Source organism: Nomascus leucogenys, chromosome 13 (genome assembly GCF_006542625.1).
Source record: "Nomascus leucogenys isolate Asia chromosome 13, Asia_NLE_v1, whole genome shotgun sequence".
In the NCBI taxonomy this organism is placed as follows: domain Eukaryota; kingdom Metazoa; phylum Chordata; class Mammalia; order Primates; family Hylobatidae; genus Nomascus; species Nomascus leucogenys.
The window spans coordinates 51,151,619-51,295,797 of NC_044393.1; the positions used below are offsets into that span (position 1 = coordinate 51,151,619).

At 41.0% G+C, this 144,179-nt stretch overlaps 1 protein-coding gene, 1 long non-coding RNA gene and 1 pseudogene across 2 annotated transcripts; 1 reads left to right on the plus strand and 2 right to left on the minus strand.

Annotated features, from left to right (window-relative positions):
• Nucleotides 1-283: 283 nt before the first annotated feature.
• RSBN1L (round spermatid basic protein 1 like) lies at nt 284-98,906 on the minus strand. Its single transcript, XM_003268192.4, has 8 exons — nt 98,264-98,906; nt 48,100-48,216; nt 34,661-35,301; nt 18,373-18,510; nt 14,796-14,938; nt 9,975-10,142; nt 4,849-4,957; nt 284-4,765 (listed from the first exon to the last, which is right to left on the minus strand). Exons 1-8 carry the CDS (start codon nt 98,847-98,849, stop codon nt 4,127-4,129), a joined length of 2,541 nt encoding a protein of 846 aa, XP_003268240.1. The 5' UTR covers nt 98,850-98,906; the 3' UTR covers nt 284-4,126.
• LOC105740721 lies at nt 62,590-64,647 on the minus strand (annotated as a pseudogene).
• Nucleotides 97,838-113,328, plus strand: LOC105740795. The gene is made up of 3 exons (XR_004032987.1): nt 97,838-99,421; nt 111,859-111,987; nt 112,927-113,328. It is a non-coding gene; the product is annotated as an uncharacterized LOC105740795 (long non-coding RNA).
• Nucleotides 113,329-144,179: the final 30,851 nt, after the last annotated feature.

Sequence of the window (144,179 nt, forward strand, 5' to 3'; positions counted from 1 at the left end):
TTCCCTTCCTGGGACAGAAATTGTTATGTCTAGTGGGACAAGAGAGGTATTTATCATACCATTCACAGCGCCCATACCTAGTTTAGTGACCTTAAGATAATCCTCAATATCTGTCTCTGTTGGCGTAAGTCAACTTTTGATAATTAGCTTTAAGAGTAAAAAAAATTTTCAAATTGGAATCAATTCAAGATTTTATGGTTTCTAACTGAAGACAGAAAAGAACTTTTAAAGTTGACAAGATTAAAAGTCAATTTTAAGAAAATAATTACAAAGGTAAAAAGACTGTGGTTATCAATTTTAGTATTTATTGAAAGATGGAAGACAAGGAAAGTATCTCTCAAACTCCAAAAACAAATGTTGCACCTTTGCTAAATGTAAAATGAATTTTGAGATATTTTTTACATGACAATGAACCTGTCCAAAAAATAATGCAAATTTACCCAAACGGTGCTAATTTATTATTTACAAAAATGCTCTTATCTGCCATAAGTATTTGGGAAAAAACTGTTTTACACTCAGGAACACCAATGAAATACCTTAACAACAACTTAAAAAATAAAATCTTCCCAACCCTCAATGACCACCACTCAAGAAAAGTTACAGAATGCATTAAAAATGAATACATGTGGAAACAAACATAATTATTTCCCACAAACATACACACACAGAAACAGGCACATGCACACACACATATACAGTGTTGTGCAAAATCAACTTAATGTTTATTTAAGGTCAACAGCCTTGGTGACAAGGAAGATAATGAATATGGCTTCAGTAAAGTTTGCAAGTAAATATCACAAATGTTAATTCTTTTGCTAGCTAACCAGCTAACCTGAGTATGGAATATGTATTATTTAGATAGCTAAAAGGTTATAAACAAAATGGAGGGGTAGGGAGGGTGAAGCACTATAGCAGATTCCACTGAGGTACCTTAGTTTTTATGTAAAGGTCTATATACCCATTTAATAACTTACATAACAATTCTTTATTCCATATAGTATATGACCATATAGAAACTATGTCTTCCGTACTTTATTGTTCTGGTCCAAGAAACCGGAAATAAAAGCAAAAAGCTTGTATTTAGATAAAGAACTGGAATGTACTAACTACAAAACCATTAATATAATGCAATATTAAAATAGAAAAGTTTTGCATGTAACGAAGGTAGTCAACAAGTTCTCAGGTTGTATCTGAAGAGGATTTGAAAATTATAACCCATAAGACAAGGAACGTAAGCATTATTGAAGGCAATAACAAGGCTGTACCTGCAAATCTTGAGCCCACTGATTTATACTTTACCTTCAGAGATGTATGCATTTTTTTTTTTTTTTTTTGAGACGGAGTCTCACTCTGTCGCCCAGGCTGGAGGGCAGTGGCACGATCTCGGCTCACTGCAACCTTCACCTCCCCAGTTCAAGCAATTCCTCTGCCTCAGCCTCCCGAGTAGCTGGGATTACAGGCGCACGCCACCACACCCAGCTAATTTTTTTTGTATTTTTAGTAGAGACGGGGTTTCACCATGTTGGCCAGACTGGTCTCAAACTCTTGACCTCGTGATCCACCCGCCTCGGCCTCCCTAAGTGCTGGGATTACAGGCGTGAGCCACTGTACCCGGCCAATGTATGCATTTTTAACACAATTAAATTTTCATATTATAGATAAGTCTGACTATAGGTTATACAGGAAACTATACCTAAAAGCAACCACTATGGTTGTTTTTAGATATGCCTTCCTTTAAGTTAAAAAGTTTAAGGCTCATATTTTGGAGGGATACCCTAAAGACATTTTCTCACAGTATGACCTCAATGCATCCATGTAGATATGCTACTGGAAAACTGGAAATAAAACACATCTCTTGTTAAATACATCATTCTTCAACTTTAAAGAGAAACAGAAAACCATTTTAACCACATCCCTTCTTATTTCTCAATACTGGTTTGTTAAGAACTTTTGTCACTCGAAAAGGTAGGTGCAAATCCATAAATTTAGCTTAAAACATTAAATAGGTGGGGAGCATGGTAAGACAATGACATATAAAACAAAACCCTTACTATCTTGATTTATACTTTCCCTATCCCATGAAACTTCCTCTGTTGCAAACACTGATTTCCTACAAACCATGAAGATTTCCTATATTTGCCTATCCTTTTATTAAACTAGAGGCCAAAACTGACATCATTGCTGCAATTAACTTTTACTTGTCCTGGTGAAATGCTTCTTCCTAAATGGCTTCGCCCTAACCAGAAATATAAGCAGTTTTGATGGTTACCATAAATTAAGCCAGAAATGGAAATATCAACAGTAACCCAAAAGGCAGCATAAAGAACCCCAATTGAAAGTCATCAACCAAAGTATGTGCCCAGAATAATACCAAAAACAAACAAAATAGATTTGCAATGAGCAGAGTTTCTTACAGCAACACATACATCAAAGACTTCTGTCTGACTTTTAATTACAATAGTGGAAGCAGTGTCAAATAGTGGGTCTATCATTAAAGAGATCTGTTTTACTCATCTTTAGTTAGGCACTGTCAATCTGTCTCCTACCTCAATTTAATTTCTAGAACTTCTTTTGAAAAGGAAGTACTCCAAGTTGTTTGCCTTGCTAGGGTTGGGAGGGGATCCTGAGAGAGATGAGGTACCACAAAGTATTTTGTTAGTTATATCTCTATATGGCAGTTGAGTCATTGTCATTGCCCTTATTTTAGTTCTATATTTGCCATATTTTTCTCCCATTCTGCAAGAAAAATGTAAAAGGATTTTAAATGCTCACAATTAAGCTTTCTGTAACTAAAGATTTTATACTTAGCTATTACTTAGTAAAGGTACTTACTAGTAAGAAAATTCTCTAAACTTCTTATCATCCCATACACAACAAAAAAAATCTATGGTAGGCTATGTAATCTGGCCACGTAACTTTATTAGTTAGAAGCCTTTGTTATCATTAACATACCTTGTTTCTCCCAACTTTCTAAAACTGTTTCTATTACCTAAACTGCTTTCTTAATAGTTTAATATAAAACTTTTTTCAATGTATTCCGGGGAGAAGGGCTAAGGAATTTCACATATTCATCTTATTCGGCAATTTAAGAAAATTATGCAATATATGATATATATATACACATTCACACACACACAGATGCACACTTTCTTAACTGAGTCTTGGTTGCTAAAAATGCCTGCACAGGCTGGGCACTGTGGCTCACGCCTGCAATCCCAGCACTTTGGGAGGCCAAGGTGGGTGGATCATGAGGTCAAGAGATCAAGGCCATCTTGGCCAACATGATGAAACCCCATCTCTACTAAAAATACAAAAATTAGCTGGGTGTCGTGGTGCGCGCCTGTAGTCCCAGCTACTCAGGAGGCTGAGGCAGGAGAATCACTTGAACCCAAGAGGCAAATGTTGCAGTGAGCCGAGATCGCGCCACTGAACTCCAGCCTGGTGACAGAATGAAACTCCGTATCAAAAAAAAAAAAAAAAAAAAAAGCCTGCATAGTGTGGGGAACTTAAATATTTACTAGATTTGAATTACGTACATTTGCACTACAATACCACACTAAATGGATATACCAGCAGAGAATCATATCAAACAAATGACTTAAATGAATTGTCAGTGTGTCTTTACAGACTCAACAGAAAACATATTTCTTAATATGAACCTTTATTAAGTGGCTCACATTTCAGTATAAATCACACTAAAAAGATATTTAAAAGCTATTTACACTACAGTGCTGACACATTTAAAATGAAAAAAAGGATATAAATAAGCTCTATGGAAAAGCTTTAAATTGTTGAAAAAGAATTCTGGCTCATATTACAAAATATATATATATTTATATATATATATGTTAATGTCAGCTCTATTCTAAAACCTAAAATTCCAACGTAAATGATTTTTTTTTTAAAGACTTCTTTATGTTTAAACCTGCAATGTTTACAGTGCATCTGGCCCTAAGTGCTTAATACTTCACAGTTATGGACAGGCACTGAGGAATGTTACAAAGCTACATAAACTATGTTTTGTAACAGACATAGGAGCAAGTCCTTGGCTTGCTTTCAGAATTCATGAATCTTTATTACATTATTAAATTTTTTAAAAAAAGGATTTTAGATGGTATATGCAAATTTAGCACAAAATGTCATCGTCTTTTTTATCTTGATTTGAATGTGCTGAACTGTGTTGCCTTGTATCAGCTAGACTTAGATTTCCAGGGCACAATTCTTCCTTTAAATCTTTGTTGCTATTTTCAAATTTAGAATCCATGTCAATCTTAAATTCTGTAAATTGAACATGATCCAATTTTGCTTTAACATTCTTGCCATCCATATTATTCAGTGCTCTAGTCTTTTCAGGAATATTAACATTCACAGGTTCTTCCTTGATTCTTACAGATGCAATAGGTTCATGTTTAACCTGCTGTAATTCATATTTAGAATGAAGTTTATCTGAAAAAACAGAATCCAAGGAGGCTTTGCTTACAGCACAAATCATGTTGTCAGTGTGAGGTCCAAGAACAGATGATGTGGAATCTGATGATGTGCCTGTTTCATGAGTAGCTGTATTCTGAGAAGTGTCCTCCTCTGAGTGATATAATTTGAGCCGAATATGCCATGCTAAACTGCATACAGCTGAAACTGTCTTGAACTGATGAACAACATTCCTTGGAATAAAATAAATGTCATTATCATATAGCTGAATCCTGGCATAGCGAATGCCTTCCCTCCTCAGTTGATTCAGTTTTGCATCATCAACCCATTGGACACACTAAAAAATAATAAAACAAGAAATACAAATAAGTCTCTTCACAATAAAAACTAAACCAAAGACAGTAAGTGTATTAAAAATACCTGGGACAGTGGAGGTTCATGTAAATCTAACTGCATTCGTTGAACTACTTCTAAGAAATCTTCAGCATGAAAACAAATTACATCTTTGGTTATACGGGGTTGATCGGGCCTAAAAAAGAAAATGAGATAACAAGAATCTGCCATAAATGCTTCACTCTTTTGAGTCCTTATTAAACTCAAAGCAAAAATAATTTATGGTCAATACCATAGTACTGTCCCCTTAATAAAGTTAAACTGTTAATTGGACATTTCACATATTTAAAGAAAGGGCCAACATCGTGACTTCCAACCTAGACACAGATTAAAACCTGACTTCATTTTTATATAAATATTTGTCACAAGAGTTTGGAAAACTGAAATGATCTGAATTGGTAAATTATACAAACCAAGAAAATTAAGTGTTCTATCTGAAGAATAAGATCAATGCTTCATAAATTTAAGTGCTAAAGTTGAAAACACTACATAAAAATTAGAAGTAAATATGAGGAAAAGGGAGTATTTTCTTTCCATAGAAGATACATATAACTATACTGATGCATAAAACTCTTAAATAACTTTATAAATTAAGAGACTTCATTAGAAAGGTACTAATAAACTTGGTGTTTGCTGAGGTTACTCATGCCTTTAAATATAATTCTAAAAAATTCTCAAATTCTTCAATTAATTAGGAATATATAAATACATTTTTACAGAGATGCTAAAAAAGGGATTTTGGAATAAAATTCCAAACAACATAAAGAAAATCATATGAAGGCAAATCATAACTAAATTTCTAAAAACCAGTGATAAAAGAGAAAATCTGAGAATCATGTAATACATTATATACAGAGAAAGAAGGATAAGAATGATCATAGACTTATGAAAGACAATGCAAGCCTGAAGAGAATGGACTACTTTTAAAGTATTAGAAGAAAAAGTCAATCTAGAATTCTGTATCCACCAAAAATATCCTCCAAAAATGGGAATTAAAAACATGTTCAAATAAAAGCTGAGAGAATCTGTCACCGGGAAAACAGCATAACAAAGACTGCTAAAGGAATTTCTTCAGGCTGAAGGAAAATGATACTTAAATGAAAATGTGGATCTATGAAAAGGAATGTACAGCACACCTAATGATAAATATGAAAGAGGTTTTATTCTCATTTAAAGAGATCTCTTTAGAAATGATTCTTTAAGGCAAAATAACATACATCATGTGGTTTATAGCATATGTACAAGTAAAATACATGACAATTAGCACAAAGGCCAGAAATGTGAGGGGGGAGGGAATAAATGGAAGTATACTATTGAAAGGTTCTTACGCATTACACAAAGAAGTCTCATATTATTTGAAGGTAGATTGTGGTAAGTTGACAACAATGAAATAAAAAAAAAACCCCACAGAGCTACAAGCTACTAACCAAATCATGGAGGTAAAATGGAATGCTTAAAAACGACAAGAAAAAGGGAAACAAAAGAATAAAGAATAAACAAGCAAATTGGAAAAAGCAAGATCATAAATTTAAAACCAAATTTACTAATATTTCTATTAAATATAAATAATCTAAATACTCCAATTAAAAGACAGAGATTGTCACTGGGTTAAAAAAAAGTAAGACCCAACTATATGATATCTATCTACATGTAACAATAATATATACAGATAAGTTAAAAGAAAAATGAATGGGAAAAGATACAGCATGTAAATACAAATCATAAGAAGGCTGAATTGGCTATATTAACAAAGTTTCAGGACAAGGAATATTACCAAGGATAAAAAGGGCACTTTATAATGAAAAAAGCGGTCAATTCATCAAGAATAACAATCCTAAATGTGTACCTGTCTAAGAACATAGCTTCAAACTATATGGAACGACCTTCAAAACACTATGCTAAGTGAAAGAAGCTAATCACAAAAGACCAAGTTATGTGATTCCATTTATATTAGATGTTAAGGATACACATATACCTATAGACAGAAAGTAAATTAGTGCTTGCCTAGGGCTGGGAGGATGGAGAATGGAGGATTGGGGAGGTGATGGCTAAAAGGTGTAGTTCCTTTTTGAGGTGATGAAAATGTTCTATCATTTTGGTGGTGGTTGCACAACTCTGTGAATATACTAAAAACTATTCAACTGTACACTTTAAAGGGGTGAATTGTATGATATGTGATCATGGCTTGATAAAGCTGTCACAAAAGAAAAAATAGAGCAAAAACTAGAAAAACTGACAGGAAAAATAGGCAAATCCAATATTAAAGTTGCAAATTAACAAGTAGACAAAAATAAGTGAGAATATAAAAGAAGTGAACCACATTCACTATCAACAAAGTTGACTTAATTGTTCTTAATTTATAGAGCACTACATCCCAAACAGAAAAATACACTTTTTTTTTTTTTGAGACAGAGTCTCACGTCAATCGCCCAGGCTGGAGTGCAGTGGTGCAATCTTAGCTCACTGCAACCTTCACCTCCTAGGTTGAAGCGATTCTTGTGCCTCAGCCTCCCGAGGAGATGGGATTACATGCGTGCGCCACCACACCCAGCTAATTTTTGTATTTTTCATACAGATGGGGTTTCACCATGTTGCCCAGGCTGGTCTGGAACTCCTGACCTCAGGTGATCCGCCCACCTTGGCCTCCCAAAATGCTGAGATTACAGTTGTTAGCCACCGCACCTAGCCAAAATACACATTTTTTAAAGTGGACATATAAAAATTCATCAAGATGGTCCATAAAACAAACCCCAAGAAATTTAGAAGCACTAAAATCATACAGAATATGTTCCCTGACCACAAGAAATTAAATTAGAAATGAAAAACACCAAAACAAAAATCTGGAAAAAAAATCCTCAAATAATGGAAACTAAACAACACTTCTCCATAACCCGTGGGTCAAAAAATAAATCAAACAGGAATTAGAGATATCCTGAACTGAAATGAAAATGCAATAGCAAAATTTGTGAAATACAGCATGATCTCGGCTCACTGCAACCTCCACCTCCCAGGTTCAAGCAATTCTTGTGCCTCAGCCTCCCAAATAGCTGGCGTTATAAGCATGCATGCCCAGCTAATTTTTGTATTTTTAGGAGAGGCAAGGTTTCACCATGTTGGCCAGGCTGGTCCTGAACTCCTAACTTCAAGTGATCTACCTGCCTCGGCCTCCAAAAGTGCTGGGATTACTGGCATGAGCCACTGCACCTGGCCTGTTTCTACTTTTTTAAAAAAATTAAACTGCTCTAATAAGGCCAGGTGCAGTGTTTCGCACCTGTAATCCTAGCACTTCGAGATCCCAGCCTGGGCAACAGAGCAAGACCTTGTCTCTACAAAAAATTTTAAAATAGGCCAACTCTGGACACACTGCCTATGAGTTAGTCCTGCTCTGCAAGGAACAGTAATAAAAATAAACAGAATGTAAAAATAAATAAATATTCACTGGATGTGGTGGTGTGTGGCTGTAGTCCTAGCTACTCAGGAGGCTGAGGCAGGAGGCTTGCTTGAGCCTGGGTGGTCAAGGCTGCTGTGAGCCATGACAGCACCACTGAACTATAGCCTGGGCAACAGAGTGAGGCCCTATCTCTTAAAGAAAAAAAAATTTTTTTTAAATGGCTCTAATAAGCAAAATAGCATATTCCAACTCACATTTCATACCCAAACAATACTCGATTTTGGAAAACAAAAATCTAAGCAAGCAAAATTATTACTTTTTTTTTTTTGGTGGCGGGACGGAGTTTTGCTCTTGTCGCCCCAGGCTGAAGTGCAGTGGCACGATCTCGGCTCACTGCAACCTCTGCCTCCTGGGTTCAAGCAATTCTCCTGCCTCAGCCTCCTGAGTAGCTAGGATTACAGGCACGTGCCACCACGCCCGGCTAATTTTTGTGTATGTGTGTATTTTTAGTAGAGATGGGGTTTTACCATGTTGGTCAGGCTTGTGTTGAATTCCTGACCTCCTGATCTGCCCACCTCAGCCTCCGAAAGTGCTGGGATTACAGTTGTGAGCCACCGCACCTGGCCCCAGCTAATTTTTGTATTTTTAATAGAGACGAGGTTTCACCATGTTGTCCAGGCTGGTCTCGAACTCCTGACCTCAGGTGATCCCACCCACTTCAGCCTCCCAAAGTGCTGGAATTACAGGCGTGAGTCATCACACCCAGCCGCAAAATTACAATAACTTTGCTTTATATGTTTTATCAATGTAATACATGAAAGTTATTTAATGGATGAGATGACACCTCAAGTATATTAAAAAGAATAATCTATTTTTTAATCTGTCAAAATATTCAAAGTGAAACTGGTAAGCAAAGCTGGAAAAAAAAAGAATACAGAAAAGCAAATACATAATAAAGAGAAACCAAACCTCAGAAAGGGTACAGCAAAGCAGGAGAAAGAAAAAACAAAAGAGTATGGAATCAGATTGAAATCAGTCTCAGCTCTACCATTTATTAATTATATGACTGTAAGAAAATTATTTGACAGCCCTGAGCCTCAGTTTCCTTATGTGATAAATATGCAGCAAAAAGCAGTTGAGAAAAATTAAACGACATTTGTAAACAGGCATACAGTATCCACCAGGTAAGCCTTAGCTTTTCTTTTACCTTAATTTTTTTCACATCTAGTCACTTAGAACATGAAATTAATTATTTCAGTTAATCCAAATGGTGAAACCTAGATTCTAGCAATTTATTAGTTTTTGTTTTTGTTTTAGATGGAGTCTTGCTCTGTCACCCAGGCTGGAGTGCAGTGGCGCGATCTCGGCTCACTGCACCCTCGGCCTCCCGGGTTCAAGCAATTCTCCTGCCTCAGCCTCCCAAGTAGCTGGGACTACAGGCATGCGCCACCATGCCTGGCTAACTTTTGTATTTTTAGTAGAGATGGGGTTTCACCATATTGGCCAGGCTGGTCTTGATCTCCTGACCTTGTGATCCACCCACCTCGACCTCCCAAAGTGCTGGGATTGCAGGTGTGAGCCACCCCGCCCGGCCAGATTCTAGCAATTTAAGATCTTTAGTACAATTATACAATGAAGATATCCAAATACAGGTAAAAAATGAAACTTTTTTCCCACAGTAAGGAGGAATTACTAAGATTTTCCAAGAAAAATTGTAGAAGCCAAGAAATTCTTTCATTAAAATAGCAGTAGTTATATATACCACTCTCCACAGTGCACAGCCTTCAGCACTCCAACAGCAGCTGTAGTCTGTCGTTCAAAACCTTGTCCTATATGATCTGCATGAGCTCTTGTCCTGTCTTCAAAGAGCATCTCACGGGGCTCACTTGTTCGAGGTAGGTACTGAAGATTTTTTATTTCATTGGTAGTTCTATTTTTTTAAAAAAAGAAAATTACATTTATATAGTGATAATTGCCATCAAACATTCAATAATCACATAATTCAGACAAAAATATATGAAATCTGCTCTCAAATCAAATTCTATCTTTAAAATGAACACAAACAAAAACACAAATACGATACCCTCATTTTTCTAATATACCTTCACAAAATGAACAGTTGTAAGGAAATACATGGATAAAAAATTAAATTACAAATGGTGTTGTTTACCCAAGTTTCCCTATACACAGAATCTTTACCTGGGGTTTGGGTACCATGCCCCCACTCAGATCTCTTGGGTAGATCTATCACAAGATAGATAGATATATATCTGAAACAAATGGGTAACTTTTAAAAATGCATTAATTCAATATTGATAGGACACATACTATGTGCTAGGTACTATCTAGGAACTGGGGCCAGTGAATGAGACAATAGCAAATAAGACAGAAGAGGACCCCACTCTTGTGGGAGTTTATAGTCTGTCTAGTGAGGGAAGGATCAAAAAATAGATTTAGCAATAAAACACCTAGCAATAAGTGCTTCCACAAAACATGCTTGGTTTATTGGAGGTAGAAAGGAAAACCTTAGCTCTGTCTTGGAAGACAGCCATTTCCCACTGGCCCTCTCCTCCACCACTTTCCTTCTAGAATGCATATACACGCAGAAGTTGCTGCCTACTTAGCCTCACTCATTGCAGAAACCTCTCCAGTTTTGCTGCAGGCAAGGAAAAGGGTGAGAAGAATTATTTCTTTGGCAGAGAGTCATCATTTTATTTATCTTCCTCTACAGTTTTTGTTTCTTCCAGATGCAACTCTGTATTACCCCCATAATTGTCTCCTCTCATCCTTGTCTATCTTCCAAGGGATCACCCTTCCTTACTGGTTCTCTACTTTCCCACCCTTAATCTCTATTATTTAACTACTCTGTGTGCACCCCTGCATTACAGTCTTATTACACATATACATAATAATGGTTTTTTTTTTTTTTTTGGTTCTTTGTGATTAATGTTCTACATGTGTCAGAATGCCAGATGGTATTGCTTCCTCTGGAAACCTAACAGGTTCTCAAACCCACAAATTTAGCTGCATAAATACCACATTCTGATGAATTAAGACTATACTGCACTTGACACAATGCCTGACACTTGTTTTTGTTAGACTATTATTATCGTATATACCGTGGGTTGTATACCCTGAAGTGAATGGAAGTTGCTCAAGGTAGTGGTGAACCCCCTTAAAGTACATCTAAAAGTTTGTATTTATCTGCATTGTTCTGAGAAGAGAATTTCAGATTCTCAAAATGACCCATACATTCTAAAAAAAGAAAAAAAAATTAAGAATCACTGAGGAGGCCGGACACAGTGGCTCACGCTTGTAATCCTAGCACTTTGGGAGGCCGAGGCAGGTGGATCACCTGAGGTCAGGAGTTTGAGACCAGCCTGGCCAAAACGGCGAAATCCCGTCTCTATTAAAAATACAAAAATGAGCTGGGAATGGTGGTGCACGCCTTTAATCCCAGCTACTGAGGAGGCTGAGGCAGGAGAATCACTTGAACCCAGGAGGCAGAGGTTGCAGTGAGCCGAGATTGTGCCACTGCACTCCAGCCTGGGTGACAGAGCTAGACTCTATCTCAAAAAAAAAAAAAAAAAAAAGAATCACTGAAGAACACATCAATTTTATCATTTATTACTAACTTACAAATTAACCTGTAAAATTTTATTCATCCAATATTAAGCACCAGACACTGTGTTTAGGTGCTAGAGACACCTTAGTAACAAACCAAACAAAGTCCCTGCCATCATGCAACCCAGAGTTTACTCAATGACTTTTTCCCCATTTTCTTTTTAACTTAATAATCACTGTAACCGGTAAAACCATCTTTAGGTATCTAAAAAGTTATAATCAGGATGGGCATGGTGGCTCACGCCTATGCACTTTGGGTGGCCAAGGCAGGAGGATCACGAGATCAAGAGATCAAGACCATCCTGGCCAACATGGTGAAACCCCATCTCTACTGCAAATACAAAAATTAGCCAGGTGTGGTGGTGTGCCCCTGTAGTCCCAGCTACTCGGGAGGCTGAGGCAGGAGAATCGCTTGAACCTGGGAGGTGGAAGTTGCAGTGAGCCGAGATTGCACCACTGCACTCCAGCCTGGCGACAGAGCAAGACTCAGTCTCAAAAACAAACAAACAAAACAAAACAAAACAAAAGGCTATAATCTCTCCTAGCATCATCTCCACCCATTCCAATCGACGTTAACCTAATGTACATTTTCTCCACGCTTTTCTCTGTGCTCACATAAATACACAATCACACACAGGAGGGTTTTGTTATTTCTTTGGATAAGAACAAAATCATATTAGATACATTACTCTACATTTGGCTGTTTTCAAGTGTCATGAATATCCATCCAGATCAAGACATTTTTTAAAACTTTATTTTAGCTATTTCACCATTTTTTTTTTTTTTTTTTAAGAGATAGGGTCTGGTTCTGTCACCCAGGCTGGAGTGCAGTGATTTACTCATAGCTTACTGCAGCCTCAAACTCCTGGGCTCAAGCACTCCTTGACTCAGCCTTCCGAGTAGCTAGGGCTACAGGCATGTAACACCACATTGGCTAAATTTTTTAATTTGTTTTGTAGAGGCGGCATCTCACTATGTTGCTCAGGCTGGTCCCAAACTCTTGAGATTCAAGTTATCCTCCCACCTCGGCCACCCAAAGTGCTAGGATTACATGAAAGAGCCACTGCATCTGGCGTATTTCACTATACTCTTTTTTTTTTTTTTTTTTTTTGAAACAGAGTCTCGCTCTATCGGCCAGGCTGGAGTGCAGTGAAGCGATCTGGGCTCACTGCAACCTCTATCTCCCAGGCTCAAGCAATTCTCCTGCCTCAGCCTCCTGAACAGCTGGGATTACAGGCATGTCCCACCACGCTGAGCTAATTGTTCTATTTTTAGCAGAGACGGGGTTTCCTCATGTTGGCCAGGCTGATCTTCAAACTCCTGACTTCAGGTAGTCTGCCCGCCTCAGCCTCCCAAAGTGCTGGGATTACAGGCGTGAGCCACTGCACCTGGCCTAACTATACTCTTGAATAAGAATGTATGAAATCTATTCAACCATTCCCCTACTGACAGGCATTCAGACCATTTGAAAATGTTTTTCTTACCACAAATTTATTTACCTTTCGTGTTTTTATTTCTTGGGATTCCCAAAAGTAGGAGTGCTAGATCAAAGAGTTTTATGTTAAATTTTATGATCTATTGCCTGATTACTTTCACAAAATTACAGCAGCTCATCCTCCAGGCAACAATAGATAAAAAATTGTTTCTTCACATACCTACCAGCCTATAATATTAATGCTATATTCATAATTTCTGCCAATATAATGAATAAAAATATCTCATAGTTCTTTTAAAATAAACTTAACTGCCTGAGGTTATTTTTCTACTGGGTTGTTTACACTTGAGAATGCTCTTTGTACATTAACTTTGGTCTGTCATGAGTTCCAAATGTTTTAGTCCAGTCTATCATAATTTTGAACTTCATTGTTGATGTCGCTTCCCCCCCAAATACTATTGCCACTGCATTGTTTGGTCTTGCTTAGGAAGGTCTCCTCCAGGCTTAAACAATTTTATTCTAATATTTTAACTGTTTTATCTGTGATGCTTAATTCTCTAATTTACTTCTTGTATAAGGTAAGGCCTCTGCCTCTGTTTTTATGAGAGCCAAATATGCCAGCATTATTCATTAAATACATCTTCCTCTTCCCACTTATCTCATATATTAAGTTCCCAATATACTTAGATCTATTTCTGGACTCCTATTCCAATGATCTATTTGAACTTCATAATAATTTTTAATATCCTGTATCATAAGCTCCCTCTAATCTTCTCTTTCACTGAAAAGTTTACTTCCTTATGAATTTTAAAATAATTTTATCTAGGACTGGAAGTGTTAGTCCAATTGAAATGCAGAAAATTTTAAAGAACTATCATTTTTATCCAATCCAGAACACAGTAGGGCTTTCCATTTGTTCTGATTTTATTTTATATCCTCCACAAAACATTTTAGTCTTCTTAGTACAGGTTCTGAATATTATTCTAAAATAGTTTATATCTTATGACATTTTTTCCATTCATCATTACAATTGCTTGTCATTTGCCTACATTTCTCATGCCTTATTTACATTTTAGGTTTTACAACAAATTATATTAGCACGTATCGCTATTTTTAAATTTATATTCCAATTATGCTCTAAACTTTGCCTTCCTCCAATTTTTTTTTTTTTTTTTTTTTTTGAGACAGAGTCTCGCTCTGTCGCCCAGGCTGGAGTGCAGTGGTGCAATCTCGGTTCACTCCGCCTCCCGGGTTTGCACCATTCTCCTGTCTCAGCCTCTCCAAGTAGCTGGGACTACAGGCACCCGCCACCATGCCCGGCTAATTTTTTTGTATTTTTAGTAGAGACAGGGTTTCACCGTGGTCTCGATCTCCTGACCTCGTGATCCACCCGCCTCGGCCTCCCAAAGTGCTGGGATTACAAGCGTGAGCCACCACGCCCAGCCTCCTCCCATTTTCAACTACCATCCACACCCCAACATACAAACACTCATCTCCTCCAATAAAAATGTGTATACAACATACCTTTTCCTTTTGAAAGGTGACTTTGGCATATCAGCCACAGGGATCATTTGTTCTCCTGGACGAACCCACATGATGGGACCATCATCACTATCTTTTCGATTCTGTAATTTTAGACTAGATAGCGTCCCCCATGGCAGTGTACACTGGAGACAAATAATTATGTAGATTGTAATTATTTTCAAAATGTATCTTCAAGTGTATGTTAATAATAATATTGTTCCCCTGACAAACACACTTTCACACACAGCTTTATACTTAAGCACTTGAAATACATAATATTGAATATATCCCTATATATTGATATACTTTGCTTCAAAAAATTGTTTCAAACACACCAAGAAAATAATTATGCTTGGATGGTTCTGTCCCCCCTACCCTGCTAGAGATATGATCACTATATTCATCGTTTGTTATTCTTCCTTCTACCATATAAATCATATGATGTTAACAGACTAAATAAGCAAGTGCTCTCATAAGAATCTATAAAAATGAACAATTAAATTTGAGTTTAAAAACTGGATACCTCTTTGATTAATGATAATTAAAAACAAAACAAAAAAACAAAATCAAAACATATTTCTGTTTAGTAGTTTCTTGAAGAGGTTGTTGGCTTAAACCAGAGATTAAAGTATTTTAAAATGAAAGAACAAGGCTGGGCACACTGGCTCACGCCTGTAATCCCAGCACTTTGGGAGGCCGAAGCGGGCGGATCACGAGGTCAAGATATTGAGACCATCCTGGCCAACATGGTGAAACCCCGTCTCTACAAAATACAAAAATTAGCTGGGCGTGGTGGCGCCCACCTGTAGTCCCAGCTACTCAGGAGGCTGAGGCAGGAGAATCGCTTGAACCTGGGAGGTGGAGGTTGCAGTAAGGCGAGATCATGCCACTGCACTCCAGCCTGGTGATAGAACAAGACTCCAAAGAATGAAAGGAGAGGAAGGGGGGAGGGAGAAGGGGGGAGGGAGAGGGGTGAGGGGGGAGAGGAGGGGAGGGGAGAGGGAGAAGGGGGAGGGGGGAGAGGAGAAGAGGGGAGGGGAGGGGAGAGGAGAGGACAGGAGAGGGGAGGACAGGAGGGGAGAGGAGAGGAGGCGAGGCGAGGCCAGGCCAGGCCAGGCGAGACGAGACGAGACGAGACGAGACGAGACGAGACGAGACGAGACGAGACGAGACGAGACGAGACGAGACAGACGAGATGAGAGACAGAGGGGAACGGGAAGAGAAAAGAGAAGACAGTGGCCAGGCACGGTGGCTCACGCCTGTAATCCCAACACTTTGGGAGGCTGAGGCAGGCAGATCACCTGAGCTCAGGAGTTTGACACCAGACTGGGCAACATGGTGAAACCTCGTCTCTATTAAAAATACAAAAAATCAGCCTAGCATGGTAGTGTGTGTCTGTAATCCCAGCTACTCGAAAGGCTGAGGCATGAGAATCGCTTGAACCTGGGAGGCAGAGGTTGCAGTGAGCCGAGATCGCACCACTGCCCTCTAGCCTGGATGACACAGCGAGACTCCATCTGAAACCAAAAAAAAAAAAAAAGAGGGAAGAAGGAAACTGAGGGCCACTGTCCATGGAATGTTGAGAACAAAATAAAAAAAAAAAAAATTTCACCACACACCCCCTTTTCAAAAAGGCTTGTCAAATTTCTTTAGAAACAATGCATTTAGATTGGGTGCGGATAGCTCACGTCTGTAATCACAGCACTCTGGGAGGCTTAAGCAGGAGGACTGCTTGAGCCCAGGACTTCAAAACTAGCCTGGGCAACATAGCAGGACCCCGTTGAAAGAAAGGAAGGGAAAGGGAAAGGGAAACGGAAAGGGAAAGGGAAAGGGAAAAAGGGAAAGGACAAGGGAAGGGGAAGGGGAAGAGGAAGGGGAAAGAAAAGAAAGGAAAGGAGAAATAATGCATTTAGTTCATGTGCTTTGAGAATTAAATTTGAAGCAACCATTTAAATAATATTTGGTAATTTTTAAATATAATTCAATAATAAATGCAACCTAATTCCATGATGTAACTACTAGAGAGAAGTAGAAAAGGAACAAAAAGTTTAAAAGGAAAAGAGAAAAAGGAATGGAACAAGGTTAAAGAGAAAGGGAAGAAAAAGATGTATGTACATATAGGGTAAAAACACCAAGCAAATAGAAGTAATAAAAGAAGAGATGTCCTATAGATTATGTGGTATTAGAAATCTGGTCACATTCCACAGCTTACCTGGACCCTGAATTTCAGTGTAGATTTGCACTGACCTTTGAGTTACTGATTAAATAATTAACCTAACTACACAGCTCAGAGATTCCTCTCTCAGTGGGATAGCCCCAGCACCTCACAATAAGAAATACTTTCTGAAAATGAAGAGGCTTTAAAAAAAAAAAAAAAAAGGAATCTGGCTACAAATTATTTAAAGGGGCCTGTGGGGGTGGGCACAGTGGCTCACACCTGTAATCTCAGCACTTTGGGAGGCCAAGACAGGAGGATCACTTGAGTCTAAGAGTTCAAGACCAGCCTGAGCGACATGGTGAAACCCCATTTCCACAAAAAATACAAAAGTTAGGGCCGGGCGCGGTGGCTCACGCCTGTAATCCCAGCACTTTGGGAGGCTGAGGCGGGCGGATCACGAGGTCAGGAGATCAAGACCATCCTGGCTAACACAGTGAAACCCCGTCTCTACTAAAAATACAAAAAAAAATTAGCCGGGCGAGGTGGCGGGCACCTGTAGTCCCAGCTACTCGGGAGGCTGAGGCAGGAGAATGGTGTGAACCCCAGAGGGCGGAGCCTGCAGTGAGCCGAGATCACGCCACCGCACTCCAGCCTGGGTGACAGCGAGACTCTGTCTCAAAAAAAAAAAAAAACAAAAGGTAGCTAGGCATGGTGGCATGTGCCTGTAGTCCGAGGTACTTGGGAGGCTGAGGTAGGAGGATCATCCAAGCCCACGGAGGTCAGGGCTCCACATTACACCACTACACTCCAGCCTGGGCACAGAGTGAGACTGTCTCAAAAAAATAAATTAAATAAAGGGGCCTTTGGCTACATTGTCTAAACATGTTATTTTATGGATGATGAAACTGAAGCCCAGAAAGTTTAAAGGGCTTGCCCAACCCAGATTAAGTACAGCCATGGCTAAAATATGGATGTGTAATTTTCCAGACGAGTTTTCCACAATGCTAAACTGTCATTCCTTTGTCTTAAACATCTGTAGTAGAATCCTTCCTGTACTTCTTAAATTCTTTAGTACTTAGTTTACAAAGAGCTGATAAACACATGGAACCTAATTTCCTAAAGTGTAAGAGGTGTTATTTCATGGCCCACCGCTTAGCTTTGCCATTACAATTAGAACCTGAGATGTCGCATGCACACACTACACAAGAATTACACAGTTTCCCATCTCTTGCTCTCCTTCCCTCCAGTTCAAATAAAACCAAAACGTTTCTATTTCTGAAACAGCCATTCATTTATATTGCATGTAGCATGAAAGAAACAATCACAATTTAGATTACTCATATTGGTTTTTTTTGCCTTTAAAAAAAAAAAAAAAAAAAAAAAAAAAAAACTCTAATCCCATGACAGATTATCTCTTACTTTTAAAAATGGTGACTCTTCCAACATGTCCAGGAACTCAGGGAAATAATCTCCTACTTCTTCATCAACCGCTCCCACCAAGCTTATTTGTCGCATTGGGCCAGCTCTGTAAGTACCATGAGAATATGTTCTTTTTACCTGAAGAATATGGATTTAATTAAAAGTTAAATACGTTCTTTTTACCTCAAGAATATGGATTTAATTAAAAGTTACACATAAGATAATGCTTGCTATCATTTTGTAACAATAAATTATTATCAGAATATTATATCATAATGAGGCAAGCAAAACAAAACTTTACTAACAGTAACAGATAAGGCATTTTAAAAAGAAAACTTGCACTAAATCAAGCTATTTTACTTTCTCTAACTATTCCTACACACTGCTTATGAAAACAGAGTTAAGACAAATAAGCATTAATTCTAGACAACTAACGTCTCCTTAGAACAGAGGAACTCATTATCTGCATATTCAAAAGTTGGTGTACCTGCATTTTTCTAAAGTGAAATGAAGTTCATATCTTTTCATCAAAATTTTCAAAATTAGACCCTCTGAAAACATTTAACCATCACCAGTGGCTTATATGTCTAAAAGGCCACCAGGGATGCTCTCCTTTTTTGATCTTACCATATTAACTAGAAACCAGTTTATATATCTATTATTAACTCTCATGAGAAACTACTAGAAATTAAGAATCACGGCCGGGCTCAGTGGCTCACACCTGTAATCCCAGCACTTTGGGAGGCCAAGGCGGGCGGATCATGAGGTCAGGAGATCGAGACCATCCTGGCTAACATAGTGAAACCCCGTCTCTACTAAAAATACAAAAAAAATAGCTGAGTGTGGTGGCGGGAGTGTGCCTGTAGTCCCAGCTAGGCTGAGGCAGGAGAATGGCGTGAACCTGGGAGGCGGAGCTTGTAGTGAGCCGAGATCATGCCACTGCACTCCAGCCTGGGCTGACAGAGCGAGACTATGTCTCAAAAAAAAAAAATTAGGAATCAGGAATCCTAAAATCCAAATCTGCCTTTGCTATCTACCAGCTACGTGACCTTCAGAAATCATTTGCGTTCCTTGAGCTGCAGTTTCCTTAACTGGAATGTTTTACAGCAGATTGCTGAAGAAAACTTGATAATGATATAAACTCACCTGCCATAATGCCAGCAAATGGGTGGCATTCAAAGAGCTAAAACAAAGCCATGTGCACCTCAAGATTCACTGGTAACTACATTTTTTGCCAGCATATTTAAATCCTGACAAAGAAACCTATGTGTTTTCATATACTAACACCAGTAAACAAGTTGAGTCTGTCTTCAAGCAAAACAACTCCTTTTGATAACCAAATTATAAGCAAAATTGTAATTGTCTCTTTCTCTGGATTAGCCTTTGTGGACACCAAATTTAGGAGACCAATTTGTCCCAGTGTGCCCAGGACTATCAGTCTTAAAACTGAAAGTATTGTATTTCAGGCAAACATGGATGGTCAACTTTTATCACATCACAGACACAGATTATAAAAGATAGTCACATCAAAAGTTGAATCCTTACAATCACAGCTGGCAAGAGTATCACGATGTAACAAAGTAAACCCCAACCCACATGTTTTCATAACAAAATCATTTAAGACAGAGAATCTCATTTGTTATTATAATCAGCAAAGCAGTTTAATAACGACATTAATTCTTTAATAAATTCACCTGATATCTAAGCTTAAGTTTTCCTAAACTGTTACAAATTGACTTCTCAGAATCACAAACCATTCCTACAAGTTAGAAAATTAAGGGCCTGTAAGCCCAGCACTTTGAGAAGTGGGAGGATATCTTCAGCCTGGCAGGTCCAGGCTGCAGTGAGCTGTGATTATGCCACTGTACTCCAGCCTGGGCAACAAAGCGAGATCCTGTCTCAAAAAAAAAAAAACAAAAAAACAAAAAAAAAGAACAGCAGGGGCTTATGCCCCATTGTATACTCATTGTCTCATCTTTTTCCTGTCTCCTAAAAATTCCTATCATCAGCACCTCTGCCCGGCCACCCATCATCTGGGAAGTGAGGAGCGCCTCTGCCCGGCCGCCCCGTCGGGGAAGTGAGGAGAGCCTCTGCCCGGCCACCCATCGTCTGGGAAGTGAGGAGCGCCTCTGCCCGGCCACCCGTCGTCTGGGAAGTGAGGAGCGCCTCTGCCCAGCCACCCATCGTCTGGGAAGTGAGGAGCGCCTCTGCCCGGCAGCCCCGTCTGGGATGCGGGGAGCGCCTCTGCCCGACCGCCCCGTCTGGGAGGTCTACCACGGAGGCCAGAAGCAATGTGGGGGCTGGACATGGTGGCTCATGCCTGTGGTCCCGGCACTCTGGAGGGCCGAGGCGGGTTGATCACTTCAGGCTAGGAGTTCGAGACCAGCCTGGCCAACATGGCGAAACATATGAAAAATACAACAGACAAACCAACCAACCAACCCAGCGACAACAGAACAGGTCTATCCTGGAGTCATACTCTAATTTTTTCTACTTTCCTCCCTTTCTGATCCTTTATCCCACTTTCTTTTTCTTCCTCTTCCTTCTCCTTCTTCTTTGTCAAATAGAGGATTGAGTTATTATCACTGATCCATATAAAGTCCCTCTCTCATTTATTTTAATTCCCACCCCCCATTTCTATTCCCCGACTTCCCATGTGCAACCTTCCTAATATGTTTGATACGCATCTTTTTGTTTGTATGTATTTTTAGAAAATGTTTATTGTTTTTGTGTGCAAAAAAAAAAATTAATAAAAAAAAAGAAAAAAAAATTCCTATCATCTCCAATATCAAGAGAGCTAAAAGTTAAAGCCTAACTCTACAACAGTCTTCAGGCTCTAGATGCATTAATAGCAGCACAGTAAGAAATTCAGTCTATGCACCTGTGTAATGCAGTCTATCAAAGAAGCTAAGGGTATCAATCTGAACTCTAGCACATTTACCAGAATATAACACATCAAGTCTGTTACGTGATTCTGAGATTCTGAGTTTTGTATCTCCAAATGACCATAAGGAGTTTTGAGAGACGACAGCCATTTAGAAAGTGAAATCAAACAACTGATATTGTAAAACACAAATTTCCCAAGTGCTTTGAAATATATCTAACAAGTCAAATTAGAGTTGGGGCAGTGGCACGAAACCGTAATCCCAGCTACCCAGAAAGCAGAGGCAAGAGGATCACTTGAGCCCAGGAGTTCAAGATCTGCCTGAGCAACGCAGCGAGACCAAAAAAAAAAACAGGTCAAATTATATATATTTCCACTTCATACAAGTAAGTATATTTTCTGTGCATAAATTTCCTTATCTTGTTTAAATTAGATACCTAAAACATCTAGTTCTAACAAAGCCATAATCAAGTCCTTACCACTGAGTTGTTTCATTCTACGACATCACAGTACCAACAATGATCACCTAAATAATTTGGGCAGTTTATCTTGTGGGGAGGGGATGACTGTTAGGAAAGAATTCTTATTAAGAGAATTCTTCTAAAATACGAAGCACAACTAAACTTTCAATTTATCTAGTAGTTTTAAAAAGTCATACTATACATGAAATAAAACCAAAAAACTATAACATTATTAAACTATAGAGAGTAGGAGATAATATAATAATCAGAAAACCAGAACCAATTGTTAACACAGTCCTTGTAGAGTAAAATTTATGTATTTAAATGTGAGTAAAAACATGTGTCATTGAGTAACAGGAAAAAAATGGGTAAAACTTGGGTGGTAATATTACAGACACATCATATGTCGTGCCATGACTCAAAAACTTTATTTACTAATTTTGCTTTGACCAGATATTTCTATTTCAGGTTAGAATAATTATTTCATTGATTGAAGAAGTATTACTGACCTAGCCATCTCATTTCTTTCAAATTATACATTTACATTAATTTCCAAGTTTACAAATACTGCTTTTTATTTCAAAATAAAACAAAACACGTCTGAATTACTATAGACCTAAACATTAAAATGTTTAACATAATAGACTGAATAAATCAAAAACCGATTTTTCCCCCTATTCTCTGTCTAGTTTGGGCACTACCTAAGAAGAGGCTTTATCTTTCGTTGATTATTTTTAAGTATGGTCCTATGAAAATTCATAACTATTTCAAAGGATTTTTTAGAGACCCTGAGTTTTTAAAGTAAAGTAACACAGACTCTACTCCGATTATATTGCTAAATATCTTAATTGAATTTTTAGTTAGTTCTTCCCACCTCATGCCAAAATACATATAAAACATACAGATGATATGTAAAATTCACTTTCACACATAACTTATTATAACAAAAGTATAAGTCTCTCTCTTTTAACCACAATGTACAAGTAGATGCCATTTGCCCACTAATAAAACCAAAAATAAATTCTATTATGAAACTGGCCTTTATAAAAACTGCTTAGCTCTCACATGTTTAAAACAAAACAGCAATGATCTTCCAAAACCTTTATTCTCCAATAGTAAAGATAAAACTATGATCACCCACCTGAATAAGCATATTTAAACTTAAACCAAATTTTAAAAATTAAATTGAAGTCATCAAAATCTTAATCTGTAAAAGTATTAAATTTTAAAATATATTGTAATATAAACTTTAATTATATATCATGTCATACAAATTTCTAGTTTAATAACACAATATTTCAAATCCATCAGTTGTAACCATTAACTTAAATGTTATAAATATGGCAAGTTACACACAACATTTCTGATTTAAAAAGTATATACTGGTTGATAAAATACATGATGGTACTTAAGTTGTTAAAATAAAATGTAAGAATAAAATCCACACGCTTTTCACAAAAATGTAAATACTTCTTGATATTGGTGACACCTCTTTTGTTGCAAAACTATATACCAAATATCCAGAATTCACCTATTACAAAAGAATAAAGCCTCAATTCTCTAAAAATCACCTATCCAGACTATGCCAGACTGCGAAGAACTCAAGGGCAGTGAGGCGGGAGAGGTAACAGATAAGGATTAGAAGAATCTCTAAATAATCAAAGTAAATGTCACAAAGACCATGGCTCATAAAAGTTCTTCTTACATATCAGTTCCTGTATTACGCACAACTGTAACTACTCTCTAAAATCATAAAGGATAAGAAACCACAAATTTAGAAGAGGAAGGAGGGGAAAAGGGTAAGCACAGCTGCAGCTGCCCTAAGGCATCATTATTGTATCATACTGACAAACCAATACTGAAAATAAAGTTACATTATGTTGCATGTGTTCAGCAATGAAGATATTTTTATAAAATCTTGATACTTAAAACTACATTTCCATTAACTAAAAAAATAGCTTATCTGGAAAACCGCACATCCTGATGACGCTCAATGTGACCTTACTATATTTGCTTTTATTCACTGCAGTAAACATTAATCAAACCAGTTTTCTGATGCAGTTAAAAAATTAACCTGAAAAAAAGTCAAAACATGTCACTGCTTTAAAATATACGCCAGGCGCGGTAGCTCACGCCTGTAATCCCAGCATTTTGGGAGGTCAAGGCGGGAGGATCATTTGAGAGCAGGAGTTTGAGATCAGCCTGGCCAACGTGACAAAACCCCGTCTCTACTAAAAATACAAAAATTAGCCAGGCATGGTGGCAGATGCCTGTAATCCCAGCTACTCAGGAGGCTGAGTGAGGCACAAGAATGCTTGAACCCAGGAGGCAGAGGCTGCAGTGAGCCAAGATCGCACCATTGCACTCCAGCCTGGGTGATAAAAATGAGACTCAGTCTCAAAAAATAAATTAACTAAATAAAAAATAATAATAGAATATATTTGCTTTCTAAAAAAAGAAATGCACTGAATTACAAAGATTATATATATAGTTCCTCTTGATTTAGGTATATAGATATGTCAAAAAGAACACAATAAAAGACAGGCATGATAATTATATATTTGTGGAAAAGCTTATATTTAAATAGTGGCCTTCAGAAGAAATATAACATATTTAATCTAAATCTCCTCCCCCTCCCCACAAAACCCCACGACCATCATGGCCACATTTTCACTTTTCCCCTTGTGTATTCTCTATAAATATTATGAAGGGAAAGAAGAAAGCAGAAGTAGGAGACCTATTGTACCCATTGCCAGTAAATGTCAATACCAAAATCTGAGAAGCCTTGGTTAACATAAAATGAAATAATTGTTTAATATTCGACTTATATAATGTAATATTTAAAAAAAAACACCTTAGGATTCTGAGGTTGGCTTGCTACAAAGGGAAAAAAGTAGCCTATTCTTAACAGGAAATATGTTGCCAAAAACAAATCTGTAAGATTTTTTACTTATTGCTGTTTTCTCTTATGTAATTATGAAAACTGCTGCAACGGGGAAAAGGCAAATATAGTAATAGTAAGTAATTTTTTAAAAAACCCCGAATAACGACTCACTTGAAACAACCTGCTGTTTCCCAAAACATGTTCCCTGAAAAGAGAGCTCCACAGTCCACTAAGTTTGGAAAATTCTTCTTGTTTAGGAGGCTCACCACGCACACTGGCTATTAAAGTTTCTGAGGAGTCTCACTGCAAACAAATATTACTTATTTGGTCCAGCATTACACTATTTTGGACTTCAAAACCTGTTTTTTTGTAGTTGTTTTAGTATACCTATCAACATTCCAAGATATTAAAAGTTCCTCAGAATACTTTCATAGTGATCCACAATAAATATAGAGATACAGATATTTTTAGCTTGTATCAGCACCAATGTGAAGAAAATACAAAAACGGGATCATTATCAGAGCCAAAGAATTGAGGGGGTGGGAGCAGAAGCTGTTGATTCAATTCTGCTGAGGTTTTTTTTTAGCGGGTGGGAAGGAGAGTCCCTTATTTTTAAAAACAAGGCCTGCTCAGGACATTCCGAGGCAATCTAAACATGACATAAATGTCTGGCCACAAGGGGGAGCCATTATCCATCACATCTGGCAGACAGTTTCTAATCAAAATAGGGAATATTTAATCAACATTTTATTTCAAAAATACCCATATAACTGCAACTAAAATAACGAAAGTATTATCCATTTTAAAATCAGTAAAATAAAGGGGGAAAGATTTTTTATTATTATTAGAGTATCTGGTCCCTGACACGATATTTTGTATAGATTAGTTCATAAGTATTTGGGGAGGATGGGGCAGGCACAATTGGTCAAAATGAAAATTTAGTACAAAAGCAAACAATATTTCAAAGATGAAACATCAAACTGCTTTTAGTAGCCTAACGCAGTGAATGACGCCAGCATGAATTCAACAAATGCTAGTGTTCTGCCCCAATTCTATAGTGAAGCAGGTCTAACAGTCAGATCAGATTTAATAAGTTTCATTATTAAAATAACAGATTTTTAATCATCAGTTAACACTTTGACGTAAGTTACCTGAGAAACAACTTAGAACCAGAATAAAATAAGATTTAGAGTTTGGAAGTGGAGGAAGGGTGGTTAGAAAACAACTGCTCCAGTTTTCACATTCTCACAGTTCTTAGTACAGGGTTCCAGAGTATGTATACTGATTAAACATAGTGACAAGCTAGAAATCTAATTTATTTCTTGACAGAGAAAACTCCTATTTTATTTGCCTTTTTCTATCCCTACGGTAGAACACAGGAACACAATAAATGTCTGAGTGAATATTTGAATGAAATACAGATGCTAGAAAACCTAAAACGAACGTGGTCAATTGCAAATGGCCCCAAATTCTTCCCAGGCCTGTATGCTCACTCCTGTGCAATGTGACTTTTGCCACTCCTGTCATCAAGAAGTGGAGTCTATTAATGGGCATGCACAAAAAAAGAAAGAATAAGGCCTACAATTTCATTGCACAACAGGGTGACTATAGTCAGTAATAATTGCACATTTTAACTAAAAGTGTGTTGTTAACTGGATTGTTTGTAACTCAAAGGATAAATGCTTGTGGAGATGGACACCCCATTCTCCATGATGCAATTATTTCATATTGCATGCTTGTATCAAGACATCTTATGTACCCCATAAATATATACATCTACTATGTACCCACAAATATTAAAAATTTAAAGAATTTCTTAAATAGACCGAGCACTTTGGGAGGCCAAGGTGGCACATGCCTAATCCCATCTATCTGGGTGACTGAGGCACAAGAATCACTTGAACCTGGGAAGCTGCAGTGAGCCAAGATCGTGCCACTGCACTCCATCCTGGACAATGACCTGTTAAAATATATATAATGCACAGCTTCTACCATCATATAAGAAAATACAAAACACATATAACATTACTATATATATACTCTTTTATCGACTAAAAATGGTGCTACTTAATTACCTAGAGCATAGCATTATGAATTTCTTTCTTTTTTTTGAGACGGAGTCTCACTCTGTCGTCCAGGCTGGAGTACAGTGAGACTCTGTCACACACACAAAAAACATTAAAGTAAAATGAATAAATAACCTAAAAGAAGTGGAGTTTATTTTTCCACACGAATCTAGGTTTCACCATGTGACTTCCCTTTGTCAATGGGACATTAGCAAACACAACACAAGCAGAAGCTTGTACACTGGGGCTTACCCTCTTTCTACTCAATGGAACCCTGTAACCACCACCATGCAAATGAGCTCAGGCTAACCTGTTGGATGATGAGAAAAATGTGGCCATCAACCCAGCTGACATACATCAACCACCAACTATGTAAGTGAGGTGTCCCAAGACCCAGCTGGTCTGCCAATCATCAGACATAAGAATGATGCCATATAGCCCCCAGCTAAGTTAGCAGAGACCAAAAGAATTGTCCGGCAAGCCCAAAGAACTGCGATAAATGAAACCTTTTTTCAAGTCACTAAGTTTTGAGGCTTTTGTTTATACATTTAATACAGCAAAAGCTAACAGATATGGACAGGTTACAAACTTTGGGAAAAGTTCATGCATATGTTTCTATCCTCAAATAGACTTTCATGATACAGTTTCATAATATATCACCAGCCTCAGGGCCACAGCATTAGAAAAATGACATGACCTGTTAAAATATATATATAATGCCACATGGTCTTCAAACCTTTCAGGCAACCTGCAAGGATACAGATGAAGATGGAAAACAGAATTATACAAGTAAAAAGAATTCCAAAACCGAAGACAAAAGAACAGGGATGTTTTAATCCTTTGTCAGTGTGGGGTATATGTGTTTAATAAAGTTGAACAGATGTAAAAATGAGTATTTGTGAAAGCTACGAAATACTATTACAGAGATAAACACTATCACTACAAAAATCACAGAAACAGCTACATAATTTGTCATCTTTTAGTTTCTACAGAATTTAAAGCAAATTATTTTGGTTGCCCTGATTGTAATTTAAGAAAAGTAACAAAAACAGAAAACTAGGCTCATCAGGATACAAACTCATCATGAACTTGGTTTGGGTTCCACAGCTATTGGTGGTCAGTACCATCAGGTTGCACAACCTAGGGACTGCCATTCACATCACTGAATGGCTGCAGTGCACAGCTTCTACCACCATATAAGAAAATACAAAACACATATAACATTACTATATATACTCTTTTATCGATTAAAAATGGTGCTACTTAATTACCTAGAGGATAGCATTATCATGAATTTCTTTTTTTGAGACGGAGTCTCACTCTGTCATCCAGGCTGGAGTACAGTGGCACAATCTCGGCTCACTGCACCCTCCGCCTCCTGGATTCAAGCAATTCTCCTGCCTCAGCTTCCCGAGTAGCTGGGACTACAGGCGCCTGCCACCATGCCCAGCTAATTTTTGTAATTTTTTTATTAGAAACGGAGTTTCACCATATTGGCCAGGCTGGTCTGGAACTCCTGACCTTGTGATCTGCCTGCCTCGGCCTCCCAAAGTGCTGGGATTACAGGCACGAGCCACCACGCCCAGCCATTAATTTCTTTAATGCTGCTAAATGTGTTTTCCAAACTATATTACATTCTAAAAAATAAAGGTCAGGCTGGGGTGGCTCATGCCTGTAAACCCAACACTTTGGGAGGCCGAGGCAGGTAGATCACCTGAAGTCAGGAGTTCAAGACTAGCCTGGCCAACATGGTGAAACCCCATCTCTACTGAAAATACAAAAAATTAGCCAGGTGTGGTGGTACGCATCTGCAGTCCCAGCTACTCGGAGCTGAGGCAGGAGAACTGCTTGAACCCGGGAGACAGAGGTTTCAGTGAACCGAGATTGTGCCACTACACTCCAGCCTGGATGACAGAGCTAGACTCCGTCTCAAAAAAAATTTTAAAAAGTCAAATTTGCACCATTTCTCTCTATCAACTTCACTCTACTCTGTCTTCCCACATTTTTCTAGATCTTTTGAATACTGCTTTTGGACTAGTTTTAACTAGATCAAAGATTTTTCAGATTATAAAAGGTACAAAAGGGAATTGAAGGATAGTTACTGAATTACAAAGATGTCAAGTACAAAACTTTTCTCTACAGTTCTGCTTTCCTCTGCTCTGTATAAAGCATTATCATCTCATAACAAGAGCAGGTGCTACTGAACTGAACCTACTGAACTTAGTCAAGATGGTCCCTAACTCAGATGGTTCAACTCATAATTTTTTGACTTTATTATGGGTTTATCAGGTTGAAACCTCATAGTTAGGTCAAGCGGCATCAGGACTTAAGATGGTTCAGCTTACTTACAATTTTTTTTTCCAGTGGGCTTATCAGAGGTTGTTTTTTGTTTTTGTTTTGTTTTGAGACAAGTCTCACTCTGTCACCCAAGCTAGAGTGCAATGGCGCGATCTCGGTTCACTGCAACCTCCGCCTCCAGGGCTCAAGCGATTCTTCCTGCCTCAGCCTCCCGAGAAGCTGGGATTACAGGTACCCACCACCACGCCCAGCTAATTTTTGTATTTTTAGTAGAGACGGAGTTTCACCATGTTAGACAGGCTGGTCTCTAACTCCTGACCTCAGGTGACCCACCTGCCACAGTGCTGGGATTATAGGCATGAGCCACCACGCCCAGCTGTTTATCAGAGTTTTAAATGCATTTTCAAGTTAAAAATATTTTTCACTTACAGGTTTATTAGGATGCAGCCCTAGCGTAAGTTGAGGAGCAGCTGAAGTTAGTGAGGAATCATCATGACCAAATCAACAAGTTTGATTCCTGAGCAAACACTTTAACATTAATTTGGCTTTATTATCCACAATTTGTTTTTGCTGTGGTTTATATTAGGTAAAACTACATTCCAATATTGGTACCTCTGTTCTCCCTTCCCCTAGAATATTGACTCACATTAGCTCAATTAATGTCGTCTCAACCAATTCTTTTGGTGAAAGCAATTTCACACGGCAGTATGTAGGCTAATCCACTTGATACCACCAAAATATACAGTTTCACTATATGATTCTAATAACAAGCATTCATTAATGGAAAACTAGTTTTTTCTAAATTTCATATAACCTAATTACTAAACTTTTGTTTTTGTTTTTTGGGGTTTTTTTCTTTGAGACAGGATCTCACTCTGCCACCCAGGCTGGAGTGCAGTGGTGTGTTTTTCTTCATTTTCAAAGAGACATGGGCCTTGCTATGTTGCTCAGGCTGGGCTCAGACTCCTGGGTTCTAGTGATCCTCTTGCCTCAGCTTCCTGAATAGTGCCATGGCAAATTACTAAACTTTTGACATTCCAAATAACTAGCATGTACATAATAGTACCACAGATAAGGGAAAGGGGAATGTTGGAAGATAAATGGGGTACAAAATACATTTTGTTTCTCAGGATGAGTGTTAATGCCATATTCTAAGAAGTGCTGAAAACTTCCATGTTCTCAAAAACAGTGATTAACAAAATGAGGTCTTGAATATACAGGAATAAATCTTTTAAAAATCTGCGAGACCTCTATGCTGAAAACCAGAAAATATTACTGACAGAAAATAAAAAGACAAATGAAAAGGAATACCATGATCATAGACTGGAAGACTCAATGTTGTAAAGGCATCTACCCTAACTTATCTACAGCCTCAATGTAATACCAAGCAATATTCTAGCAGATAACTCTTTGAAACTTGACAAGCTGATTCGAAAGTTTATATGGAAATGTAAAGAGCCAAGGAAATCTTGAAGAACAAAGCTGGCAAACCGATTCTAGATTACTGAGATTAATTATAAGCTAGGCACAGTGGCTCACATCTGTAGTCCCAGCTACCCAGGAAGCTGAGGTGGGAGGATCACTTGAGCCCAGGAATCTCAGGCTACAAAACACTATGATCGTACCACTGCACTCTAGCCTGGCTGATAGAACAAGACCCTGTATCTATCAATCAATCAATCGAATTATTATAAAGCTGTAACAATTTGACAAAGAAAACAATGGAATCACAGGGAGCCCAGAAACAGACGCACACACACATGATTAGCTGGTTTAAGGTGACACTACAATACAATGAGGAAGGGGTATCTTTTCCATAAATGATGCTGGGTCTTTTGGATATTTATATGGAAAAACATGAACCTTGATCTTTTACCTCATGCCATATACAAAGATCAATTCCAGATGAACTACAGATTATTTTTCCAATACTTTTAGCTGCTGTTTTATTAACTATAGATTTAACCATGAAAGGTAAAACAATAAAAGTTTCCAGAAGAAAACTTCACAGAATATATTAACGACTTTGTGGTAGGCAAAGATTTCTAAAACAGAATGTAAGAAACAGTTATCATAAATGGATTATAAATTATAAATTAGATTACATTAAACTTAGGAACTTCTAGTTATCAAAAACACCTAAGAGTGAAAAGGTAAGACACCAAGTAAGAGGAAATATTTGCAATACAGTTAGCTGACAAAAGATTCTTATCTATACATATAATAGTCCAACAAATCAACTAGAAAAAAAAGCAAATAAGAAATTGACAGAGTGGACAGGTACTTTACAAAAGAGGATATTCAACTGGATAATAATCATATAAAAAGGTACCTGACATCCTTAGTCATCAGGGAAATACAAATTAAACCACAGGGAGCTACCACTACATAGTCACCAGAATGACTTAAATGAAAAAGATAGACACTACTAAGCGTGGCAAAGGATGTGGAACACTGCTACTGGGAATGTAAATCGGCACAGTAACTTTGGAACACTGGCAGTATCTAGCAAAACTGAACAGGTACATATGTTTTGATCCTGAAATCCTAATCTTAGGTATATACTCAAAACAAACACATACATATGCTCATCAAGACATGTGAAAAATATTCATTGCATCCATGTTCTACCAGTCTCAAACTGGAAACAACTCAAATGTCCATCCATATGGTAACAAGATAAACAAACTGTGGTATATTAACACTGGTATACTAACACAGTGGAATACCATGCAGCAGTACCACTACATACAAGATGGATGAATCTCACAAACCTTATACCACAGAAAAGAGACCAGACACAACAATGTACGTACTATCTGATTCCACTGAAGTTCAAAAAGAAGCAAAATATATCAGTGATGTTCAAAGTCAGGACAGTGATCATCTGGGTATCTGTTCATGTGGTGGGATTGGGGGGTTGGCACAGTACTGATAAAGAAGGGTTTGGGGAAGGTTTCTGGCTACTAACAATATTTGGCTTTTTCAAATCATGGGTGTGTTCTCTGTGAAGATTCATCAAGTTATACATTTATAATATGTATACTATGTATTGTATATACATTACACTTCAATAAAAAGTTTACTAAATAAAATCAACTCCTGGAGGGACACTTCAATGTAGGCTAAGAGAGCTTTAACTGGGAGGACTCAAGGGATGAGAAATAGAACTGTGCAAGAAGAAGCATGCTCATTTTTCTCCTACTGCTCTCTCTTCTGGATCCCATTCAGTTTCATAAAGCCAGTGCCTCAGGACAAATCGAAGGCTACCTCCCCAATCTGCGCACAACTTCCCCACTCAGAGGAATGATAAGATCTGAAGAATCTTGTGATAAAAGGAATATGGTCCTTGCACATGTACTTTCCTGCCTTTAAGTCTATAGCTAAAGAAGCAAAAGTAGTCCCTGCAGCTGACATGCTTAGGTCACCAGGGTAGCAGATCACACAGATATGGGGCCAGAACCACAACTGGTAACAAACAGGATCCATCTGCCTGGAGTTTCCTCTTTGCAATATATATTACCCAAGAAGCCCGAAGAGATGGTGACAATCAGAGTAGGTGGCTCATCAAGGACTTGAGATCCACAACCCAGGCACACACTGCCATGATTAACAAGTCCAGCATCTCATTTTATTTAGTAACAAAAGCGGTTTTCATGGTGTACATATTACACAATTTAGATGAAAATTCTTATCATTATAGTTTAAAATAATTCCTAACCTTATTTGAAAAACCATCTGAAAAGCACGTAATGTGATGCACATCAATGTATTGTCACATTTAAAAGGTTACTGAAGCAAACTTGCACAGTATCAAAGCAAGAAAGTTTGTGATATTGTGGAAATAACCGGGAATGGGAGCCAAAAGGCCCAATAGAAAACCGGACATTTAGGAGACATGCAATAAATGACAAATGAATGATAAGGTGATAAGGCACTTTGAGCATGTTGTCTCTTCTCTCACTGGATCTGTTTCTTCACTGCTAAAATAAGATTATAATGAGGATTAAATGAGTTACTACATATAAAATACTCAGAACAACTAGTCCTTGGCACAGTCAGTACTCAATAAATAGTAAACACTATTATTAGATGCCAGTCCTGATTCTGCCATTATATTCAGGTGTAACCTCAGACAAGTAACTCACCATTTTGGGTTTCTATAAAATGACAGGGCTAGTAATGGATGCTCCATAGCTCCCTATCCACTTTAGAAAATATTTAAACTTCAATTCTCAAACATGTTGTGTTAGAGAATAATTCCCACACATGTTATGTTAGAGAATAATTCCCACACACGCACATTAGAAATTATTTTCCAGGCCAGGAGAGGTGGCTCACGCCTGTGATCCCCACACTTCGGGAGGCCAAGGCAGGCAGGTCACCTGAGGTCAGGAGTTCGAGACCACCCTGGCCAACGCTGCAAAACCCTGTCTCTACTAAAAATACAAAAATTAGCCAGGCATGCTGGTGCATGTCTGTAATTCCAGCTACTTGGGAGGCTGAATCAGGAGAATCGCTTGAACCCGGAAGGCAGAGGTTGCAGTGAGCCAAAGTCGCACCACTGCACTCCAGTCTGACTCCATCTCAAAAAAAAAAACAAAAACAAAAACAAAAAAAGACCACATTATTTTCCAGACTACCATCTACTACAGAATATACACCAAAGACACTCGTACTATTTAGGGTGGGGTACATGTGGATGTGACTGAACATCCAGACTACCATTTAAAGTGAAAACTGTAACTTGAGCACCCATCAAAAAAGGAATATATTCAGAATAAGGAAAGGAGCCCTGGATGAAGATTAAGATTTTGTTCTATTCCTGACACTGCTGACAATGTTAAACAATACCTTACTCCTCTATCTCTATGTCTGTTTACTTATTTGTAAATTGAGAGGTGTTGGGATAAATAATCACTAAGATCCATTTGAGACTTCCTTTACTTTTCCCCTCCTTCCAAACTAGAATGTTGTCCTAGAAACCAAAAACTGTTTCTAGAAAACCAAAAACTACAGCATGAATAAATGTGAGAACTGGCCAATCTCTAGACTAAACAGTCCCAATTTGAGGATGGGTGATAATGGCACCAGCCTTTCAGATGGGCCCACACTGATGTTCAAGACCCAGCAGACCCTATTCTGTCTGCTTTCCAGAATAATATATATTCTCCACCACAGAGAAGGGTAGGAAATGAAAATTAGCTCAATATACTGATTGCCACTTTTTACGCATCATTACACAGTAACTGATGATTCCTTCATACCCCAATATTTTTAATGGCCAACATTTATTCAGTACCTACCATGTGATGAGCCTGGTGCTAAGTACCTTAAAGCATCCTAAAGCTAGAAGACAATTTTAGGTGATTTCCAGGTAAGAAAACTATTTAAGGACTGGAAAATACATGGCTAAATTCATTTCCTTAGGTTCAAGATCACTCCTTCCTTGCAAAAAAAAAAAACACAGAATCTTAATTATTTCATTAACTGTCTTTAAGAAAAAAACACAGGTAAGTGAAAATTGAATTTTAAATTCTGATGCTCACATCAAGAAAGTAATTTACTCTTAATACTCCCAAATGGCTTCATTATATTCTTACCTTTTTATTTCAACCTAATTAGGAACAAAAAACAGAAACTCATCTAAAAATATATAATTAAAAGTTATTTTATAAAACTGAAAACCTCTTACCTGAGCATGAAAATTGGACATAGTCGTTGTCTCTATATCTTTCTTTCCCAATATCTCCATTTTCACTGGTGAATTGGGAAAATTAAATGAAAAATAGTCTAAAAAGTCAGGTAAATAAGTAGCTGCCCCATGAACAATACCCATCACGTAGAAAGCTGCAGAGTTTTCGTTTTCACTGAACACTAGACCCACAAACTCTTCTGCAAACCTCTCCATCTCCATAGGAGACAGGTGGGAGAGTTCGTTACTGTAGGCATGGATAACTGATGCACCTCCATTAGGCTGGTGCTCTATATGAATGAGTTGTTTAAATTCCAAAGTATCCAACCTTTTGAGGTTATTCTGAACTCGTGGCTCCTTTAATGAGACAAATGGAAACTCACTGTTCTCTGGAATTTTGGAATCGTAGTTCTTGGTATCCAAATTCTTCCCAACGTAATCTTTTATGTTATCATTTAGGATGCCTTTGGCTGCTTGATCTTCAACATCAGTTAGCAATCCTGAGCAGATGGTCTGAATAGATTTGCTATACATTTTCGGACGCTTCCGTTTTTCATTCTCTTTGTGTTTCTTTTTCTTTTTCTTCTTTACCTTTTTAATTTGTAAGTCTTCTATACTTGTTTTTGGTTTCTCCTTCCCACCTGTTGGAAAAAATGTTTTTTGAAACTCCGTATTTTAATTACTTTAAAAACCATGCTTTAGGAACAGTTTTGTGTAAGAAAGAAGTTTACTTCTGAAAATTTACTCAGAATTATATATTTAGGACTCATTTTTTACAGAATTGATAATCAATATTTAGTCAGTCTTTTTTGAGAAGGAATCTTGCTCTGTCACCCAGGCTGCGGTCCAGTGGTGTAATCCTGGCTTACTGTAACCTCTGCCTTCTGGGTTCAAGCAATTCTCCTGCCTCAGTCTCCCAAATAGCTGGGATTACAGGAGCGCGTCAACATGCCCAGCTAATTCTTGTATTTTTAGAAGAGACAAGGTTTCACCATGTTGGCCAGACTGGTCTCGAACTCCTGACCTTGTGATCTGCCCACTTCAGCCTCCCAAAGTGCCGGGATTACAGGCGTGAGCTACCACACCCAGCCAGTCAGTCTCTTCATCTACACAGCGAGAGAGAGAGAGAGAGAGACAGACAGACAGACAGACAGACAGACAGGCGTAGAGCAAAGTTACATCTACAGTGTGTGCTACCATTCTGACATATAGCAAATGCTCACAGTTTACAGAAATAACAAGATGAATGAATATTTTAGAAAACAATCTTCAGGGTGGGCGCCGTAGCTCATGCCTGTAATCCCAGCACTTTGTGAGGCCGAGGTGAGTGGACTGCTTGAGGTCAGGAGTTCGAGATCACCCTGGCCAAGACAGCAAAACCCCATCTCTACTAAAAACACAAAAATTAGCTGGGCATGGTGGTGAGCATCTGTAATCCCAGCTACCCGGGAGGCTGAGGCAGGAGAATTGCTTGAACTGAGAGGCAGAGATTGCAGTGAGCCAAGATCGCGCCACTGCACTCCAGCCTGGGCGACACAGTGAAACTCCACCTCAAAAAGAAAAAAAATAAAGAAAAAAAGAATCGTCTATGCCCAGTGTCTTTCCTTTACCACCTTATCATTCTTACTGCTTAAATTCTGGTTCTGTTTTCAATCTGTTTAAATTTGCTCTCCCAGAACGTTGAAATATCAAATCCAGTCATATTTACTCAAATCATTTTTTCTGGTGTCTCTGTGATTTGACAGAACTATCCAGCACATCCTTGATTACTTCTGATAATGCCACTGTCTTAATTTTTGGTCTAACAGCTGCATAACTGTCTCTCATCCTGAATGCTACAGCCATATTAACCTTTCTATAATTTTTATGTATTCTTTTGATCATATTCATTCCTTAGCTAAACTGCTTTCAAGAGCTCTCAATGTCTACCTATAATCTCTTCACTCTGGAATCCAAAGACAGTGCCCTCAAGTACCTCATGCTCTGGTCAGACTGAACTATTTATTTACAATTTCTTACAAAACATAACTACTGGCAAAGGCATTTCCTCTCCTTAAAATACCCTTGCCTTGCTCGTTATTTACCAATGAACTCTTTTCTATCCATTTGATGTGACTGAAAGTTTTCTGAGGCACCCCCAGAAGCTGAGCAGATGCCAGCATCATGGTTCCTGTACAGCCTGCAGAACCATGAGCCAATTAAACCTCTTTTCTTTATAAATTACCCAGTCTGAAGTATTTCTTTATAGCAGTGTAAGAATGGACTAATACAGAAAACTGGTACTGAGGAATGTGGCATTGCTATAAAGACATCTGACAATGTGGAAGTGACTGCCCTGGTAGAGAAGTTCTCCATGAGAGCTCCATTCCTTTAGCAGGCTTCTGCCTGAACATCCAGGTGTTTCCATACAGCCTCTGAAAACTAGGTGGAAGCTCCCAAGCCTCAAATCTTGCATTCTGTGTACTGGCAGGCTTAATACCACATAAAGCCACCAAGACTTATGGGTGGCACCCTTGAATAGTGGCTCAAGCTATACCTGGACACCTTTGAGCCACAACTGGAACTGCGGTGGCTGGGGAGCAGTATTGTGAGGCTGTGCAGAGCAGCAGGGCCCTGGGCCTAGCCCAGGAAACCATTCAGTCCCACTAGGCCTCCAGGCCTGTAATGGGAGGAGCTGCCACAAGGTTCTCTGAAATGCCTTCTAGGACTTTCCCCCATTGTCTAGCCTGTTAGCAGTTGGCTCTTCCGTTTTATTTACACAAATTTCTGCAGCCTGCTTGAACTCTTCCCTGACAATAGGCTTTTCTTTTCTACCACATGGCCAGACTGCACATTTTCCAAACCTTTATGGTTTGGAAAAGTTAATGTGGGGAAATGTGGGGTTGGAGCCCCCACACTGAGTCTCCACCAGGGGACTGCAGAGTGGGGCTATGAGAAGAGGGCCACTGTCCTCCAGACCCCAGAATGGTAGATCCACCAAAAGCTTACACCATGCACTTGAAAAAGCCTCAAGCACTCAATACCAGCCCTTGAGAGCAGCCACAGGGGCTGAGCCCTGCAAAGCCACAGGGGTGAGGCTACCCAAGGCAATGGGAGCCCACCTCTTGCATGAGAGTGTCCTGGATGTGGGTCATGGAGTCAAAGGGGATTATTTTGGAGCTTTAAGATTTAATGACTGCCCTGCTGGGTTTCAGACTTGCATGAGGTCTGTAGCTCCTTTTTTTGGCCAATTTCTCCCTTTTGGAACAGGAGTATTTACTCAATGCCTATACCCACCCCCCTCTATGTTAGAAGTAACTAACTTGTTTTATATTTTATAGGCTCATAGGTGGAAGAGACTTGGCCTTGTCTCAAATGAGACTTTGGACTTTGAACTTTTGGGTTAATGCTGGAATGAGTTAAGATTTGGGGGAACTGTTGGGAAGGCATGACTGAATTTTCCAATGTGAGAAGGACATGAGATTTGGGAGGGGCCAGGGGTGAAATGATATGGTTTGGATCTGTGTCCCCTCCCAAATCTCATGTCGAACTGTAATCCCCAATTACAATTGAAGGTGGGGCCTGGTAGGAGGTAACTGAAATCTTGGGGGTGAATTTCCCCCTGGGTTCTGCATCACCATTCTGATTGACATCTGGTTGTTTACAAGTGTGCAGCACCTCCCCCATCACCACCTCTCTCCTGCTCTGGCCATGTACGGCATGCCTGCTTTCCCTTCACCTTCCACCGTAATTGAAAGTTTCCTGAGGCCTCCCGAAAGCTGAGCAGATGCCAGCACCATGCTTCCTGTACAGCCTGCAGAACCATGAGCCAATTAAACCTCTTTCCTTTATAAATTACCCAGTCTCAGGTATTTCTTTATAGAAGTGCGAAAACGGACTAATACACTATCCTTTAATGCAGCGGTCCCCAATCCCAGGGCAACAGACCGGTACTGGTCCATAGCCTGTCACAATTAGGCCGCACAGCAGGAGGTGAGCAGTGGGCGAGCCAGCGAAGCTTCATCCGTATTTACAGCCATTCCCCATCACTCACATTACTGCCTGAGCTCCACTTCCTGTCAATATTAGATTCTCATAGGAGGGTGAACCCTATTATGAACCATGCATGTGAGGAATCTAGGTTGCCTGCTCCTTATGAGACTCTAATGCCTGATGATCTGAGATGATACTAGTGCTGGGAGCTGCTGCAAATATAGATTAACAAGCTCAGGGCTCCCACTGATTCTACATTATGGTGAGTTATATAATTCATTACATATTATAATGTAATAATAATAGAAATAAAGTGCACAATAAATGTAGTGTCCTTGAATTATCCCGAAACCATCCCATCTGTCCATGGAATAATTGTCTTCCATGAAATCAGTCCCTGGTACCAATAAGGCTGGGAACCACTGCATTAAAGACAACTCTTATATCCTTTCCTTCATGTTGCTTTCCCTCATTTCTCAAATTAGAACTGAAATCACTTCACTCCTAACTCATATATTATAAAAGTTACATGTTTCTCTCATAGGACACCTGTATACCATGTCAATCAACACCGTATGAGTGAAACAAATAGCCTTTATATTAATTTAGAGTGAAATGATACCTCTTTTTCCATCATTATATCCCTCATACTATCTAGCATATTGCTACATAAGAACATTTAATGAAAGTATGAATGAAAAAGTCTGTCTCACTAACAGACTACCTGAGGCTTATAGTTTTTTCCCTTATCAACTTTTTTTTTTTTTTTTTTGAGACGGAGTTTTGCTTTTTGTTTCCCAGGATGGAGTGCAATGGCATGATCTCGGCTCACTGCAACCTCCGCCTCCAGGGTTCAAGTGATTCTCCTGCCTCAGCATCCCAAGTAGCTGGGATTACAGGCATGCGCCACCATGACCAACTAATTTTGCATTTTTAGTAGAGACAGAGTTTCACCATGTTGTTCAGGCTGGTCTCGAACTCTTGACCTCAGGTGATCCACCCGCCTTGGCCTCCCAAAGTGCTGTCATTACAGGCGTGAGCCACTGTGCCCAGCCTCAGTCAAGCTTTTGCACATATGAATACCACTAAATTCTAGCCCTGAAAACAGCAAAAACTACTTTAAGTTGATAGCAATCCATAAAAGTGATGTTTAATGTTAAGAAATTCTCTGTAAAAATTCACAGAAGTGATAATTCATAAGTATCCAATGAAGAACTAGTATGAGAAGCAAAAACAGAAATCTGTCAACATTATTCATTACACAGGTGTATAAAGTCATAAAAGGCAAAGTGTTAATTCTCTAAAGAGTCTATCTGTGGCCAGGCGCAGTGGCTCACACCTGTAATCCCAGCACTTTGGGAGGCCAAGGCGGGTGGATCACCTGAGGTCAGGAGTTCGAGACCAGCCTGGCCAACATGGTGAAACCCCGTCTCTACTAAAACTATGAAAAATTAGCTGGACATGGTGGCACGCACCTGTAATCCCAGCTGAAATTGCACCATTGCACTCCAGCCTGGGTGACAAGAGCAAGACGTCTCCCCAAAAAAAAAAAAAGTCTTTCTGTAAGCAGCTAAGACACACACTTGAATAATGTTATCAAATTCAGACTTGCTGCCTAGGTATGAACTATCAAAATATCATATTTAGGTTAATTAGTATCTTAAGAACAAAATTAATTTTTTTAAAAAAGTCAAACAGTAGGCCAGGCATGATGGCTCACACCTGTAATCCCAGCACGTTGGGAGGGCAAGGCAGGAGGATCACTTGCACGCCGCAGTTCCAGACCAGTGTGGGCAACATGGTGAGACCCTGTCTCTACAAAATCTTTTTTTTTTAATTAGCTGGGCATGTTGGTACATGCCTGTAGTCCCAGCTACTCAGAAGGCTGAGGCAGGAGGATGGCTTGAGCACAGTAGGTTGAGGATGCTGTGAGCCATGATTATACCACTGCACTCCAGCCAAGGCAACAGAAAAAAAATAAAATAAAAATAAATGTAAAAAGTAAAACAGTCCAGACATGGCTGATGCCTGTAATCCCAACACTTTGGGAGGCCAAGGCAGGAGGATCAATTGAGGCCAGGAGTTCAAGATCAGCTTAGGGAACACAGAAAGACCTCATCTCTACAAAAAAAAATGAAATAAAAATAAGTGAAAGAGGGGACTAACCAAAATGAAAGATGAAACAATAAAAAAAAAAATCAGGGAAAGAAGGTAGAAATGCAATAAAAAATAGAATTTAAGAAAGCTTAAAGGGCATAGGTGTGATTAATGACATTCCTAAATACAACTGAAAATATATGTAGAACTGCATAAATTATGCAATTGTTGCCAAAATGAATAAAACTTCATTTGAGTGAAAGTATATGTAATATCCTACACCTATGCCTAACACCAAAAAAGGTTAAATCAGAAAATATTATCAGTAGAACATATTACTTTGAAATAAAACAGAGACAACACTTAGTCTATTTCATAGGCATGAGGATAAACCAAAAGGTACTATAACAGGAACTGAAAAATGCAAACCAATAAGAAATCAGTTAAGAGATTCCTTTAGGAAAAAAAAAAAAAACCTTGTGTTGTTTTTTTTTATAGAGACAGGGTCTCACTATGTTGCCCGGGCTTCGGCTTCCCAAAGCGCTGGGATTACAGGCATGAGCCAGTGCACCCGGCCAAGAGATTCTTAGACTGAGCATCAAGGAGTTAAATTCTCACAGCAGAGCAGCCTGGGAAACATAGCAAGACACTGTCTCTACAAAAAATACAAAAATTAGCTGAGTGTGGTGGCAAATACCTGTATTCCCAGCTACTCAGGAGGCTGAGGCAGAAGGATCACCTGAGCCTGGGGAGGTAAAGGCTGCAGTGGCCTATGATCACACCACTGTACTCCAGACTGGCAACAGAGAACGACCTTGTCTCAAAAAAAAATTCCCATGGAAAACTATTCTGTAATTAAATACTGAAATGAGCACTGTATGCAGAAGAGATAATATATCTGAGACTGTTATTCTCAGAGAGTCCTGTTTGCAAGGTTGACTCTCGGCTAGCATCTAGGAACTCATATTTTTGGAGGGTTCCCCCCATTCCGTAAGTAAGAGTCTTCACTGTGCCAAAACTGTGCAAACAATATAGTTTTGTTGTTGTTATTGTGGTGGTGGTTGTTGTTTGAGACAGGGTCTCACTCTGTCACCCAGGCTGCAGTGCAGTGGTACAATCTCGGCTCACTGCAACTTCCGCCGTCTCCCAGGTTCAAGCGATTCTCCTGCCTCAGCCAATCAAGTAGCTGGAATTACAGGCATGCACTACCATGTCTGGCTAATTTTGTATTTTTAGTGGAATCGGGGTTTCACCACGTTGACCAGGCTGGTGTCGAACTCCTGACCTCATGTGATCTGCCTCGGCCTCCCAAAGTGCTGGGATTACAGGTGTGAGCCACCACACCAGGCCTAAACAACATACTTTTGCTGAACCCTTGTTTTCCTTCTGGGAGTCTGGAATTTTAGTTTGTGGTAGGCAGATGGTGCCTATATGATCAATGTCCAAGAAAAACCCTGGGCACTGAGTTTTTAATGAGCTTCTCTGGCAGACAAGATTTCACACGTGTTGTCACAACTCATCACTGCAAGAATTAAGTACATCATGTGTGACAACATGGGGAAAGGACTCTTAGAAACTTGTGCCTAGTTTCTTCCAGACATTGCAGCAAGTGCTATTTTTCTTGTTGATTTTACTTTGTATCCTTTCACTGTGTCTGTGTGTGTGTATATTTTTTTAAAGATGGGTTCTTGCCATGTATGTGAGTGTGTGTGTGTGTATATACATATTTTTTTTTTTTTTTAAAGATGGGTTCTTGCCACGTTGCCCAGGCTGGTCTCGTACTCCTAGGCTCAAGCAATCCTCCTGCCCCAGCTCCCCAAAACGCCGGGATAAGAGGTGTGAGCCACCATGCCTGTCCTCCTTCACTATAATAAATCATAGCCATAAGTACAACTATATGCTGACTCCTGTGAGTCCTTTCAGCAAATCACAGGCCCTGGGAGTAGCCTTAGGAACCCCCAGTGGACACAGGCAAAATGCATTCTTTACATGAAACCAAACTGGGGTGCCAGCATTCACTAGATAGATTTAAGAGCTTTATATAATCTCTCACTCATTTCCTATCTCTACATATGAAATGCAGTAGATATGTATGCAGAAAATTTTAAAATAAGGAAAAAGGCCATTTTATATACCAATTTGCTTCTCCTACACTAAATAGTATTTAAAGTCCACGTTAAATCTATAATTCTTTTTTTTTCTTTTTTTTTTTGAGACCGAACCTCGCTCTGTCACTCAGGTTGGAATGCAGTGGCACGATCTTGGCTCACTGCAAGCTCCACCTCCCAGGTTCACACCATTCTCCTGCCTCAGCCTGCCTCAGCCCACCTCAGCCTCCTGAGTAGCTGGTACTACAGATGCCCGCCACCACACCCAGCTAATTTTTTTGTATTTTTAGTAGAGACAGGGTTTCACCACATTAGCCAGGATGGTCCCGATCTCCTGACCTCATGATCCGCCCGCCTCGGCCTCCCCAAATGCTGGGATTACAGGCGTGAGCCACCACGCCTGGCCTAAATCTATAATTCTGTAACAGAACCCAATAAAGGATCCTGACAGGTACCTGTAACAGAAAGAACAGAACTGCTATCCAACTAATCTGGCCCTTCAAAAAGTGTAAGATTAGAAGTAAAATGGTGGCCAGGTACAGTGACTCATGCCTGTAATCCCAGCACTTTGGGAGGCTAAGGTGGGTGGATTGCTTGAGGTCAGGAGTTTGAGACCAGCCTGGCCAACATGGTGAAACCCCATCTCTACTACAAATACAAAAATTAGCCAGGTGTGGTGGCGCGCGCCTGTAGTCCCAGCTACTCGGTAGGCTGAGGCAGGAGAATCGCTTGAACCCGGGAAACAGAGGTTGCCGTGAGCCCAGACTGCGCCACCGCACTCCAGACTGGGTATCACAGTGAAACTCCATCTCAAAAAAAAAAGAAAGAAGAAAAATGTTGATGGGAGCACCTCCCCAAAGCCACATACAAACGCACAAAGCAGACCACACACACAAAGTACCACAGATACACACATGTATAGAGTCAGAGCCAGAGAGAAAGTGCCAGACTGGGAGTGAGGGTATCAGAAACAGAGATGCAGATATACTTACAGCCAGAGAGAGACACTCACAGAAGTAGAAAGAAGCGTACACAGAAACAAAGACAGCATGTGTTGTTAACGGCTAATTATGAAAAGAAAAATAAAAAAAAACTTTTAAGATCACAAATTCATTGGGTTAATTCTACCACTGACTTTCGTATACTTTTTGTATTAATAAAGTGAAAAACAAAATTCAGAAAAATTTATAAAATTTATATCTATCTTTCTCTCTCCCCGATCCCATTATTATATATAGGAAAAAAGTACTAATTAGCTTAGTTATTCTCAACTTTTGGCCTCTGGGGAATGAATCTGCTTTTTTTTGCACTGCAGTTTTGTCGCTCTTCCAGCCATGATTTACCTACCTGTGACCTTTAGTACACTACCAATCACCTTGGACACTGGCTTCTTTTAACCCCATTCTAACTGCTCACCAGCAAACTTATTTAAAACGCTATAATGACAAACATTTACTCTAAAAAATACTATAATCATAACACATGTTCTCACACTTTACCATTAATAAGCAACATAAAAATGTCTGGAACATAATGCATACAATCAGAAAAAGCAGTTGGTGAACTTTAGTATAAAATGAGACCCACTAAATAAACTTTGTTTCAAACTTATTTGTTCCTTTAAACTATTTTGAAAAGAGCAAATAATCCAACTTTCTTAGCAAATAAACCTTTATAAGGTTTTTGCATTAATAAAAACTTTTTATCATATATATAATTTTGTGTATATTTCTAGTCAAAAAAAAACTTGACAGGCCGAGCGCAGTGGCTCACGCCTATAATCCCAGCACTTTGGGAGGCCAAGGCAGGCAGGTTGCCTGACCTCAGGAGTTCACGATCAGCCTGGGCAACATGGTGAAACCCTGTCTCTACTAAAATACAGAAAATTAGCCCCAGGCATGGCAGCGTGCGGCTGTAATCCCAGCTACTCGGGAGGCTGAGGCAGGAAAACTGCTTGAACCCAGGAGGCAGAGTTTGCTGTGAGCCGACATCGCGCCATTGCACTCCAGCCTGGATGACAGAGCAAGGCTCCTCTCAAAAAAAAAAAAAAAAAAAAAAACACAATTTTTTTTTTTTTTTTTTTTTTTTTTGAGACCAAGTCTTGCTCTGTCACCCAGGCTGGAGTGCAGTGGCACAATCTCGGCTGCAGCCTCTACCTCCTGGGTTCAAGCAATTCTCCTGTCTCAGTCTCACGAGTAGCTGGGATTACAGACGAGCGCCACCACGCCCGGCTAATTTTTTTATTTTTAGTACAGATGGGGTTTCACCAGGTTGGCCAAGCTGGTCTCAAACTCCTAGCCTCAAGTGGCCCACCCGCCTTGGCCTCCCAAAGTGCTGGGATTACAGGCGTGAGACACTGCACCCAGCCTACCTGACACAATTTTTAAGAAAAACCTGGAGGAAATGAATTGGTGTGGCACACTTAGCATCTATTTTAGATTTTCAAATGCCATCATCCATCCATACCTGTGTATACCACAGCTTGCAACATTATCATTAACAGAAGAAAAAAATTACAAGGATAGAATAAAAGTTGGAGGTCACAAGGAAAAAAATGGCACACAGTAGTAGATGAAAGTATATTTTCCCTCAGCAAAGTAAATGATTTGTTATTCCAAGTCACCAACAACAAAAGATGCCTTTCCCTACCACCACCACAGGCTCACTTGGAAATGGCCCCACATACTAAGCAAATTCATTCTCGTAGATAGTAACAACAGAAAACACTCAGTGCTTTCAATGCGACAAGCACTGTTTTCCTAATGAATCGTGTTTATTCACTTAATTATCTATGTACTACACACTGAGGAGAGGAGATAGTTTGGTATTGTTGTTGTTGTTGTTTTTTTTCGAGATGGAGTCTCTCTGTTGCCCAGGCTGGAGCGCAGTGGCACCATCTCGGCTCACTGCAACCTCCACCTCCTGGGTTCAAGCGATTCTCATGCCTCAGCCTCCCGAGTTGCTGGGATTACAGGTGCCCACCGTAATTTTTTGTACTTTTCAGTAGAGATGGGGTTTCACCAAGTTGGCCAGGCTGGTCTTGAACTCTTGACCTCAGGTGATCCACCCACCTCGGCCTCCCAAAATGCTGGGATTACATTCAGCCACTGTGCCCGGCCAGTTTTGTTGCTTTTTAATCACAAAGTTAACCTCTCATACATACTTACAAGAAAGATTCCATAACTATTTACTACTCAGTAGTAAGTACCTGTGAGCCAGATTCTATACTTGGCACTTTCCTCATACTTTCCCTCATTTAATCTTGGTAACACTGTAAGGCAGTAATTAAATTATTACTTACCTCCACTGTGAATACATTTTCCCTAAAATTTCCATGGACATCCCAGAAGTCACAAATTAATTTCCACATCTATCTCATTCTTTTACCTTAATCATCACTAGTTTCAGTTTAATTCGGTTCAAAATATCACCTAAATTTTTGTCTACTTCAAAGTTAATATAGTATATTTCATTTTTTAAAAAATCTCAATTTTTAGGCTGTTTTAAATGTTATTTTCATGTGTAATCTCTGGATTCACATAATTCACATTATGTTAGGAATCCAGTATTCAATCAAGAACATATGAGGCTTTCATAAAATGTTTCTAAAACAGATTCCTTCTCAAGTAACAGAATTTACAGCATGATATTTTCAAATGAACAAGAAAACAACTATTTGATTAAATCAGAAAAAAATGGCTATTGGGCTAAACCAAGGGTAAAGTTAAGTAGACTTGACTTTTTCTTTTCTTTTTTTTTTTTTTGAGACTGAATCTCACTCTACTGCCCAGGCTGGAGTACAGTGGGGTGATCTCAGCTCACTGCAACCTCTGTCTCCCGGGTTCAGGCAATTCTCATGCCTCAGCCTCCCGAGTAGCTGGGATTACAGATGTCCACCATCATGTGCCACCAATTTTTCATTTTTAGTAGAGATAAGGTTTCACCATGTCGGCCAGGCTGGTCTCAAACTCCTGACCTCAAGTGATCCACCCGCCTCGGCCTCCCAAAGTGCTGGGATTGCAGGCATGAGCGATCGCACCCAGCCTTAAGTAGACTTTTCAAGCATTCATCACTAGCTGCTATAAAGAACTAGCATGGTTATATTCAATTCCTGCCTCAAAGGCTTACAATCTAATTAGACAACACAGATAGAATACGCTGGCAAAAGAAACAGAACAAAAGGATCATGAGCATTAACTAATAAGTAGCCATCAACTTAAGCTCTGACATATTTCTTCAAGGTTGAAAGAATATCGTAGAAAATACAGTTCTGACACGTAGATAATAGAAAACGAATATCTGAAAACATGACAAAGAATGCAATGAAAATACAGAATCTAATACTCTTTATCTTAAATAATATAAACTACCAGTTATTTTGCTACATATGCAGTGCTATGGTCTTTTCCCCCCAAGCAAATATAAAGCCTTATCAACAATTAAATTCAATATGAAGTCAATCGAGGTCAATATGTTCTAATCATCAACTATCAACATGATAGCACTAGTGAACTGGCTAGCTAGTGAATTCGCTAGTTGTCTAGCAACCGAATGCCACGGATTCTTCTTACCTTGACATCTGAGTGAATTTAAGACTATCCTTACGTCTATTCTACCATAAATTCTCTCTTTACAAGTTCAGACTTATTGATAGGATTTGTAGTATACTTATTACCAAACCACCTACCCCCCAAATTCTTCTCTCCACCCCACCCTCATATATAAACAGCAAATGAATGCAACTGTAACAAGAGAAAAAAAAAGAATAAAACAAGGATATTCTTAAACATACAAGAAACATACCCCTTCTGATTTAGCTCAAAGCAAAATGTTCCCTCTAAATCCTAGACTATGGTATGGTGATTACAGTCCAATAATTTTAAGAAGATCACTTACTTCACCATCCCTATCATACTAAAACTTGCTTCGGCAATTTTTCTTAATTTCTTCCTTTTAGATTATCTAAATATGAGTAAGACTAGTAATGCAAACATAGAATTAACTTATTTTAAAATAATTTAAGAAATTAAGTTTAATGAAGCTTAACCTTTGTAACTTTTTAATGGCTCACTAAATACACTATAAGACATGTTACCATACAGATTAGAACTCTCCACTGTTACATTTACTTTTCATTTCCTCATCATTGTTTATTCTCCGCAAAATTCAGCACCAAATAACATTTCTTATTTTATTCACTTAGCCAATACAGATGCTGAACAGTATAATAAAGTAGAACTAAAACCACTGAATAAAACTTACTTTTCAGCAAAATCTTTACTTCTCCATTCTCTTTCTTGATCTCATTCATTACTTTATGTTTCTTTTTCTCTCTCTCTTTTTCTTTGTCTCTCTCTTTAATTTTGTCTTTGATTTTATCTGGAAGACAAAACAAAGGAAATATTTAAAATGAAAAAATTACGATTTTACTTATCTGCACAAACTATAAGTAAATTTCTGGAATTACAATACACAAAGAAAATCAGAATGAGGAACAAATATGGCTTTTCTTTTTCCTCTCAGGTTTTGGGGAATATTTCTAAATTTCCTTTTTTATTGAATATGAAATACATATTGTCAAAATTTATCATTATACATTTTATTCTAAGTATTCTTCACTTACTTCATGTCAACCAAAATATTAAATTTATTTCAAATCACTTAAAATAACTAACTTTAGGTGAAGCAAAAGCTACAATGGAAAAGTGCTAGTGTTGAAATTGAGCATCTATGGATTAGCAACATAACAGAAAAATTACTTGATCTCAGTTTCCTAATCTGTAAAATGGTAGTTGATACCTTCCTCATATGGTTACTGTAAGGATTAAATGAAAAAATATATAAAATGACTATGTAGAGCCTGGCATACATAGACTAGATGTTGGTTCCCTTACCCTTGGCTCCTTTTAAAAATAGTAAGACTCAATCTGACTACTTGGTGATACTGTGATATTTAAATAAAGGGCATAATAACTCTAGGGATCATTCATTTGCATTCTAAAACTTCAAACAAAATATCTCATATCCTATTAAATTCTTCTTTGTTCAAATGACTTCCTATGCACCCAGCAAAAGACAAAATATAGAGTAGGATATAAAAATAGTGACATAAACCTTTGCCCTCAAAAAGCTTACGACTGATTACAAAACCATGATGGAAGTATACAAGAACTGTGAAATATCCTGGAATATAGTAGAGATTATATAGTATATATGCATACTGCATAATCTCTTAAAAATCACTCCTTACTTTCCTTTCTATAAATACTACCATAACCCAGGTCCTAATCATATAATGATTAGATTACTGTCTATATAAGCACTGTCCAGAACTAGACAGTAATCTAAATCTGAATTGGTAAACAATTTTATTAATTTTAATGATATATTTTGCTTAACCCAATGGGTCCAACACATTATAATTTCAACATGGAACTGATATTTTTAAATGATATTTTATATTTTTTCATAAGATTTCAAAATCTAACATATATTTTACATTTATGACACATCTCAATTTGAAACTAGTTCCACTTTAAGTGTTGAATAGTCACATAAAACTAATGGCTACCATACTGAATAGCACAGGTCTAGACTACTTAAATAAATTTTCAAAAAATTAAATTCATGTGATTAATAAACATTTTTAAACTTCACTCATTAATAATATACAAATTAAAAGACATTACTTTCACCTATAACACTGACAAGGTGTTTCTGTTTTTTTTTTTAAAAGTGATAACACTCCAAGCATATGAAAGTACAGCAAACAGGAATTCATTGACTCAACAAATATGTAGTCTGAGTACAAGAAAAAGATTAGGGATACAGGGGTGAATAAACGAGATAAACTCCTTATCTGTTCGCATATAACTTAACTTCTGAATTAGATTGCAGTGTTCCCACACTTCTGATTGGTTTGCTACTCTTACTTTCTGATGTTAAAGTCCTTGAAATCCTGTCATAGGCTGCTGTCGAGCCATAAAGTGTTACTCCAGGCCGGGTGCGGTGGCTCACGTCTATAATCCCAGCACTTTGGGAAGCCGAAGTGGGCGGATCACCCGAGGTCAGGAGTTCAAGACAAGCCTGGCCAACATGGCAAAACCCCAACTCTACTGAAAATACAAAAATTAGCCGGATGTGGTGGTGCATGCTTGTAATCCCAGCTACTTGGGAGCCTGAGGCAGGAGAATCGCTTGAACCTGGGAGGTGGAGGTTGCAGTGAGCTGAGATCGCGCCACTGCACTCCAGCCTGGGTGGCAGAGTGAGATTACATCTTGGAAAAAAAAAAAAATGTTACTCCAAGTAGCTGGAGCTTAGACACATTATATAATATTTCCTAAGTAACTAAACTTTTAACAAAATGAACTATTTATATATCACTTAAAATTACAACTGAAAAAAAGTCACCTAAAATGTCTCCACATTTCTTTTTCCAATAATTCATTTTAATCTTATCAACTTAAACGTATTATTTTAATAACGATTAAATTGTATTAAAGTATAATATTAATGTAATAAAATGAAGATACTTGTGAAACAGCACCACAGAATCCTTCTGTGTTCCCTTCCAGTCTTTACATAGCACCCCTAAAGGTACTCACGATCCTGACTTGTAATCATACACGTTAAAATAACTATAAACTTTTTTTTCTTTTTTTGAGACAATGTCTTGCTCTGTGGCCCAGGCTGGAGTGCAGTGGCACGATCTCAGCTTACTGCAAACCTCCACCTCCCAGGTTCAAGCAATTCTCCTGCCTCAGCCACCAAGTAAATGAGATTACAGGCACACACCATAGCACTTGGCTAATTTTTGTATTTTTAGTGGAGATGGGGTTTCGCCATGTTGGCCAGGCTGGTCTTGAACTCCTAACCTCAAGTGATCTGCACGCCTTGGCATCCCAAAGTGCTGGGATTACAGGCGTGAGCCACCACACCCAGCCAACAACTATAAACTTTTAGTAGCATATATTCACAATATAAGCCTACCACAATCATAAAACATAAATATTTTTCAGAATAAAATTAAACTAGCTTCTAGGGAAATACAACTATCATACACTATGACTCAACTATTCTTAAACTTTAGAAATATATATACATTCCAAAAACAAACTGAAAGATAACCCAAATTATTAAAAGCCATTGTTTAAAATTATTTAATTATTTAATTAAATATTTAACATATTGAATATATTTAATTTATTTAACATTTAAAATTCCACTATTTAAGGTGGAAAGTTTCTAAGTTTCTGCAATGGGCACACATTAATTTCATAACACAGGAAAAGGAATCTTAGAATATGCACTCTGATATGATATCAAATAATTAAAGTACAGTTGAAGGTATGAAGTCATGTGAAAAACATCTATATAAACAAAAACAATGGCAAAGCCAAGACAGGAGAGTTATAGACAACATAATTGCAGTTACCCCTCCTGATATCAAAACATCCTCAGCAAACACAACTAATCCTATCGATACATAAACAAAGGGCATTTTTTGTGACATCACTTCTGTCCTTAACCCACACATCTGTCTTACTCTCACCTCTCAGCCTTTCAACCTACCTTTCACCCTTCTTACAATTTTTCCACTTTTTGGTGGAGCCTATCCTTTTTCAAAATCCAATCATTTTTTTCTTTATTTTTTCTTTAATAGAGACAGGGTCTTGCTATGTTGCTGAGGTTGGTCTCGAACTCCTGGGCTCAAACAATCCTCCTGCCTCAGCCTCTCAAAATGCTGGGCCACCATGCAGTCATAAGCCACCATGCCCGGCCCAAAATCCAACCTTAAATGCCTCCATTGAACTTCCTGTAGTCATGTTACATGGCAGAGCTATGATAAAGAGGGATGCCTACAAACTCAGGAGACCTAGGTTCAAGATTATGCTCTACAACCTAGATAACCGACAAACTTTCAGATCTCCAGTTGCAGCTGTACGATGGCATCTGTGTAAAGATTAAATAGAAAATACATACCGAAGCAGTTTGTAAAGATAAAAGCCTTCCAAATGTAGAATAATATCTATGTCTATTTACCTATAATATTGGTATCCATAATCCCAAAGAAAGAAATTTTGGCCGTAATTCAGACCACTGTATATAAAATCAAATCTGCCACTAATGTATCGTAGTATGTTCCTTTTAAAAAGCCACTTCTAGGCTGGGTGTGGTGGCTCATGCCTGTAATCCCAGCACTTTGGGAGGTCAAGGCAGGTGGATCGCCTGAGGTCAGGAGTTAGAGACCAGCCTGGCCAACATAGTGAAACCCCATCTCTACTAAAAATATAAAAAATCAGCTGGGCATGGTGGCGGGTGCCTTTAATCCCCGCTACTCAGGAGGCTGAGGCAGGGGAATCACTGGAACCCAGGAGGCAGAGGTTGCAGTGAGCCAAGATGGCGCTACTGCACTCCAGCCTGGGCAACAGAGCGAGACTCCGTCTCAAAAAAAAAAAATGAAAAAGAAAAAGCCACTTCTAGATCTTTACATACAGAAGTGATGGAAAACAGTGCCCTGGCATCACTGTTTACTATAATACATTACTCCTAACAAGACTAGAATTCTTATTCAGTTTTTATTCATTTCTTTCTGTGACCAAGAATTCGTATGGTTTTATCCTTCACGGTCTAATCTCAAGCTTGGAAAAAAATCGTAACTGACCTTCTCATCATAATTCTCAGAATAAAAGTAAGAATTCTAACACCATAAAAGCAAGAAACTCTCGGTTTGAAAAGTCAAACTAAATATAAGGATTAAACATTTTATTTAAAAATAAAAAGAGAAATCATGACAATGTGTTATGGGCAAAAGAATACACAAATAGATCAATCGAACAAAATAGGGAGTCCAGAAACAGATCCACTTAAATACAATCAACTTATCTTGATGGAGATAAAAGTCTTTTCAACAAATGGTACTGGAACAACTGGATATCCACATACCAAAAAAAAAAAAAAAATCTAAACTAGGAGAAGTGGTACGTGCTAGAAAATAACACAGAAGAAAATCTAGATGACCAGGGATTTTGGCAATGACTTTTTAGATTCAGCACCAAAGGCACAATAGATTAAAAAAAAAGAACTGATAAAGCTGGATTTCATTAAAAGTAAAATTTTCCGTTCTGCAAAAGACACAGTCAAGAGACTAAAAAGAAGCCACAGACTATAAGAAAATACTTGGTAAAGATGTATCCGATAAAGGGTTATTATCCAAAAAAAAGTAACTCTTAAAACTCAATAATAAGAAAACAAACAATTAAAAATGGACCAGGCTGGGCACAGTAGCTCAAGCCTGTAATACCAGCACTTTGGAAGGCTGAGGCAGGCGGATTGCTAGAACCCAGGAGTTCAAGATCAGCCTGGGCAACATGATGAAACCCTGTCTCTAGTAAAAGTACAAAAATTAGCTGGGCATGGTGGTGCATGCCTGTAGTCCCAGCTACTCGGGAGGTTGAGGTGGGTGTTTTAGGTGAGAGGTTGAGGTGGATCACTTGAGTCCGGGAGACAGAGGTTGCAGGGAGCAGAGATCGTGCCACTGCACTCAAGCCTGGATGAACGAGTAAGAACTTGTCTCAAAACAAACAAACAACAACAACAACAAAAAAACCAAAGACCTTAAGAGACAACTCACCAAAGAAGATATACAGATAGCAAATAAGCATATGACAAGATGCTCCACACCTGATGTCATCAAGGAAACACAAATAAAAACAAAAATGAGGTACCACTACACATCTATTAGAATGACCAAAATCCAGAACACTGACAACACCAAATGCTGACAAAAATACAGAGCAACAGGAACACTCATCTGCTGCTGGTGGGAATGTAAAATGGTACAGCCACTCTGGAAGGCTGTTTAGCAGTTTATTACAAAACTAAATATACTTTTATCATATGTTCCAGCAATCACAGTCTATAGTATTTATCTAAAGGAGCTGAAAACTTATGTCTACACAAAAATCTGTACCACAACATTTACAGCAGGTTTACTCATAACTGCCAAAACTTGGGAACAACCATGATGTCCTTTAGGTAGCACATTCAGACAACGGAATATTCTTCAGCACTAAAAAGAAGTGAGCTATCAAGCCATGCAAAGACATGGAGGAAATATAAATGCATACTAAGTAAATGAAGCAGTGTGAAAAGGCTACATAATGTATGCTTCTAACCATATGACACTGTGGAAAAGGCAAAACTACAGAGACTTTAAATAAAAAGATCAGTGGTTGCCAGGGTATAGTGGGGAGGAGGGATGAACAGGCAGAGCACAAAGGATTTTTAGGACAATTAAAATACTCCATGGTGTATGGTGGATACATGTCATTATACGTTTGTCCAAACCCATGAAAATTTATAACACCAAGAGTGACTCCTAATGTAAACGATAGACTTTGGGTGGTAACGATGTGTTAATGTAGGTTCATCAGTTGGAACAAATGTACCACTCTGATAGGGGATGTTAATAATGGGGAAGGCTATCCATGTGTCGGGGGAGAGGGTATATGAGAAGTCTGTAGCTTCTGCTCAATTTTGCTATGAACCTAAAGCTGCTCTAAAACATGAGGTCAACTTTTAAGGCATAAATAAGTAAATACAAAGGGGAGTGGGAGAAACAGATGCAAATAGACCTATGATATAGTTTAAACCCAAACAGCCAAAGGAATCTAAGAATGGAAGAAAGAAGAAGGAATATATGACTAAGTTACTATCAACCCAGAACAAAAAAGAAATCATATATGTGGGAAAATGAACACGGGCTAAACACATACTTTTCAAACACATATAAAGTATGTGTTTAGCCCACACATAAAGGTTAAGATATAAAAAGAAACTCATTAAAATAATTGTTTTTTTGAGACAGGGTTTTGCTCTGTCACATGGGCTGGAGTGCAGTGGCATGACCACAGCTCACTGCAGCCTTGACTTCCCAGGCTCAAGCGATCCTCCTACCTAAGCCCCTCAAGTAGCTGGGACCACAGGTGTACACCATCACACCCAGCTAATTTTTTAATTTTCTGTAGAGACATGGTCTCACTGTGTTGCCCAGGCTAGTCTCAAACTCCTGTGCTCAAGCACTCCACCTACCCTCAGCCTCCCAAAGTGCTGGGATTACAGTGGTGAGCCATTGCGCCCAGCCTAAAATAATTTTAAACAAAATACAAATGGGATCTTCAGAAATATGGTGAACTTATGATTTAGTAGTATAAGCCACATATGCTTCAGTGTAATATGTATCTCATTCACCCAATATACTTCTATTAAGCATGTATGGATTTAGGAAATAAAGATGAATAATAATACTGCATTAAGAATCTTACAGTCAATAAATGCCAGTTGATTCTTATTCTAACTACCACTTTGGAACACCGGTTCTTAGTAACAAAATAATCTCATCTGGTTTCAATAAAATTCACTAGTCTCCACTATTATTAAAGTCATGAGGGCTCCCAAGGTGAGTCAGTAGTGGACACTGGCTTCACCTCTGTTCTGACCTTGCAGCTATGGGGCCCCCAGAAACCTTGGAGAAATTCTTGTTCACCACCTCCTTCCAACTGCAGCCACACAGACCTCAAAATTAGGGCAGAAAGTAAGATTCAAGAAAGCTAATAACTCTTACATGGAATAAATAAAAAGAATTCCACACATAAAAACACCACAATGGAAGCTGCAAAACAGCTAAAGACAAAGAGAAGACTATAAAAGAAGCGTAAGGAAAAAACAGACTACAGCAAGAGTCTACTGACTTCTCATCAACCATAAGCCAGCAGAATATTTTCAGTAAGTTAAAAAATAAATAAATAAGGACAGTGGCATCATCAAACGGCAGAGCAGAAGCCATCTGGCTTCACTCTTCCCCACAGAAAACCAAAAACAAATATCCAGGATCAAGACTATCGTTAGCAATATCCCAGAACTCAAACCTGAGGTACAGATGATCTCCAGGGTCACAGGGAAATCCAAAGAGATGATGGTAAGAGAAACCGACTTCTGTGATTCCCCTCCCCAAATCTGCGAGGCACCTCATGGAAAAATCCCCCAAGGCTAAAAGTTTTACATTAGAAAAAGAAAGAATGAGGCAGACAGCCAGCTTCTTCACCATCTTGGGTTCTCCTGCAGGAAAACCATTCCTGCCTTAATCCACAAGAAGCACTGCAAGTGCCTGTAGGGAGAAAAAGCCCTGGAGGCAGCTAGAGACAGCCCAGGAAACTGCTGTTTATCTCAGCCAAAAATGATGCCAAATCAGGGTGGCTGTTGAGCAGCACCACACCATAGGAGGCAAGCTCCACGGGTCTTCTGGGCATGAACCTGTAGCCAGCCCTCGCACATAGCCAGAATATCCTCTTTAGGACCAACCCCCGCCATCCCACCCCACCGCCTGCGGCGCCCCCACCCCGCCATTGGGGATAGGCAGTCCTCTAAATGTTTGCCCCAAATGAGGCAAACCTGGGCTTACTGCACCATCTAGTGCTCAAAAGGGGGCAGCAATATGGAATTAAGGGGATTCGACAGGCAACCGCACAAAACCACTAAGCAAATATACTCTGTAAGGACCAAAACCAGCCAGACGCCAGACATTGAAGACCAGAATACATAACTAATCCTTCAATGCAAAGCCACAGACATAAGACCACAAGACACAACAGCAAACAGGCAGCCATCACCTCCCCAGACAAAGCAAGGAGCCAGTGACCAACCCTAACAAAACAGCGACATGTGAGCTCTCAAATCAAAACTTCAAAATAGCAGTTTTAAGGAAACTCAGACAACTCCAAGATAACACAGGAAAGCAATTTAGGAATTTATCAGAGAAATTTCACAAAGACATTGAAATAATGAAAAAAATCAAAAAGAAATCCTGGAACTGAGAAATACATTTGCTGCAATGAAAAATGCACTTACAGGCTCTCAACAGTAGAAAGGATAAAGCAGAAGAAAGAATCAGTGAACTCAAAGACGAATTATTTGAAAATACACAAAAGAGAAAAAAGAAAAAAGAATGAAAAGGAGCAAAGCATGACTATAAGATACAGTGAATAACCTCAAAACAAACGTTAAGAGTAGTTTCCAGAAGTGGAGAAAGAAGGGGAAGTAAGCTTGTTTTTAAAAATAATCCTTTTCAATTGTGTTTGGAGCCACCGCCATACCACTGTCACTGTCTAAGGTCAGCACCACCTCTAGCTCACTGAGCTCCAGCCTAACAAGAAGGTGGGTAAGTAAGGAGGTCTCTATACCATAGTTCCTACAAAACTGACTGCCTGCAATCCACCGGTGTGGTAAAGCAGCCAGGAGGCCGCTCACAAGAGTGTGCCCTCTATTGGAAGGGTGAAGACATCATCACAGGCCTGGTATTCCATGAAATTACACGTTATCAGAAGTCCACTAAATCACTGACTGGCAAACTTCCCTTCCAGCATCTGGTGCAACAAATTGCTCAGGGATTTAAAACACATCTATGCTTCTAGAGCACAGTTATTGGTGCTTTGCAGGAGGCAAGTGAGGCTTAACTGGCTGGCCATTTTTGAAGACACCAACCTGTGTGCTATCCATGCAAAACGTGTAACAATTATGCCAAAAGGGCTGGGCGTGGTGGCTCACGCCTGTAATCCCAGCACTTTGGGAGGCCAAGGCAGGCAGATCATCTGAGGTCAGGAGTTCGAGCCCAGACTGGCAAACATGGTGAAACCCCATTTCTACTAAAAATACAAAAAATTAGCCAGGCATGGTGGCACGTGCCTGTAATCCCTGCTACTCAGGAGGCTGAGGCAGGAGAATCGCTTGAACCTGGGAGGCGGAGGTTGCATTGAGCTGTGATCACACCATTGCACTCCAGCTTGGGCAACAAGAGCAAAACTCCATCTCAAAAAAAAAAAAAAAAAAAAAATTATGCCAAAAGACATCCAGGTAGCACACCGCTAATACGTGGATGTATTATCCTTTTTCACACTGCTATAAAGAACTACCTGAGGTAGAAAAAAGGCTTAATTGACTCACAGTTCTGCATGGCTTGAAAGGCCTCAGGAAACCCATCATGGGGGAAGGAGGAGAAGCAAGCACTTTCTTCACAAGGTGGTAGGAGAGAGAGAGTGAGGGGGGAACTGCCAGACGCTTTTAAACCATCAGATCTCATGAGAACTCACTCACTATCACAAGAACAGCATGGGGGGAAACTGCCCCCATGATCCAATCACCTCCCACCAGGTCCCTCCCTCAACAGGTGTGGATTACAATTCAAGATGAGATTTGGGTGGGGACACAGAGCCAAACCATATTAGTGGAGAATATGCTTGAGAATCCAGTATGATGGGAAACATTTCATTCTTCAAAAAAAAGAAAAAAAATTATCTTCTTCCTGTTATTGGTAGTTCTGAACGTTAGATTTTTTTCCCCCATGGGGTCAAAAGGTGCCTAAGTATATGACTGTGAATGGAAAAACAGGTGACAGAAATCAGGTATTGGCAGTTTTTACATTTTCATTTGTGTGTGAATTTTTAATATAAATGCAGGGATGTAAAGCATTAATGCAAGTCAAAATGTTTCAGTGAACAAGTTTCAGCAGTTCAACTTTATAATAATTATAAAGAAATCTGTTAAATTTTTCTAGAAAAAAAAAATAGAACATAATCCCACAAAACCTTCCAACCCCGGAGAAAGATACGTGTCCAGACACAGGAAGGTCAGAGATCACCAAACATATTCAACCAAAATAAGACTACCCCAAGGCATATCAAATTCTCAGAGAAAAAGGACAAAGATAGGATTTTAAAAAGCAGTAAGTGAAAAGAAGCACATATCATATGAAGAGCTCCAATGAGCCTGACAATAAACTTCTCAGCAACTATACATGGAGGAAGTAGGACAACATATTCAGAAGCTCTTCAATCTGAAACAAAGGGGTGCTTACAAAAAAAATTTGAAGGTACAAAACTCATGGGTAAAAGTACATAAATTCAAAATACTCTAACACTGTAACTGTGGTGTATAATCCACTCATATTTCTGGCATGAAGTATAATAGGTAAATTGGCTGGGCACAGTAGCTTACGCCTGTAACCCCAGCACTTGGGAAGGTCAAAGTGGGCGGACTGCTTGAGGTCAGGAGTTCCAGACCATCCTGGCCAACATGGCGAAACCCCATCTTTACTAAAAATACAAAAACTAGCAGGGCACGGTGACGCGTGCCTGTAAATCCCAGCTACTTGGGAGGCTGAGGCAGCAGAATCGCTTGAACCCAGGAGACGGAGGTTGCAGTGAGCAGAGAGCGTAACACTGTACTCCAGCCCAGGCAACAGAGTGGGTTTGTTTTGTTCAAAACAAAACAAAACAAAAAAAAAAGATAAATCTATCAGAAATAACCACGGCACGGCAACTTGTTAAGAGATGGGAAATATGAAAAGATCGACATTAAGAGAAGAAAAAGTCAAAATGTGATGGAAACTGATGTAAAGAGGTTTTTTTGTTAGTTTAAGTTTTTCCTTGGTTTCTTACTGATCAAAAGAAAGAAATGTTTCTAAACATCTGTTGACATCTGTTTAAAATAACTTGTGGTGGGGCATGGTGGCTCACGCCTGTAATCCTAGCACTTTGGGAGGCCTAGGTGGGCGGATCACCTGAGGTCAGGAGCTCCAGACCAGCCTAACCAACATGGAGAAACCCCATCTCTACTAAAAATACAAAATTAGCCAGGCGTGGTGGCGCATGCCTGGAATCCCAGCTACTCAGGAGGCTGAAGCAGGAGAATCACTTCAACTCAGGAGGCGGAGGTTGCGGTGAGCTGAGATCACACCATTGCACTCCAGTCTGGGCAACAAGAGCGAAACTCCATCTCAAAAAAACAAAAACAAACAAAAAAGCCTTGTTATTTCTAGAAGACGTTTTTGCAAGCCCCACAGTAACCACAAAGCAAAAACCTATCATAGATATCCTTAAAAAAAAAGCAATGAATTAAAACATACTACTAGAGAAAAATCACTTAAACACAAAAGGAAAACAGGAAGAAAGAAGAGAGGAAAACAACCAGAAAACAAGTCCTTATCTATTTGAATAAAAATAGACTAAACTATCCAATTAAAAGACATAAATTGTTGGGAGGCCAAGACGAGTGGAATGCTTGAGCCCAGGAGTTCAAGACCAGCCCAGCAACATAGCGAGACTCCAATCTCTACAAAAAATACAAAAATTAGCCAGGCCAGGTGGTACATGCCTGTAGTCCCAGCCACTCAGTAGGCTGAGGTGGGAGGACCACCCAAGCCCCAGAGGCATAGGTTACAGTGAGCCGAGATGGCACCACTGCACTTCAGCCTGAGTGACATGGTGAAACCCCATCTCAAAACAAAAAAAAAAAAAAAAAGAAAAGAAAAAATTAGCCAGGCATGGTGGCATGCACCTGTAGTCCCAGTTACCTGAGAGGCTGAGGCAGGGGGATCACTTGAGCCTGGGAAGTCGGAGCTGCAGTGAGCCATGATCACATCACTGCACTCCAGCCTGGGTGACAGAGAGAGACCCTATCTCAAAAAAAAGGGGGCAGGGGGGTGGGGAGGCAGCAAATGATCTAAATAAGATATTTTTCAAAAAACATACAAATGGCCAACAGGTACATGAAAAAAGAATCAACATCACTAATTATCAGGAAAACGCGAATTAAAACCATGAGATAGCGTCTGACCCAAGTTAGAATGGCTTTTATCAAAAAGACAAAAAAAAAAAAAACAGATGCTGGCAAGGATGCAGAAAAAGGAGAACACTTGTACACTGTTGGTGGAAATGCGAACTAGTACAACCAATATGGAAAACAGTATGAAGGTTCCTCGAAAAATTAAAAATAGAACTACCATATGATCCAGCAATCCTACTGCTGAGAACATACCCAAAATAAAGGAAATCAGTATATCAAAGAGATATCTGCACTTCCATGTTTACTGTACTATTTACAATAACCAAGATAGAGAATCAACCTAAGGTTTCATCAACGAATGAATGGATAAAAAAATGTGGTACATATACACAATGGAATATTATTCAGCCTAAAAAGGGAAGGAAATCTCATCATTTGCAGCAATGTGGATGGAACTGGAGGTCACTATGTTAAATGAAATAAAGCAGGTACAGAAATTCTGCATGTTCTCGCTCATATGTAAGAACTTAAATGGCCGGGCGCGGTGGCTCACGCTTGTAATCCCAGCACTTTGGGAGGCCGAGGTGAGCGGATCACGAGGTCAGGAGATCGAGACTACGGTGAAACCCCGTCTCTACTAAAAATACAAAAAATTAGCCGGGCGTGGTGGCGGGTGCCTGTAGTCCCAGCTACTCGGAGAGGCTGAGGCAGGAGAATGGCGTGAACCCGGGAGGTGGAGCTTGCAGTGAGCCGAGATCGCGCCACTGCACTCCAGCCTGGGTGACAGAGTGAGACTCCGTCTCAAAAAAAAAAAAAAAGAACTTAAAAAGTGTATCTAATGAAGGTAAAGAGTTGATTAGCGGTTACCAGAGGCTAGGAAGGGCAGGAAGAAGGGAAGGATGAAGACAGTTGATTAATAGGTACAAAATACAGTTACAAGAGCCAGGCTCACATACATGTAATCCCAGCTACTAAGGAGGCTGATGTATGAGAATCACTTGAGGCCAGGAGTTTGAGAACAGCCTGGGCAACATAATGACATCCGCATCTCTAAAAAAAAAAAAAAAAGTTTTTGTTTGTTTTTTAATTAGTTGGGCATGATGGCACATGCCTACAGTCCAAACTACCCAGGTGGATCCCTTGAGTCCACGAGTTCAAGGATGAAGCAAGCTATGAACCCTGCACTGCAATTCTAGCTTGGCCGACAGAGTAAGACCCCATCTCTAAAAAGATAAAAATAAACCCAATGGGAGGATCACCTGACCCCAGGAATTCAAGGCTGCAGTGAGCTATGGCCATGCCATTACATTCCAGACTGGGTGACAGAGTAAGACCCTGTCTCTAAAATAAATATCAAAAAATAAGCCTGAGAAACATAGCAAGATCCTGTCTCTACAAAAACCTTTAAAAAAAAAAATTACCCAGGCATGGTGGTACACACCTGGAGTTCTAGCTACTCAGTGGGCTGCAGTGAGCTATGCTAGTGTCATGGCACTTCTGCCTGGGTGACAGAGCAAAACCCTATCTCTAAAAGAAAAATTAGAATAAATATGTCAACAATCCATTTATCTGGAATCTTCAGAATTATCTGCCAGATAACAGAATACTGCCATTTTTTAACTATTCTCCTGACTTTTTAAAATGTACTATATACTTCCTTGCTTCCTAAAATATATCTTCATTATGACAAAAATTTTAACTCTCATCATTCTCATATTAATTACCTCAAAAATAGAAAAAATTTTTAAAAATTATTCAAAACTAAAAATTTGTTGTTGAGTCTCATTTCATTTTATTCTGTCTTTTAATTCTCAGATGTCATTTATCACTACAGGAAAGAGAGGTAACAGCTCTAACTTCTGGCAATCACCTAAAGGACCATTCTTATTTTTTCTGTGCTAAGAAACTAAACAAGGTCCATTAGTACTATACTGTTTAGTAATCATGTTATCTATCTGTATTACAGGAAATTTCACACTGTCTTCAGGTTACAGATATCTGTCTTACCATCCTCCTCCCCACCCACATAAACTCCATGAGTAGAGAAGGCTTTCTTTCAATAAATGCTTGTTTTATGTATGAAACAGGTTCTGTGATAAAGTGAGAAATTACTGCGTTATTTTCTACAGTAAATCAATGACTTTCTCTTGCATAAGGTGCTCTTGGTTCATCTTTGTTAATCCTTCCTTCGTTTCCTTTGCCATGCTACACCAGAGAAGGAAATTCTTAGTCCTTAAGTCTTCCAGGAATAGTTCTCAAATTTAGCCCCCTTATCTAACTGGCCTATTCATTTTTTACAGTAAGTTCTATGACTGAATGAAACTACTCCTCCCTAACATTAAGGATCCACAATTTTTCTAGGTGTAAGTATAGGACAAACAATTTTCCCCGAAAGATAATGGGCTAATTTCCTTCTTAAGTAGAGCTCTTTTTTTTTAAACTTACAAATTGTATATATTTATGGTGTACATGATGTTTTGATGAATACGTTGTAAAATGGTTAAATCAAGCTATTTAACAAATATATGCATTACTTCACATACTTATCTTTTTGTATGTGGTGAGAACACTTAAAATCTACTTAGCAATTTTCACATCTACAACGTATTAACTGTAGTCACCATGATATACAATAGATCTCTTGAACTTATTTCTCCTAACTGAAATTGTGTATCCTTTGAACATCTCCCCAATCCCCCAGCATCTGGTAACCACCATTTTACACTTTTTCTATGAGTTTGACTATTTATACCTCACATATAAATGAGATCATAAGGCATTTGTCTTTCTGTGTCTGGCTTATTTCATTTAGTACAATATCTTCCAGATTCATCCATGTTGTTGCAAACGAAATGACAGGGTTTCTTTTGTTTTCTTTTTTTTTTTGCTTTTGTTTTTGTTTTTAAGGTTACACAATAATTTATTGAGAGCCTCCTCTCCCTGCCCTTGCAGTCTACAGGCCACTTCTTCCGCTCATAGATTTTGTGTGCTAGCCCCTGGAAGATAGCTGGGGGCAGGGGCACCACATACTGCCACATGAGACCCATAAAGTGGCTCTGTCTTCCTCAGACTGCAAGAACACAGCTGGTAGATCCAGCTCCTCATACAGTGCCTTCAGCGGGTCCACCTTCTTGGCCTCCTTCTCCCGTAATTCTCCTGCAGGATCTGATAATTGTTCTGGAGTGGCCTGTTGCAGACACTGAACCACCAGCCAGCTGCATTTGTTGTCCTGGATGTCAGTGCCAACTTTGCCAGTCACACTGGGGTCCCCAAAGAGGTCAAAGTAATCATCTCGAATCTGAAAGAATTCTCCCATCTCCAGCCGGTCTTCCTGGCATTGGTGTGTTCCTTCTTCCCGGCAATGCCTACCATATACATGGCTGCAGCTACAGGAATCGATTGTAGTTGACAATAGATTTGTACCTCTTTTCAGTGAATCTGCCAAGATCCACCCTGCCCTGGGAGGGCTGTGATGAGGTCCAGAGTCTGCCCAATCTCAGTCTGACAGAAACTCTGCAGGAAGAGCTTGATCAGGTTCAGGTAATAGGGCTGCTCCAGGCAACAGAGCATGTATCTCTATTGAACTTATTTCTCCTAACTGAAATGGTGGTAGATACAGCAAGCGGTAGATACATGCTTACAGAAGCACAACATCATTGATGGCATCCAAATCTACGTCTGGCTTCTGATACCAGCCGATCTGCCCCTGGCAGGTGAATGAGGATGAATCCATGCTGTCATCTGACACCAGGAAGAAAGTTTGCAGTAGTTCCACACACCAGCTCACAGTCAGGGCCCACTCAAGACTATCAGCATCCTGTTTCCCTGGCTCCACCAGCTCCTGGAATGATACCAGCACCATTAAACCCTGGTGATACTTGCCTCCAATGGCATTGTACTCCAGGATCTTCTCGAGTCGGGCAATAGCACTCCTGTCTCTGGGTACCCCATCTCATTCTCAGTCAGCACCCTGACAATCCAGGAGAAATGCTGAATGAATTCCTGCTTTTCTTGGGCATAAACATCTGATTTTTGGTCTCCATTCATTCCGAGGGAGAAGCAAAGTGCTCTGTTCTTGGATGTGGGTTCCTGCTTGGTGGATTTCCTTCTTTCTTAAGGCTGAATAATATATCCACAGTGTATATATATCAACATTTTCTTTATCCATATATCTCTTGATGGAAACTTAGCTTGACTCCGTATCTTGGCTATTGTGAATAATGCTGTAATGAACATGGGAGCATAGTAATTTCCTTTCTTTTGGGTATATACTCAGCAGTAGGACTGCTGGATCACACGGTAGTTCTATTTTTACTTTTCTGAGGAATCACTATATTGTTTTCCATAGAAGCTGTACTAATTTACATTCCTGCTAATAATGTACAAGGGTTCCCTTTCTCCACATCTTCACCATCTGCAGAGCTTTGTTAAAAAAAAAAAAAAGCTCTTACAATACCAAAAAAACTTAAAAAATTAAATTTTAAAAATAGCAAAATAAAAAAAGGAACAAAGGACATAAAACAGCAAGTTTCAAAGAATGTTAATGTTAAAAAAAAAAAATGGAAAAAAGCTCAACCTTACCAGTATTCAAAGAGATACAAATTAGAACAGTAGGAAACCATTTTTCACCTATCAAATTGACTATTTAAAAAAAAATAAGAATAACGAATGCTGGCAAAGGTAAAGTGAATAGGCACTTCTACACAATGAGTTTAAGAAAAGACAGTCTTATGGAGGACAATTTAACAATATGTAGAACAAACTTTAAAACAGATCAATCCTTTGATTCCATAATTCCACTGCTAGAATTTAATAAAAAGGAGGCAAACCTGCACAAATACAGTTGTCCATCATCCATGCGGGATTAGTTCCAGGACACTCCCATAAATACCTAAATCCATGTACCAAAATTTGTGGATGCTCAAGTCGCTTATATAAAATTACGTAGTATTTGCATATATAACCTATGCACATTCTCCCATACTTTAAATCATCTCTAGATTACTTATAATACCTAATATAATGTAAATACTACGTAAATAGTTGTTAGACTGTATTGTTTACTTTATATCATTTTTATTGTTGTACTGTTATTTTTCACTGCTTTTTTCCAAATACTTTTGATGGATGGTTGGTTGAATACACAGATGCAGAATCCATGGATGAAGAGGGCCAACTGTATAGCTAGCTATACAAGGGTCCTCATCCCCCATTATTTACAATAGTAACTGTAAATAACTTTAAAATAAAATTTTTTTTTTTTTTGAGACAGGGTCTCACTCTGTCGCCCAGGCTGCAGTACAGTGGCACGAACATGGCTCAGTGCAGTCTTGACTTGCCCAACTCAAGTGATCCTCCCACCTCAGTTTCCTAAGTAGCTGGAACCACAGGCACACGCCACCATGCCAGGCTAGTTTTTTATATTTTTTGTAGAGACGGGGTTTCACCGTGTTGCCCTGACTGGTCTCGAACTCTGTCCACCTCCGCCTCCCAAAGTGCTGGAATTACAGATGTGAGCCATCACATCTGTAATAACTTAAATTTTAATTATGGAGAATTGATTAAAGTTGGGTATACTCATACAATGAAAAATTATGAAGTCATTAATGTTTAAAGAGTCAAAATCTATAAAAGGATCCCAAGACTATCATATATACATGTGTATGAATACATGTATATACACATATATGTATATATACATGTATGCATATGTGTTTGCACATATGTATATATACACATACAGCTATCTTAAGGAAAATTGATTAAAAGTTTATAAAAAGAAAAGTCAAACTTCCCACTCCACCCACACCAAATAGTTGAGATTATTTCACTCTCATCCCTTAAGGAAAACACTGAACTTCCATTTTTGAAGAAACTAAATAGGCTTCAAGACTCAGGCACCCCAGGTAAGGCAAAGGATGTATCTAAAAACAAGCTGGCTGTACTTCCCTAAAACGCTTAAACTGAATTAAATTTAGAAAGGAGATATGGAAAATTAAAAATACAATAGCAAAACTGAAAAACTTAATTAAAACGTTACAATATAAAGGTGAGATAATCTCCCAAAAAGCTGAACAAAAGGCAAAAAAAGTAGAAAACAGCAAAATAAGGTGACCTAAAAGGATCTATTCAGGAGATCCTATATCAAATTAACTGAAATCTCGGGGGGGGGGGGGCGGGGAATTCAGAATTTTATAGGGAAGAAAAATATCAAATAAATAATACGATAAATTTTCCCAAAAAAGATCAGTCTCCCAAATGAAAGATTTCATAAGGGATGAGTACAAAGAATGGAATCCACCACCATGGTCCCCTCCTCACACAGACACTACACACACAATTATGAAATTTCAGTACACTGGGATAAATAAAAGATCCTAAAACCCTCTAGAGGAGAGTAAAAAATAAACAGATCACATAAAAGATCAGGTAACTATGGAAATGAACTCTTCAACAATAACAGTACACAGATGCTAAAAAGCAATACAGCAATGCCTTCAAAATTGCGAATGAAAATAATTTTTAACCTACAATTTTATAATCTGCCAAACTATCAATCAAGTATGCAGGAAGGCATATTCAGACAAGCAAAAATTTTTAAAAAATTACCACATATGCATGCTGTCACAGGAAGTTATTTGAGGGCGTGCTCAAGTAAATTAAGGAGTAGTAAACAAAGTAAGACAATGTGAGATCGGAGGACCCAGCATAAAAGAGCAGATGAGAATGTATTAAAATAAACACTGTGCAGATGGCTCAGCGGATAACTAGTTCAGGCTGAAGTGCAAGAATGGAGCTCTTAAAAACAAGACCTCCAGAAACAAAGGGGGAGCTGGCAAATTATCTCTTATCACAGAACACAGAGAATAGAGAGAAAATGAAGCAATGGATACATAAGTAAATGAAAAAGAGAGGCAATTTTTAACTACACAAAAATGAAGAAAGCCATATAAAAAGGATCTCTCCCTGATCTGCATTACACAGCATTTGCAGAGTCATTATAAGCACTGACTATTGCTTTAACTAAGGTATGTGGAATTATTAAAAAGGAAAGAAGCTAGGTTATAAAAGTGGTCATTCTGGCCAGGCTCAGTGGCTTACACCTGTAATCCAAACACTCTGGGAGGCTGAGGCAGGAGGTTTACTTGATGCCAGGAGGGCAAGACCAGCCTGGGGAAGAAAGTGAGGCCTTGTCTCTACAGGGAAAAAAAAATTGTTTTTTAATTAGCTTAGTATGGTGGGACAGGCCTATAGTCCCTGCTACTAACCGAGCCACTGCACTCTAACCTGGTGACAAGCGAGTCTGTCTTGAAAAAAATACTAAAAATAAAAATAAATAAAAAATAAAAGCGATAATTCTTATCTAACATAACAAGAATGCACTATATGTCTAAAACTAACTAAAAAAAAAGTAATATGAGCATTTTATTCAGAAATCTGGAATTAAAAGCAAACGGGGGGCCGGGCATGGTGGCTCACGCCTATAATCCCAGCACTTCAGGAGGCCAAGACAGACAGATCACCTGAGGTCAGGAGTTCGAGACCAGCCTCACCAACATGGAGAAACCCCGTCTCCACTAAAAATATAAAACTAGCTGGGCGTGGTGGCACGTGTCTAATCCCAGCTACTCGGGAGGCTGAGGCAGGAGAATCGCTTGAACCCAGGAGGCAGAGGTTGCAGTGAGCCGAGAGAGCGCTACTGCACTCCAGCCTGGGCAACAAGAGCAAAACTCCATCTCAAAAAAAAAAAAAAAAAAAAGCAGATAATGGCCAGGCACGGTGGCTCACACCTGTAATCCCAGCACTTTGGGAGGCCGAGGCGGGCAGATCACGAGGTCGAGAGACTGAGACCATCCTGGCGAACATGGTGAAACCCCATCTCTATTACAAATACAAAAATTAGGCCAGGCACAGTGGCTCACACCTGTAATCCCAGCATTTTCGGAGGCCAAGGCAGGAGAATCACTTGAACCCAGGAATGCAGAGGTTGCAGTGAGCCGAGATCGCACCACTGCACTCCAGCCTGGGCAAGAAGAGCGAGACTCTGTCTCAAAAAAAAAAAAAAAAAAAAAAAAATTAGCTCGGTGTGGTGGCATGCACCTGTAGTCCCAGCTACTAGGGAAGTTGAGGCAAGAGAATCGCTTGAACCCGAGAGGCGGAAGTTGTGGTGAGCCTAGATCGCGCCACTGCACTCCAGCCTGGGCGACAGAGCAACGCTCTGTCTCAAAAAAAAAAAAAAAAAGCAGATGGGATACTAAACGAGCTGAGGAACATGAAATGAATAGGGAAAGCTAGGGACACTTCTTACTATAAATTTTTCAATATTTTTAAGTTAAATTTTATTTTTAAAATTTACAGTTATTGTCTTCCTCCCCAAAACCCTCAACTCCAGTCTAATCATGAGAACAACATCAGACAAATCCCAGTTGGGAGACATTCCACAAAATACCTAACTGGTACACCTCAAACAATCAAGGTCATTAAAAGCAATGGAAGTCTGAGATACTGTCTCAGCCAAAAGGAGTCTAAGGAGACATGATGATTAAATGTAATACAGTATCCTGGATGGGATCCTTGAATAGAAAAAGGGTGTAAGACAAAATACTAAGGAAATTCTAAATAAAGTATGGACTTTAGTTAATAATAACGCATCACTACTGTTTCTTAACTATGATAAACGTGCTAAATAAATGTAAGATGTTAATAATGGTGTATGGGAATTCTGTACCACCTTTGCAACTTTTCTGTAAATCTAAAACTACTCTGAAATGAAATGCTTACTAAAAAACTTATAAAGGCAAAACTTAGTTAATTAGAAATACAGACAGATACACATGTATATGTATGTGTGTATAAATTTAACAATATATAACAGAAGCGCTACAAGACACACTGTTAACTAAAAAAAAAGCAGGTTACAGAAAAAGGCATATATATAGTATATTTAGGTTTTTAAAAATAAACTAGATAATCTTGGCCAGGCGCAGTGGCTCATGCCTGTAATCCCAGCACTTTGGGAGGCAGGCTGATCACCTGAGGTCGGGAGTTCTCAAAAAATAACATAACATAACATAACATTAACATAACATAAAATAGTAAACGATATAATCTCTTCTGTGTGTGTGTGTTTACATTTGTACATATGTAAACGTACAGAACACTTAAAAGGGCTTACCCCTGGCCGGGCGCCATGGCTCATGCCTGTAATCCCAGCACTTTGGGAGGCCAAGGCAGGCGGATCACCTGAGGTCAGGAGTTCAAGACCAGCCTGGCAAACATGGTGAAACCCCGTTCATACTAAAAATACAAAAAATTAGCCATGAGTGGTGGTGCATGCCTATAAACCCTGTCTCTACTAAAAATACAAAATAAGCTGGGTATGGTGATGCATGCCTGTAATCCCAGCTACTTGGGAGGCTGAGGCAGGAGAATCAACTGGACCCAGGAGGCAGAGGTTGCAGTGAGCAGAGATCGCACCACTGCACTCCAGCTTGGGCCACAAGAGCAAAATTCCATCTCAAAAAAAAAAAAAAGGGGGGGGGGAGGGGGGTGCTTATCCCTAGGGAAAAAAGAAAAAGAACTTCTGGTTTTTATTTCCTTTACTTCCTAAATTATTTGAAACTTCTACAACAGAAAGGGATTCATGGGGCTGGGCGCGGTGGCTCACGCCTGTAATCCCAGCACTTTGGGAGGCCGAGGCGGGCGGATCACGAGGTCAGGAGATCGAGACCATCCTGGCTAATAAGGTGAAACCCCGTCTCTACTAAAAATACAGAAAATTAGCCGGGCGTGGTAGCGGGCGCCTGTAGTCCCAGCTACTTGGGAGGCTGAGGCAGGAGAATGGCATGAACCTGGGAGGCGGAGCTTGCAGTGAGCCAAGATTGGGCCACTGCACTCCAGCCTGGGCAACAGATCGAGACTCCGTCTTAAAAAAAAAAAAAAAAGGAAAGGGATCCATGGCCGGGTGCAGTGGCCCATGCCTGTAATCCCAGCACTTTGGGAGGCCAAGGCAGGTGGATCACTTGAAGTCGGGAGTTCAAGACCAGCCTGGCCAACATGGTGAAACTCCATCTCTACTAAAAATACAAAAATTAGCTGGGCATGGTGATGCATGTCTGTAATCCCAGCTACTCAGGAGGCTGAGGCAGGAGAATCACTTGAACCCAGGAGGCAGAGGTTGCAGTGAACCGAGAGCGCACCACTGTACTCCCGCCTGGACGATAGAGTGAGACTCTCAAAAAAAAAAAAGAAAAGAAAAAGAAAGGGATTCATATATTATGTATCATTTGTACAATCAAGTTGGTAGCCTAAATCTCCTTCCTGAAAGAATTAATAATTATGTTCAGATACATACTTTTTTAAAGATTTAGAATCACTCAGTATATTAGGAGATACAAGAAAAAAACATTTCAAAGTAAAACCCTGAATATATAACATACTATGTACTTACATAAACACATTAAAAAAATGTTTCCAAAGGTCTCCCTCCATTAAAACTGTTCAAGTGCTGTTCTACCTCACTTGATATACATTATCTCAATGTTATAGTTAATCAAGAGGAGAAAACAAGGAGAAAATTAGAAATAATTATAAGGCGGCACAAAGGCTCTTTCATGCCTGTAATCCTAGCACTTTGGGAGGTCAAGGTGGGAGGATAGCTCGAGCCCAGAAATTCAAGACCAGCCTGGGCAACAGAGAGACCCTGCCCCTATTAAAAAAAAAAAAAAAAAAAATTTTTTTTTTTTGAGACAGAGTTTCACTCTTGTGTCCCAGGCTGGAGTGCAGTGGCGTGATCTTGGCTCCCTGCAACCTCTGCCTCCCAGGTTAAAGCGATTCTCTTGCCTCGGCCTCCCAAGTAGATGGGATTACAGGCGCGCACCACCATGTCCAGCTGATTTTTGTATTTTTAGTTGATACTGGGTTTCACCATGCTGGCCAGGCTGGTCTTGAACTTCTGACCTCGTGATCCTCCCACCTCGGCCTCCCAAAGTGCTAGGATTACAGGTGTGAGCCACTGCGCCCGGCCAAAAAACATTTTTTTAAATTAACTGGGCATGGTGGTACATGCCTGCAGTCCCAGCTACTTGGGAGGCTGAGGTGGGAGGATCGCTTAAACCCAGCAGGTCACGGCTGCAGTGGGCTGTGATCATGCCACTGCACTCCAGTCTGGGCAAAGAGTGAGACCCTATCTCAAAAAATTAAAATTAGAATTAAAAAATAAATTATATATGTATTCTGAACATGCATACACACATACATTATTTATTAGGTTTAACAGTTTTTAAGAAAAAGAAGCCATACTTTTACTCAACCACAGATTTTTACGTATAGGAAATTCTTTATATAGGTTAATTTTTTTAAGAAATTACGGTGTCATAAAAATCTACACTGGAAGTTCTTAAGAAATGTTGGCCAGGCACAGTGGCTCACACCTGTAATCTCAGCACTTTGGAAGGCCAAGGCACGTGGATCACTTGAGGTCAGGAGTTTGAGTCCAGCCTGGCCAACATAGTGAAACCCCATCTCTACTAAAAACACAAAATTAGCCAGGCGAGGTGGCGCGCACCTGTAATCCCAGCTACTCGAAGGCTGAGACACGAGAACTGATTGAATCAGGAGGCAGAGGTTGCGGTGAGCCGAGATTGCACCACTGTACTCCAGCCTGGGTAACAAAGCGAAACTCTGTCTCAAAAAAAAAAAAAAAGGAGGAAAGAAAGAAAGAAATGTTAGAATTTCATACTACAGCTTTCAGTCACAATATATTGTTGCTGCACAAACATCAAACAGGCTTCACACTATCACAGTTTTGCCTGCCCTGAATATGAGCCATATGAGCCATAATTCATACCATAATAATGCAGTCCATGAAATCAATTGAACTGAGCAACAACAATGACATTCCCCACCTTCCCTCTCCTACATCCTTCCAGGAATAATGTATGGCTAGAAATGGATGAGAAAACAAGCAGGGGCAGAAGAAGAGAAATGCACAGAACTTGAAGCAGAAGGAAAAGCAGTTACATTACAAAATGATTACAATTACATAGACAAAAATAAAAATTGAAGGAAATGAAGGATACAGTAAAAAGAAGAGAAAGGACTTCACGAACAGTAAATGGGAAAGAAATGATTTATCACAGCCCCTCACTAACACAGCTAATCAAAGCTAAAAAATCCAGTGGCTTTTCAGCCCTTTTTTCCGTGGACCTCATTGCAACATAACAAGTATTGATTCCTTCTCAAAATTTCTCCCTAAGTTTCACTGAAACTGTACTATCCTACCTGACTACTCCCTCATTCTCATAATCCTACCACCCAAACCTGCACATTTACCTAGGATCTCTCCTAGGCATTCTTCTCTCTCCTCTATACTGCCTCTAAAAATGATGTAAACTATAACCCTGTGGCAAACTAATCTCCAAATTAATCTCCCAACCCAACCCCTCTGCCAAACTCCACATCTTCATCTCCATAATATTTAACACCAAAATATCATCTTTCTAATATAAAAAAGTTCAAGTTCTCCTTCCAATTCTCTATGTTAATGGCACTTCCTCATCCAACATCCAAATACAAAAAATTTTCAGTAACACTAATACTACTTCCTTCTTCAATTTTCCCCTAACACTAATCACTTGACCAGTTCAGTTTACACTTCTGTTAAAATATTTCCGTCTTTTTTTCCCTTTCCGTAGTCACCACCTAGTGTATTCCCACTAGCTTTTGAAAGAAAGGGTTTCCGTACCTATACTTTCTTTTCCACCAAGTAAGCACAGTGACCAAAAAAGATTCCTTAAATGTATAGTTTACCATGTCACTCTCTTCTGCTTAAAACGAATGAACAAAACAACCCAGCTTACCTCTGCCTATCTAAAAACAGAAAACTCCCATAATATGTCATTCAAGAATCTTCAGTTAAGACCCACTTTCTTAGGCCGGGCGTGGTGGCTCACGCTTGTAATCCCAGCACTTTGGGAGGCCGAGGCGGGCGGATCACGAGGTCAGGAGATCGAGACCATGGTGAAACCCCGTCTCTACTAAAAATACAAAAAAATTAGCCGGGCGTGGTGGCAGGCGCCTGTAGACCCAGCTACTCGGAGAGGCTGAGGCAGGAGAATGGCGTGAACCCGGGAGGCGGAGCTTGCAGTGAGCCGAGATCGCGCCACTGCACTCCAGCCTGGGTGACAGAGCGAGACTCCGTTTCAAAAAAAAAAAGACCCACCTTCTTTTAGCCTTTTCAACTATTCACCCACATATATAACAAGATTCCAGACTACTTGATTCATTATTACTCAAATGTCTTACTCCAATATTTTTACTAATATCCCTTAGCTAAAATGCGATTGCCCATCCCAATTCCACCTGCCCAAATCCTACACATCCTGTAAGATCTACGGTGAAATTCAGCTTCTCCCACTAAGCACTCCTTGATGCCCACAACCACAAATGATCACATCCTCCTCCTCCCTCATTTATAATTTGAATTCTGATTTTTTGTATAACTGCTCAATCTGCCTTCCTGGTTTTTAAGCTCCTTTGCAATTATCATATCTTGCTCTTCTTTGCTACCTTCTGTAGAACCTAGAATGGTGCTTTGCATCTAAGTGATGCTCAATGTGAATGAAGTTTCCAGGGGGCAAAAGATTTAAGTAAAAAGAAAGAAATTACTATTGATAAGCATTTGAAGGCAATCATAGAAGACAAATAAAAAAGCAATACACAGAAAAAAAAAATAAAATTACCAACAATAAGCAGTGTCTTTTACATTGCAGCTATTTATCTCTCCAATTAAATTAAAAATTATCTCAAGGCAAGAAATAGAAAGTTCTCCTCTTTGTATCTCCCTTTCTTCCACCACCACCCAAGCACAAAGCAGGCCATAAATAAGTGTTTGTTAAATCCACATAAGAAAAAACGCAGCAGGTTGGGCACGGTGGCTCACCCCTATAATCCCAGCACTTTGGGATGCCGAGGCAGGCAGTCACTTGAGGTCATTTGACCAAAATGGTGAAACCCCATCTCTACTAAAAATACAAAACGTAGCCAGGCATGGTGGCCCACGCCTGTAATTCCAGCTACTCGGGAGGCTGAGGGATGAGAACCTGGGAGGCTGATGTTACAGTGAGCCAGGATCACACCACTGCACTCCAGCCTGGGTGACAGAGTGAAACTCTGTCTCAAAAAAAAAAAAAAGAAAAAGAAAAAGAAAGAAACCCTAAATGTAGTGTGATATAATGGAAATAATTCAGGCTTTGTAATTATTAAGCTCAAATTCTAGCTCTGCCAATAACAGATCAAGTGACACAAAGCAGGTTACTTAATCGTGTTGTGCCTCAGCAGTCTCATCTGTATAGATAATAACACTTGTCTTCTACAATTTTTTTTTTTTTTAACGGAGTTTCACTCTTGTTGCCCAGGCTGGAGTGCAATGGCACGATCTCAGCTCACCACAACCTCTGCCTCCCGGGTTCAAGTGATTCTCCTGCCTCAGCCTCCCGAGTAGCTGGGATTACGGGCATGCAGCACCACGCCCGGCTAATTTTGTATTTTTCGTAGACCCAGGGTTTCTCCATGTTGGTCAGTCTGGTCTTGAACTCCCAACCTCAGGTGATCCACCCACCTTGGCCTCCCAAAGTGCTAGGATTATAGGTGTGAGCCACCACGCCCAGCCCGTCTTTTACAATTTTTATAACAAGGCAACATATGCATTATTTCCAACACTATGCACAATACCTAATTTTAAGCACTGGACAAATATAGCTATTATTATTAAATATCAATAGAATTTTATTACAAAAGCACCCAGTAACAAACAGTGACAAAAACAATAGTGACAAACAAACAGTGACAATAACAATAGTCACAAGAACACACAAAGAGGAAGAGGAAAATAAAAAAAGACACATACAGCTGGGAACAGTGGTTCACACCTGCAATCCCAGCACTTTGGAGGACAAGGTGGGAGGATGGTTTGAGGCCAGGAATTCAAGGCCAGCCTGGACAACATGGCGAGACCCTTTCTCTATAGAAAATACAATAATTAGCCAGGCATAGTGGCGCACACCTATAGTACTGGCTACTCAGAAGGCTCAGTCAGATGGATCACTTGAGCCCAGGAGTCTGAGGCTGCAGTGAGCCATGATCACACCACTGTACTCCAACCTGAGCAACAGAGTGAGACCTTGTCTCTAAAAAAGTTTTTTTTTTTAAATACATATATACATAAAAACCATGTCAGGCATAACATGATAAAGTGGCCTGTGAAAAATTTTAGCTCAGGTTTTCCTCACTAAACTATCAGAAAAGATTGGTCTCCAGAACAGAAATAAACGCATTTCTTCTGTTCTCAACATATTATAAAACCAAGACATGAAGTACTAAGATATTGTAGGTGGTATCTGGTTACAGAATTAAATCACTTTAAATCACTGAATCGTGTGTCTATAGCTACTATATCAAACGTGATTCTTTCACATATATACAACCTGGGGCATTCTTAGACCTCTAAGTCCACATTATACAATTACATTATTTATTACAATTTAAATTATACTCTGTAATGCAAATGGTAAATCATATACATAGTTCTTAATGATAACAATATGTGTGGGCATATATAACTATGGGAACCAGACTCTTGTTGTATTTGTTATATACTCTTAGTTACACTTTTTCACACAACCAAAGTTCTACATTTTTTAAAAGTTGTATATTTAGCTAACATTATTAGATACACACCTACAGATGCTTTATCAATCTTAATTCAGTTGGAATGTGCTCCAAATCAAATTTTCCAAAACACACATACATTATGTGCCCTAATATATGTGCAATGAGAAACTGGTTCAGACTTCCAAAGCTAAGTCATAAGAAGACTTGCTGTTTCCACCTATGTCTCTGGGTGTCAAGACTCTTGGAGTCCTGAGCTGCCACGTAAGAAATCCAACTTCCTAATTAACAGGCCATGTGGAATGGTCCTGAAACAACTTGGAGAAAGAGAAGGGTTCACTCAGTTAGTTCAGTATCTAGCCATCCATAACACAGCAACAGGCATGTGAGTAAAGTCATCTTGGACCTTCCATACCAGACCAGCCACCAACTCAACACCAATGAGCAACTCCAGTCAACACTGCATGAAGCAGAGGAAATCACCCAGCCAATCATGCCAGAATTTGTGATTCACAAAATCATCTGATATAATAAAAGTTATTGTTTCAAACCACAAAATTTTAGGGCAGTTTGTTATGCATTAAGAGATAATTCAGCCTTCACAAAGTCTTATTATAGATAATGAAAAAGTTGTTTTGTTTAAGTATATACAAGACATGCACTGACTCTAGAAAAATGTTAAAGTAGAAAATTGTCTTACAAAATACACTGATGGGCCAGGTGCGGTGGCTCACACCTGTAATCCTAGCACTTTGAGAGGCTGGGGCAGGCAGATTGCTTGAACCCAGGAGTTTGAGACCAGCCTTGCAAACATGAAAAACCTCATCTCTATAAAAAATACAAAAAATTAGCCAGGTGTGGTGGTGCACCTGTAGTCCCAGTTACTCAGGAGACTGAGGTGGGAGGATCAACTGAGCCCAGAACTTGAAGCCGTAATTGCACCACTGCCCACCAGCCTAGGCAACAGTGAGACTCAGTCTCAAAAAATATAAAACAAAATAAACTGATACATTAAAATCAAGGAGTGAAGGGCTAAAAGAAAAAATGCTTAATATATGCAATGTCAGAGGTATAAACAGAATGAAACACCTTGAAATTATTTCCTCCCTTAACTTCTGTGACATTGTAGAGCTCGCTTTTCCTATCTAGTTGCCATGAATATTAGTTCATATAATGTTGTCTCCCCCCACAACTCCTTTATCTCTTTGTTGAAATCCTACCATACTGCCCTTTCAAAGTTTCTCTCAAATATCTCCTCTCCTACATCTCTTCTCCCTTTCTTTTTTGAGACACAGTCTCGCTCTGTCGCCCCAACTGGAGTGCAGCGGCACCATCTCGGCTCACTGCAGCCTCCGCCTCCCAGGTTCCAGAGATCCTCTTGCCTCAGCCTCCCAAGTAGCTGAGATCACAGGCACACACCACCACGCCCAGCTAATTTTTGTATTTTGCAGTAGAGCCAGGGTTTCACCATGTTAACCAGGCTGGTCTTCAACTCCTGACCTCAGGTGATCCGCCCACCTCAGCCTCCCAAAGTGCTCAGATTACAGGCGTGACCAGCCACACCCGGCACCTTGTCCCTTTCTTAACTGCCTTAGTATCTGCCTGCCCTCACTCCCACACCACAACTTTCTACCTATGGTATTTAACTTACTGTAGTATATATCATAAGTATCCTGCTACATTGTTTAAGCTACTTGGAGGCAGAGATTGTATTTATCGATTTTGCCATTTTTCTTAACACTCTGCCACAATATCTAAGAACCAAAAATGTTTATCTCTGCTAATCTCAGATTTCACAGACAAAAACAATGCTTGAAGTACCACAAAGTATTTTACTATAATTCATTCTGTTTCTGATTACCATTGTATAGCTTCTCACTGTTATAATATATCCAATTATCAATTATATGTAGAAAAACCAGTCTTTTTTATATACTAGTAATAATCTCACAAAAATATACTAGGAAAAACTCCCAATCATAAAAATAAAAATACTAGAAGAAAACTTACAATCTGTATTAAATACCAATAAAAATCTCTAAGGCGATATAAAATAATATAAGACTATGCCAGGCACAGTGGCTGACGCACCTGTAATCCCAACTTTGGGAGGTCAAGGAGAGAGGATTCCTTGAGGCCAGGCAACATGGCAAGACTATCTCTACAAAAAATAAAATAAAAAACAGGTGGGAGTGGTGTCGCTCACCTGTAGTCCTAGCTACTCAAGAGGCTAAGATGGGAAGATAGCTTAAGGCCAGCAGTTCCAGACTGCAATGAGCTATGATCACACCACTGCACTCCAGCCTGGGCAACAGAGCAAGACGCTGTCTCCTTTGAAAAAAAAAAAAAAAAGAATATAAGAATAGATAGGCCAGACACAGTGGCTCAATGCCTCATGCCTGTAATCTCAGCACTTTGGGAGGCTGAGGCAAGCGGATCACCTGAAGTCAGGAGTTCAAGACCAGCCTGGTCAACATGGTGAAACCCCGTCTCTACTAAAAATACAAAAAATAGCCGGGCGTGGTGGCGCACGCCTGTAATTCCAGCTACTCGAGAGGCTGAGGCAGGAGAATCGCTTGAACACAGGAGGCGGAGGTTGCAGTAAGCCAAGATGGAGCCACTACACTCCAGCCTGGGTGACAGAGCAAGACACCGTCTCGAAGAAAAAAAAAAGATGGAAGATACACATGCAGCTTTTAAGTACAAAGATAATTCTGTCATGACTATAATTTCCTCCTAATTTAATCAATAAATTTAATGAAAATATCTAGAGCATGATAGGGGGTAGAAGAACTTTACAGAATAATTCTCAAGTTAATCAAAATGGGGAAAAAAAAAAAAAGGAGCCAGACGGCTGGGGCGGGAGGATCATCTGAGCCCAAGAGTTCAAGGCTGCAGTGAGCCACGATCGCACCACTACACTCCTACAGCCTGGGTGATAAAAGTGAGAGACTGTGTCAAAAAAACAAAACAAAACAAAACAAAACAAAAACAAAGAGAAAAAGACAAAGGGAATCTTGACCCAAACCTTACAGATGGAAGTTTTCAAAATGCATTGCAGACCTAAATGTGAAACCTAAACCTATAAAATGCCTAGAGAAAATCTAAGACAAAATCCTGTGATCTAGGGTTAGGAAAAGCTTTCGAAGTTAAGAACAAAAGATGTAAACCATAAAAGAAAAGTATAAAGTGGGCTTCATTAATTTATAAATTTCTGCTATGAAAAACTGTGAAAGGCAGTATTAAGAGAAAGAAAAGACAGAGAATGGTAGAAAACATTTGCAAAACATGTATCTGATAAAGGACTTCTACCCAGAATATACTGTAAACAACTTTCACAATTTGATAATAAGAAAACAACCCAATAACAGACACTTTGAACAGACAACTCATCAAAGAGATATACATATAGAAAATAAGTACATGAAAAGATGCTCAACATCACTATTCATTAGGGTAATGCAAATTAAAGCCACAATGAGGTACTACTATGCAACTACTAGAATGGCTGAAGATTTTTAAACTGGCAATATCAAGTTGGGAGTCTTTCTTGAGGGGAGGTCTGAATAAGGAAAAAACAGAGTTGGCAGAAATGAAAAATACAACCACCTTGGAAAACAGTTCAGCAGTTTCTTATGAACTTAAACACACTTAACAGCCCTCTTACACTTAACAGCCCAACAATTCCACTGCTAGGGCCAGGCACAGTGTCTCATGCTTGTAATTCCAGCACTTTGAGAGGCTACAGCAGGCGAATCACTTGAGGCCAGGAGTTCGAGACCTTCCTGGCCAACACGGTGAGCCCCCTATCTCGACTAAAAGCTTTTTAAAAATTACCCAAGTGTGGTGGCAGGCATCTGTAATCCCAGCTACTTGGGAGGCTAAGGCACAAGAATCACCTAGCCAAGATCACACTACTACACTCCAGCCTGGGCGACAGAGTTAGACTGTCACACACACACAAAAAATCCCACTGCCAGGTATTTACCCAAGAAAAATGAAAACATACATCCCCTCCAATCTTTTTTTTGAGACGGAGTCTTACTCTGCTGCCTAGGAGTGCAGTGGTGCAATCTCAGCTCACTGCAACCTCTGCCTCCCAGGTTCAAGCAATTCTCATGCCTCAGCCTCCCAAGTAGCTGGGATTACAGGCACATGCCATCACGCCTGACTAATTTTTGTATTTTTAGTAGAGATGGGGTTTCACCATGTTGGTCAGGCTGGTCTTAAACTCCTGACCTCAGGTGATCTGCCCATCTCAGCCTCCCAAAGTGCTGGGATTACAAGCATGAGTCACCACATCCAGCCCACTACAAGATTTTTTTTTTTTTTTTGAGATGGAGTCTCACTCTGTCACCCAGGCTGGAGTGCGGTGGTGCCATCTCAGCTCACTGCAAGCTCCGCCTCTCGGGTTCACGCTATTCTCCTGCCTCAGCCTCCCGAGTAGCTGGGACTACAGGCGCCTGCCACCATGCCCAGCTAACTTTTTTGTATTTTTAGTAGAAACAGGGTTTCACCGTGTTAGCCAGGATGGTCTCGATCTCCTGACCTCGTGATCGGCCTGCCTCAGCCTCCCAAAGTGCTGGGATTACAGGTGTGAGCCACCATGCCCGGCCACCCACTACAAGATTTCTATGTGGATGTTTAGGGCAGGCTTACCCACAATCTTCAAATACTAGAAACAATCCAAATGTCCATCAACTTGTAGCAACAAATTGTGCTATCTCCACAAAAGGAATTACTACTCAGAAATAAAAATAAATGAACTGATTCATGCAACTGTACTGATGGATCTCAAAAGCAATATAACAAGTGAAAAAAGCTAGACCAAAAAAGCTAGTGTATGACTCAACTTATATGACATTCTAAAAAAGGCAAAACTATTGGGACACAAAACAGATCACCCTTGGATTAGAGATGATGGGAGAGCACTGAGTAGCAAGACAGAACTTTCTGTGGTGATAAAAATCTGCTATGTTATTACTCTGCTGGTGGCTATCAACTATACATCAAAACTCATAAAACTATATACCTAAAAAGGGCAAATCTATTTTATATAAATTATAATTCAATAATGTTTCAAAAAGCCAGGAAAATTCTGAATAAGAGTATCGGGATTTTTGCCCTATAGATATCAAATCTATCCTAAAGATAGAGTAATGAGGGTGTTAGTTGAGCAGAAACAAACTTACAGAAGTAAATGTAAAAAAGTACAAATCTAAAAACAGAACCAACTACACATGTGATTTTAGTATGATAAATATTAGCATTCTACATCTTTGTGGAAAGGACTATTCAATAAATGATGTTAAAACAACTAATTATTGGAACAAAATTAATTTGGATTCCTAATTTTGTGTCTAAATAAATTCTAAACAGAGCAAAGATTTTAATCAATAATGTCATATAAAATAATAATAGGCTATTTAAGAAAATATTTTTATGAACTAAAGGTAGAAATAACTTTTCTAAGAAATAAAAGCCAGAACCAGGTGAGGTGGCTCACACCTATAACTCCAACACAGGGAGGAGGCCAAGGCATGAGGCCAGGAATTTGAGATTAGCCTGGGTAACACAGCAAGACTGTGTGTCTGTTTTTAAAAAAAGGAAGAGAGAGGCCGGGCGTGGTGGCTCACGCCTGTAATCCCAGCACTTTGGGAGGCCGAGGTGGGTGGGTCATGAGGTCAGGAGATCGAGACCATCCTGGCTACTAACATGGTGAAACCCCATCTCTACTAAAAATACAAAAAATAAGCTGGGCATGGCGGTATAGTCCCAGCTACTTGGGAGGCTGAGGTAAGAACAGAGTGAGACTCTGTCTCAAAAAAAAAAAAACAGGAAGAGAGAAAAATAAAAGCCAAAAAATTAAATTACTGATCAATTTGAGTACATAAAAACATAAAACTTCCACATGAAAGACCAAGCACACCCCCTTAAATAATGTTTATGAACTAATGATAGTTTAGAGAGAAAACTGCCACAGTAAAGGGCTAATATGTCTAATATACAAAGTTTCACAAATCAATTTTTAAAAAAAGAAAAGGATAAGTCCCTTAGACTTGGCAAAGCACATGAACATATAAGTGAAATGTGAAAATATGTTTAATCTTAATCATTAATAAATGCAAACAATAAAATCTTCAACAATCAAAACGTGGAAGATTTTGAAATCTGAGAAAACAGCATTGGAAAGAATGTAAAAAATGGACAGTCTCATATATAATGCAAGTGATACAGCAAATTGTTTATCTTTCAGGAAAGCATTATTTATCAAAATTTAAAGTGTATGTATTTTTAACTTTCCCCTTACCCCCTATAATTCAACTTTTAGAACTTTATCCTAAGTTTTAAGTGAATAAATGCCTAACACATGAAGTTTTATTTTAGCATCATTTACAATAGAAAAAAGAATCTCATGTCCCACAATATAGTATCAGTTAAATATATTATGGTTTATACATATAATGCAAACATGAATACTAGGTAAGCAATTAAAATTGATAATATAGTTCTACATGTATTGACATGGAACAGTATTTCTAATATACTGCTAAATGAAAAAAGCAGGTTGCAGAACACATAAACAATGCTGTGTGCATTAAAAAATCATATATGTGGCCAGGCACAGTAGCTCAAGCCTGTAATCCCAGAACTTTGGGAGGCTGAGGAGGGTGGATCACCTGAGGTCAGACGGAGTTTAAGACCAGCCTGGCCAACATGGTGAAACCTGTCTCTACAAATATACAAAAATTACCCAGGCATGATGGCACGTGTATATAATCCCAGCTACTCGGGAGGCAGAGGCAGGAAAATTGCTTGAACCTGGAGTGGAGGTTGCAGTGAGCTGAGAGATTGCGCCACTGCACTCCAGCCTGGATGACAGAGCGAAACTCCGTCTCAAAAAAAAAAAAAAAAATCATGTATGTCTATATAAGATTTGTACACATATAAAAAAGCATGTGCATAAAAAATTATATACATGTATATACTAAGTGAAAATAATACACTAAGTGAAAATATAATCATTAAAACATAATAGTATTTCAGATGCTTTTCTTCCTAAAATTTGAATTATTTTTACAATGAACATATATTACTATAACTAGAAATTTTTATTACGCAATTTTCACTGTGATTACAAAAAAAATCTTACAATTATAAAATGTCAAACGAGCTTACAAAGAACTTTCAGTATTTGGTTCAAACCTCTTATTTTACAGATGAAGACCCTTACCCTCACGCAGGTTTTACTCCTTTCCTTCAGATCACAAATGGGTGGTAGGGCAAGAATTTGCTCCTAAGGCCTCCTGATTCTCAGTCCTACGGTTTTTCCATTGTATATTACACAACATGTATGTTTTCACTCATAATTCTATACATATGGAAGTATGCACAACAGGTAAAATTTTACTAAAAATTTACACTGTACTTAAATATGGTTACTTCTGGACACAGAACAATTACTCAAAATGCCACTATTCTAAAATAAGAAAAAGTATTCCCTCCTTTACTTCTATCTATTCATTCCCAAACTGTTATTGGTTAACACAGCTTTAACAATACAGGCTGGGCACTGTGGCTCACACTTGTAATCCTAGTACTTTCAGAGGCTAAGACAGGAGGATTGCCTGAACGCAGGAGTTCAAGACCAGCCTGAGCAACACAGCAAGAAGCCATATCTACAAAAAACTTTTTTTAAATCAGCCAGGTGTGGTGGTGCTCACCTGTAGTCCTAGCTACTCAAGAGGCTGGGGCAAGGGGACTGCATGAGCCCAGGAGTTCAACATTACAGTGGGCTATAATCAAGCCACTGCACTCTGGCCTGGGTGACAGCAAGACTATGTGCCAAAGAATAAAAATAGCAAAAAAAAAAAAAAAAATTTAATATGCAAAATATCTTTTTTATACAATGTAGTGCTAAGTTTCAACTATGTGCGGTTAGGGTATACAAAATGGCAATTCTGAGAACTCAATTTGTCAAATATAATTTGGTTAGTATTTACCCACACAGTTTATTTCCTTTCCACTTGACAATTTGCCTGTTGTCTATGAGCTGCTGGTCAACTTCTTATCCCATTATCACCCTTCTGCTGTTTTCAGTTTGAAATACCAGCCAATTGTTTTTCTAAATGATAATCAGGCATCTCTTCTGAGCAGGCAAAAAGGGCTGAAATATACTGCAACTCATTCAGTTCCCAAATATGTATCCAGAAGTTGAAGGTCTGATCCAAAAGAAGATAATCACAGACCCAGCTTTCACAGAACTTACAGTCTAGCAAAGATGACAAACAAGTTACTAAAATGAAGGAAAGAAGGCTGGGCACGGTGGCTCAAGCCTGTATAGCATTTTGGGAGGCTGAGGCAGGCGGATCACTTGAGGTCAGGAGTTTGAGACCAACCAGGCCAACATGGTGGAACTCCATCTCTACTAAAAATACAAAAGTTAGCCAGGCATGATGGCAGGCGCCTGTAATCCCAGCTACTCGGGAGGCTGAGGCAGGAGAATCACTTGAACCCAGGAGGCAGAGTTTACCGTGAGCCAAGATCGCACCACTACACTCCAGCCTGAGCAACACAGCGAGACTCCATCTCAAAAACAACAAAAAACAAGAAAATGAAGTAAAGAAAGTCAGGATAAGAGAATAACAAAGTGAAGGGAACCTAATCTAGTCATAGAGGAGCACAGACCTCCCTCTCAAGTTGAGACCTAGAGAGATGAGCAGACATTAGCTAGGTGTAGTAAAAGTGTGGAGCTGGGGATGGAAAGAAAATGGGGAGAGAAAGTTCTAGGCGGCGAGGAGCACTGAGGAGAACCTGAAGAACCAAACAAGAATATGATCATCCAGAGCTTTGGAAGACATTTCAAGGAATCTGAACTTCATCCCATAAGCAGAAAAGTGAGATGATCAGACATGCATTTAGATGAGATACAGGGTTCAGGGTGGTATGTCTGTAGACTATATATGCATTTAGATATCTGGTTATCACTCTGACTATATAGCATGAAGAATGAAGTGAAAGCACATGGATCTGAAATGGGGAGCCCACTAAGGAGGCAACTGTGCAATAATCCTGGCAAGAGATAATGGTAATTTGAACTAAAGCTAGTAGAAAAGACAGAGCAAAAGTGGAAAGATATGAAAGACAGTGAGTGGTAACACGATTTGCCTACAAGTTAAATGAGAGCAGAGGGTACAAATCCAGTTTTCAAGACGAAGCCACTAGGTATATGGTACTGAGACAAGGAACATACATAGCAAGACAAATCTAGATAAAGAAGACTAAAAGTTTTGAACACATTAATTTTACAGTTTTAAAAAATATCTAAGGACATATTAAATGTCAAGGAGGCAATTTATATAGATTTAAAAATGGACTAAGTTAAAATTTGAGGAGTGCTAACAATGGACACTAGAAAACTACCAGGGCAATTAGCAAAACCCAGAAAGAAGAGTACAAAGGGCCCAAAACCAAACCAAATGCTGAAAATTAGTGGCAGAAGACACATAAGGAAAATTAGCGGGTGGGGCTGGAAGACTGAACAGTTAATTGGTTACCTAGGAACTAAGAAGGATTCTAGATTATTTGCTCCTCATAAAAAAAAGTAACTATTGGTGGGGAACGGTGGCTCAAGCTTGTAATCCCAGCACTTTGGGAGGCCAAGGCGGGTGGATCACCTGAGGTCAGGAGTTTGAGGCCAGCCTGGCCATTATGGTGAAACCCCGTCTCTACTAAAAATACAAAAATTAGCCGGGCGTAGTGGTAGGCGCCTGTAATTCCAGCTAATTGGGAGGCTGAGGCAGGAGAATCGCTTGAACCCGGGAGGCGCAGGTTGCAGTGAGCCGAGATTGTGCCACTGCACTCCAGCCTGGGTGACAAGAGTAAGACTCCGTCTCAAAAAAAAAAAAGAAAAGAAAAGAAAAAAATAACTACTGCTATCTGCCACTGTAAGGACAGTTCTAAAAGGGTCCCCTCCACACAGGCAGGCAGACACACATACACATAGACACACACACACACACACACACACACACACAACAGAATCCCTTCTATGTTGAGCAGTTATTTTTAACCCTTACCACTGACTCACCACTAATTTTGAGTTCTATCTGATAACAAAACTCTAATATAAGGTACCTGCCTACATTTCAAACTCAGTTCTGCGGGCCAACTCTCAATTCTTCAGTGATATGCTTATTCTCTTCATCTGAAGCCATGAAAATATCTATGAATCCTTTCTTGCTACATATTCAATAATCAAGATGTTTTATCATATATTTCTCTCTAGGTTTTCCTTTCCATGTCCAAGTATACCAATCATTTTATCAGTAAAATCACTTCATTTCACTAATACAGTAGTCTTCAATATCTGTCTCCAATTCTTCTCTCAGCCATCCTACAAAATGCCAAAGTTATTATTGCTAAAATGCCAATTTGAATATAGCATCACCCTCCTAAAAAACCGTGTCTTGCTGTTGCCCACAAAATAGTCTGAACTCGGCAGGGCGCGGTGGCTCACGCCTGTAATCCCAGCACTTTAGGAGGCCGAGGCGGGTGTATCTCGAGGTCAGGAGATCGAGACCATCCTGGCTAACATGGTGAAACCCCGTCTCTACTAAAAATACAAAAAGTGAGCCAGGCGTGGTGGCGGGCACCTGTAGTCCCAGCTACTCGGGAGGCTGAGGCAGGAGAACGGCATGAACCCGGGAGGCGGAGCTTGCAGTGAGCCGAGATCATGCCACTGCACTCCAGCCTGGGCGACAGAGCGAGACTCATCTCAAAAAAAAAAAAAAAAAAATAGTCTGAACTCCTCCCCCTGGCAAAAGGAAGGCACATTGTGGCCGACTTTCAATTGCCATGCCATCTTAACTTCCAACTTTGTACAAAAGCATCAATCTCAGCCAGTGGTTCTTCTTCACACACCACCGAACATGCCACGCACCCTCCTGCCTCTACAATCTTATTCACACCATCCCACCCCGCTACCCCAAACAAGCCTGTCTCCATCATCTCCATTTACCTAAATTCTACTCTTCCTCCAAAACCCAGTTCATTCATTTGGTAGTCTCACAATGCAAAGTATGATTCTGGATGAAGGAGACTTAAAACCAAATTTAACAAAGTTTGCATGGTATTTGAGAACTGGGGCTCTGAAATCAGACTATAAAGATCTGAAACCTAGATTTACAACTTATTTTATATTTAAATTTTCTGAACTTCCATACAGTATTTATGAAAAGCTAATATCTAATTAAACTTTAAAGGACTTGTGAAAATTATATAAAACCACAGTGTATGTAAAGTGCTGAGTACAGGTCTATAAATCTTAGCAATTATTATTATTATTTCTGTCCTCAAAGAGCTCATATCCCAGCTCATGGTGCACCCAAGTACTCACTGTATAAGCTTATGACCTATCTTGAAAGTGCTTGATATAGATGCCAGGTCATCTATAATTTAAAAAAAGAAAGAAGTGCTTGACAAAATTTACAAATTTTGGTACTTTCATTATTATCAAATGAGAAAACTGAGTAATAATGAATATTTACTCCTTTAAGATATAAAATTCATCAGTAATTCAACCAGCATATTATTCCAGGACATCTGCTTTCCATATATTGCTCCAATGACAAACCAGTGAAAGTGGCTCGGAGTTGAATATCTACAGGAAATATATACTCTTCTATAAAACAAGCTAACAAAAGTAGCTACTTAAATATGTAATGCAAAGATGGTTGATAAAATTAATTTCTTAATAAAACGGTATTATATATTTTTTCTTCAGATTAATCATTGAGAGTAAGGGAAAGGTCATAAATGATCACTAAAACAATACCTGCTCTGAAGGACTTCATAAAATCTAGTTCAAGGCCAGACACGGTTGGCTCAAGCCTGTAATCCCAGCACTTTGGGAAGCCAAGGCGGGTGGATCACTTGAGGTCAGGCATTCAAGACCAGTCTGGTCAACATGGTGAAACCCTGTCTCTACTAAAAATACAAAAATTAGCTGGATGTGGTGGCACACAACTATAATTCCAGCTATTTGGGTGGCTGAGGCATGAGAATCACTTGAACCTGGGAGGCAGAGGTCGCAATGAGCCAAGATCGCACCACTGCACTCCAGCCTGGGTGACAGAGTGAGACTCTATCTCAAAAAAAAATAAAAAAAAAAATAAAAATCTAGTTTAATGGGAATTCATATGGGTATACAGTTAATTTACATTAGCCAAGACAGGACATTATGGAATAGAGTTTATAATTTTAAATTATACACAGTATCATTAATATATATTTGCTAGATTTAAAAATTGGCAGGGCTTTTTTATTTTTGGCCATGTTACCAATAATAGATTACCAACTGTAATTGCACTACTACAATCAATCTTTATCTTGAAGCACTGTGCAAGTGGCCTTCCAAAATTCAAACTATGGTGAATTAAGAATTCAATAAAAGTGTTTATTTACCAGAAGATTCTGACCATACAGGTAACAATAAACTTACAGTATTTATTCTGGTATCTGAAATCAAAATAGATCGCCAAATTTTAAACTAGACATAGGAGGAGCAATTTATACTGAATTTCCCACCCCCCAAAATAATTCATTTTATATTTAGAAATCATTTGGCATCATTCTTTAACCCCCAATGAAATGGTTAGGCTGGGATAATTAACAATATAATACCATTAAGGCCAGGCCTAGTGGTTCACGCCTGTAATCCCAGCACTTTGGGAGGTCGAGACGGGCACATCAATTGAGGTCAGGAGTTGGAGACCAGTCTGGCCAACATGGTAAAACCCTGTCTCTATTAAAAATAGAAAAGTTGCTGGGCGCGGTGGCTCATGCCTGTAATCCCAGCGCTTTGGGAGGCCAAGGCAGGCAGATCATGAGGTCAGGAGCTCGAAACCAGCCTGGACAACATGGTGAAACACCATCTCTACTAAAAATACAAAAAATTAGCCTGATGTAGTGGCAGGCGTCTGTAATCCCAGGTACTCAGGAGGCTGAGGCAGGAGAATCGCTTGAACCTGGGAGGCAGAGGTTGCAGTGAATCGAGATCGCACCATTGCACTCCACCATGGGCGACAAAAGCAAGATTCCGTCTCAAAAAAAAAAAAAAAATTAAATACAAAAGTTAGGTGGGCATGGTGGCAGGCACCTGTAATCTCAGCTACTTGGGAGGCTGAGGCAGGAGAATCACTTGAACCTGGGAGGTGGAAGTTACAGTGAACGAAGATCACATCACTACACTCCAGCCTTGGTGACAAAGTGAGACTTCATCTCAGAAAAAAACAAAAAAGAAAATGTTATTAAGTAAAAGACAGGGAATTGGATATTCACAATGCATCACCCCACAGATAACAAGCTAAATGCAAATATAAAAATGAACCATTACAGGCCAGCGTGGTGGCTCACGCCTGTAATCATGAGGCCGAGGCAGGCGGATCACCTGAGGTCAGGAGTTCAAGACCAGCCTGATCAACATGGTGAAACCCTGTCTCTACTAAAAATACAAAAATTAGCTGGGCATGGTGGCATGTGCCCATAATCCCAGGCACCCAGGAGGCTGAGGCAGGAGAATCACTGGAACCCAGGAGGCAGAGGCTGCAGTGAGCCGAGATTGAGCCACTGCACTCCAGCCTGGACAACAGAGCAAGACTCCGTCTCAAAAAAAAAAAAAAAAAAAAAAAAAACGAACCATTACAATGGAGAGACCTAGTGGTCACCTCAATCAAGCAATCAAATTTAGCATCATTAATAATGGGACAATCTAAAGACTGTATGCTTCCTGATCCAGATGTAATATGAGTACCTAGGAAACACTCTCACCAAAATTGTTTAACTTGAATTTAATCAAGTCTTTCTAGTTAACTTCCAATTTACAAGAAATACAAAGTATCACCACAATAGGACAATTATTTAAAAATTATGAATACAGGAAAATCTGCATGATAATAGGTATGCTGGACTGGTATCTTCAAAAAGTCAATGTCATATTAAAAAGTCAAGGTACATGTATTTTATCACAATTTTTAAAATAATTTTTTAACAAGAGCTAATCTGGAAAATATAAAAGCAAATCTAGACTGGCAATATACCAAATTAATGATAGTATGGGGGTTAAGATATTGGAGATACATCAGTTAATGATAGTTTGGGGTAGAGGAAGAATCTCACTCATATTTATACACTCACACACACACAATTAAAATTTTTTTTTTTTTTTTTTGAGAGAGAGTTTCGCTCTTGTCGCCTGTCGCCCACGGAAGAGTGCAATGGTGCCATCTTGGCTCACTGCAACCTCTGCCTACCAGGTTCGAGCGATTCTCCTGCCTCGGCCTCCCAAGTAGCTGGGATAACAGGCACCCAACACAGCTAATTTTTGTATTTTTGGTAGAGACGGGGATTCACCATGTTGGCCAGGCTAGTCTCAAACTCCTGACCCCAGGTGATCCACCCACCTCAGCCTCCCAAAGTGCTGGGTTTACAGGCATGAACCACCGCGCCTGGCCACAATTTAAACTTTATAAGCACTATTAATTATGTAATGGGAAAAAAAAAATCAGCTCTAATTGTTTCTTAGTGAAATTATTTATGTCTGGAATATGCTTTAAAATGCTAGAGCCAAAAATAAATAAGTGGAGGAGGGGAGGTGAAAAAAACTGTTGAAGTAGCATAATGGGTACACCCAGAATTCAATGTACACTGGTTTCTTTTGTATTAATTAAAAATCTTGTGATTAAAAAGTTAAACTTTTCAATCTGTAATTCAAGAAAAAATAAAATATACAACATAAAGTTTAATGTATACTCAAAAATGAAAAAGTTCTGAAGTTGTAAGTTTATTATTATTTTTCAATATCCTATTTTAGGTAGTTTATCCATTACTTGAAAATTTTAATTCACTTGAGATTGGTGAAAAATTAATGAGATTTATTATGTCAACTTAAAACTTCTGAAATACAAACTTCTTTCAAAAAGTTAGTATTGTTCATTCTAACATGTCAGGTGGTCTCAGAAACCAGGACACCATGGGAAAATTAGACAAATTATACTTACTTGTGAATTCAGTGAAACTACATGTCTCCAATGTGTTAGGTATGAAACAAAGGTCAGGAACTAGCATCCCTTACGAATGCCTAACAATATGCCAGCTTCTACAATATACCATGTTCACATAATTCTAACAATCACCCTGTGAAAATATCATCCCTTTATAAGAGATATATGTCAGCTCAAAAAGAGTAAGTGTATCGGGGCGTGCTTGCACACCTGTAGTCCTAGCTACTGGGGAGGGTGAAGCAGGAGGATCCTTTGAGCTCAGGAGTTCAAGGTTACATTGAGCTATGATTGTGCCACTGCATTCCAACCTGGGCAACAGAGCAAGACACCTGTCTCTTAAAAATATACCCAAACAGGCCGAGCGCAGTAGCTCACGCCTGTAATCCTAGCACTTTGGGAGGGTGAGGCAGGCAGATCACCTGAGGTTAGGAGTTCGAGACCAGCCTGGCCAACATAGTGAAACCCCATCTCTACAAAAATACAAAAATTAGCTGGGCATGTTGGTGGGCACCTGTAGTCCCAGCTACCTGGGAGGATGAGGCAGGAGAATCACTTGAACTTGGGAGGCAGAGGTTGCAATGAGCAAGATTGTGCCACTGCACTCCAGCCTGGGTGAAATAGAGTCCTTCTCAAAAAAAAAAAAAAATACCCAAACAGTAGGAAAAAAGAGACAAACACACACACTCCACCTCTGACATAACTAGGAGATACTGTAACTATTACCTGAAATACAACGTACAAAGACAAAAAACTGATGGTAGAATGGTAAATGCCTTAGCATAATGGGAGAGATAATGACCAACAATCCTCTTTACTCTGCAATACCCCAGAAAAGCTCAGAAATCAGAGGGCACTAGGAAATAGGGCAGAATACCCACAAACACACACTCCTAAGGGAACAAGAGGTATGGTCCTCAGCAAAACTGAATCAGAGTGGCTCCAAGATGAGGGGTATCCCTCACAGAAAAGAGAAGTGAAATGCTGGTATGAAAACAGGGAGACTAGGTAAAAACTTACGAAATGAATGACAAGACTTGTAGCTTTCTTCCCCCATGAAGCACTAGAACCCTGTCATACAAACTCATTACCTCTGCCGAGCCCTTCGCTATGGACTGAATCATGCCTCCCCAAAATCCATATGTTGAAGCCTCAATGCCCGATGTGACTGCATCTGCAAATAAGGCTTTTCGGAGGTAACTAAGATTAAATGAGGTCAAAGGGCACAGTCCCAATCCAATAAAATTGGTAGCTTTATAAAGAGAAAAGTAAGAGATTTTTCTTTCCATTATAGGAAAAGTCATGTGAGCACACAGGAAGAAGGCAGTCATCTACAGACCAGGAAAAGAGCCCTAACCAGAACCCGGCCATGATGGCATGCTGACCTCAGGCTTCCAGCCGCCAGAATTATAAAAAAATTAATTTCTGTTAAGTCACCCATTCTATGGTATTTTATTATAGCAGCCGGAGTGACTAAGACACCCCTCCTCTCTCCATCATTCCACCCACACAGAGACAGGAAAATTAAAGGACTTCTATCTGAAGAAACTGAAAGCCTTCTTACCCACCACCCAGAGAAAAGAAATGAAGATTAAAAACACAGCAGTCCATTAGTCATTAACCTTGCTCATGATCACAAAGATCTGAACAAAACCTCCAACTAAAAGAAAGCAACCAAAACATACAGAAATAAGAAGAACCAAAAACAACAGGAAGAACAGAAGAACACCTCAAAGAAGCTGTAATTAATATCCTTGAAGAAGAAACAGAAAATGTTGCACCCATGAAAAAGGAACAAAATACTGTAATACTGAAACAAAGGACAGGAGCTCTTAAAAATTCTTATTAAAAGCTTAAACTTTTCTGGGCGCGTTGGCTCACATCTGTAATCCCAGCAATTTTGGGAGGCCGAGGCGGGTGGATCATGAGGTCAGGAGTTGGAGACCGGCCTGGCCAACATAGTGAAACCCTATCTCTACTAAAAAATACAAAAAATTAGCTGGGTGTGGTGGTATGCACCTGTAGTCCCAGTTACTCGGGAGGCTGAGGCAGGAGAATCACGCGAACCTGGGAGGCAGAGGTTGCAGTGAGCCGAAATTGCACCATTGCACTCCAGTCTGGGCAACAGTGCGAGACGGTCTCAAAAAAACAAAAGCTAAAACTTTAAAATTCAGTCAAGGCCAGCCATGGTGGCTCACACCTATAATCCCAGCACTTTGGGAGGCCAAGGCAGACAGACCACCTGAGCCCAGGAGTTCGAGACCAGCCTGGCCAACCTGGAGGAACCCCATCTCTACTAAAAATACAAACAATTAGCTGGGCGTCATGGCACACACCTGTAATCCCAGCTACTTGTGAGGCTGAGGCAGGAGAATTGCTTGAACCCAGGTGGCAGAGGCTGCAGTGAGCCAAGATCATGCCATTGCACTCCAGCCTAGGCAACAGAGTGACACTCCATCTCAAAAAAATAAATAAATAAAGTAAAATTCAGTCAAAGTTCAGAAGGAAGAGTGAGATGTGAAGAAAAACACCAAAGATAAAAATATACAAATTATAAAATTCAGTGAAAGGATTGAAATCCCCCAGATACTAAAATAGACAACTTTTTGGAGATCAGACGTCTTAACACCTACTTTGGGAACCAGGCAATAATGGAACATCACCTTCAAACTTTTGAGGGAAAATTATTTCCAATGCAGAAATCTCTCAACCACCAGTCAAGTAAAAGGGTAAAAAGGAAATCCAAAATGAAGGAAGAAACCAAAAGGAAGGCATGAGGTCCGGAAAAGTAAAATTCAACGAAAGTTAAAGAAATTCCCAGAATGTCAGCTAAGGAAAGTCCCAAGGTGATAGCTATGCAGCAGGCCTAAACAGGAAACAACCCAGGATAAAGCAGTAAGGACAGCTACAGAAGGGATGTCTTGTTTTTTTTTTGGTTGTTGTTATTTTGTTTTTTTGTTTTTTGTTTTTTTTTTTTTTTTGAGCCAGAGTCTTGCTCTGTCGCCCAGGCTGGAGTGCAGTGACGCCATCTCAGCTCACTGCAACCTCCGCCTCCAGGGTTCAAGCGATGCCTCAGCCTCCCAGGCAGCTGAGACTATAGGCGCGCGCCGCCACACCCAGCTAATTTTTTGTATTTTTAGTAGAAATGGGGTTTCACCGTGTTACCCAGGCTGGTGTTGAACTCCTGAGCTCAGGCGATCCGCCAGCTTCGGCCTCCCAAAGTGCTGGGATTACAGGCGTGAGCCACTGCGCCCGGCCCCAGAAGGGATGTCTACAGGAACAAATGGAACGGGTAAGTTTATCTGACAGATTTGCCCGTGTGGAAAATTGTATTGAGAAGCATTTTATGGAGCTACTGGAGGGCACAGAAAGACTCTGCCAGAGAAAACTAAGCAAATGAAAAAAATGAGACACGAAAAACAAAAGGTTACACAAGAAAATAAAATCATAGTAAATTATTCCCTCAGCAGAGACAAATATTTAGTCATATGATAAAAACTCTGAATATGAATTTAACCTAAAATTGTGCAGTAACAATATTGGAGGAGAGTGTAGTTAGAAAAATCTTCAGACACCCATCGCTTTGACATCACTCACATTTATATACCTCAAATTATTTGATTCTAAGAAAAGCTGCTATTTTCATTAGAGTTAAATCCTGCAACTACACTTTCAAGACAAAAATTCAGTGAAATGCTGGTTTTGTCTTGAAATACTTCACAGGGTCATTTTAAGGAAAAAAGTAAGTTAACAAATACAAAGCAAAAGTACTAACAAAAATTAGAAGATCTATACAAATTTTACTGGTTACTGGAGTCAGTGAAGGCACATTGATAGCTAATGAAATATTTGTTGTGTTGTTTGCCATAAAATAATTCTAAATTTTGGAAACCCTTGGTATATGTCCACTTTTACTTTCCACACTTACCAATTCTACAATTTATTCAGTCTTACAGGAATACTGACTAACTCTTCAGTAAATTACCTCCATAAGCACTAAAATCAGGTTATTTTCTGGTTTTAAAAATCTAAAATGTTGGCCGGGCACGGTGGCTCACGTCTGTAATCTCAGCACTTTGGGAGGCCAAGGCAGGCGGATCACAAGGTCAGGAGTTTGAGACCAGCCTGGCCAACATGGTGAAACCCCCTCTCTACTAAAAATACAAAAATTAGCCAGGCGTGTTGGTGAGTGCCTGTAATTCCAGCCACTCGGGAGGCTGAGGCAGGAGAATTGCTTGAACCCGGGAGGTGGAGGTCGCAGTGAGCCTAGATCACACCACTGCACTCCAGCCTGGGCAACAAGAGCGAGACTCTGTTTCAAAAAAAAAAAAAAAAAAAAAATCTAAATTGTTTTGCACTTTTCCTTTTTATAAGAAATTTAACTTTTACTTGGTGAGTCAAGCTATCACGCGAGTCAGCTACAGCACTATGATTAGATGGCCTTAGAGATTGTGAGGCATCAGGCCCTGGTACTAAATGGAGCCATATTAGTATACTTTCGTAATTCTCTTGTTCATCATTCTTAACTTTCATATCTGTCAATGATCCTTCCTCTATCAGCATTCACCCATCTTTCAATTAGTTATAGGGTTAAAAAAATTAATAACTATGCTTCAGACTCAAATAACATTTACTAAATACCCTGCTAGGCCCTTTCATACACATGCTTTCATTTAACCCAAATACATTCTGTTAGAATTGTCACCAATGTAAAAATAAAGCAGTTCTGACTTAGAACTTTTTAAAAGCCCTACTATTAATACAAGAGCTTAATTGTTTAATCAAATTGGGGTGCAGGCTAGGTCTTTCGGGTGTGTGTGGTTCAGTTTTGTTTTGTTGAGGGAGAATCTCTTCCTTGTTTAGGTGTCTTTATAGCTAATGTCTGGTTCTGAATCAGACTGTTCTATCAGCCAGCTGTGGATAATTGAGGGGTTACTGAACCATGCACAGCCAACTCAGGGCAACATTAAAAAGAGGTATATACCTAAACAAACACTTGGTCACCCATTCACTAAGATTTTTACAAAAAGCACAGAGAAATGAGCATTGTATTGCAAATTAGGACTTTCATATTTGCAATTATATCTATAATAAAGGCATGTATGTATTCTTGCTATACCACTTGTTAATACCGCTATTTAAGAATCTTCTTAATTCGTTAAAACAGAACCTCAATTCAGTTAAATCCAAACTTTAGAAAGATATAAGTATTCCCCAAGTTACGAGGGAAAAATTTTCACCATTAAATTTACCACCAAGACACAGAAAAGCAATCTTTTTCTCTGATAGTTTTTCCTCAACAAGATAGCATTTGTGTCTGAAAAAAATGAAAGTCTTACAGTAGTGTTAGTATCTTGTCACTACTCCAAAAAACCCACATAGGTCATGGGAAAAGATCATTCCCACATCTTAATGTAAAACCTATCACTGTTTATATCCAGGATTAATAATATTAGTGTTAACCCTCAAAAGAAGGATTCTAAATGTAATTGAAAAGACTATAAAAATTCCTCTTTAACAACCATTTTACTTTAAGGACCATTTGTGTACTCCACATTTTAAGTTAGAATTGTTAAAGAATGCTTACTTATTTCTTCTCAAATATTCCACTACTCCAACTGTGTAATACTCATATCCACTTCCTCTTTCAGAGAACTTAGAGCAAATGTGCAGTTTACACACCACAAACACTAGTGATGATACCAAGCTGCATATGGACAAACTTCCAGGCACTTATCTCCTAAATTTTACATATAATTGTTAAAACAAAATAGCTTTAAAATACTAACCACCTGGAATTCCTGACTAAAAGTACCATAAATCCCATCCTCAAAGCCACTTTCCTAGAAGCAACACTCCCGGAAGCTGAAAGATATTTACATTGCACCGGAGTCCCTGATGGCTATGCTTAGATGTTAGAGCTTCGCTACAGGCAAAAAATATCAAGGAAGAAGTGACACTATTGCTACATGCATGCACATGCAGCATGTTTTAAGTTGTGAAAACAAACCATTATAATCCAAACAGAGACTTTTTCATGATCTGAGCTACTGCTAGATCAGCAATGCTAAAACTGCTTGACATTTCTTTTTCTAAAAAACAAAAAGTTATCTGATAACACTGTGTAGCAGTGTACATTTATAATAATTATGCGCTTTAAGCTTGCGATCACATAAAGATTTGATTTTCAACTAGTCTGTGTGTTGCACTATTGTCAGATCATTGTGTATCCGCAGCTGAAGTGGTGGAAACACCTGAAAAATTATACGACTAGCCTACATTTAAAAACAAAACTGACCCTGTCTGACAAGAACCCTTAAGAATTTGCCTTTTTCTAATGCTCAAACATTCTGCAGCCGCTTGATCTGGCCAAAAATCGTCAAAGCTCCTGGCTTTACCATTTGCAGCAGGGAAAAAAAGAATATGGCTGAAAATTTTTTCGGAAGGGTGGTATTTCAAACAGGACCAGCCAAAACACTTAAGAATACGCAGCGGAGAGTAGGGCGCAGGGAGGGTACCTTACGAAACAGCGCACTCCGGGCCCTGCACGCTACCTCATTTCCCTAATAGGGATGAAAAGCTCAGGCCTCTGGTAGCTTCCAGCTGACGCCAGTGCTCTCTCCACACCCCTTTTTTGACAGGATTATCCCGGGTTGAACGCTGTGTCACAAATACGAATTCCCGCGACCACGTCTAAATGGTCTAACAATCAATCAAGCATCTTTTACAAGACCAAACCCTTCCCCATCCCGTTCCCTCCATCTCTCTCTCCCTAGCCAAACAAACCTAGGGGAGTCCTCAAGACGGATTTTCACAAATCTTACAGCGCACTAACTGGGAGGAAGAAACAATACAGAAAATAAGAGTGTCGGCCATCCCCCTCTCTGCAACCTAAATTACAGGATCCATTTCCTGTCCCCTTGGGAACTGCAAAATCCTCTGCTGAAAACCGGACGCCTCCCGGCCCGTCCAGGCCGGCGCACGCGGCCGCCGCGCTCCCCCTTCCCGGGCCCCGTGGGCGCCAGGGGGCGGCGGGGACCTGCGGCGCCCTCCCCTCCCCCTCCCCGCACGGCACCCACCTCGGGGCAGCGGCTTCACCTCCCCGTTCTCCTCCCGGGAGGCCCCGCCGGCCTCTCGGGCCCCGCCGAGACCGTGCTTCCTCCTCTCCTTCTCCCGCTTCTCCTTAGGTCTGCGCGACTTGGCGTTAGCCGAGGCAGCGGCGGCGGCGGCGGGCAGGAGGAGATGGGGAGGCTGAGCGTGCAGCAGCGTAGGAGGGACCAGCAGTTTGCGCGGCACCGGCTGAGACAAGGAAGCGGAGGCTGAGGACGGAACGGCCGTGCCAGCGGAGAAAGAGAAACTGCTCCGAGAAGAGGACGGGGAGGGAGCAGCAGATAGAGGGGCAAAGCTCCAAGAAGCGGGGCTGCCATAGCTCTGAGGCGAAGGTGCTGCTGGCGGCTGCAGCTGTCTGCTGTTCCCGCCGCTGCCCCCTTCTCCGTTCACTCTCCGCGGTGCCTTCTTCTCCTCAGTCCGGACCTTCTTGGCGGACAGAGAACCCGGAGGGTCCCGGGAGGAGGGTTGCAGCTTGCCAAACGGTTCTTTCTCCGAGACGGTGGCGGTGGGGGCCGCGGCAGCGACACAGTGCACGGGGCTCGGCGGTTCCGCCATTTTGCGCTCCTGTTATATTTACTCTCCTCCGCTAGCCGGCGCGGGGCAGGGGGCGGGCCCTCCGCGAGGGGTAGGGAAGGGGCGGAGCGGCCAGGCCACCGGCCGAGACTTCCATTGGGCGAGCCACGCTGAGGGATCCACCTAAGAGCCAATCAAAGGCACAAACATCAGACGCAGGGGCGGGATCGCCATAGGGACCCTCTTTGGAGGTCAGAGCCCGGCGGGGTGCGGCTAGTGGCGGAGCGCACTGCGAGGGGAGGGATTTCCACTGTCGCTGGCGTGAACTCGAGTGCCCGGTGGATATCAGGGAAGAATCCCCGCCCCAGACCTCCAGATCTGCCATGGCCGAGGTAGCGATCGTCTCTGCTGCAACGAAGACTGTTTTAACTTGTACCACTTTGCCTTCCATTTTTTCTGGGGTGCCTCTCACCCTGCATCTGCGCGTTCAGAAAGCTGGATTTCGGGAATGCTCAGTTAAGAAGAGAAAAAATTGCCGGGAATCAAGTCCTTCTTTTTGTTAGTCGGTAGTCGATTGATGGGAAGTGTTCAAAAACATTTGATGTGGTGACAAGGTACGTTATTATTGCTAGATCATGTGCTGTAATCCATTGAAGGAGATAACTTCCAGCAAGTCTAGAACTTTCGTATTACTTACAAGCTTGAAGGTGAGAGAGTCTCCCTGTGTTTGGAGACTTTTTTGAACTGTTGTGACTAGACCCTTAAGATTTTTAATTTATGTATTTATTGAGGCGGAGTTTTTGCTCTGTTGTCGAGGCTGGAGTGCAGTGGCGCGATCTCGGCTCACCGCAACCTCCGCCTCCCAGATTCAAGCGATTCTCCTGCCTCAGCCTCCCCAGTAACAGGGAGTACAGGCGTCCGACACCATGCTTGGCTAATTTTTGTGTTTATTAGAGACGGGGTTTCACCATGTTGGCCAGGCTGGACTCGAACTCCTGATCTCAGGTGATCGGCCCACCTCCGCTTCCCAAAGTGCTGGGATTACAGGCGTGAGCCACCATATGCGGCCTTTAGATTCAAATTTTATAATAATTATTATAGCCGGGCGCGGTGGCTCACGCCTGTAATCCCAGCACTTTGGGAGACCGAGGCGGGCAGATCACGAGGTCAGAAGTTCGAGACCAGCCTGACCAACATGGTGAAACCCCCGTCTCTACTAAAAATGCAAAAATTAGCTGGGCATGGAGGCGCGCACCTGTAATCCCAGCTACTCGGGAGGCTGGGGCAGGAGAATCGCTTGAACCCAGGAGGCGGAGGTTGCAGTGAGGCGAGATCGCGCCACTGCACTCCAGCCTGGGCGACGGGGCAAGACTCCGTCTCAAAAAATAATAATAATTATTATTATTATAACTTAGACTTGCCAAGAAAAATTCGTTGGCGATTATTTATAGATGTTTGAAAAGCAAGAATTGTGTTTTTAGGTTTCTGTATTTTAGCATTTAGTAAGCACACTGCGGGTGATGTTTTGTAAGCATGTGCTTTGATTTTTGCTCCAAAAATAAGCAATTTGGGGTGATGGGTTTTAGCTTAAAAGATAAGGAATGTGGCCGGGCGCGGTGGCTCACACCTGTAATCCCAGCACTTTGGGACGCCAAGGCAGGCAGATCACAATGTCAGGAGTTCGAGACCAGCCTGGCCAACATAGCGAAACCCCCATCTCTACTAAAAATACATAATTAGCTGGGTGTGGTGGCACACGCCTGTAGTCCCAGCTACTCTGGAGGCTGAGGCAGAAGAATCCCTTGAATCTGTAAAGCAGAGGTTGCAGTGAGCCGAGTTCGTGCCATTGCACTCCACCTGGGGTGACAGTGCCTATTTACTCATTTTTTTAAGAATATTTTTTAGAATTTTTTTTTTTGTCCAAGAGCGGTGGGTGGCTCACGCCTGTAATCCCAAGACTTTGGGAGGCGGTGGTGGGTGGATCACCTGAGGTCAGGAGTTTAAAACCAGCCTGACCAACATGGTGAAACCCCGTCTCTACTAAAAATACAAAAAAAATTAGCCAGGCGTGGTGGTGCATGCCTGTAGTCCCAGCTCCTCGGGAGGCTGAGACAAAAGAATCGCTTGACCCCTGGAGGTGGAGGTTGCAGTGAGCCAAGATCGTGCCACTGCACTCCAGCCTGGATGACAGTGAGACTCCATCTCAAAAAAAAAAAAGAGTGTTTTGGAGTCAAATTTAATATTGGTTTATGGACTTATTTTTATGTGCCTTAAATTTTTTAAAGTAATAAAAGTAATATGTAACATGAAAACTTTCTAGTTGGAATTGACTGGCAGCAGATGTCTTCAAGAAAATTAGCATTGGTGGGAGAGTGGACTGAATGGATTAGGCTAGAAATCATCTGCTAACGCACTAGTTTCGTGACCTTAGTCAGGCTGCTTCACTTGTTAGGACCTCTGTTTTCTTACCTGTTAAGTTAGCAAATTTGATTACATGATCACTAAGGTCCCTTCCACACTCAACTTATGCCATATTCAAGAAGCTTTTCAAAATTACACCGAAACCATTACAGTTGAATTCATTTTTTAATTGTTGGCCCTCCTGATCTAGAAAAGTGTCTCTAACATACATTAATGTAGTGCCTGGAAACTTGCACCACTCATTCCCTGATCTCTAGCACACAGGTCTGGAAAATCGGACTTCTTAAGAGCCCAGTTAAACTATACCCTTGCCTGCATGAATTTGTTACTCCTTGCATTACATTGTACTCTCATGCACTGTTATTAGGCCTGGCACTAAATTTGTAGAGCCTAAGCAAGAGTGTGGCTATGGAGGTCCACACACCATCTGTCTAAATATTTAAAAAATAAATCAAGATAACAAACTATTATATAAAATACATTCTATTCTACTACCTTGACAGATCCACTTTGATATGATCTGGAAGTCCATGTTTTAATTTAGAGTTCTCAGAGTCCCTGGACTGACCCCATTCTCCTCCCATCCCCAACTTCACCTGCCACACCGAAAGGCCGTACATGCACCCAACATGTCCAGGTGTATGTCCATATCCCCACCCCTCCGCAAATGGTGATGTACAATCGGCAGCTCACTCTGCCCTCAGATCTAGCCAGTCTAAAAGAGGAGTGCAGGCTCCAGGCAGGCAATGGCCCCTGACCTCATGGGCTCCTTGTCCTTTACAGCAAGAGGAGGGCCAAGTAAACAGAGGCCCCTTACCCAGATCTAAAGACAGGACTTGTCTGTTATAAAATGTGCGCAATTATCTCTTTTCTGTCTTGTGTAATTAGCCATTCCCTTTCAACTAGATTATTCTTGTCAACACTTAACTGGCAGAGGTTTTCTACCACTATCACCAATTTCTTTTAGCATAATCTCTTTATAATCTCATATAGGTTTTCCATTCTACAGCTAGAAAGCTCTTTTCAAAACCTTGGCTGGGTACAGTGGCTCATGCCTGTAATCCTAGCACTTTGGGAGGCTGAGGCAGGCAGATCACCTGAGGTCAGGAGTTCGAGACCAGCCTAGCCAACATGGTGAAACTTTGTCTCTACTAAAAATAAAAAAACTAGCTGGGCATGGTGGCATGTCCTTGTACTCCAGCTACTCGGGAGGCTGTGGTGGAGAATTGCTTGAATCTGGGAGATGGAGGTTGCAGCGAGCCAAGATCACGCCACTGCACTCCAGCCTGTGCAACAGAGTGAGACTCCGTCTCAAAAAAAAAAAAAAAAAAAAGGAAAAGAAAAAACGAAAAAAACCTAGATCTGGCCATCTCTCTTGCCTTGCTTCAGACCTGAAGTCAATGGCTTTCATTGCTCTCGGGACAAAAAGCAAAATCCTTAATATGTCCTATAAGACCTTTCATGATCTATCCCCTTCTTCTGTTTCAAAGTAAAAGGTCTTTAATCTCCAGAACCCACCATGTTATCTTTCAACATAGGAACATTGCATATGTGGTTCTCTCTACTTGACATGCTTTTTCCTTTGGCTGTTGCCTATGTGGTGATTTGGATAATGAACATAAGGGAGGCAGATATCATGAATACCTTCTATATTTCTAACCAGCAAAACTTGGACAGTGGTACCATTCCCTGAGCCAAGAAACAGTGGAAGAGTGACAAGTTTCAGGTACTCTTCGGCCTTGGACCTGTTGAACATGACGTGCCTTTTCTCATCTCCATTCCTTTCTGCTTTTCGGTCCTTGGTGTTGACGACTCACTGGTTATCTCTTGCTTCCTTTTCCATTTCATTCTCTGTAACAGCTCTACCAAAAGGATACTACCCTACCTACCCTACACCCTGCTTCTCCACCTTTTTTTTTTTTTTTTTTTGAGTTCGGGTCTCAGCTCTATCACCCAGGCTAGAGTGCGGTGGCAGGTTCACAGCTCGCTGCAGCCTTGACCTCCTGGGCTCAAGCATTCCCCCCACCTCAGCCTCCCGAGTAGCTGGGAATAAGACATGTGCCACCATACCCACCTAATTTTTGTATTTTTGTAGAGACAGGGTTTCGCCATGTTGTTGCCCAGGCTGGTCGAGAACTCCTGGGCTCAAACACTCTGACCACCACGGTCTCCCAAAGTGCTAGGATTACAGACATGAGCCAGCATACCCAGCTGAAACTGGGTCTTTTATAAAGAACAGAAATTTATTTTCTCACAATTCTAGGGGCTGGGAGCCCAAGATCACGGCACTGGCAGATTCATTTGTTTGATATGGGCCACATCCTCCTGAGGGGAGGAACATATTGGCCTCACATGGTAGAAGGCAGAAGGTAAGCAAGCTGAAGGCTTCATGAGGCCTCTTTTATTTATTTTGAGACAGAATCTTGTTCTGTCGCCCAGGCTGAAGTGCACTGGCGCAACTGCAGCCTCGACCTCCTGGACTAAAGTGATCCTACCACCTCAGCCTCCCAGGTAGCTAGGACTTCAGACACTCGCCATAACTCCCAGCTAATTTTTGTTTATGTTTTGTAGAGATGGGGCCTCACTGTGTTACCTAGGCTGGTCACAAACTCCTGGGCTAAAGCGATCCACTTGCCCATGAAGCCTCTTGTAATCCCATAAACCTCATTCACAAGAGAGCAACCCTTCTGGCCTAAACACCTCTTAAAGGCCCCACATCTTAATACCATTACATTGGCCATTAAGTTTCAACACCTGAATTTTGGAGGGGACACATTGAAACCATAGCAATGGGTAAAAAATAATAAGTCAGAGTCAGGTTGAATGTGAGATAACAGGAAGTGGAGGGAACTATAGAAAACTGGGAATATGATGTGTTTTCTACAATATACATTTGTGTTTCTCAGCTCTCGCTGCTCGTTCCCTTATGGAAATAGTGGTCCTACTTGTTAAATATATAGATTTTTTTAATGGGAAGTTTCCTAAAACACTATGCAAGCCAAACAAAACATCTGTGAGTCAGATATAACCCACAGACTAGCAGGCTGACTTCTGATCTAGAAAGGAGTAGCTTCGTTTTGTTAAGATCGTTTTTGAGAGTTTTGTTTGTTTTAATTCACAACCCTGTCTTTGTCTGTTGCTGCAATAGATGCTAATCAAATATATTCAAACTTCCAGCCATAACAAATGTGTGTTAGCAGTGCTTAGAGCTGTCCTCTGTGCAACCTAGAATCTGGTTTCTCTGCACATGACATCCTTCTGCCTTTCTGAGCTGAAATGCATTTTCACTCTGCACATGTACTATCCTCTGGCCTTGTCCAGCTTCCTGATCCCCTTGTATAAAGAAAGCAGTTATTTGGCCCTTGTACTTTATGCAGCCATGTACTAACCTTAAAGACATTTCTGGCCGGGTGCGGTGGCTCACGCCTGTAATCCCAACACTTGGGAAGGCCGAGGCAGGTAGATCATGAGGTCAGGAGTTTGAGACCAGCCTGGCCAACAAGGTGAAACCTCGTCTCCTAAAAATATGAAAAAATTAGCCAGGCGTGGTGGCACGCACCTCTGATCCCAACTACTCCAGAGGGTGAGGCAGGAGAATCGCTTGAACCTGGGAGGCGGAGGTTACAGCCAGGCAAGACTGTGCCATTGCACTCTAGCCTGGGTGACAGGGCGAGATTCCGTCTCAAAACAAACAAACAAAAAAGGACATTTCTTCTGCCCTTATGGCGTAGATATCTCAAAGCTCTACCTCCACCACATTGAGCTGCTCTTTTTTTTTTTGTTTGAGACAGAATTTGGCCCTTGTTGCCCAGGCTGGAGTGCAATGGCACGATCTTGGCTCACCGCAACCTCTGCCTCCCGGGTTCAAGTGATTCTCCAGCGTCAGCCTCCCGAGTAGCTGGGATTACAGGCATGTGCCACCACACCTGGCTAATTTTTTGTATTTTTAGTAGAGACGGGCTTCTCCATGTTGGTCAGGCTGGTCTCGAACTCCCGACCTCAGGTGATCTGCCCGCCTCGGCCTCCCAAAGTGCTGGGATTACAGGCATAAGCCACCGTGCGTGGCCGACCTGCTCATCTTTATGTGTCTTTCTCATTTGAATCAATCACTGGCCAGTTGTAAAGGCTGGTACTCTGCTTTCAGAAAACCTGAAACCTTTAAACTTTCGTGCTGTCAGTTCCAGTGTAGTCCATACTCTAGCACAGGGGCCAGCAAACTTTTTCTGTAAACAGACATATAGTAAATATTTTAGGTTTTGCAGACCTAAAATATTTGTAAATATTTTAGGCTTTGTGGTCTCTGTGGCAGCTGCTGCTCATAGCACAAAAGCAGCCATAGACAAGATATAAAGGAATGGGCATGGCTGTGTTCCAATACAACTTTATGGAAATAGGAGACAGGATGGATTTGGCCTGTAGGTCATAGTTTGCTGGCTCCTATGAATTTTGGGTTTTGTTTTGTTTTTTTCTTTTTTTGAGATGGAGTCTCACTCTGTCGCCCAGGCTGGAGTGCAGTGGCGCAGTCTCAGCTCACTGCAACCTCTGCCTCCCAGGTTCAAGCAATTCTCCTGCCTCAGCCTCCCAAGTAGCTGGGATTACAGGCACCCACCACCATGCCCGGCTAATTTTTGTATTCAATACATTGTTTTTCAGGCTAGGTGCAGTGGCTCACTCCTGTAATCCCAGCACTTTGGGAGGCCGAGGTGGGCAGATTGCCTGAGGTTGGGAGTTCGAGACCAGCCTGGCCAACATAGTGCAACCCCATCTCTACTAAAAATACAAAAAATTAGCCAGGTGTGGTGGTGTGCACCTGTAATCCCTGCTACTTGGGAGGCTGAGGCAGGAGAATCACATGAACCCGGGAAATGGAGATTGCATTGAGCCATTGCACTCCAGCCCAGGCGACAGTGTGAGACTCTGCCTCAAAAATAAATAAATAAATAGTTTTTCTGTTATTGGCTCCCCAATTTATATCTCTAAACCCGACTGCTCCTCTGTGTTTGTGACCTAACTACTCCACATATTCCACAGCTATGTCAGCACTTAAAACTCAGCATATCTATGACAGAGACTGCTCATTTCCTGCCAAGTATCTGTTTCTCCCTTCTCCCTTATTACCTGATCCCTTAATTCATTGAGATTGCAAAGTATCTAGCTAAGAAAAAAAAAAAAAAAGTTGCTTACCCTTCTTTCTCTTAGGGATAGCAATGAGATGTCAGGGAAAGTCTTTGGGTGAGGTTTTCAGGGAAGCTCCTGGGTGAAGAGGAGAGGAAACCCCGTTCTCTCTTTCCTGAAATTTGGAGAAGGCGACGTGGGGCAGTAATTATGAAGATTGTAAGCTTTCAGCTCATATTTTGCTTATTCGACGTTTCAGGTAATTCAGGTAAACTGAATTCTCAACTCTTTATTTTTCTGAGACCAAGTCTCACTCTGCTACCCAGGCTAGAATGCAGTGGCGTGATTTCAGCTCACTGCAGCCTCTGCCTCCTGGGTTCAAGCAATTCTCCCACCTCAGCCTCCCAAGTAGCTGGGATTACAGGCATGCACCACCACGCCCAGCTAATTTTTGTGTTTTTAGTACAGACGGGGTTTCACCATGTTGGCCAGGCTGGTCTCGAACTCCTGGCCTCAAGTGATCCACCCACTTCAGCCTCCCAGAGTCCTGGAATTACAGGCGTCAGCCACCATGCCCAGCCAAATTCTCACCTCTTAACCAGAAAATTGTCTTACAGCCTAACCACTTGCTCAACCACAGTCTTCTTTCCAGTTTGAATGTGTGCTTAAGGAGAGCAGGCCGGGCGCGGTGGCTCAAGCCTGTAATCCCAGCACTTTGGGAGGCCGAGGCGGGCGGATCACGAGGTCAGGAGATCGAGACAATCCTGGCTAACACAGTGAAACCCCGTCTCTACTAAAAATACAAAAAATTAGCCGGGTGTGTTGGCGGGCGCCTGTAGTCCCAGCTACTCGGGAGGCTGAGGCAGGAGAATGGCGTGAACCCGGGAGGCGGAGCTTGCAGTGAGCCGAGATCGCGCCACTGCACTCCAGCCTGGGGCACAGAGCCAGACTCCGTCTCAAAAAAAAAAAAAAAAAAAAAAAAGGAGAGCAAACTGGGGGAAAATAAACTTGAAAATTGTAGTAGAGGGATCAGCCACTGCCTAAAGGCTTCTCTGAAGAGCCATTAGCAGCCACACAGCAGGAAGCAAAAGGTAGAGAGAGTAAAAGGGGCCAAACAGAGTAAACAGAAACTATCCATAAATGTCTCTCCTGGGGTCAATTATGCTGCCAGAATTTCCATATGGAAGAACATCAGCTCATTTTGATACTTATTTTAAGAAAGGGATAGGAGGCCTATAAAATGTGTATCAGGAGCCTTATTCCATAATGTAAATCTCTGAAAAGAAAAGCTTAAGTTTTGTGGTTATTTAAAAAAAAAAAAAAAAAAGGTTTGTGGTTCCAGTCAATTCTCCAGGAAGAGGAAGCTTTTTTAGGGAAGAACTGGTAGGTAGAGAGTAAAGTGTGTTTATCCACACCTTGAAGCCTAGGTCTGGCAAAGAAATGTAAGGAAAAATGAGAGACTCATAGAATGTCTGAATTGCAAATGCAGCCCTGTACGTAATTTGTTAATTTTCTTTATTGTCCTTTACTTTCTTTTTGAACAGTGAATAACCTCCAGAATAACCATTCTTGGCTTCACAGTTTGAGCCACACTGTCAGACCACTTGTGGTTAAGAGGATAGTGTTTACTGAGTGCCTTGTGTATCTCTTACGTTTGTAGGTGTTATCCATCATCGCAGTTCTACAAAGCTTTCCAAGGCATTCTTCAAAACTGAGCTGGAATTTCATGTTTATTCTGACTCTACACCAGTTTTCTTTCTAATATATCCTATTTTGCAAGAGGAAGCAGAAGTCTAAAGCATCAAAATGTTAAATCCAGACATTGGTCAAGCCTCTTTAGAAGTTTAAGTTAATTAAAGTTTTATATTCAGAAAACAGACATTCAAAAAAGATGCAGTGTTTCTTAGAGTGCTGGTAAATTCCAGTGCTTTTATCTCATAGAAAAGAACAGGTTTGAATGTGTCCCCGAAAGTTGTGTGTCCCCCAGAGTTCATGGGTTAGAAACTTAATCTCTAATGCAACAATGTTCAGAAGTGGGACCTTTAAGAGGTGATTAGGTCATGAGGGCTCTGCCCTCGTGAAAGGATTAATGCCATTATCCAGGAGTAGATTAGTTTTTACAGGATCGGGTTCCTGGTAACTGATAACCCACAGTTAGAAGAGTGCAGTTTTGTACAAATACTGCATATGCCAGTAGAGCCAACAAATTGCAAAACTATGACTGTCACAAAGTTATTTCATAATTTTAATTTTGCAGATTCTGCTTTGAAAAGCTTGTCTGTATGATTTATGTACAGTGCCTTGAGGTAACAATATGATGATATCCTAATATATATTTTGCCTCAGATTCAAGTGCTGGCTCTTCTTGATTCCCCTCAAATTAATAACTACTTCTATACCATTAGTTTGAAAATAGATGAATAATTAAAACAGCTAAAGACCCATCAAGGAAATAACCACTCTTTTATTTAACTTTTAAAGCTAACCCAATAAGTCTCTTTACATGTAATGCCTATTCTAAGGATTTTAATCCTAATCTTTTCCCTATTTAATCCCTATAATTGAATTCAATGGGTGGAAAATACTAAGTTCTAATGTCACTGGGAGTTTTCTGCTAGTGAAAGTGTAGAATAAGGAGGTACAAATCAGATACCAGGAAACCTTGAATATCAAGGCCTGAAACCTGAAGTAAAGGTTTGCCAAACCCAGCTTTGACGACATAAGATGGACAAGTGCAAATGCAAGATAAAGGTGGTATGCTTTCTATTTGTTAAGTTCTTTTAACCATCAGTGGGGTTTGTCCTGAAATCTTAATCTTGCCATCTGAGCTTGCAGATACTGCCAGTATGCCTTACTCATCACTTTCATCTATATCAAATATGTGAATAGTCTGGACACCCAGTTACTTTAGTTTCCTTACAGTAAACTGGCAGTACATGGCATAGATCCTAGAGGCCCACAGTTTCTCTTAAAAGCTGTTTTAATGGGCTGGGCGCAGTGGCTCACCCCCGTAATCCTAGCACTTTGGGAGGCTGAGGCAGGTGGATCAGCCTGGCCAACATGTCGAAACCCTGTGTCTACTAAAAGTACAAAAATTAGCTGGGCGTGATTGTGCGCACCTGTAATCCCAGCTACTTGGGAGGCTGAAGCAGGAGAACAGCTAGAACCCGGAGGGCGGAGGTTGCAGTGAGCCTAGATCACGCCACTGCACTCCAGCCTGGGCAAAAGAGCAAGAATCTGTCTCAAAAAAAAAAAAAGTTCACTTGATGATGCCAACTGAAGTGATTCAATGGTTGTAGGGAAAGAAGCCTAAAATAATGCAGCACCAATATAAACTGCAGTACACAATTATAATGTAGGGTATTTGTGAATGAATAAATGGGGATTAAATACCTTTTTTTTTTGTTTGTTTGAGACAGGGCCTTGCTCTGTCACCCAGGCTGGAGTGCAGTGGTGCGATCTCAGCTCACTACAACCTCTGCCTCCTGAGTAGCTGGGACTACAGGCACGCGCCAACACACCCAGCTTATTTTTGAATTTTTTGTAGACAGGGTTTCGCCATGTTGGCCAGGCTGGTCTCAAACTCCTGACCTCCAGTGATTCGCCTGCCTCGGCCTCCCAAAGTGCTGGGATTACAGGCGTGAGCCACGGTACCCAGCCTAAATACCGTTTTTCTTTTTTTGAGTCGGAGTCTCGCTCTGTCGCCCAGGCTGGAGTGCAGTGGCACGATCTGGGCTCACTGCAAGCTCCTCCTCCCGAGTTCACGCCATTCTTCTGCCTCAGCCTCCCGAGTAGCTGGGACTGTAGGCTCCCGCCACCACACCCGGCTAATTTTTTGTATTTTTAGTAGAGACGGGGTTTCATCGTATTAGTCAGGATGGTCTGGATCTCCTGACCTCGTGATCTGCCTGCCTCGGCCTCCCAAAGTGCTGGGATTACAGGCGTGAGCCACCGCGCCCGGCCCTAAATACCATTTTTGATGTTCCAAATAGAGGCATCAAAAAGAAAAACCCAAATATGTTAGTGGGAAATGATTTTTTTTTTGATGATGTGAAAGGTAGTGTTATTTTTATTTCTATCAGCAGACTAATGTCTCTGACCACGTATGACAATTGAAAGCATAAGTCATATTTATATATATATTGCCTCTCTCCCCCATAATCTGTTATTTTTATAGTAACATTGTAATAGTTTTTTGTGGGTGGTTTTTTGTTTGTTTGTTTGCTTGCTTTTACTAGTCAATGACATTATTTTCTAGGGTTTCTTTATTCCTTGTTATATTACCACTTACGCTAGAGGTTCTTCCCTCACCATCCATTTATGGATTCACTTCTTCAGTTTATTGTCAAGTAATTATTAAATAGTCTGCTTTTGGCCGGGCACAGTGGCTCTTGCCTGTAATCCTAGCACTTTGGGAGGCCAAGACAGGAGGATCACGAGGTCAGGAGTTCGAGACCAGCATGGCCAACATAGTGAAACCCCGTCTCTACTAAAAATACAAAAAAACAATTAGCTAGGTGTGGCAGTGTGCACCTGTAATTTCAGCTACTCAGGAGGCTGAGGCAGGAGAATCGCTTGAACCCAAGAGGCAGAGGTTTCAGTGAGCCGAGATCAAGCCATTGCACTCCAGCCCAGGCGACAGTGCAAGACTCTATCTCAAAAAAAAAAAAAAAAAAAAAAAAAAATATATATATATATATATATATATATAGTCTGCTTTTTCTTATTTTCCACACATATTAAGTGTTTAGTCAGTAAATACTTACACCTACCTGTTGCCAGGCACTAGGCTAAGTGCTAGAATATAGCAAGAGATAAGGCAGACATGGTCTCTGTCCTCATGGAGTTAACTTTAATCACAAGATCTGTTTCCAAATAATCTGTTGTTTAAGACTGTGTTGTTGGGGTGAGGGGGGAGGGATAGCATTGAGAGATATACCTAATGCTAAATGACAAGTTAATGGGTGCAGCACACCAAGATGGCACATGTACCCTAAAACTTAAAGTATGTAACAAACCTGCCAGTTGTGCACATGTACCCTAAAACTTAAAGTATAATTAAAAAAAAGACTGTGTTGCCCTGTTGTTCAAGACTTTTATTGTTGTTCATCCCATTTATTACTGATGACAATCAAACAGTATTAAGTGTCTACAATGTGCCCAGCACTCTGTGACAATGTAATTGATAATATAATGAGATTAGTAAGCAAAGAACATGGGGAAAGACTTTCTAGGCTGAGGAACAAGCGTTTGGAAAGAGATTGAGAGTAATGACACATTCAATGTGGTATTGTTTGTGAGCAGTTCATTGTGGTTCAAGGATAAGGGACACGAAGTGCCATAAAAGGAGAGGGCTCTCTAAAATGGGTGAGAGCCAGATTGTGTAAAGTGTTGTTTTTGACTGCCTTGGCATGCTGAGGAGTCAGTAAATACCTTTTGTTAACTTAAGGGCTTTAATGAGGAAGAGTGAAAAATGTTCCCGTAACCATTTTCACTTCCTGCTCATTCCTCACAGGCTTCACCAGGTACTGCTTTCTAACTTGAGCTGGCCATTTCCACATTTCAGATAGGACCGATTTGCCTTTTAACTACCCATGTAATGCTTAAACACTGTTGCTGGTATCACAGCTTTCCTTCAAAACAAGTAATATTAGGGACACTTGAAATTTGGGAATTAGATTTACCTTTGCTGTTACTAAATAATTGTCAGAATTTTAAATGTCATATTCATTTTACACAACTAATCTCTTTAGCTTTCCTATTTATATTCCTACTTATGATTACTTGTAATTCTCATCTGAAAGCATTAAAATATTTTGAAAGTAAGACAGTAAAATTGTGAAATACTTTGGTATTGGTTACAAAACAGTGCTTAGGTACCTTCTTCCTGATTTTTCTGTATTTTTAAAAAATAAGGCCAGGCACAATGGCAAATGCTTATATTCCCAACTGCCCAGTAAGCTGAAGCAAGAGAATCGCTTGAGCCCAACCTGGGCAACATAGTGAAACCCCAGTCACCAATTAAAAACAAACAAAAAGTATATTCTTTGAAGATATTTTACCACATATACAGAAGCAAACAGAGGGGAAAGAATTGTTTAAAATAATGTTAAGCTAAATAAAGTCAAAGAAAATTTAAGTAATAGTTAATAGTTATTGTTATAGAAGAGATCAAGTTACTACCCCATTCTCAAAAAGGAAAATCTGCAAGTAGACTGTGGTGCTAGAGTAAGCTTTTCCTTAATTTCAGAAAGCCTGTATTAAGCATTTACTTTATGCCAAACACCGTTTTAGGGACGGGAAATACAAAATAAAACACAGTCCCTGCTCTCAGTGGACTTGTTGTCTAGGGAATGTTAAGTAGAACCACCTGAAATTGCATTGTTTTTGTAGGCCAGCTATCGGTTCCACCTGACATTATATGTGTAAACAGAAATTTGCAATAATAAAGATATGACCAAGGTGCTACGGGGCACTGACAAAACGCTTCATGCTGCCTAGAGCAGTCAGTGAAGGCTCCGCAGAGGAGATGACGTTTGAGCCGAGTTTCAGAAGATGATTGGAGTTTACCACGTGTTCACAGGAAGCAACAAGAATGAGGGCATTCCAGTAGCAGGAGACAGCACGCATAGAGATGCTGAATGAAGAAAGAGCCTAGCGCACATGGGAAACCGCAAAAGTTCAGACTCGTTGGAATGCTGGAAATGTTGTGAATGACAGGAGATGAGGCTGGCGAGAAAACAGAGGTCAGATTGTGGAAGGTTGTCAAGCCAAAGACTTTGATTTTATTCTTGAGATTGATGAGATGTATGTAATCCAGGAGTGTGCAAGACAATCTGTAAGGGTTCAGAAAACACACTGCTTCTAAATAGAGTTACCTTTACCTTAACTTGAAAATTTCAAATTGTGTAGGAGTTACAATGTGTATAATTGTTATTATAGTACTGGATCCAAATAATTTATAAATAAATAAATATAGACATAATATGGTATATAACAGGTTAAATTGTGTACCTCAAAAATTCATGTTTAAGTTCTAACCCTCATTATCTCAAACTGTGACCTTATTTGGAAATACGATCATTGCAGATGCAATAGTTAATGAGGTCAAGTTAAGAAGCAATAGGAGGCCAGGCATGGTGGCTCACACCTGTAATCCCAGCACTCTGGGGAGGCCAAGGTGGGTGGATCACCTGTGGTCAGGAGTTCAAGACCAACCTGGGCAACATGGTGAAACTCCATCTCTACTGAAAATACAAAAATTAGGCCAGGCTTGGTGGCTCACACCTGTAATCCCAGCACTTTGGGAGGCCAAGGCGGGCGGATCACCTGAGGTCAGGAGTTCAAGACCAGCCTGGCCAACATAGTGAAACCCCGTCTCTACTAAAAATACAAAAATTATTTTGTATTTTGGTGGCGGACACCTGTAAGTAATCCCAGCTACTCGGGAGGGTGAGGCGGGAGAATCCCTTAAACCTGGGAGGTGGAGTTTGCAGTGAGCCAAGATCACACCACTGCCCTCCAGCTTAGGAGACAGAGCTAGACTCTGTCTCAAACAAACAAGCAAACAAAAGAAAGAAAAAAAGAAGGAGCGATAAGGTGGGCCCCCAATCCCTAATCCAGTATGACTAATGTCCTTCCAAGAACAGAAAATTTGAACAGAGACACACAAACAAGAAGAATACCTATGCCTTTTGAAGGTAAAGGCGGACATTGGGGTAATGCTTTTATAAGCCAAGGAACTCCGAAGGTAGCCAGCAAACTCTCAGAAGCTAGGGGATTGTCCTGGGACAGATTCTCCTCACAGCCCTCAGAAGGAGTCAGTCCCGCTGACACTTTGATCTTGGACTTGTAGCCTCAGGAACTCCGAGGCAAATGTCTGTTGTTTAAACTATCCAGTTTGTGATACTTTGTTACAGCAGCCCTAGCAAATTGAGCTACTTGGTCAAAAACTTCAGGCAACACTGATGAGATGATGTAAAGGCTTTGAAGAGTTGGTTTATGTTTAAGGGTCCAAATTATGAATGTCCTATCTCTATTCAGTCTCTGTATTCAAGAATTGACCTTAGGCCAGGTGCAGTAGTTCACGCCTGTAATCCCAACACTTTGGGATGCCAAGGTAGGAGGATTGCTTGAGGTCAGGAGTTTGAGATCAGCCCTTGTATATTAGTCCGTTCTCATGCTGCTGATAAAGACATACCCAAGACTGGGTAATTTATAAAGAAAAAGAGGTTTAATGGACTCACAGTTCCATGTGGCTGGAGAGGCCTCACAATCATGGCGGAAGGTGAAAGGCATGTCTTAGGTGGCAGCAGACAAAAGAGAAATGAGAGCCAAGTGAAAAGGGAATCCCCTATAAAATCATCAGATCTCGTGAGACTTATTCACTACCATGAGAACAGTGTGGGGAAAGCATCCCCACGATTCAGTTCCCACCGGGTCCCTCCCACCACACATGGGAGTTCTGGGAGCTACAATTCAAGATGAGATTTGAGTGGGGACAAAGCCAAACCATATCACCTTTTCTCTACTAAAAATTAAAATTAAAAAATTAAGCTGGCATGGTACTATATGTCTGTAGTCCTAGCTACTTGGGATGCCAAGGTGGGTGAATTGCTTGAGGCCAGGAGGTTGAGGCTGCAGTGAGTCATGATCATGCCACTGCACTCCAGCCTGGACAACAGAGCAAGGCCCTGACTCAAAAAACAAAATAATAATAATTTAACTTAAAGTGATGTCTTGACTGCAGTATTTATTCTACTTTTTAAAGCCATTATGGTGGGAAAACAATTTGTTTACATTTGTAGTATAGTTTCTGTTAAAGGTTGAAGAAATTGGGAAATATTTTATCTTTAACTCAAAACAGGATGGTGATATGCAATAGTTTTAGGCAAAAAATATTTACATTTGGCCGGGCACGGTGGCTCACGCTTGTAATCCCTGCACTTTGGGAGGCTGAGGCGGGCGGATCACGAGGTCAGAAGATCGAGACCATGGTGAAACCCCGTCTCTACTAAAAATACAAAAAATTAGCCGGGCGTGGTGGCGGGCGCCTGTAGTCCCAGCTACCCAGAGAGGATGAGGCAGGAGAATGGCGTGAACCCGGGAGGCAGAGCTTGCAGTGAGCCGAGATCGTGCCACTGCACTCCAGCCTGGGTGACAGAGCGAGACTCCGTCTCGAAAAAAAAAAAAAAAATTACATTTACGAAAAAAAGTATCATTTAATCCCATTAGGCAGAAGTGGAGTCAAAAGCAAAAATATGGCTGGTTATGGACGTATGTTTCCCTTCCTGTTCATATGTTGAAACCTAATTCCCAATGTGATGGATTTTGGAGATGGGGTCTTTGGGAGGTAATAGGTCATGAGAGTGGAACCCTCGTGGATGGGATTAGTGCCACATAAGAAGAGTCCAAGAGCTAGCTCACTCCCTTTCTGCCATGTGAGGATACAAGAAGTCGACCTGGAAAAGAACCCTCACCAGAACCCTACACTGGCAGTCTGATCTTGGACTTTCAGCCTCTGGAGCTGTGAGAAATAAATTGTCTTTAAGCCATCCAGTTTATGGTACTTTGTTACACCAGCCCAAACTGACTGAAGATGGGGTCCTACCAAGGGAAATCATAGCTGTGAACAGTGTAATAGTATCTCATCAGCATAGGGAGGGCTATAGGCAAAACGTGCACTAGTCTAGCTACTTAATCTTCAAGTATTAAGGACAACCTGTCCTTTTTATACAAGTCATATGTTAGACATGCGCCTGAGATTACAAAACACTGTGATTGAGTTTTCAAGGCCAGGGATACACCTCAAACTCAGATGTACTTCTTTGGTGCCTATTTGTAAGTGAGCAAAATCCAGAACTCCACAATATGTTAATGTATTAATACAGAAAATATTTTTGTGTGTTATATTTTCTGAATTTTAGATCTTTGTGTGCCATGGAATATTTGATGATTTTTGGCTTTACTTAGGTTAAGTCAACCAAAGCATTTTGAAATGCTGTTGTTTTTTTTTTAAACACATGTATTTGTGGGTTTTTGTTTTGTTATTGTTGTTGTTTGAGACAGGGTCTTACTCTGTCACGCAGGCTGAAGTGCAGTGTCACAATCATGGCTCACTGCAGCCTCAACCTCCCAGGCTCGGGTGATCCTCCCACGTCAGCCTCCTGAGCAGCTGGGATTACAGGTGCCCACCACCACGCCCATCTCCTTTTTGTATTTTTAGTAGAGACGGAGTCTCACCATGTTGCCCAGGCTGGTCTCAAACTCCTGGGCTCAAGTGATCTGCCCTCCTCAACTTTCCAAAGTGCTAGGATTACAGGTGTGAACCACCACACCTGGCCTAAATCCACACATATTTGTAATAGTTTTGCCATTGTTTAGACAGGTAGTTTTAAGATTTTTTAAAGTAATAGAAGCCTTTCTTCAAATTAAATCTTATGTGGAAGTTCAGTATGCAGCAATTATGTTAGGTAGTCCTACAGGACTGGCCATTCGTAAAAAAAATACCCTTGTTTTAAATCTTTGTTTATTGAATTTAGTCTTGAAGTTCCATGTTTTGTGACTATGTATTCCATGTTTATTTTATAGTGTGTTAGCAAAATGAAAGGAATTTACATGGACGGGGATGATAAAGATGCTACTGATCTATTATTATGGGGCCTATGCTTGGAGTTGCTTTTCAGTAACGGGATTGGATTTATAAGAATCCATCTATCAGGCCGGGTGCGGTGGCTGACGCCTGTAATCCCAGCACTTTGGGAGGCTGAGGCGGGCAGATCACGAGGTCAAGAGATTGAGACCATCCTGGCCAACATGGTGAAACCCCGTCTCTACTAAAACTACAAAAATTAGATGGGCGTGGTTGTGGGCACCTGTAATCCCAGCTCTCGGGAGGCTGAGGCAGGAGAATCACTTGAACCCAGGAGGCGGAGGTTGCAGTGAGCCGAGATCATGCCACTGCACTCCAGCCTGGCAATAGACTGAGACTCTCTCCCAAAAAAAAAAAAAAAAAAAGAATCCATCTATCCTCTTTAATTTAGTCCCCTTTGTGGCCACACAGCAGTCTGTGTCCTACACCCTCATGGTCAAGAATATAATGTCTACTACTCACAAAAATATATTTCTCAGTAAGTGACTCTCCTTCCTCTTATCATTGTTCTTTTAGCAATTTTTGTTTGTGCACTATTCATTTAACTATAACTGCCACCTTTGGACTCTAATAGACTCAAAAACCTGTTTGTCCAGTTTAGTGTATATTTGTTTTATTCCCTCACCCATGACTTCCAGTCATGTTACTGTAAGCTGATATTTGGAACTACATATACCTTTCATATATTTTTTTTATTATTTTTTTCTTTTTGCAAGTTTCAGGAGCTATATTTTGTTAGTATGCTTGTTTTTGAGACAGAGTCTCATTCTGTCACCCAGGTTGGAGTGCAGTGGCACGATCTCAGCTCACTGCAACCTCCGCCTCCTATGTTCAAGCAATTCTCCTGCCTCAGTCTCCCAAGTAGCTGGGATTACAGGCACCCACCACCACACTCGGCTAATTTTTGTATTTTTAGTAGAGATGGGGTTTCACATGTTGGCCATGCTAGTCCCGAACTCCTGACTTCAGGTGATCTACCTGCCTTGGCCTCCCAAAGTGCTGGGATTACAGGCGAGAGCCACCGCACCCAGCCTATATATGTTTAAATTGTCATAAAAACTAACACCCTTTGGGAGGCTGAGGCGGGCAGATCTTGAGGTCAGGAGATCGAGACCATCCTGGCTAACACGGTGAAACCCCATCTCTACTAAAAATACATAAAAAAAAAAAAATTAGCCAGGCTTGGTGGTGGGCGCCTGTAGTCCCAGCTACTCGGGAAGCTGAGGCAGGAGAATGGTGTTGAACCCGGGAGGCAGAGCTTGCAGTGAGCCAAGATCACGCCACTGCACTCCAGCCTGGACGAGAGAGAGAGACTCCATCTCAAAAAACAAAAAAAAAAAACAACCAACACCATGTGGGGATGTTGGGAATAGCAGTTGAGTGTTTCAGAATCAGGGTTTTTGTATTTGTGGTATTCTCAGATGGCCCATTATTCCAAGATCATGCTATGTCATGTGGCTAGTTTGACAGCCCATAAGCCATAGTTCAGGGACATTTTTACCTTTTTCTAAAGGGTACATATAAAAAGATATAAAGAACAAACTATTCAGATAGTTTGGTATCAGTGAATCATTTCAATAAAAATATACTCTGAGTCTTCCTTCTTTTTTTTTTTTTTTTTTGAGACGGAGTCTCGCTCTGTCACCCAGGCTGGAGTGCAGTGGCGCGATCTCGGCCCACTGCAAGCTCCGCCTCCCGGGTTCACACCATTCTCCTGCCTCAGCCTCTCCGAGTAGCTGGGACTACAGGCTCCCGCCACCACGCCCGGCTAATTTTTTGTGTTTTTAGTAGAGACGGGGTTTCACCGTGGTCTCGATCTCCTGACCTCGTGATCCACCCGCCTCAGCCTCCCAAAGTGCTGGGATTACAAGCGTGAGCCACCGCACCCGGCCCCTTCTTTTAGCAAATGTTTATTGAGCTCCTACTATGTGCTAGCAGTCATTATGCTAAGTTTTAAGTATGCAGTAGCAAACTGACTGAACATAATCCAGGCCTCATGGGATGGAGAAATTACACCAAAAAATTATATGCATAATACATTCATACATGTATAAAATCTTCATACCAATTACAAAGGAAGTAAACAGGGCTCTACAGAGAGAGTTAAAGAAGTTACTCTAAATAGAACAGAAAAGGAATGAGAAGTGAAAGGAATCCAGCATTCTAGCTCGGTGCGTGGCATGCACCTGTAGCCCCAGCTACTCAGGAGGCTGAGGCAGGAGGACCCCACGATCCCAGGAGTTCAAGTCTAGCCTAGGCAACATAGTGAGACTCTCATCTCAAAAAAAAAAAAAAGAAATAAAAATAAAAACTGTGTTATAGGCTGGGCACAGTGGCTCATGCCTGTAATCCCAGCACTTTGGGAGGCTGAGGCGGGTGGATCACGAGGTCAGGATTTCAAGACCAGCCTGGCCAAGATGGTGAAACCCCGTCTCTACTAAAAATACAAAAAAATAGGCCAGGCGCAGTGGCTCACCCCTGTAATCCCAGCACTTTGGGAGGCTGAGGCAGGCGGATCACGAGGTCAAGACATCGAAAACATCCTGGTCAACATGGCAAAACCCCATCTCTACTAAAAATACAAAAATTAGCTGGGCATGGTGGCACACACCTGTAGTCCCAGCTACTCAGGAGGCTGAGGCAGGAGAATCACCGGGAGGCGGAGGTTGCAGTGAGCCGAGATTGTGCCACTGCACTCCAGCCTGGGCGACAGAGTGAGACTTTGTCTAAAAAAAAAAAAAAAAAAAAAAAAAGTGGGATTTGGGGGAGGAATGGCAGAGAAATGACCTGGCTATCTATTGCCAAAGCAAAAGCAAAGCAAGGAAAAATTGTTTTAAAAATACTTTAAAGAAATAGGCCGGGCGCGGTGGCTCAAGCCTGTAATCCCAGCACTTTGGGAGGCCGAGGCAGGCGGATCACAAGGTCAGGAGATCGAGACCATCCTGGCTAACACGGTGAAACCCCGTCTATACTAAAAATACAAAAAATTAGCCGGGCGTGGTGGCGGGCGCCTGTAGTCCTAGCTATGCGGGAGGCTGAGGCAGGAGAATGGTGTGAACCCCAGAGGGTGGAGCCTGCAGTGAGGCGAGATTGCGCCACTGCACTCCAGCCTGGGTGAAAGAGCAAGACTCCCTCTCAAAAAAAAAAAAAAAAAAAAAAAAAAATACTTTAAAGAAATAGTGGAGGCCAGGTATAGTGGCTCATGCCTGTAATCCCAGAACTTTGAGAGGCCAAGTCGGGTGGATCACCTGAGGTCAGGAGTTCGAGACCAGCCTGGCCAACATGGTGAATCCCCGTCTGTACTAAAAATACAAAAATTAGCTGAGCATGGTGGCTAACACCTGTAGTCCCAGCTGCTCGGGAGGCTGAGGCAGAAGAATTGCTCAAACTCAAGAGGCAGAGGTTGCAGTGAGCCTAGATCATGCCACTGCACTTCACCCTGGGCAACAGAGTAAGACTCGGTCTCAAAAAAAAAAAAAAAAAAGTGGAATTTGAAGCTAAAAGCATAATACCATTTATATTAGCATGCCCCCAAAAATTAAATACTTAGGTATAAATCTAATAAATATGTACAAGATCTGTGAGAGGAAAATTTTGAAAACCTAATGAAAGAAATCAAAGAACAATTAAACAAATAATGAGGTATTTCATGTTTTTGGTTAGGAAAACTTGATATTGTCATGATGTTCTTCCCAGCTTCATCTATAGATTCAATGCAGTCCTTTTCAAAATGTCAGGAGGTCGTTCTGTACATATAAACAAACCGATTCTAAAGTTTATATGGGCCAGGCGAAGTGGCTCACGCCTATAATCCCAGCACTTTGGGAGGCAAAGGCGGGCAGATCACCTGAGGTCAGGCGTTTGAGACCAGCCTGGCCAACATGGTAAAACCCTGTCTCTACTAAAAATACAAAAATTAGCTGGGTATGGTGGCGGGTGCCTGTAATCCCAGCTACTCAGGAGGCTGAGGCAGGAGAATCCCTTGAGCCCAGGAGGGAGAGGTTGAAGTGAGCCGAGATCATGCCACTGCACTCCAGCCTGGGCGACAGAGCAAGATTCCGTCTCACCAAAAAATAATAATAATAATAAAGTGTATATGGAGGAAGGAAAAGACCAAGAATAAGCAACGCAATATTGAAGGAGAATAACAAAGTTAGAGGATGGCACTACCCAACTTCAAGACTTACTGGCCGGGCAGGGTGGCTCATGCCTATAATCCCAGCACTTTGGGAGGCTGAGGCGGGTGGATCACTTGAAGTCAGGAGTTCGACACCAGCCTGACCAACATGGTGAAACCCCGTCTCTACTAAAAATACAAAAATTAGCTGAGCATGGTGGTGGGTGCCTGTAATCCCAGCTATTCAGGAGGCTGAGGCATGAAAATTGCCTGAACCTGGGTGGTGGAGGTTGCAGTGAGTGAGATCTCACCACCGAACTCTAGCCTAGGCAACAGAGTGAGACTCCATCTCAAAAAATAAAAAAAAAAAAAAAGGACTTACTGTAAAGCTGCAGTAGGTGGACACTTGTAATCCCAGCTGCTCTGCAGGCTGAGGCAGAGAATTGCTTGAACCCGGTAGGTGGAGGTTGCAGTGAGCTGAGATCGCACCACTGCACTCCAGCCTGGGCAACAGAGTGAGTCTCTGTCTCAAAAAAAAAAAAAATTGTCACATGTCTAAACATGAAATGCAATGCAAAAGCATTAAAACACCTAAAAGATAAGACAGAATTAAATCCAGATGACCTAGAGCTTCGTGATGACTTTTTAGGTACAACACCAAAGGCATGATACATGAAAGAACGAACCAATAAGTTGGACTTCCTTAAAATTGAAAATTTGTGCTCTGCAAAAGACACTGTCAAGTGGATAAAAAGAGAAGCCACAGATTGGGAGAAAATATTTGTAAGGCATATCCGATACAAGACTATTATCTAAAACAGACAAAAAATTCTTTGAGAGGGAGTCTCGGTCTGTCGCCCAGGCTGGAGTGCAGTGGCGCGATCTCGGCTCACTGCAAGCTCTGCGTCCCAGGTTCACGTCATTCTCCTGCCTCAGCGTTCCGAGTAGCTGGGACTACAGGCACCCACCACCACGCTCGACTAATTTTTTTGTATTTTTAGTAGAGACGGGGTTTCACCGTGTTAGCCAGGATGGTCTCGATCTCCTGACCTTGTGACCCACCTGCCTCGGCCTCCCAAAGTGCTGGGATTACAGGCGTGAGCCACCGCGCCCGGCTGACAAAGAATTCTTAAAACTCATCAATAAGAAAACACCCGATTAAAAAATGTACCAGGCTGTGCTGGTGGCTCACGCCTGTAACCCCAGTACTTTGGGAGTCCGAGGCTGGTGTATCACTGGATACACCAGCCCAAGAGTTTGAGACTAGCCTGGCCAACATAGTGAAACCCCGTCTCTACTAAAACTACAAAAATTAGCCAGGCATGGTGGCATGCCACTGTAGTCGCAGCTACTCACTCGGGAGGCTGAAGTGGGAGGATCACTTGAGCCTGGGAGGCGGAGGCTGCAGTGAGCTGAGAATGCACCACTGTACTCCAGCCTGGGCAACAGTGAGACCCCCATCTCAAAAAAAAAAAAAAAAAAAGGACCAAACACCTTGATAGACCTCACACCGAAGAAGATATTCAGATGAGAAATAAGCGTATGAAAAGATGCTTCTTGTGCAGGATCTGGATTTTTTCTAAGAAAGAAAAAAATGATGCTCAGCATCATATGTCATCAGTGAAATGCAAACGCAATAATACCATACCTCAAAAAAAAAAAAAACCATGATGAGGATGATATGTTTTTTAAAGACAGAATCTCATTCTGTTGCCAAGGCTGAAGTGCAGTGGTATGATCATAGCTCACTGCAGTCTCAACCTCCTGGCAGTCCTCCCACCTCGGCCTTGCAAAGTGTTGAGATTACAGGTGTGAGTCACAGTGTCCACCCTACACACCTAGTAGAATGACCAAAATCCAGAACCCTGGCAACACCAAATGCTGGAGAGGATGTGTAGCAACAGGAACTCTCATTCGTCTTTAGTGGGAATGGAAGATGGAAGACTACTTTGTAAGGCAGTTTGGCAGTTTATTAAAAAAATGAAACAGGCCAGGTACAGTGGCTCACGCCTGTAATCCCACCGAGATCATGCCAGTGCACTCCAGCCTGAGCGACACAGCGAGACTCCATCTCAAAGAAATAAAACTAAAACTAAAATAAAATAAAATAAAATAATGAAACATACTCTAACCCCATGATCTAACAATCACACTCCTTAGTATTTAGCAAGGAAGCCTTTGGCATTTACCAAAGAAGTTGAAAGTTTATGTCCACACAAAAGCCCACACATGGATTTTGTTTGTTTTTGTTGTTTTTTGGTTTTTTGTTTGTTTTTTGAGACAGGGTCTCATTCTGTCACCCAGACTGAAGTGCAATGGTGCAATTATAGCTCATTGAAGCCTCAAACTCCAGGACTCAGGTGATTCTCCTACCTCAGCCTCCTGAGTAGCTAGGACTACAGGCATGTGCCACCACACGAGGCTGGTAACTTCTGTTAGATATCTTCTTGTAGCTATTGAGTTTTAAGTTGTACGAATGCATTGCATTGCATTTCAAATTTAAAATAGAATTTTAAAAATAAGAATGTTAACTAGATAATTATGTAATAACTTAAAGACGTTGCTGGCCAGAATTTTATTAAAATGTTATTTATTTGGCTTTCAGTCATTTAAAAAATTCTTCATTTCTTGAAGATTTATCTATTTTCTCTACCAAGAATACACAGTAATAAGAGCAACAAGAAAATTACCATCAGGGAGACATAAAAGCAGTATAATGAAACTAGTTTAGCAAGAAGGGGTGCAAATAAGAAATGAATACTCAGAGGATCTCAGCTTTTTATTTAAAAAAAATTGAAAGATTTTGAACATGCATATTAGATTTTATTAATTAAATATGTTACAGGACCATTCTGGAGAGAATTATGTATCTCATGGTGGGGATTCCTGGGGAATCTTTAATGAGGGATAAACTCCAAGGGCCAGAAAAGCTGTTCACCACACTTTTTTTCCTACCCTTTCCCCCAAGCAATCCCCTACTCATAGAGGAACTGCCCTTATTCAGGAGCTGAAAGAGGATACCAGAGCTCCTCTCTGTTCTTGCTAGCCTAGCTCCCAAAGAAGACCCCCAAAATACACCGTTTTTTTCTTAAAAACATCCTTCACACTTGGTCTGATGATTTTTACTTGTTAAATGTAATCCACTGGCCGGGCGCAGTGGCTCACACCTGTAATCCTAGCATTTTGGGATGCCGAGGCAGGTGGATCACCTGAGGTCAGCAGTTCGAGACCAGCCTGGCCAAATGGCGAAACCCGGTCTCTATTAAAAATACAAAAATTAGCTGGGCGTGGAGGCAGGCACTATAACCCCAGCTACTTGGGAGGCTGAGGCATGAGAATTGCTAGAACCCAGGAGGCAGAGATTGCAGCAAGCCAAGATCACGCCATTGCTTTCTAGCCTGGGTCAAAGAGCAAAACTCTGTCTTAAAAAAAAAAAAAAATGCAATCCATCAAAAACTTTTTCTTCTAAGTTATTTCTCATTAATTAAGCATAAGTATAAAATTGAATTCAATTGTTTCAATAATAGTATATACAGAATTCTAAATTATAACTCCATCAGTTTCTTTAAAGCTTTTCAGTTTAACCCTTTTACAATATTTGGTCTCTACTTCCATTGCTATGCGGTTTGTTGAGGCAAGATGTCCTTCTGGAGTGCAGTAGCGCAATCACAGCTCACTACCCCCTCGACATCCTAGGCCCAAGTGACCATCTACCTCAACCTCTCGAGTAGCTGGGACCACAGGTATGCACCACCATGACCAGCTAATTTTTTCTATTTTTTTTGTAGAAATAGGGTCTTGCTTTGTTGCCTAGGCTGGTCTCAAACTCCTGGGCTCAAGCAATCCTTCCACCTCGGCCTCCCAAAGTGCTGGGATTGTAGGTGCGAGCCACCACACCTGTCCTGTTTTTTTTTTAATCCCATGATTTACCTTTCTGTTTCACCTATACCTGAGACTTGGTAACCATCTCTTCACAGACTTACGGTTAATTGTTCATCATTCATCACACCTGGATGTCTTGCATTTGACTGAACATGCCCAGTTCTTTTCACAATTTCTCATAGGTCTAATTTCACAAACCTTTCATCAGTTGCTGTTCTCTGAACAGTCTCCAAGTTTTTTCTCTTTATATAGTATGACATGTAAAATTAAATATAGTTTGTTCCAACTGAAGCCTGCCCAGTGCCAAATAAAGCAAAAATAATTGCTTCTCTCCTTTTTCATGCATATGCCTTAATACAATCCTATGAAGTATTTGTCTCTTATTTCAACTCATCCAACTTAACACCAACCATAATTGTTGGCTCTCCCTTGGCTGTTTCATCTACAGCTGTCTTTACCAGTATTTCTGCATGTTTGCTGCAATTCAGTAGCATATTAAAAGTTACATGTTAAATTTCTAAGAGGATTTCTTTCACACATTTTTTATTTAAAAATTGCCCCATGAACAATTTGGATGTAGTGTTTGGGGCCTCGAGAACTAAGGCTTGAACAATTCCAAGTACTTTGGTGGTGGGAACTGGAAAGACAGATGTAGATGGAGAGGTACCGGGAGAGATTGCTGAAAACCGAAGGAAGATGGCTGCCTTTGGTTATCTCTTTGTTTTTGTTTTTCGAGACAAGAGTTTCGCTCTTGTGGCCCAGGCTGGAGTGCAGTGGTGCGATCTCGGCTCACTGCAACTTCCACCTCGTGGGTTCAAGTGATTCTCCTGCCTCAGCCTCCAGAGTATCTGGGACTGCAGGCACGTGCCACCATGCACAGCTAACTGTGTATTTTTAGTAGAGACAGGGTTTCACCATGTTGGCCAGGCTGGGAGATCAAACTCCCGACCTCAGGTGATCCACCTGCCTCGGTCTCCCATAGTGCTGGGATTACAGGTGTGAGCCACCGCGCCGGGCCAACTGCCTTTGTTTTCTCCTGTCACAGTTCTTTGGTTGTAAGCAAGGGAAACCAATTTCAGCTAACGTAAGCAAAGGGGAATTTGTCGGAACTGTATCAGAGGATTTTCAGTTGGCTGGAGAATCATGCTTAGAAACTGGCAAACACCAACAATGCTCCCAAAAGCAGGAGTCTCAGCCATAGTTTATAGAAGAAGAGAGCCGGGTGTGGTGGTTCACAACTATATCTCAGTGCTTTGGGAGGCTGGAGGTGGGAGGATTGCTTGAGGCCAAGGGTTGAACATCATCCTGGGCAACATAGTGAAACCCTGTCTCTACAAAAAATAAGTGTCACTACAGGCGTAGTGGCACGCTCTTGTAATCCTAGCTACTCAGGAGACAGAGAGGAGGATTGCCTGAGCCCAGGAGTTCAAGGCTGCAGTGAGTTACCATTGCACCACTGCACTCCAGCCTGGGCATCATTGTGAGACCATGTATCTTTAAAAAAAAAAAAAAAAAGCATTAGTATCCATCTTTGGGGACTCTTCCTCGGTTCTCCCCCAGTTCCAAGTTCTAAACAACCCTGGACACTGGATGTGAGGCACTGTGGGGGATTCTAAGAGTAAAAATACACAACCAGTGCCCTTCAGGATGTTACAATCTAGGAAGGAGAGAAAGATACACAAATAATGAAATATAAACCCAAGTGTTAAATATGCTCTAAGAAAAGTAAAATGGGGCCAGGCACACAGCCTCACACCTGTAATCCCAGCACCTTGGGAGACTGAAGCGGGAGGATCACTTGAGCCTAGGAATTTGAGACCAGCCTGGAAAACATGGTGAGACGCCGTCTCTAGTTAAAAAACAAACAAACAAACAAACAAAAAAATTAATTAAAAAAAACATAAAGTAAGCCCGGCTTGGTGGCATGAACCTGTAGTCCCACTTGGGAGGCTGAGGCAGGAGAATTGCTTGAACCCAGAAGGCGGAAGTTGCAGTGAGCCGCCAGAGGTTGCAGTGAGCCAAGATCGCGCCACTGAACTCCACCCTGGTCACAGAACAAGACTCCGTCTCAAAAAAAAAAAAAAAAAAAAAAAGTAAAATGTGCTAAAAGCCAAGTTCCCAACTGTCTCCTGGTTACAGAGAAATAGATGTTTCCAATAACTCTCACGGTAACTACGGTTGGCATAAGGTGCATTTAGACTAGATTTAACAACCTCTCAATTATTTTCTCATTGAACTTCTTCACTCAGATACTGCAGTATTTCCAGACAGGTAAGTACCCTAACCTATGTAAAAATCCCCTTAGTGCTTGTTTCACCTTCACCCTAGGAAATCTCACATTCAGAGGATACCTCATCAACATCATCTGCTCAGATGTCCTCTTGCTCAGCACTTGCAACATTAGTGAAATAACACATTGGTATGTTACTTTTTTTTTTTTTTTGAGATGGGGTTTCGCTCTTGTTGCCCAGGCTGTAGGGCAATGGTGCGATCTCACTGCAACCTCCGCCTCCTGGGTTCAAGCAGCCTCCCAGGTAGCTGGGATTACGGGCATGTGCCACCACGCCTGGCTAATTTTGTATTTCTTTACTAGAGATGGGGTTTCACCATGTTGGTCAGGCTGGTCTTGAACTCCTGACCTAAAGTGATCCACCTGCCTTGGCCTCCCAAAGTGCCAGAATTACAGGCATCAGCCACTGTGGCTGGCACCGCCCCCTCCCATTTTATTTTTTCTTTAGCAGAGACGAGGTCTTGCTATGTTGCTCAGGCTGGTCTTGAACTCCTGAGTTTTCCCACCTCAGCCTCCAAACGTGCTGGGATTACAGGCATCAGCTACTATGCCTATCCACATTTTGTTTTTTTGTTTTTGTTTGGTTTAGGTATGTCACATTTTGATATTAGGTGATCCAAAATAATTTATCTTGGTAGGCAAGATGTTCAAGGAACAAACAAACATCTACAGTAAGGTACCAAAGTTTTGAATTATTTATCTGTGTATATGTATGTATACCCACATAGACCATTATGAGGCATTTTAGAAATCACTTTCTCACATGCATTCCAATATAATTTCCTGAGAGAGAAAGGAATTCCATGCAGGGAGTTACACATAAACCACAGCCTATTTTTATGGCCATTTTGAATTACTTTTGTATTTCAAATTCACTTTTTAAAACTTCACCCATAGGGCGGGAGGATTGCTTGAGCCCAGGAGTTCGGGACAGCAGTGAGGTATGATCACGCCACTGCACTCCAGCATGGGCAACAAAGCGAGACCCCCATCTCTAAAAAAACAATAAATAAAGGAAACTTTACCCATACCTACAGAAGAGAAAATTGTGAATGAGTTTATCAACATCTACAGTACACAAAAACAGTAGTCTCTGAACATTGTTAGTAGGGTCCTAACAGTTACGATAGCCAAGTGAAAACTCTCAAAGGAAAGTGAAAATCTTCCTTATATTAATAACGTGGAGGGAATCTACCAATTTAATGTTTTTAACAATAAATTTTATGCCTTTTCAAATAATGTGTACTTGTTTTATTGGTGTTGTGAGTAAAGGTTGGGGGAGAAATCATGACATATAAAAATTAGATATGCTACATTTTGGCAATTCTTACATAACTGATTTCACTATTGAATTCTTAACATTAAGTGAACATGTTTTGTTTTTGGTTTTGTTTTTTGTTTTGTTTGACAGGATCTCACTCTGTCATCCTGGTTGAAGTGCAGTGGTGCGAACACAGCTCACTGCAGCCACAGCTTTCTGGGCTCAAGTGATCCTCCCCTCCCACCTCAGCTTCCCGAGTAGCTGGGACTGCAGGTGTACGCCACCATGCCCAGCTAATTTTTTATGTTTTATAGAGGCAGTGTCTCGCTTGTTGCCTAGGCGGATCTTGAACTCCTGGGCTTAAGTGATCCTCCCACCTTAGCCTCCCATAGAGTTGGGATTATAGGTGTGAGCCACTGGGCCCAAGGCTTGTTTTTCTTTTTTTTGAAACAGTCTCATTCTGTTGCCCAGGCTGGAGTGCAGTGGCATTATCAGAGCTCACTGCAGCCATGACTTCCCGGATTCAAGCATCCTCCCGCCTGAGCCTCCCTAGTAGCTGGAACTAGAGGCGCTCACCATCACACCAGACTAAATTTTTAAGTTTTAATTTTTGTAGAGATGGGGTCTCACTGTGTTGCCCAGGGTAGTCTCGAACTCATGGGCTCAAGTGATCTTCCTGCCTCGGCCTCCCAAAGTGCTGGGATATAGGCATGAGCCACCATGATGCCCGGCCTTAAGTGAATATTTAACAAAATGATTTCGTAGTATTATTTTCTTCACTTACTAATAAAATTGTTGTGAGGTGTTTTTTTTTTCCTTTTTTCTCCAAATTTGAGTACATCCATGGAAATACATCATACAGATAAACATCATCCATTCTTTGTGATAATGTGGAAAAAAGATTAAGAAACTGCCCTTTAATACTCTTGGGATATTTGGGGATAGTTCAGAAATCACTAACCGTTGATGGAAATTTGATTGGGTTTTTTGGGGATAGTCCAAAAGTCATCAAGTACTGATGGAACTTTATCATTTTAAATTCCTTAGAGACTTAAAATTATTTCTTGGAAACTTAAAATTCAGGCTAATGTTGTAATACCACAAGCATCCATGAACATATCATTTTAAGTAAGAGGTGGTATCTTCTACTCTCCTCCTCTTCAGTTCAGGCCACTGTGATAATGTGCTTATAGATGTGGTAATGCCTCCTCTTAGTACCAAAGCCACATTCATTAGCTTTGTCAAAATAAATGATACCAGTGATACTGATTTCTTGCACTCTCAGTGATGTAACAGGATTTCAATGAAACAGTCCCTTTAGTTTTTACTCTTTTATCACAGCCCCCTTAAATTACAACCGCCGTAAATTAGAACTCCGGTGTGAATCTGTATGAGCTAGAATGGGTGAGAGGTTACCAGGACAGACCCTTGGAATTATCCTTTCACTCAAACACTGGCCTAGTCAGAGATCATTCTTCATGGGTTTTGCATTTCTGCACATCTGGCGAGTGAAGCACTGACTGCCCTTCTTTCAGGACTCTCTCTTCAGGGATGTTTGTAGAGCAAACAGTCTTAGAGGATAGGAATAAGGTTTTCCAGAGCAAAGGGCAAGCAAGTTTATTGCCACTATAAAAGATTCAGCCTCCTGAAGCTGAAGGTTTCTCTTCTGTAAAGCAGCCCACTGCAAGGGCAGATGCCATCTGGCCTTCTTTGTCTTTCCCCGTGGAAATTGGGACTTTGCGAACTAATGCCAAAAACAAACCACAAAACTGATACTCTGGCTATTGCTATTGCTGTAAGAAACTCCTCATTCTGGCTCAGAACTATGATATCTTCTGCCAGCATCCATGTGCCAGGCGAACTTTTTAGCTTGTAAGTTGGGTGAAATCTGAGATTGTTTGTGGTTTTTCACATTGCCTTAAACCAAATGCACGCGCTCTGACTCCCAAAACGCTATTTTGTCTCTTATGTGAATATATCCTCTGGTGGACTAACTCCACCAGTGTTCCAGATGGACGCCTCCATGGCTGAGTCCTAGAGGGAACAGAGCTTAGACTCAAATCGGTACCCCTGCTACACAACTCTGCTAGTGTAAATTATTGTCATTATCCAAAGGCAGACTTCTCACTGTGCTCATTATGACGCCTATGTCACAACTAAGGAGGCCCCCCCGACATATACTCTGCCTCTATCCTGCCGCTTTATATCCCATGGCTCCCATGAAGTCTTCCTCAGTTATTCCACTTGTGTTAGATCTTTTTCAGATGCATGGAACAGAAACTCAGCTTATAATTAAAGATTAAACACTGGCTAATGACCAAAAACTAAAATGATGAGCATATTCATTACTTGGTTTGTTTATCCTTGTATTCTCACCGTTAATTTCCTTGATTAAATATATATATATATATATATATATATACTGACTGACTGGGCGTGGTGGCTCACATCTGTAATCCCAGCACTTTGGGAGGCCAAGGCAGGTGGATCACTTGAGGTCAGGAGTTCAAGACCGGCCTGGCCAACCTGGTGAAACCCTGTCTCTACTAGAAATACCAAAAAAATGGCTGGGCACGGTGGCTCACACCTGTAATCCCAGCACTTTGGGAGGCCGAGGTGGGCGGATCACGAGGTCAGGAGATCAAGACCATCCTGGCCAACGTGGTGAAACCCCGTCTCTACTAAAAACACAAAAATTAGCCGGGCATGGTGGCATGTGCCTGAAATCCCAGTTACTCAGGAGGCCTAGGAAGGAGAATTGCTTGAACCAGGGAGTCAGAGATTGCAGTGAGCTGAGATCGAGCCACTGCACTCCAGCCTGGTGATAGAGTGAGACTCTGCCTCAAAAAAATAAAAATAAAAAAAAGAAATATGGCCTGGTGCAGTGGCTCACGCCTGTAATCCCAGCACGTTGGGAGCCAAGGCGAGCAGATCACCTGAGGTCGGGAGTTCAAGAACAGCCTGACCAACATGGAGAAACCCCGTCTCTACTAAAAATACAAAATTAGCCAGGCATGGTGGTGCATGCCTGTAATCCCAGCTACTTGGGAGGCTGAGGCAGGAGAATCACTTGAACCCGGGAGGAGGAGGTTGCAGTGAGTCGAGATCACACCACTGCACTGCAGCCTGGGCAACAGAGTAAGATTCTGTCTCAAAAAATAAAAATAAAATAAATACATAAAAGTGCTGACTGAGTTTATTTCTTGGTTTAAAATGGAAACTTATTAAATTCAGGCATAAATGCAAAATGAAAACATCTTTTTACTAATAACCCTAATGGCATTCTTGTCATTAGGATGAAGAACGTGAGCCTGTAACAGAAGGAGCCTAAGAGCCCATTTACGTTTCTGGAGCTAAAGGCAATGCACCCCAGAGACCCATTTTATCCCCTTCATTTTCTTCTTACCGGAAGAACAATGCAGGATCCTTGCTTCTACACATTCCTGGGCATTTTCTTCTCCATATATCTTTTTTCCAAAAATATCCTTTCCTTCTTACACAGAAAGGTGGAGAAAAAAAAGTCAAAGGATACAATTCCCACTTTCTTTAACCCATGCTGTGTGCCCAATTATGTCTCCCCAAAAATTCATATATTGAAGTCCTTAAATACCCCAGAATGGGAGTGCATTTGGACACAGGATCTTTAGAGAGGTAATTAGAGTAAAATGAGGTCATTAGAGCGGGCCTCCTTTTTCCCTTTTAATAATAGATCCCTGGCTGGGCACAGGGAATCGCTTGAACCAAGGAGGCGAAGGTTGCAGTGAGCCGCGATCGAGCCATTGCACTCCAGCCTGGGTGACAAGAGCGAAACTCCATCTCAACAATAAAAATAAAAATACATAATAGATCCCCTCTCCACTCAAAATGATGGGTGGGCACATGACTTCCCAGCTGGAGATATTTCCCAGCTTCCCTTGCAAATCAGTGTGGCCATTTGAACTGGGCTTTGGTTAATGAAATATAAATGGAAGAGATCAGCATTCTTCTGTTTTTTTTTTTTTTTTTGAGACGGAGTCTCGCTCTATCGCCCAGGCTGGAGTGCAGTGGCGCAATCTCGGCTCACTGCAAGCTCCGCCTCCCGGGTTCACGCCATTCTCCTGCCTCAGCCTCTCCGAGTAGCTGGGACTACAGGCGCCCGCCCACCACGCCCGGCTAATTTTTTATATTTTTAGTAGAGACGGGGTTTCACCGTGGTCTCGATCTCCTGACCTCGTGATCCGCCCACCTCGGCCTCCCAAAGTGCTGGGATTACAAGCGTGAGCCACCGCGCCTGGCCTCTTCTGCTTTAATGACCTCAAGAATGAACTTGCCTACTCTCCACACATTGCCTTAGTCAGGGCTGGAATGTGGACAGGGTACTGGTGAGCTACTTCAACCCCATGTGGTTGAAGACAACTGCCTGTTACTCAGATATGGAATCTAAATGCAGAGGCAAGTAGAGACATGGCCAGTTGGGTCCCTGGATGAACTCATGTCTATCTTCACAACTGTTACAGGGGAGAAATAAACATTTCTTATTTAAAACAATGTTATTTCAACAAGTTAGCCTAAACATTAACTAATACAGCCAGCAGTAAATTAGGGCTTTTGTGTCAGGCAGTGTATTCAGCTTCTATATAGATTATCTGCTTTAACCCTCACAACAGCCCTGTGATCTCGATGCTGTTATTAACCCTGTTCTATCAATGAAGAAATTGAGGCACAGAGAAGCTCAAGTAATTTGACCAAGATAATGCAGCTAGCGGATGGTAGAGCTAGGAAGTATACTTAGGCAGTTGACTTCAAAAACTACTTTTTAGGGAACACTTATACACTGTTGGTGGAAAGGTAAATTAGCAAAACGTCTATGGCAGTTTGGAGATTTCTCAAAGAACTAAAACTAGAACTTTCATTTGATTGAGCAATCCACTAGTGGGTACCTATCCAAAGGAAAAGCAATCACTATATAAAAAAGAAAAAATGATACCTGCACTCATATATTTATCACAGCACTATTAAAGATATGGAATCAACCAAAGTGGTGTCTATCAACAAATGATGGGATACAGAAAATGTGATGTGTGTGTGTGTACACATACATAATTATATGTGTGTATATATATATATATATTTTTTTTTTTTTTTTTTGAGACAAGGTCTTGCTCTATCACCCAGGGTAGAGTGTAGTGGCACGATCTCGGCTCACTGGAACCTCTGCCTCCTGGGCTCAAGCCATCCTCCCACCTCAGCCTTCCTAGTGGCTGGGACTACAGGCACGGTCCACCACACCCGGCTAATTTTTGTATTTTTTGTAGAAACAAGGTTTCAGGCCGGGCACAGTGGCTCACCACATGTAATCCCAGCGCTTTGGGAGGCCGATGTGAGCAGATCACCTGAGGTCAGGAGTTCGAGACCACCCTGGCCAACCTAGTGAAACCCCGTCTCTACTAAAAATACAAAAATTAGCTGGGTGTGGTGGTGTGTGCCTGTAGTCCCAGCTACTCAGGAGGCCAAAGCAGGAGAATGGCGAGAACCCAGGAAGTGGAGGTTGCAGTGAGCCAAGATTGCACCACTGCACTCCAGCCAGGGATGACAGAGTGATACTCCATGTCAAAAAAAAAAAATTAGAAAAGAGGTTTCGCCATGTTGCCCAGACTGTTCTCGAAATCATGAGCTGCAGCAATCCACCTGCCTCAGCCTCTTAAAGTGCTGGGATCACAGGCATGAGCCACCACACCTGGCCTGGTGTGTGTGTATATATATATATATCCTGCCTCAGCCTCCCAAGTATCTGGGATTACAGGCACGCACCATCACTCTCGGCTAATTTTGTATTTTCAGTAGAGATGGGGTTTCTCCATGTTGGTCAGGCTGGTCTCAAACTCCCAACCTCAGGTGATCCACCCACCTCAGCCTCCCAAAGTGTTGGGATTACAGGTGTGAGCCACCATACCTGGCCCATATATACATATATATTACAATGGAATACTATTTAGCCATAAAAAATGAAATCGTATCTTTTGTAACGACATGGGTGGAACTGGAGGCCATTGTCTTAAATGAAACAACTCAGAAACAGAAAGTCAAATACCACATGTTCTCACTTATACATGGGAGTTAAATAATGTGTACACATGGACATAGAGTGTGGACCAATAGACACTGGAGACTTGGAAGGGTGGGTGGGTGGGAGGGGTAGAGGAGTGAAAAATTATTTAATGGGTACAATATACATTATTTGGGTGACGGTTACACTAAAAGCCCAGACTTCACCACTACAATATATTCACATCACAAAACTGCACTTGTATCCCTTACATTTATACCGAAAAGCTACCTTTTACTGGTTAACTTTAGTACATCCCCTGAGAGAATTTGAGATGCTTTGCAGGGGCTAAAAATAGAGGCATTCCTGTTCGACCAATCATTTTGTTCAGTTTCCTGTCTAGTACCCGCATAAGAAAAATGAATTTTTAAAATAATTGGTGATTTTAATGTATGTATCTTTTGCATTATAAAACTCTACTCTGGAAGATACTCTTTAGACATTCCAGATATTGGAATTTTATTACAGTAAAATTTCCAAAATAATTTTGGAGACTAACATGGACTTACTTTCTTCTTTCTTCCTTTCTTTTTCTTTTCTTTCTTTTCTTTTTTTTTTCTTTTTTTGAGACGGAGTCTCGCTCTGTCGCCCAGGCTGGAGTGCAGTGGTGCGATCTCAGCTCACTGCAAGCTCCGCCTCCCGGGTTCATGCCATTCTCCTGCCTCAGTCTCTCCGAGTAGCTGGGACTACAGGTGCCCGCCACCATGCCCGGCTAATTTTTTTTTTTTGTATTTTTAGTAGAGACGGGGTTTCACTGTGGTCTGGATCTCCTGACCTCGTGATCCGCCCGCCTCGGCCTCCCGGGATTACAAGTGTGAGCCACCGTGCCCGGCCTTCTTTCTTTTTTTCTTTCTTTCCTTCTTTCTTTCTCTCTCTCCCTCCTTCCTCTCTCCCTCCTTCTCTCCTTTCCTCTCTCTCCTTCCTTCCTCTCTCTCTCCTTCCTTCCTCTCTCTCTCCTTCTTTCCTCTCTCTGTCTCCTTCCTTCCTTCCTTTCTCCTTCCTTCCTTCCTTTTTCTTTCTTTTCTTTCTTGACGGAGTCTCACTCTGTCACCCAGGTGGAAGTACAGTGGTGCAATCTCGGCTTGCTTCCCAGGCTCAAGTGATTCTCATGCCTCAGCCACCCAACTACCTGGGACTACAGGCATGCGCCACCATGCCTGGATAATTTTTGTATTTTTTAGTAGAGATGGGGTTTCACCATGTTGGCCAGGCTGGTCTCAAACGCCTGACCTCAGGTGCTAGGATTATAGGCATGAGCCACCACACCTGGCCTAACTTGGAGTTTTTTAACTTTTGTTTTTGCCAAGGTGAGTACCTTGAAATGTTAACCTATTCATTCCCATCATTCACAAAAAGGACATTTTAACTCCAAGATAAATAGGAAAGTCAAAGACTGGGCCAAAAAAGGAATTTATTATAATTAAACTGGATAAATTTTGCTTCCACTGTTTGGTGCTTGAAATCTATCTCATTCCACCCAGTGGAAGTGAACCTCTGATGATGAAAAAGGGTATTTTATTTAAGTTTACTTTAACAACAGTCATCATTGGGCCATTTAAAATTCTTGGCGGGAGTCGGGCATGGTGCCTCATGCCTGTAATCCTAGCATTTTGGGAGGCCGAGGTGGGTGGATAACGAGGTCAGGAGTTCGAGACCAGCCTGGCCAACACGGTGAAACCCCATCTCTACAAATACAAAAATTAGCTGGGCGCAGTGGTGTGCACCTGTAGTCCCAGCTACTCGGGAGGCTGAGGCAGGAGAACCACTTGAACCCGGGAAGTGGAGGTTGCAGTGAGCTGAGATCACACCCATTGCACTCCAGCCTGGGTGACAGAGTGAGAATCCACCTTAAAAAAAAAAAAAAAATTCTTGGCAGGGCCTGGTGTCTACAAATCATACATTTCTTTAGTGTGAAGGCAGCACTAACTGTAGCAGGATATTGCTTCACACATCTAACCTCTTGTAGTTTATTTCACTAAACTGAATTTTACAACATGGAAATAGTATGTACCTTATTTCCTCACTTACTTCCATCTCGTAAAATTTATCCTAGAGCCTACTTTGAGTATCAAATAAAAGGTGATTTTTATGGTTTTAAAGTCTCTCTGTTCTCCCTCTCCCTAGCTCCCCACCTAGATAGGCTGCCATTATGATCACTAACATGAAAACTGATACATTTTAAATTACTGTTTATGTTATTATCTGTGCAGGAACAATAAAAAAAAAATTGTGTCTCATTCTACTCTAGAGACAAAAATTTTCTTTCTTTCTTTTTTTTTTTTTTTGAGATGGAGTTTTGCCTGTTGCCCAGACTGGAGTGCAGTGTTGAGACCTTGGCTCACTGCAAACTCCACCTTGCGGGTTCAAGAGATTCTCCTGCCTCAGCCTCTCGAGTAGCTGGAATTACAGGTGCCCACAACCAAGCCCAGATAATTTTCTGGTAATTTTTAGTAGAGACGGGGTTTCACCATGTTGACCAGGCTGGTCTCAAACCCCTGACCTCAAATGAACTGCCCACCTCTGGTTCCCAAAGTGCTGGGATTACAGGCATGAGCCACCACGTCTGGCCGACAAAAATATTTTTAAAAATTCTCCTAATAGCTGTTTTGTTTTGTTTGTTTGTTTTTTGTTTTAGGATCTTGCTCTGTCACCCAGGCTGGAGTACAGTATCACCATCGCTGCTCACTGTAGCCTCGACCTGCTGGGCTCAAGTGATCCTCCCACCTCAGCCTCCTGAGTAGCAGGGGACTACAGACAGGCACCACCATGACTCGGTAATTTTTTAAATTTTTTTTTTTTTTGAGACGGAGTCTTTCTCTGTCCCCCAGGCTGGAGTGCAGTGGCGCGATCTCGGCTCACCGCAACCTCCACCTCCTGGGTTCACGCCATTCTCCTGCCTCAGCCTCCCGAGTAGCTGGGACTACAGGCGCCCGCCAACACGCCTGACTAATTTTTTGTATTTTTAGTAGAGACGGGGTTTCACCATGTTAGCCAGGATGGTCTCGATCTCCTGACCTCGTGATCCGCCCGCCTCGGCCTCCCAAAGTGCTGGGATTACAGGCTTGAGCCACCGCACCCAGCCGACCCGGTAATTTTTAAATTTTTTGTAGAGACTGGGTCTTTTTTTTTTTTTTTGAGATGAAGTGTCTGTCTGTCGTCCAGGCTGGAGTGCGGTGGCGCCATCTGGCTCACAGTAACCTCTGCCTCCCAGATTCAAGTGATTCTACTTCCTCAGCCTCCCAAGTAGCAGGGACTATAGGCACCCGCCACCATGCCCAGCTAATTTTTGTTTCTTTTTTGGTTGTTGTTGTTGTTTGAGACAGAGTTTTGCTCTGTCTCCCAGGCTGGAGTGCAATGGCGCGATCTCAGCTCACTGCAACCTCTGCCTTCCGGGTTCAAGCGATTCTCGTGCCTCAGCCTTCTGAGTAGCTGGGATTACAGGTGCGCGCGACCACGTCCAGCTAATTTTTATATTTTTAGCAGAGACAGAGTTTCACCACGTTGGCCGGGCTGGTTTCGAACTCTTGACCTCACACGATCTGCCTGCTTTGGCCTCCCAAAGTGCTGGGATTATAGATGTGAGCCACTGCACCCTGCCTTTTTTTTTTTTCCAGAGTCTCACTCTGTTGCCCAGGCTGGAGTGCACTGGCGCAATCTCAGCTCACTGCAACCTATGCCTCCCAGGTTCAAGTGATTCTCCTGCTTCAGCCTCCGGAGTAGATGGGATTACAGGCACCCACCACCACACCCAGCTAATTTTTGTATTTTTAGTAGAGACAGGGTTTCACCATGTTGGCCAGGCTGGTCTCAAAGTTCTGACCTCAGGTGATCCACCACCTCAGCCTCCCAAAGTGCTGGCATTACAGATGTGAGCCCAGCCCCTGATTGCTGTTTGAGATATATGTTAGTTTCCTGAATTTGTGCTGAATATGGAGATGTTCTTCTAGGCCAAAGAAGTATTAACGAAAATGGTCACCTTAAAAAGCTAATTTGGGTGGGGCTCGGTGGCTCACGCCTGTAATCCCAGCACTTTGGGAGGCCAAGAGGGGCGGATCACAAGGTCAGGAGATCGAGACCATCCTGGCTAACACCGTCAAACCCCGTCTCTACTAAAAATACAAAAAATTAGCTGGGCGCAGTGGCAGGCGCCTGTAGTCCCAGCTACTCGGGAGGCTGAGGCAGGAGAATGGTGTGAACCCGGGAGATGGAGCTTGCAGTGAGCCGAGATCGCGCCACTGCACTCCAGCCTGGGCAACAGAGCGAGACTCCATCTCAAAAAAAAGCTAATTTAAAGGCTGGGTGCAGTGGCTCATGCCTGTAATCCCAGTATTTGGGAGGCTGTGGTGGGAGGATTGCATGAGCCTAGGAGTTTGAGACCAGCCTGGGCAACAAAGCAAGACCCCATTTCTAAAACAAAAATAAAAAAATAATAGCTGGGCACAGTGGTGTGTACCTATAGTCCCAGCTACTTGGGAACCTGAGGTGGGAGGATCACTTGAAGCCAGGAGTTGGAGGCTGCAGTGAGTCATGATGTCCCACTGCACTCTGAGTGTGCAGTTAGCTGAGTCTGACAGAGCTAGACGCTGTCAAAAAAGAAAAGAAAAAAAAAGGCCCAGTGCCGTGGCTCACACCTGTAATCCCAGCACTTTGGGAGGCTGAGGTGGGCGGATCACCTGAGGTCAGGAGTTCGAGACCAGACTGACCAACACGGAGAAATCCCGTCTCTACTAAAAATACAAAAAATTAGCCGGGCGTGGCGGCGGGCGCCTGTAATCCCAGCTACTCGGGAGGCTGAGGCAGGAGAATCGCTTAAATCCAGGAGGCGGAAGTTGCAGTGAACTGAGATCACGCCATCCAGCCCAGGCGACAGAGCAAGACTCCGTCTCAAAAAAAAAAAAAAAAACGTTAATTAAAAAATTGCAGTGTACTTGAATTTCCTCAGGTATCACCAGTATGTGGGTACAAAAGGAGAGTAACATTAACGATTCAAATTCCACTGGCTCTTGTTCCCATGGATTCACAGAAGTTCAGCCCTATTTCAAAACTTCACATTTGCTTCTGGGAAGCCTATCCTGGAAAGTTTCTCTGTGGCCCCCTCCAGAAGGCAGCGCTACTTCCGCCCAGCAACACAAGTCTCTGCAGCACCTGACCCAGCAGCGCCAGCTGAGCCCCGGAAGCTGGGAAGGCTTAAGCTGACTCTTCTGCTGCACATAGCAAAAAATGGTCATTTCTGGAGTTGCAGCTCCAGATCTACGATAATCAATCTATATCCATATTTTACGGGGTTTTTTTTGAGACAAAGTCTTGCTCTGTTGCCCAGGCTGCAGTGCAGTGGCATGATCATCATTCACTTGTAGCCTTGACCTCCCTGGCTCAGGTGATCCTGTCACCTCAGCCCTCCAAGTAGCTGAGACCACAGGCATGCACCACTAGGCCTGGCTAATTTTTCAATTTTTATTTTTCGTAGAGACAAGGTCTCCCTGGGTTGCCCAAACTGGTCTTGAATTCCTGGGCTCAAGCAATCCTCCTGTCCCGGCATCCTGACGTGTTGGGACTACAGGCATGAGCCACTGCACCCAGCCCTTTTTGTTTTTGTTTTTGTTTTTTTTTAAAGGTAACTTCCCAGTGGAACCCTCAAGTTTTCTTCATGTTTTTGGAAAAATGAGTTACATTTGAGATTGTTTTCCTTTTTGGAATTTAATGGTATACATTATATTACATAGCTACGTTGAGCTCTATTACACTAAAAAGTAGGCTAATTGTCTTAACTTTGATCAGTAATGACATTAAATGTGTGAAGATTATACTTGCAATAAAGCACTTGGATTCATTCATTTCTTCAGTAAATATTTATTGAGCACTAGTATGTTCCAATGAGTGTCTACACTCTGGGGACAAGTGATAACTAAATCCCTGTCCTCGTGGAGAGTTAACAATCAACAAACTAACAAACATTTAATTTATGTCATCAACTCATTTCCACAAATATAACAACATCTTGACTTCAAGTTTTCTGAGTTTCTGGTCTAAAGAATTGCTACCTTCGGCCGGGCGCGGTGGCTCACGCTTGTAATCCCAGCACTTTGGGAGGCTGAGGCGGGCGGATCACGAGGTCAGGAGATCGAGACCATGGTGAAACCCCGTCTCTACTAAAAATACAAAAAATTAGCCGGGCGTGGTGGCGGGCGCCTGTAGTCCCAGCTACTCGGAGAGGCTGAGGCAGGAGAATGGCGTGAACCCGGGAGGCAGAGCTTGCAGTGAGCCGAGATCGCGCCACTGCACTCCAGCCTGGGTGACAGAGCGAGACTCCGTCTCAAAAAAAAAAAAAAAGAATTGCTACCTTCAAGAGCTCAAATCATTTTTTGGGGAGAGAGGCCTGTGATATATTTTCTCCTTTGTAAGTAGCTGTAAAAAGAGGAAGAGAAACTCCGAGGGTAAAGACAAAAAATGTTGAAGTCTTCTTTCTGGATTTGAGATTGAGTCTCTTGCCCTAATTGATGCAATTTACACTCCATGCATCTCCTTCCCTAGACCTTCTCCAGTTCTTGCGGACTACAGATGAACTTACTTTTAATGCATTTTATGGCATTTGGAGGCCCTCCAGTGGACAAATACTATATCTGAAAAAAAACCTTTTGCTATGCTAAAGTGTTCAGCTGTGAAGTGTACTCGTGTTTGCAAATCACTTTGAAATATATAAACAAAAATGAATTAATGGATGAATAGAGTGATGCATAGATCATTAGATGTGATAAAAATAACTGTTAATTGTAGAATCTAGATGATGAGTATATTATATGGCTCACTGTGTAATCTTTGAACTTTTCTGTTTGAACGTTTGATAACAAAATATTGAATAAAAATCTTTTTGCTATTTTTTTTTTTTTTTTTTGAGACAGAGTCTCGCTCTTTCGCCCAGGCCAGACTGCAGTGGCTCTATCTCGGCTCACAGCAAGCTCCACCTCCCGGGTTCATGCCATTCTCCTGCCTCAGCCTCCTAGTAGCTGGGACTACAGGCGCCTGCCACGGTGCCCGGCTAATTTTTTGTATTTTTAATAGAGACGGGGTTTCACCATGTTAGCCAGATGGTCTCGATCTCCTGACCTCGTGATCTACCCCCTTCGGCCTCCCAAAGTGCTGAGATTACAGGCGTGAGCCACCGCGCCCGGCCTTTTGCTAAAGATTTATGCCTTGTAGTTCACATTATTGAAAATTTTGCTGAGATAACATGTAAATTACCTTTCAAAAATCATCTTAAAAATTGTCTTAATAAACATGGATTAATTTTTATTTTTGAGACAAGGTCTTACTCTGTCACCCAGGCTGGAATGCAGTGGCATGATCATGGCTCAATGCAGCCTTGAGCTTCCAAGCTCAAGAGATCCTCCCATCTCAGCCCTCCAAGTAGCTGGGACTAGAGATTAATTAAAAAATTAACCCAGCTAATTAAAAACCTTTTTTTTTTTTTTTTTTTTTTTTTTTTTTTTTTGAGATGGAGTCTTGTTCTGTTGCCCAGGCTGGAGTGGAGTGCAGTGGTGTGATCTTGGCTCACTGCAACCTCTACCTCCTGCCTCAGCCTCCTAGTAGCTGGGATTACAGATGTGCGCCACCACACCTGCCTAACTTTTTTATTTTCTGTAAAGATGGGGTTTTGCCATGTTGGCCAGGCTGCCCTTGAACTCCTGACCTCAAGTGATCCACCTGCATCAGCCTCCCAGAGTGTTGCGAATCCAGGCATGAGCCACTGCACCAAGCCTTAAAAATGTTTTCGTAGAGACAGGGTCTCACTATCTTGCCAAGGGTGGTCTTGAACTCCTGGGCTGAAGCAATCCTCTTGCCCCAGACTCCCAAAGTGCTGGGATTACAGGCATGAGCCACTGCACTCTGCCTGGATTAATTTTTAAATGCCTGAAAAACACTTATTTTTAGAAAGTTTAGACAATGTAAATGTGAAATAGCTCTATGAATTCTTTGTTTGAAAAAAGGCTTATCTTCCTGGAATATCTGTTTTATGAACTCAGGAAATTGTTAACAAGTTAACTGAATTTACTTTGCTTTTTAAATTAGAGAAGCAATCATTTGAGAATTATTGACAATAATTTTTCTTAGAGGAGATGCATTGGTCTGGGTTCAATGCAGAGGTAAAATCTACCCTTAGCTGGTTTAAGCCAAAAGGGATTTATTACATGGTATATTATAAAATTTGTCAGATTAAAGAACAGCGAATAAGCACTTTGGGAGGCCGAGGTGGGCAGATCGCAAGGTCAGGAGTTTGAGACCAGCCTGGCCAATATGGTGAAACCCTATCTCTACTAAAAATACAAAAATTAGCTGGGTGTCGTGGCAGGCACCTGTAGTCCCAGCTACCCAGGAGGCTGAGGCAGGAGAATCGCTTGAACCCAGGAGGCGGAGGTTGCAGTGAGCCGAGATCGTGCCACTATACTCCTGCCTGGGCGGCAGACAGCGAGACTCCATCTCAAAAAAAAAAAAAAGAAACAGTGTACAGGCTGAGCTTCAGGAGTGACTCACAAATCCACTCTATAGACCTGGGCTATCAAAATATGCTGTTGATGCCGGGATCCGGAAGCCAGCCCCTACAAGCCGCTAGTTCCAGAGCCACATTACCTTTCCTATAAAACACTCCATCAAGAAGAATGCCTCATAATCTGTCTCTCTGCCACTCAATTATGAATTCTTCACTATATGCAAATGCTTCTAGAAGTGGTTGGTTGGTTTGCTTTCAGACAGGGTCTCATTCTGTTGCTCAGCCTGGACTGCATTGCACAATCATGACTCCCTGCGGTCTTGACCTCCTGGGCTCAAGTGATTATCTTGCCTCAGCCTCCTGATTAGCTGGGACTACAGGTGCACGCCACCATGTCCCACTAATTTTTTTTCTTTTTCAGAGATGGAGTCTCACTATGTTGCCCAGGCTGGTCTCGAACTCCTGGGTTCAAATGATCCTCCCACCTCAGCTGCCCAAAGTGTTGGAATTTAAAATTCACGTAACAGCCTGAAAAGGGTACCTTCTTCACTCTGACTGACTGCCACCTCCATTCAGACAATTTCTTTGCAAGTTACGTGCATCTGGGTCCACCTGTAAGCAGAAAATCGGGTTAGGCCCTCAAGGAGCTTGCAAGCAAATGTGGAAGACATATTTTATAAACAGCTAATTGTAAATGATGTGGAAAAACTGCATAGAATACAAGAGCTAAGGAAGCTTGATGGAGAAAGCAGTTGATTCTGCCAGAGGTCAAGGGAGTGATACATGGAGAAGTAGGAAGGCTTTATAAACAAAGTAAACTTGGTGGACTTTGAAAGGTACATCACTCTACTTTTGCTTTTGGAGGAAGTGGTCAGGGTGGAGCTAAAGGAGCAAAGCACAGAGTTGGAAAACTCCAAAGTATATCTGGGGGCAGGTTAGGGTGGAGGAGCAGTGGGAGTGACAGATAAGGCTACAAAGCTTGGAGCTACATAATAGATGTCAAATGCTAAGGCCTTTCTGCTCTCATGGTTACTTTCCTGGGAAGAATTACTTAAATAGAGCTGT

What these genes read in the sequence shown, in the direction of transcription:
- RSBN1L (XM_003268192.4), bottom strand. Translation starts at nt 98,849, where the DNA reads ATGGCGGAACCGCCGAGCCCCGTGCACTGTGTCGCTGCCGCGGCCCCC. An exon ending in TGTCCAATTTTCATGCTCAG is followed by an intron (nt 18,511 to 34,660) that starts GTAAGAGGTTTT and finishes CATATTCTTCAG; the next exon opens with GTAAAAAGAACATATTCTCA. An exon ending in TCACCTTTCAAAAGGAAAAG is followed by an intron (nt 10,143 to 14,795) that starts GTATGTTGTATA and finishes TTAAAAAAATAG; the next exon opens with AACTACCAATGAAATAAAAA.